Source organism: Chenopodium quinoa, unplaced genomic scaffold (genome assembly GCF_001683475.1).
Source record: "Chenopodium quinoa cultivar QQ74 unplaced genomic scaffold, ASM168347v1, whole genome shotgun sequence".
NCBI classification, from domain to species: Eukaryota; Viridiplantae; Streptophyta; class Magnoliopsida; order Caryophyllales; family Amaranthaceae; genus Chenopodium; species Chenopodium quinoa.
The window spans coordinates 5915580-6057887 of NW_018744304.1; the positions used below are offsets into that span (position 1 = coordinate 5915580).

The 142308-nt window shown below is 35.5% G+C and overlaps 8 protein-coding genes and 1 pseudogene across 8 annotated transcripts; 4 read left to right on the forward strand and 5 right to left on the reverse strand.

The window, feature by feature from the left end:
* The first annotated feature begins 26150 nt into the window (after positions 1-26150).
* Positions 26151-27840, forward strand: LOC110695851. Its single transcript, XM_021873076.1, has 2 exons — positions 26151-26234; positions 27010-27840. Exons 1-2 carry the CDS (start codon positions 26151-26153, stop codon positions 27730-27732), a joined length of 807 nt encoding a protein of 268 aa, XP_021728768.1. The 3' UTR covers positions 27733-27840.
* Positions 27841-55332: 27492 nt separating this feature from the next.
* On the forward strand, positions 55333-57414 carry LOC110695852 (pentatricopeptide repeat-containing protein At2g27610-like). The gene has a single exon (XM_021873077.1). The coding sequence runs from the start codon at positions 55333-55335 to the stop codon at positions 57412-57414; it is 2082 nt and encodes a 693-aa protein (XP_021728769.1).
* A 694-nt stretch (positions 57415-58108) lies between these two features.
* LOC110695738 (cell division protein FtsZ homolog 2-1, chloroplastic-like) lies at positions 58109-66448 on the reverse strand. Its single transcript, XM_021872965.1, has 8 exons — positions 66255-66448; positions 65113-65875; positions 64023-64322; positions 62558-62648; positions 61103-61227; positions 60562-60654; positions 58651-58716; positions 58109-58522 (listed from the first exon to the last, which is right to left on the reverse strand). The coding sequence occupies exons 2-8, from the start codon at positions 65773-65775 to the stop codon at positions 58394-58396; spliced, it is 1467 nt and encodes a 488-aa protein (XP_021728657.1). The 5' UTR covers positions 65776-65875; positions 66255-66448; the 3' UTR covers positions 58109-58393.
* A 1803-nt stretch (positions 66449-68251) lies between these two features.
* LOC110695739 (60S ribosomal protein L6, mitochondrial-like) lies at positions 68252-71633 on the reverse strand. The gene is made up of 2 exons (XM_021872966.1): positions 71356-71633; positions 68252-68919 (listed from the first exon to the last, which is right to left on the reverse strand). Exon 2 carries the CDS (start codon positions 68912-68914, stop codon positions 68600-68602), a length of 315 nt encoding a protein of 104 aa, XP_021728658.1. The 5' UTR covers positions 68915-68919; positions 71356-71633; the 3' UTR covers positions 68252-68599.
* Positions 71634-74410: 2777 nt separating this feature from the next.
* Positions 74411-76642, forward strand: LOC110695741 (F-box/LRR-repeat protein At1g67190-like). The gene is made up of 2 exons (XM_021872968.1): positions 74411-74683; positions 74995-76642. The coding sequence occupies exon 2, from the start codon at positions 75063-75065 to the stop codon at positions 76317-76319; it is 1257 nt and encodes a 418-aa protein (XP_021728660.1). The 5' UTR covers positions 74411-74683; positions 74995-75062; the 3' UTR covers positions 76320-76642.
* Positions 76643-77051: 409 nt separating this feature from the next.
* Positions 77052-83458, reverse strand: LOC110695740 (protein ABSCISIC ACID-INSENSITIVE 5). The gene is made up of 5 exons (XM_021872967.1): positions 83295-83458; positions 78333-79557; positions 78044-78115; positions 77896-77925; positions 77052-77440 (listed from the first exon to the last, which is right to left on the reverse strand). The coding sequence occupies exons 2-5, from the start codon at positions 79440-79442 to the stop codon at positions 77342-77344; spliced, it is 1311 nt and encodes a 436-aa protein (XP_021728659.1). The 5' UTR covers positions 79443-79557; positions 83295-83458; the 3' UTR covers positions 77052-77341.
* A 13547-nt stretch (positions 83459-97005) lies between these two features.
* On the forward strand, positions 97006-97798 carry LOC110695813 (annotated as a pseudogene).
* Positions 97799-103159: 5361 nt separating this feature from the next.
* On the reverse strand, positions 103160-106826 carry LOC110695742. The gene is made up of 5 exons (XM_021872969.1): positions 106502-106826; positions 105108-105370; positions 104804-105015; positions 104415-104676; positions 103160-103846 (listed from the first exon to the last, which is right to left on the reverse strand). Exons 1-5 carry the CDS (start codon positions 106587-106589, stop codon positions 103550-103552), a joined length of 1122 nt encoding a protein of 373 aa, XP_021728661.1. The 5' UTR covers positions 106590-106826; the 3' UTR covers positions 103160-103549.
* A 1371-nt stretch (positions 106827-108197) lies between these two features.
* Positions 108198-110975, reverse strand: LOC110695743. Its single transcript, XM_021872970.1, has 5 exons — positions 110824-110975; positions 109540-109793; positions 109228-109439; positions 108874-109135; positions 108198-108614 (listed from the first exon to the last, which is right to left on the reverse strand). Exons 1-5 carry the CDS (start codon positions 110867-110869, stop codon positions 108318-108320), a joined length of 1071 nt encoding a protein of 356 aa, XP_021728662.1. The 5' UTR covers positions 110870-110975; the 3' UTR covers positions 108198-108317.
* Between the last annotated feature and the right edge of the window lie 31333 nt (positions 110976-142308).

A 142308-nucleotide genomic window follows, 5' to 3' on the forward strand; every position in this document is an offset into this window, starting at 1 on the left:
TCTCTGTCTGTCTGGAAGCTTGCGTCGATATATCCCTCAACAACCAATTCATCTTTACCGCCATAGACCAGGAATTTATCCTTGTTCCTTTTCAGGTACATCAGAATATTCTTGGCCGCAGTCCAATGCGCCTCTCCTGGGTCTGATTGGTATTGGCTCGTAGCACTAAAGGAATACGATACATCCGGCCTAGTACATACCATGGCATACATGATCGATCCAATAAGCGAAGCATATGGAATACGACTCATCCTTTCTCGCTCATCAGGTGTCTTTGGACACTGCTTCTTGCTTAAGTTTATGCCATGTGACATGGGTAGGTGCCCTCTCTTGGCTCCTTCCATTTGGAATCGAGCTAGTACTTTATCTATGTAAGTACTTTGACTCATTCCTATCATCCTCTTTGATCTATCCCTATAGATCTTGATGCCTAGTATGTACTGAGCCTCTCCCAAGTCTTTCATTGAAAAACATTTCCCGAGCCAAGCGTTTACAGACTCTAACAACGGAATGCTATTTCCAATGAGCAAAATGTCATCGACATATAAGACTAGGAAGACGATGTCACCCCCACTGACCTTCTTGTAAACACAAGACTCATCTGGATTCTTGATAAAACCAAACTTACTAATGGCTTCATCAAATCGCAGATTCCAACTTCTTCTTGCTTGCTTTAATCCATAAATGGACTTCTTAAGCTTGCATACCTTCTTAGGATTGTTCTGGTCAACAAAACCTTTAGGTTGTGTCGTGTACACAGTTTCTTCCAAAATTCCATTGAGGAAGGCGATTTTGACGCCCATTTGCCATATTTCATAATTGTAATATGCAGCTATTGCTAGAAGAATTCGAACGGACTTGAGCATAGCTATTGGAGAAAAGGTTTCATCATAATCAACGCCGTGAATTTGCCTATAACCTTTTGCTACCAGCCTTACTTTGTAAATGAATACATTTCCATCTTTGTTGGTTTTCATCTTGAAAATCCATTTACATCCGATAGGTGTGTAACCTACGGGTAAATCAACTAAGTCCCATACTTGATTTTTAAACATGGAGTCCATTTCAGATTTCATGGCCTCTTGCTATTTTGCAGAGTCGGGGCTCGTCATAGCTTGCTTGTAGGTTGTCGGCTCATCTCCATCCACTACTAGGATGTCCTAATCTTCGGTTAATACAACACCGAGATATCTGTCAGGTTGAGATCTTGGCCGAGTTGACCTACGTAGGGTGATGGACTGAGCATTTGCATTGTCGGTTTGACTTTGCATATTTTGACTTTGACCAATGTCAACAGATGCTTCGTGAGCACTTTGATTGTCAACTTGTCGTTGTTGCTCGTCCTCTCGAACTTCGTCGAGTTCGATTTTCCTCCCACTTGTCATTTTGGAGAGATGCTCCTTCTCCAAAAAGACATCATCACGAGCAACAAACACTACTACAAAAAATACCTAATAAGTCGGACTTTTAGAGTCACCTGTACATAAGGTGCGACTTATAAACCTATCGAGTCGACTCATATTTATTAGGCGACTTGTTAAGTTGGGGTTATAATCAACAAAGCACCTATCGAGTCACCTAATATATATGAGGTGACTTGATAAGTTAACAAGTCGCCTCATATATGTGTTCGGCTCTAAAATCCGACTTATTTGGTGGTTTAAATTAGATTTTCAAAGTCACCTGTACATAAGGTGCGACTCGAAACCCTGTCGTGTCGCCTTATAAATATTAGGTGACTCAATAGGTGAGTTTTCTTATCTACGACTCTCAACTAATGAGTCGCCTGATATTTATAAGGCGACTCGATAGGTTAAAAAGTCGCACCTTATATACAGGTGACTTTAAAAATCTAATTTAAGCCACCTAATAAGTCGGGTTATAGAGTCACATGCATATATGGTGTGACTTGTAAACCTATCAAGTCACCTCATGTATATTAGGCGACTCATTAGGTGATTTGTTGATTTTAACCCCAACATAACAAGTCGCCAAATAAGTATGAGGCAACTCGATATGTTTACAAGTCGCACCTTATATATAGGAGACTCTAAAAGTCCGACTTGTTAGGTGCTTTATTATATGACCACTACCTAATACGTAAGACACGACTCGATAGGTTAATTCTAAAAATGTATATAAAATAGTTACAATATTATATATATATATGAAAAGTAACTTTGGCATAAAGGCAAGAACTTCAATCTTCCATGCAAAGAACCAGAGATCAAGCATGCTGAGTGTCATAAACACTGACATTATATGAGCTAATAAAAATAGTTGGAAAAAATGTTGATTTTTTACGTGTCGCCTCTTTCAACACAAGCGACACAATAGATTAAACTATGGAGTCGCCTCTTTCAACACAATCGACACAATAGCTTAACAAATAGAGTCGCCTAACAACTAATAGGCGACTTATATAAAAGCTATCAAGTCGCCTCAGAGGCGACTCCTAAAGTTGAAAGCTATTGTGTCGGTGGCTGTGGAGTCGCCTTTAAAGCGACTCATTAGGTCATTTACAGGCGACTCGATAGGGGTTTTTTGTAGTAGTGAAACACTTTCTTCTCGGATTTGTTGTAGAAGTAATACCCTTTGGTTTCTTGTGGATAACCCATAAAGTAAACCTTGTCAGATTTCGGATGAAGTTTGTAAGAAATGAGTTTCTTGACATATGCTTCGCATCCCCAAATCTTGAGAGAAGACAACCTTGGAGGTTTATTTGTCCATAATTCATATGGAGTATTTTCCACTGCCTTTGACATAGCACGATTTAGTGTAAGTGCCGTAGTTAAAAGTGCATGTCCCCAGAAAGAGATTGGAAGTTCACTAAGACCCATAGTCGATGACTAAGAGGGTTCGATTCCTCCTTTCAGATACTCCATTCCATTGAGGAGTTCCCGAAGGTGTCAAATCTGAAAGTATTCCATGTTCTTTCAGATGGTCATCGAATTCTTGGCTCAAATATTCTCCACCTCGATCTGATCGAAGCGCTTTGATTTTCTTGCCGAGTTAGTTTTCAACTTCGTTCTGAAATTCCTTGAATTTATCAAAAGATTCAGATTTGTGCGACATTAGATAGACATAACCATATCTACTATAGCCGTCCGTGAAGGTTATGAAATACTGATAACCACTCCTTGCGGGTGTACTCATTGGCCCACATACATCATTGTGTATTAGTCCCAACAAGTCACCAGCCCTTTCTCCCAACTTGGAGAATGGTTGCTTTATCATCTTGCCTAATAAACATCCTTCGCAATTCTAAAAGGATTCTAAATCAAATGAGTCAAGAATACCTTCTTGAAGAAGCTTCTTGATGCGTTTGATGTTAATGTGGCCAAGACGACAATGCCACAAGTGAGTTTGACTAGACGGTGTAGTCTTAGCTTTCTTTGTAGGATTATTAACGTTATAAATTTCTTTGTCTAGAGATAACACATAAAGACCATTTTCTGAATATGCCGTACCATATAAAACATTATCGAGATAAAATGAACATGATTGGTCCTTAACTCGAAATTCAAAACCTTTGGCGTCCAACGCTGAAATTGAAATGATGTTTTTGGTAATGTTGGGAACACAATAAACATTGTCAAGTTCCAAAACTAGCCCCGTGGGCTAAGACAAACTAAGAGATCCTACGGATATAGCACCAATCCTTGCTCCATTTCCTACCCGGAGCTCGATCTCTCCCTTCGCTAGCCTCCTAGTGTTCCTTAGTGCCTGTGAATTGCAACAAAGGTGTGAGCCACATCCGGTATTGTAGACACCCATTTGTGTCTCCCCAAAACCAAAGCTAGTGCTGGTGCCTGGTGCCAGCTAGCCAGGGTTAGCGCCAGCTCTGTTTCCTGAGCGTCAGACTCTATTTTGTTAATTTATCTTTTTTGGCTGATTTTCTCTATAAATATCGTATTAAAAACTCCGTTTTCATGGATCATCTACATCTTTCATTCACCAATTCTGACCATTGATTATCTACATCTTTCATTCACCAATTCTCCTCATTCGCAAATTAAATCATTTATTCATTAGCATTCTTTAAATCTCTTAATCATTCATCTCTTTCATTGATCTTTCCCAAAAACTTTGTGTTCTCATACAAAATTCCGCATTCACAAGATTTAGAAACACCTAGCCATATTCGAAGTTGCCTTCGCCCTAGACGTGAAAGGTTTAATTTCTGAGGGTTTGGTCCCAAATCTCTCTTTCAATTATTTAATTTAATTGTTTGATTATTATTTTCCTTGAAGTTACTAACGTGTGTATTTTGTTATTAGAAAGAGGAACAAGGCATCAAAGTAAGTACTTTAATTGGTTTTAATTGATATTATGATGTAGAAATCGTGTTTATATTGTTATTATGATGTTCCTAGTATCATGTCTAGGGTAATTTTAATATTAAATATGATTTCTGCTATGCTTCCTATGTTTTTCCTAATATTTATGATTGTTAGTATCATGTTAGGGTTAAAGATTTGATTTTTATTGCTTAGTGACATGCTAGGGTTTGTTATTAATCTTGTTAGTATCATGCCTAGGATCTTGCTATTATTATGCTTTAATATTAACATGATTATGATTATGATTATAATTGTTATAATTTATGATGATTATGAATATTATTATTATTATTTTAATGATGATTATTTTATTTATATTATTATTATTATTATTATTATTATTATTATTATTATTATTATTATTATTATTATTATTATTATGATTATTATTGTTGCTTTATTTTTATTGTTATTGCTTGATCACACCTTTTATGCATATTAAAGGGAATTAGTACTTGTAATCACGCTTAATAAGATAATTAATAATCTTGTTAGGGTTAATTGTGATTATAATTCAAGTGATCGCCAATAATAGTTTATTTGTGCATTAATATTCAACCAACATAGATAAACAGGTTTAGGGTTAATCCTATTGCTTACATGTTAGTCAGAAAGAGCACATGAATACGAGCAGAATAAAGTAGAGGTCTATTATTAGGGCAGATTCAATCTCTTTTAGGTTGGATTTGTACCTTCATCCCCGAACCCTTATTTGGTTCTAGACCTTATGGAGTTGACGATCTCTTGGATCATTAAGGGGTGTAACCTTCACCTCGTGAACGGTTTACAAGTTCCTTAAAAACTTGTTGGCGAATCTTTTGCTCTATCTTCTTCCCTTTTGGACGCCACCGTACTTTAGTGTATGATTACAGTGGGGTTCAAGCTAGTGGGATTAAGGATTGAAATTATTCCCTACAGTTTTTTGGCGACTCCACTGGGGAGGATTTCTATTTAAATTCCTGAATTTGTTTCGGCAATGATTTAGAATGAGTGGATGAGACTCGAAAAGTTCTAAGTATTTCATGTGCGTAATTTTGATTAACATTATTGTCATATGCATAAAAAAGATCTTATTGGAAAGACCATCCGTAATGAGTTAAAAACATAGGATTTTACACGTAGGAATTTGAAGAATGTCTTTCACAACTAAGACTGAAATAACACCGCGCGAAACTGGAAAATTTTATCGAGCACAGAAAGCTGCTGAGGCATGTGGGAAGTAGCGTCAGGGGCCAGAGCATTGGCGCCAGTATTTTAACCGTAGCGCCAGACGCCAGTATTGGCGCCAGGCTCTACAGTTAAAAGCTGGCGCCAGTCTCTGTTTTCTGGCGCCAATTTCCCCCAATACCGAGCTAGAAATATGCGTTCTAATTTCGACCGGTTTTTCATATTGTTTGCTTGATCCTACTTCCTGATTGAATTTTTTCTCATTTTTTTGAAACCCATATGTGCTCTACGTATGGACATAACCCTCTGGGAATTCATGCTCCATCTACCCGATTGAATGCTCCGTGCAACAAAGGATACATCCGAGATGTTGAATTCACCAAACCATGGAAGCGAGTTTTTTCTAAAGCTTGCGGTGTCCCATCCACTCGCGCCAACCCTTCACGATTAGGCTTCCGCGCGGTGCATCCGGACAATTAACCATGGACCATCTATTGACTAAACCATATCCCGAACTTTAGAGAACTAGAGCCATGGTTAGGCTGCAAACTCATTGCATCATATTGTGCCTACTTGACTAATTGTGCATTATTTGTTGTGCATATATATTCTATGTTTCTCTTAACCATTTGTTGACTTGTGTTGAGATTAATTAAATTAATTACTTAAAGAACTTTGCCTAATTAATTAATTAATTAATTAATTAATTTGAGTCAATAAATTCTAATATTTTAATCTGAATTGACCTAGTACGACTTTAGGCATACCCCAGTTGACTAATAACACCGAAAACAATCCCAGACCGAAGCTCCAATACTGGCGCCAAGATCTGAGCTGTAGCGCCACACTATGGAATGTAGCGCCTGACGACAGCTATGTTGTCTGGCGCCAAGCTCCACAGTGATACACCAGTCCTGTCGCTTGGCCGACAGTTCGGATTATTGGTCGAGTCATCACCTAGGGTCTAATTAACCAGTTTTCTAATTAATTCGGTTAATTTTCACTGTCAATAATACCTTGTCGAGTCATTAATCGAGTCTTAGTCACATAGTCTAGCCACATGGTCATGACACAAGTCTCAACATGTCACCTACACTCACTAGTCTTAGCACACACTTTGAGTATACATCACCATGGCAATGTCTTAGGTTCATGCATGAGTCGATCTTTTCCGTCATTTGAGTTGGAGGGTACATTCTATTCCTAATTCATCATATCCCTCCATCTAAATCTTTCTTCACATTCCTCCATCTTTCTTCACCTCCTCCATCCATTGCATGTTGAATAAAGTTTGAGTCAAATAATTAACAATAAGTATCCCCAAATTCCTTTCCCACAGTACTTGGTCGAGGAGATAAGGGCGCTTAATCAAGGACAACCTCTTTATTCAAGTCTCGCTTTTTGATAAACCGATTCGTCAAAAGAGGAAGGCTAAGAAGATAATGGAAACTCAAGAAGAAGTCAATGATCTTAAGAACCAATTGGCTACCACGACTGAGACACTGAAGCTTCTCGCACTCAAGGTCGATGACCCCGTGAAGCAACAACAGATGAACCTCATGCAAGAGAGTCTAAGCAAGCTATCTAGTGACTATAAATTTTAGGGCATGAGTTCACATGGGGTCTCGCTGGACAAGGAACTTCTTCCACATAAGTTCAACGCCACTGACATCCCTAAATTCAAGGCAACAGATAACCCTTACTTCCATCTAAGAGCTTTCGAAACTATAATGAATATTAAGGGTATCGATAAGAAGGTTTTTCCCTCTCTGTTCTCACTATCTCTTGAAACCGTTTGCCAACAATGGTACTTCTCCCTTGACAAAGAGAAAACCTCTACCTGGGAATCGGTAGTAAACACTTTCGTTGATAGGTACAAGTGCAATATCCAAGTTGAAACCGACCATAGACAACTTGAGATGCTAAGACAAAAAGAGAATGAAGGTTTTACTTCTTTCTTTAATAAATGGAGGGAAACTTCCGCCAAGATGATTGAGGTCCCCACCGAAAAAGAGTCCGTGAAAATGTTTGTCAAGAATCTCCAAGAAAAGTATTCAAAGCACTTAAAATATCAACTTAACTTGAATACCTTCAAAGCCGTCTATGACATAGGTATTGAAATCAAAGATGACCTCGCAAAGAAAAAAGCTACTAACAATAGTAACCACGGTAGCTGGAAAGGAAAGAAGAACGACAATCCTTCTTCTTCCGAAAACGCCCACTCTAGTAATAATGTTAGTACCTTTGACCATAATGATGTCTTAGCCATGGACAATCAAGGATCTAAAAGGAAACCCAAGTGAGATTTCACACCCATTGGAATGACCTACGATGCTGCTTTCGATCATCTCTATGATCGAAGATTAATCAAACCTATTGGCCCTACCGAGGATCCAACACCAGAAAATCGATCTTCGAGATGGAATCCAAACTCCTATTGCAAGTACCATCGAGGGCGCGGTCATACTACTGATGAATGCTACAGGTTTCAAAACCTCATTCAAGATCTCATAGAGGCAAATAAGATCCCATTGCCTCTAGCTAGTGAGAAGACTGGATGATGTCGGAGCAAAAAGCACAAGACAGAGGCGAGCTTCAACGACAAGTTTCATGACCTCTTTTTTCTATTTCTTTTTCATTTTTTCCTTTCCTTAATAATTCTAGCATAGACACCTTTTCTTTTCCTTTAGATTAATTTTGTAGTCTTTTTTCCTTTTCTTTTAATAAAAATGAGCATTTATTTCCTTATATATGATCATTTCATTTTATTGCATCAAATATACATATATATATATATATATATATATATATATAATAATAATAATAATAATAAAAAATCCATGTCGAATTAAGCACAAGGTATACCAATGATTTGAGGCACCCCTTGTAGCCACATCATATCTTCTTTCATCTTCCAAATTTACAATCCTTTCTTCATAAACCACTTTGAGCCTCGTCTAACGATAGACCCATCTTTTTTCAACCTACATCTACCTAACCTTGGGATGGGATGGTGTGCAACTTATGCAATTCTAAAGAAAGCTTGAGCAAATTCAAAAGAAAGCAATAGCAAAAAATAAGCAATAACAAAAAACGAAAACAAGTGTACAAAAGGGTAAGTGTTCCAATGTCTTTGATATGAAAGTATCTTCGATAAGAACACGTCTCAGATTGCGTCTCTTATCGAGTGCTCTTTACCGTGCCTTCGAAACATGAATGCCAAGTGAGTGATAGACCGCATGATCGGGATTGCCCACACTTGCAAAAGTAAAATAAATGCTAAAGAAAAAAGAGCTAAAAAAGAATAGAAATTCAAGCATGAAAATACAAAGATTCAAAAGCGAAATTGCACATCCTGGGGGCTTATCTTAGGTCTTGAGCCTTTATCCCCTTCTTCTTCTATAACCTTTATCCTAACCACGTTACAACCCTTAAAAGACCTTTTTGAGGTATACGCACACTTGTGCGAGGTTTGGCTAGAGCTACGTTCGGCCTGATTCCTAACGGATACGTAGGCAACCTCACATTGAGGTGCGGCCGTAATAAACATGCATTCATATTCACATTCACACACTTACACCACGATCATATAAAGGGATCCCCAACGCTCATCCCTATTCACTTAGAGCTAGACTTGGGGGCTTGATCCCTACATCATTAGCCTACCTAGCCTAAGAGTCACCACCATTTGACTCTTTTCAATATATTTTTCCACACACTTAGCCCTTGCGGCCTAAGTTTAGTGTCACTTTCACACACCGCACAGATACATGACCAATATACTTCCCTTAGGAACCCTTTGTCATGAAATCTTAACATAACGATGAAGCATGCCTTGTCACATCACTCATCACTCATAATTGTCATTGCATCACGAAGTATGAAGTGCTTAGCCTCCGTGCCTAAGTTACCCAAATACTTTCATCATGGAGTCAACCATTGAGATAGCCTAGGATGGATTGATCCTTGCACCTTGAGAGATTGTATCATATGACATTTGACTGAGCTCATTCAACATGCATCTTCAAAACTTTCGATTCTTTTTTCGCGTCTTTCTTTTTCGGGAGAAAGTCGTTACCCTCCACAAAAATGACGGAAAATTTTTGTTTTTTTTGCATTATTTCGAGTCGCACGATCAGATTAAAATGCACACACGAGTCATGTACACATTGAGTCATGTCGTGTCATATCACTTTGATTTGAGTCTAACACATGTGTCATTTCACTTTGAGTCGAGTCAACCTCGAGTCAGTCAATCAGCGAGTCAAGTTTATACCTTGAGTCGTGTCAAGTCGATGTGTCAAGCAACTTTAAACCTTAGGTCAACCCTAAGATGGCTAAAAAGATTGGCAAAGTTTTATAGGCAAAATAAATACAGGTGCAGCAGAACAGGGAAGACCCTACTCCAGCGCGTGGCGCTAGAGATATCTCAGCAGCGACAGAGCTCGAAGCCTCTCAGAAAGGTGATTTCGACCTCATGCAGCAATTTCAGGTTCCTTGGTACGCCAGTTAGCCCCTATAAGCAATTTGGCATGATTAAGTAGGCGGTTCGATTACAATCGTAGTAAGTGATTGACCTGACAAAAAATTATCTCACTTAGCTTAAGCGCCTAAAACACTGGCTCATTACAATCGATTCAAAAATCAAGTACTTAAACGACATTTTTTCCAAAAATTTGGATTGTCATACCCAACTGACAATATTTCCAAAAATGGATTGTCGTGCATCTTCTTCAACGACAATTTTTCCAAGATTGGATTGTCATCTCTAGCAAAGTTTCGAAGCGTGGATTGTCGTGTTCCTTCTCTGTTTGGCAAGTTTTTCCAAGTTCGGATTGTCATACATTCATAGATCGCTGGCAAGTTTTCCGAGATTGGATTGTCATACACCCAGTTCCCTATGGCAAAATTTCCCAAAGGATTGTCGTAGGTCTCTACTTATCATAAATTTCGACAAAAGTTCCTCAACGTGGATTGTCTTCAGCAAGTGGCAAATTTTCCCAAAGAGGATTGTCGATCGACTCTTTTTTTGCAAATGTTCCAAGACGCGGAATGTCAATAGTGGCAATATTTCCCCAAAAGGATTGTCGCATAGCGTTTGACAAATTTCCAAGGTGGATTGCTTTCAAGAGTTATATTCTAAGATGTGGATTGTCGATCGTAGCAAAATTCTTATGAAAGATTGTTACGAAGCATTGGCAACTTTTCCAAAGATTGGATTTTGACAAATTTTCCGAGATACAGATTGTCGCTTCATCGTGGCAACATTTCCAAGGATGGATTGTTACGAAGCATTGACAACTTTCCCCAAATCGGATTGTCATACATCATACAAGAGTCGTGTTGGCAACTATTCCCAAAGAAAAGAGGATTGTCATCACAGCAAAAGCACCGACATACTGGTTCACAAGCAGCAAAGCGCCGACGTACTGGCATAGAAAATACTAAAAAGCAGTGATCTTTTCGAAGACTATCACAGCGGGAAAAAGAAGCTCTTTGTTCAGAACGTCAAAGCAGCAAGGTGGCATTCCCTAGATTGTGGAGAGTTGTCACAAACAACTGAAGGTAATTTCGGGCGAAGTTGTCTTCGATCATATTCCCTTAGGCATGGAAGATGATCATAATGCGGATGAGGATTATTTCAAGAGAAATAATCTTTGATGGTGTTCCCTAGGATGCGGGATATTATCAATGCGGATGAAGATTGTTTCAAAAGAAATAATCTTTGATAGTGTTCCCTTGGACGTGGAATATTATTATTGCGGGGAGGATCGTTTCAGGCGAAGAAGTCTTCTAAATTGGAAGCAGTTACAGGCGTAGCGGTTTTTAAGCGGGGTGACATTCTCTAGCTTGTAGGAGGTCATCAAAACAACAGTACAGCATCAAATCGGTTACTTTCAGAGAAGTGTGCCCGACGGTGCAAAATACGCGTTTCTTAACTCTTTTATCTGTTTAACTAATGCTAGTTTTGCAGATATCGGCGTTACAAGAGTGATTTAGGATCGCAGAACGTTCTGAATCATTCTCCGTCCCTATCGATACTTTGACTTTTGTTTTCGAAACTTGCGTTTCTCCAAACTCAGTCAAAGTGGGGGCTTTTGTAGATACCCATTTGTGTCTCCCCAAAACCAAACCCGGTGATGAGTACCTTTCACGTCGAATCATAATCGAATGAAATGAAAGTGTGGAAAGGTCTAGTGTTGCGGAAAGTTTTTTATTTCTTTTCTCTTCTTTCTGTTTTTGAAAACTTTATTTTAAGAAAACAGCCAATCCAGTTTGGTTGGTCCATGATATGGGTCCAATAATAATGTAGTTGGATGGGGCTTGAAAAGACCTTTCCGATGATATATTTTAAGCCCAATTCCGATGAATATTGAGAAAGTTATGGCCAATTTACTAAACTGGGCCCAGTTTGAGCTTTATATGAGGCCCAATGATCTAGGGGAGGGCCTAATACGATTTATCATTCCTAATGAAATTAGGAATGGTTTTAGTCTTCTAGATTTTTCTAGAAGGTTCTTTTCGTTCCTAATTCAATTAGCATTGATAAGTTGACTTTGTTGACTTTTCAGAGTTTTAATTAAAATCAAATAGCATTTTCGAAGAAATTATAATTTTTTATCCTCCAGTACGGTAAATTTATCAGATTTTTGAAAACGCGTCGAAATCAAGCTTGGCGTCCAACCCCAAGCCTTGGCGCCTGGAACCAGGCTTGGCGCCTGGCGCTAGCCATTGGCACCTGGAGCTAGTGCTGGTGCCTGGCGCCACCTAGCCAGGGTTGGCGCCAACTCTGTTTCCTGAGCGTCAGACTCTGTTTTGTTAATTTATCTTTTTTGGCTGATTTTCTCTATAAATATCGTATTAAAAACTCCGTTTTCATGGATCATTTACATCTTTCATTCACCAATTCTGACCGTTGATCATCTACATCTTTCATTCACCAATTCTCCTCATTCGCAAGTTAAATCATTCATTCATTAGCATTCTTTAAATCTATTAATCATTCATCTCTTTCATTGATCTTTCCCAAAAACTTTGTGTTCTCATACAAAATTCTGCATTCACAAGATTTAGAAACACCTAGCCATATTCGAAGTTGCCTTCGCCCTAGACGTGAAAGGTTTAATTTCTGAAGGTTTGGTCTCAAATCTCTCTTTCAATTATTTAATTTAATTGTTTGATTATTATTTTCCTTGAAGTTACTAACGTGTGTATTTTGTTATTAGAAAGAGATACGAGGCATCAAAGTAAGTACTTTAATTGGTTTTAATTGATATTATGATGTAGAAATCGTGTTTATATTGTTATTATGATGTTCTTATTATCATGTCTAGGGTAATTTTAATATTAAATATGATTCCAGCTATGTTTCCTATGTTCTTCCTAATATTTATGATTGTTAGTATCATGTTAGGGTTAAAGATTTGATTTTTATTGCTTAGTGACATGCTAGGGTTTGTTATTAATCTTGTTAGTATCATGCCTAGGATCTTGCTATTATTATGCTTTAATATTAACATGATTATGATTATAATTGTTATAATTTATGATGATTATGAATATTATTATTATTATTTTAATGATGATTATTTTATTTATGATTATTATTATTATTATTATGATTATTATTGTTGCTTGATTTTTATTGTTATTGCTTGATCACACCTTTTATGCATGTTAAAGGGAATTTGGTACTTGTAATCACGCTTAATAAGATAATTAATAATCTTGTTAGGGTTAATTGTGATTATAATTCAAGTGATCGCCAATAATAGTTTATTTGTGCATTAATACTCAACCAACATAGATAAACAGGTTTAGGGTTAATCCTATTGCTTGCATGTTAGTCAGAAAGAGCACATGAATACGAGCAGAATAAAGTAGAGGCCTATTATTAGGGCAGGTTCAATCTCTTTTAGGTTGGATTTGTACCTTCATCCCCGAACCCTTATTTGGTTCTAGACCTTATGGAGTTGACGATCTATTGGATCGTTAAGGGGTGTAACCTTCACCTCGTGAACGGTTTACAAGTTCCTTAAAAACTTGTTGGCGACTCTTTTGCTCTATCTTCTTCCCTTTTGGACGCCACCGTACTTTAGTGTATGATCATAGTGGGGTTCAAGCTAGTGGGATTAAGGCTTGAAATTATTCCCTACAGGTATCTAATACCCATGAAGCCGAGCTAGTGAAGTTAAAGTCTATATCGTAAATACCTGATGTAGAAGCAACGATTCCGTTCTTCTTATCTTCCTTGAATTTGAGGCAGTCTCTTTTCCAATGTCCCTTCTTCTTACAATAGAAGCATTCGGAATCAGACTTAGAAGATGCTACCTTTTTCTCCTTGTTGTCTTTGGTAGCTTTCGGCTTAGGCGGAAAGTTCTTCTTACCTTTCCCCTTGAAGCCCTTCTTCTTTTTTCCCGCCCTTTTGAATGGCTTGCCCTTCTTAATTATTAGCATATCATGCCTTCCCTCATCCTTGAGCGTCTGCTCAGCTTGCTTCAACATCCCATGAAGCTCGGTGAGGGTTTTCTCCATGCTATGCATGTTGTAGTTCATCTTGAACTGGTCATAGCCTTTGTGAAGGGAATGGAGAATGATGTCAATAGCCATTTCAGTTGAATACCCCGCATCAAGCCTTCCCATGTTCTCAAATAATCCGATCATTTTGAGCACATGTGGGCTGACTGGCTCTCCTTTCTTGAGCTTAGTCTCAAGGATCTGCCTGTGAGTTTCAAACCTTTCAGTTCGAGCCTGTTCTTAAAACATATTATGTAACTCAGAAATAATCTCATAGGTCGATTCCTTCTCGAAGAAGGTTTTCTGAAGTTCAGAAGCCATAGTGGCTAGCATTACGCACTTGACATCCCGATCGGCTACTTGCCATCGGTTAAGGGCTGCTTGAGTTACCTCCTCATTGGGAGCCTCGGGCATTTCCTCATCAAGGACATACTCTTTCTGTTCTTACATAAGAACGATGCGCAAATTCCTTTGCCAATCAAGGAAATTTGTACCACTCAACTTCTCCTTGTCGAGAATTGAGCGTACTGAAAACTGATTGTTTGAGGTTGAAGACATGATTCTACAATTGAAAGAATTTTAATGAAAAACCATTCAAAATTACTTAAATAAGATTGAATTTTATTCATGCAAATTTTCAATACTTATTTAATGTCTTATTTACACGTAAAATTGTCCCTATTTTGTGAAAATAAGGCGATTCCAAGATCCGAAGAAACAAAGAGTGGTTAAGCATGCTTTGGCTTGTCTTAACACTCAATCTTCTAGGGCAAGCATTGCCTTGCTAATGGCTCTAAGCCACTCTTGGTTAGACAATCGTCGCATCTAATGCATCTTTGACGATGTATCTCTTTTGCCACGGTATGTGAGGACTCCTCACTCATACCGATGAGTTAAACCAAAACCAACGTGCACACCCGGTGTGCCTTATGAGCCTTGGAGAAGTGATGGCACCTCGCTTTGGCGTAGCCTACCATCACCCTCGTTCAGTTGGTAAGTGTTGTTTTGGAAAGGCAAGTTTGACTCAATATTATTAGGGACCTAGGATTTCTATGTTGGTTGATTTAAGTGAACTTAACTAATCATCGCAACATAAAGAAAACCTAAACATGCATCTAACGAATAATTCACATGTATATAAGCATAAAATATAAAGCGAAATTATAGATGCATATTGGCAACTAGCATGACCCCTTGAATTCTTCAAATCTTCAAAAGGTCTTCATTTGCAATTCAAGGCTTTGTCTTCCAAGATACGACGTCTTCAAGACTTAACCAAACTATGCAAATACTAGTGTCTACGACTAGGAATAATCTAAATATTAAGGTACAAAAATACTTAACGGTGCGTAGACCGTATTTAGATTTACAAAAATACATAACGGCACGTAGTCCGTATTTTCTATCCTAATCGGGTCCCACTAGTTGCCATTTCATAAAACCTGTGAGAGATAATATATTCCATTCATCCATTCACTATTTGTGAATGGCCCATGCAATTTACAACATCAAACAAGTAAAATGCATTTAAACAACGCGCGCACTAGTAACTAATCTAGGTGGTTAATCCGATTAACACGCCTAATTAAAATTAGTCAAAGTTGTTGAACCGATTATGTAATTTGACGTCATTAATTAATTGAAGCTCCCACTAAATTCAGCATTTCCCTTAATTAATCCAATTAATTAAGTCGGTAGCACCCAAACTTGTCAAAATAAAATTTTGCCAATGCCACTCAAAACCGAGGCCTAGCCTCCCAAAATTTTAATTAAAATAAACAAAATTAATTAAAATAAATAAAACGGAAAAATAAGCAATATTAAGCCAACCGCATTTCAAGTGGCTTTCGCTTTAAGCGTTTTGCCAAGGAAACTCGAATAATCGCGGCTCATGCAAACCAAGCATACTACGGCTATTCACCTCACCGCACCAAGCATATGCACACACAAAAAACTCCGCAAACACGGCCCGCGGCAAGCATCCATGGGCTGCTGCCACTGCCGCACGCACGCGCACGCACAGCCATGGCTGCTGCGGCCGTGTGCTGCTACCGCGCGTGTGGCCGCCTGCAAGGCGGGGCAGGCACCTTGGCAGCCACATGCGGGCTGCTATGCAGCCCGGCTAGCCAAGGGTGGTTCTTTGCCTCGTTTTGCGTGCCATTTCCTCGGGATATGATCCCATTTCGCGAGACATAATTAATTAATTCTAAATTAATTTTAGAACTAACTTAATGAGCAAAGAAATAAAAATTCTAAACAAGTCTAACTTAATAAAATTTCAAAGTGCAAATAACCAAAATAATTCCAAAAACCATTCTTAATTAAATTGGTTTAGCTTGGTGCAATAACAAAGTTGAGACAATTTCTCACTTTTAATTTAATCAAATTAAATTAAACTTGAGAATTTGACAAAGTAAGGGGAAGTTGGAAAAATATGAACTTTAATGTTCAAATGAAAATTCCAACATCTAAATTTTGTGATTCCTTGAAAATTATATCTTCCAACATGAAGATAACCAAATTTCTATCACAAAAATTGAAACTTTATGTTTCCAATCAACTCTAAATGATTAAAACAACAAAGTTTAACACAAAATAACATGGAATTTAGTGGTTTTTAAAGTTTCAATCACTTATCACAAATAAAGATTGAATCTTTAACACTTAGGAAGGCTCAAAACAAAAAATTTCACACTAAAAAGCAATTAGTTTGCAATTATGTGAAAATAAATCAACCTTTAAGCATCAAATACTACCAAGTAAGTGTGCTTTAAGGGGACTTTAAAAAGCAGAAAATAATGAAAATAATCAACCACATAATTAACAAGTTATGCCATTAATTTCAAGGTTAGAAAAGACTTAAAAATTTTCGTCAAAAACGAAAAATCCCTCGAAAAAGGCATTTTTGGTCAAAATTTGGCTAAAATCACAGACCCAAAGGGCTAAAAACCTTGCTAGAACACCTTTTCCACCCAATATTCACTATTTTTGGGCGAAATCTGGGTTCTGGGCCAAATTCGACATTAAAAACGGGATTGAAATAAATAAAACCGAGCTGCTAATCTAATTAGCAAATTAAACCCGAAAAATAAGCCAAAATAAACCTTGAAAAAACATGATTATAAAAATAAACGAGCGAGGCTCTGATACCGTTGTTGGGGTTTGGTGAGTCCGACTCACCGCGGAAACAACCCCGACCCAAGGAACCACTCGTAATTAATAAAACCATAAAGCATAAATAAATAAATAAGCACAAGAAAAGGTAGAACGAATCATACCCTTGAAGCGAGCTTCGCCCTCTCAAAACGGGCTCTTACTTGAAATCCTTGAGCACCGCAAATGCCGTGCCTCCAACAGTATCCACCCACAAAGGACGAACACGACTTTTTAGGTCCGCTACCTTGGAGTTAGCAAGGTCCGATCAAAACCCAAGTGTTAATGGAGTTTAAGAGTTTTTCCCAAAATATGGAATGCTCTTTCTAACTCCCACTCAAGCACTTTACTCCAAATCCCAAGGTTGGTATTTATAGAGGAAAGTATGAGTGAGAATTTCTATCCCATCAATGTGGGATCATGAAATTCCACAAATTAATTTAAAGCTAAATTAAATTAAAATTGCAAACTAATAATAAATCTACAAGTGGCATTACCATGTGAAATGGGTTGGTGAGGACCACATGGAGAGTAGGGGACCATACTTGCTCCCCACTCAATACTCTCCTTGTGCCACATGTCCTTACCCACTTGCTCCCATATTCCTCAAGCTTCCCCATAGTGACCGGCCCTATGGCCTAGCCACGAGCCCAGCCCCGCACCAAGATGACGGCTGCTGCTGTGCGCGCAAGCCACGCACTTGGTGCGGGCTTGCTGCTGTGCGTGGCTGCTAGTGCGTGCGCTGCTAGCACGCCTAGCTTGCGGCAGCTAGCTGCTGCACGCACCACGTGCACGCGACTGCTAGCTGCTGTTGTGCGTGGCTGGTAGCACGGTGCGCTAGCACGCACCTAGCCAGCCATGCTAGGCTCGGCTTGGTGCGCTTGCTAGCCACCTATGCTTGGACATTTTTGCCCCTAGAATTCGGATGCTCGGGGCATTCCGATGCTAGGGGTATTTTGGGAATATGGTCGATTTATTATTATTTTGCGCGTCTCGTCTTTTTATTATTTTTGACTCGACTTCCGACGATCGGTTTCGACGCTCTAAGCTCTAATTACCGACGTCTAAATATTTAACACTCGGGCGACGAATTAATTTCTTCCGAATTAATTCGTCAAGTCGGTTCGTATATTTTGCTTGGGTGTGACCCGAAGGGTTCAGTCAAGATTAAGCTGTAATATTAATTATATTAATATTACTAATCGGAAGCGGCCTCCACCCAGGCATTCCGATCACTTGACCTTACTGAATATATTAGCTTTCTAATAATTCTATACCCGCTATCAGAATAATACACTTGTTCTAAGGACACCATTCCTTTCAATAGGCAGCGTTACATGGCTAAGGAACCATTCGTGAAACTAGCGGCAAGTTTCTACGACCCCTTTTGGATCCTCCAGCGCGTGGGTAAGGTGGCTTACAAATTAAATCTACCCAGCTCGTGTAAACTCCACCCCACCTTCCACGTGTCTCAATTGAAGAGAGAAAAAGGAAGTAACGTCACCAGCCAAACCATTCCAGCTAATCTATCTGCAGAAATGGAACTCATGGTCGAACCCGAGAATTTATTGAATATTTATAAGCGCAGGGGAGGCAACAAGGTAGTCCTAGAAGTCCTCATCCAATGGTCCGGTTTGTCCCCGTTCGAAGCTACGTGGGAAGAGTATCAAGCCATGATAGATCGCTTTCCATCCTTCCACCTTCAGGACAAGGTGAAGCTTGGGGGGGGGGGAGTGTTGTGATGAACCCAAGTCAACTTATGGTGGTGTACACGAGGCGCGGGAAAGGGAAGCAACAACCTGTATAGGGAAGGTATTTCCTTGCAAAGTGCCAAAAACAATTAAGAAGAATGAAGGAAAGAAGGGCAACCATCTTTAGCTATGTTCATTTATGGTTTTTCCTAATTAGTAAGTAGTCACATTTACTCTCCCTAAGGTCAGCCTTGACCATCAACTTAAGTATGGTAGTTCAATCTTATAGTGGTTTTCATCTAGAAATTAGAAAGGCAAACACAAGAGACTTGTAGCCTCATGCTACTAGACTATCCTTTGTAATCCTCTGATTAATCATATGAAAAATTTGCCCTTCTTCCATTAATTGAATCAATTTAGTACAAATTATTACAATCAAATTCAGTCCATTACATTCAGGCCCTCAACACTAATGAAACATACCTGAATTGCCACTTATTTACTTTGAAGAACTTTTGTTTACCATCCATAATTGATGATCGTTTCCCAACATACTCTCTACTTCTGGTCCTTGCCGAGGAAGTAGTTCGCTGAAGTGATGGAAATCTGTATAATATGTTTCCCTGCAAAATGAACAGAAAAGTTGCAAGACAATTAATAAAATACCATAAGTCCAATGACACTTATGAAACCTACACCTAGCTTGGGTTATGCAAGACATCAAATGTATAATGCCTCTTTGCGCAAAAACAATGAGAATCTCCTACCCTTAACCTCACAAAAGTCAGAATAGCATAATGACCACCTTCATCGACTCCATTAGACCCTTAATCCAAAAGGTAATTTACTTGCACTACTTCTTCAAACCTAATAAATAGCAATTTAGCTAGACATTTAAATTTATTGATCATGACCAAAACGTGAATAATCACATGTTAGACACTAAATCAAATTAATTAAGAGCGGATGGATTCATGTGGGCTATGGTTTTTTGTTTTTGTGCTTATTTTCGGCCTATTTCATTTTCTGTTTTGGAAGTGTCATCCTCAGGATTTAACCTAGCCACTGTTATGTAATTTGTACTATCTTTAAGATCAATAAAACTTTCCTCTCGTGTATCTGTGGATGTAGTTAACTCATCGATAGTGAACCACGTATTCTTAAATCTTTCTTGCATTTGTCATAACAATTAGAGCATGAATGGTAAATGGGATGATTTTTGTGTTAAGAAGATTGATGACAACTGTTTAGTTTTGACCTTCCAATTCAAGTACATAGTCCCTGTATCACCCAATTTTTGCCTAGGCATTTATCACTTCTCTGCATAGGTAAAAGGTTTGTTCCTTCCTATTTTAACTCTTTTATTAAGGTTCTTTTAGCTCTGTTATTTAACGTCTTATAACTTTTTTTAGAATCAGGATTGCATTCAACAAGCAACTGCCTTCTTTCAATCTAATTTATCTATCCAAGTAATCCAACTTTGCAGTTGTGCTAATTACATCCTCGTCTAATATCACATCAGGAACAAAGCTCGGTGGGCCACTCCTCCTTTGCAAATGAATCGTCAAGTATTAGGGTAACAAAATTGTTTATTCTTGGATTGTTCAATAAAAACTGTTGGATTTATATTAGAAATATGATTAATCTGTGTCGTTTTTTTTACTAAGTCATATTTATCTTCTTTTTTTTACACACATATTTATCTAATTTTTGAACGGTAATTCAACAATACTTTGTTGAAGATATTTTAGCTGCTTTTGCTTTTCGTACTTACTAGTTAATATGACTTCCATCAAGTCAAATTGTTTTTTCCTATTTTCTAGCCTAGATTAAGTTTGTTTGTTACGCCTTCCGTACACCACTACTTGCTCATAAATATTGGTAATTCTAATTCTAAATAAAATCATTAAGAATTTTTTTTCTTCACAAATATGTAGTAGTTTATTCTTATATATTTAATATAAAGTTACTTCTACTGAATTAGTTTTACGAAGTTTTGTGAAAACGTAAATGTAATTTGGTTAATTTAGTCAGATCAATGTATCTATAGAAAGCCCAAAATATTCCTACACAATTATAAATTGCTAATTATTGACAAATTAACCCCTCCTACATAGGAGGATACCCGTATCTTACCGTAAAAAAATAAAAAAAATACAAAAAAAAAAATAAACAGAGGCTTCAATGGCTGCAAAGACTATTACATGGAATGGCCATGGACTACTTCAATGAATTTAAACACAACCACCCTACTGCAAAGAAAGATATAAGGAGGGAAAAAGAGACTGCAAAATAGTATAGGAAAACATAAAAAAGAATTTAGAGGGGAAGGGGAGTTCAAAGATAAATAGGCTTCAAGATAAAACTGTATAGTTTCTATCTCAACATATGAGTAAGGGAATAATTAAGTCAACCATTAAGTTAGCTTGCTTATAAGTTGTCAGGCCTCAAAACTTTTTAGTATAAGACCTTTGCTTAGCACAATTCATTCAAATAATATCAACAAGAACAAGATAGACAGTCTTAGAGTAGACTTAGTACTAAATTTTAAGTATACAGAGAGGCTGGAAGCCAAGAACCTATCTCTAGCAAGATAAGACAACAATGGAAGAATCATTCTCGAAATCGTCACTGAGATCAATAACAGCAAGTCAAACACTTGTATTCAGAGAGTAAAAACAGATATTGTACATTAAGCATCAAAATAGGAGGTTAAGACATAACTGGATCCCAAAATGAACTTCAAAAGATAGACTACACTTACTGAATCCTTAAGCTTTTAAGGGGAAAAAATAAACGATGCGCATCAAAGCTAAAACTTAATTCAAAGTGTCAGGAATAATAAGAAAAAACAGCAGAGTATCAGCCGCCAAACTCTCTAATAAGGCAACTGTTTATAACAACAAGGACTCCATTTTAATATATAGGTTTCCTTTTTGACAAACAAGATGAGCGCCTCTACATAATAACAAACAGTAAACAAGGATCAAAGATTACAATTAGAGTAAATATGACATGACTGACAATCAACCTATGGATCAAATTGCACCAAGACCTGTTTAAAACCATAGCAGAAAACTCTAAAAAATAAAATAAAGTATTCCCACACTGTTTGGGTTTGGGATCAACACAATTCTAAGCAACCCAACAAACTTTGTCTTACCATGGCAGCAACAGAGGGAAAAGCAAACCAACAAAGTTTGTCTTACAAAAGAACTAAGCGAAAGTATGACTAAAACCATCACTAAAGGGAGGGTTTCGATAAGGGTTTCAATGCTAAGCGCACACTGAAGAAAAGCATTAAATAACCAATATGAAATTAATTTTGGGTTATTATTTCCTTAAAAGTCACAAAGGTGCCCAAAAGCATTACAAACACAAGAAACATAGAAGATACCCTTGTCTTAGACTTCTTTGCTTTTCACCCTCCCTTGTAGCTTCCAATTCCTCTCATCCAAATAACTTGTTTTCCAATGAATAACTCTTTCTCTCTCTAAATACTCAACCAATCCCTATGTTCCATCAGCTACATCTATGGCTTGGCCTTCCATACACGTCAATCCAATTTGTTCACATGAACATGGAATTAAACATAACATAAAATTCACAATTTTAACCAATAAATTGAAGTACAAAAAGAAGTGTTGGGAAACCTTTTTCCTTTTTAACACCTGACATATATTCCCACCATCAAGAGCAAACATAGAAATTTAATTGTCACACTTCATTTCAATAACATAGAACAATAAAAATGTTATATAAATAAATGAATATCAAGCCATAGAAATTAGACTGTAAAAATATTAGAGTGAAAGCGTACAATTCATTTTATATATGGTCTCAAGTCACAAAAAAAATTCTCCCTTCAATTTTTCCCTATGTTTTGCTATCTTGTCTTCATTTCTTTCTAATAGCTCTTGAACATAAGTGTCTCAAAACAAATTATGCTCAAACTACCCAAACATTCATCATTCAACATTCAATTGGAGGGCACATTAAGGGGGTGTTTGGTATAGGTTTTTTAAAGGGGTGGAAACGGAATCATGTTAGTGTTTCCGTTACATTGTGTTTGGTTACGGACTAAAGTAACACAAATCGTTAGTAAGTGGTAACCATTTCCACCCAATTGTTTCCGCCGTAATGAGTGAGGAAACAGATTCTCTTTCCTTCCTTTAACACAAAAAATACAGAAAACTCTTCTCCCTCCTCTTCGCTCGCTCGATTTTCTACTGCAAATCTCTAGATCTTGCTAGACGATTCTACAAGGAAAGCTCCAATTCTCCAGATCTTGCTCCTAAATTTTCAATTTTCTACTGCAAATATCAGGTTTGCTATCTTCATTTCTCTCGTTCAATTTCTAGGGTTCATGCAATATCAATTTTGCCGTTTCTGGTTTGAATTATTTACTTGCTTGTTCGATTGAATTTTTTTTTTATCTTTTGTTGATTTTCTGCTGAATTTGATAGTATATAATTATATATTGCTATTATTGCTATAATTGTTGATTATTGCTATACTCGCTCGACAATATACATGACTCTGATTTAGATATAATTACAATGTTGTATTTGCTAATCTGCGTGATTGGTGGAGCATTCTTTGTTGATTAACTAGATATTGATATAATTACTATGTTTTATTTGCTAATCTGCGTGATTGGTGGAACATTCTTTGTTGATTGCTGTTGTTTTGCTGTTTATCGGGTTCAAGGGTTGGAGGTGAACTTATGAGAGGTGGATGGGGTTTCTGGTGGTGAGGATCGGTGGTTTTTTGATTGGGTAAGTGAATGTCATGGTGATGGTGGTTTTTGGGTGAGTTTTGAAGTTAAAGATGGTAGTATATTTTACCTGGAACGCCTGGAAACGTATCAGTATCAAGTGAGTAATTCGACAATGGGATGACGAATGATTTCATCCGATTTGTGCAGTATTTGGATATTCATAATAGCTGTCAATTTTTTTTTGTTTTTTTTTTTATTTTTGTTTTTCGGAAAGAGTCAAATGCAGTAGTTTTTCTACTATTAAATCTCCAATTTTATTGAACTTTCATTTAAACATCATACCATCAAGCCATCCACTTGATTAATAATGTATAATTCGTATGTATGAACTAAATGATATTGGTTATGACTTTTTTTTCCTTTATTATATGGGGGACAGGGGTTGGCTTGAGTAGATTAATTTATAAATTCTTAAACGAATGTCTAATTGGTATTGATTGCTGTTAACACACCAAATTATTTCTATCTAATTGATAGAGGATATTGCGTGCTTATTATATATATTCAACCTCTTATATGTTGTAATTGCGTGCTTATTATATAATAAATAAAATCATTTTCTAGTTTTCTATCGCAGACGATTACCTCATGTATGTTATTGCTCCATCCGGCCAAAAATCAGATTATGTTGATCGATGATGTATTTGTTTCTTGTATTTTAATGGTTTTTGATGGGTAATATATTGATACTATTGTATATTTTTTGGACTAGTTTTTCAAGATTTCTACAATGCCCCGACTTATGCGTTCCTCAAGGAAGAAAAAGCTAAAACAAATACAACTAGTTATTTCAATGGTTATTATTATTTTGATGATGTATTGGATGTGGCATATGATGTGTGTTGTTACAATAAAGGGTGTTCAATTGAAAGAAAGAAAAAGAAACAAAAAGTTGCTACGAATGTTAGTTTTGAGAGGGCTTTATAAAGAGAGTGATGTGAAATGCAAGAGTGAGCTTCGCGTTAATAGAAGAACTTTCAATATTATTTGTGAGATGCTTAGAGACATTGGTGGTTTGAGTGGAACAAAAAACATGTCACTTCAAGAGATCGTAGCCATGTTTTTATACACGTTGGCTCACCACAAGAAGAATAGGTCTATTGGACAATATTTCTTTAGAAGTGGAGAAACCGTGAGCCGACAATTTCACCTTTGTCTAAGGGCACTTCTCAAATTACACGAAGTATTACTTTACAATCCCACACCAATATTAGATGATTGTGAAGATGAAAGGTGGAAATTTTTCAAGGTATTGGTCTTTTTTAAGCCCCTAAGTTTTTCTAGGATTTTCTTATTTTTGATTGTATGTAAGTAATATTTTTTCTTATTTTTGTAGAATTGTTTAGGGGCATTAGATGGGACTTACATTAATGTAAATGTGCCTTCACAAGAACGACCAAAATATAGAACAAGAAAAGGAACAATTGCTATGAATGTATTGGGTGTTTGTGCACCCAATTTGCAATTTATTTATGTTCTTCCTGGTTGGGAAGGTTCGGCCCATGATATGCGTGTACTTCGCAATGCTCTCTCTAGACCAAACGGTTTTAGGGTACCTCGAGGTAAGTGAAGCTCATTCTTTTGTGAGTGTATAAGTTTTGTTAGTTTTGGTAGGTAGTAATCCTTTCCTTTAATAACTTTGAAGGTAATTATTATTTGGTTGATGCGGGATATACGAATTGTGAGGGTTTTCTTGCTCCATATAGAGGTCAAAGATACCATTTAAAAGAATGGACGGATCGACAACCCGAAAGTGCCGAGGAGTTCTATAACATGAAACATGCTAGGGCGCGAAATGTGATTGAGAGATGTTTTGGCCTACTTAAAGGAAGATGGAGTATTCTTAGAAGTCCTTCATTTTTCCCTATAAGAACTCATGGACGTATCGTGATGGCTTGTTGCTTATTGCATAATCTAATTAGAAAATTCATGCCTACGGATGATATAAACGAAGATGAATTGAATGAATCCGATGATGATTCCGAAAGTGATTCCGATGATGAAAGGGAATTTATTACAAGTGTTGCTACTTCGGATCATTGGACCAATTTTAGAAACAAATTAGCCGAAGATATGTTTAATGATTGGAGGGCAAGAGGTAGACATGGTCAATAGCAAAAAATGTATGATTTTTTTTACCTTCGATTATATTATAGACATGGTCATCTGCCTTCTGTTCTTTTTATTTCTAATTTGCCTACTGTTATTTCTAATCTGCCTTATGTTATTTCTAATTTGTTTAGGATGGAGGCTAGCAATCGAGGAAGAGGTAAAAATAAAAGGTATTGGACGTATGAAGAAGATGCGGTTCTAATAAGATATTTGCATGAGTTGAGTTGCGATCCGAAGTGGAAGTGTGATAATGGGTTTAAGAATGGTTACATGAATAAGTTGGAAGAGATGATCAATGGTGTACTTCCTAATTGTGGCTTGAGAGCAGTTCCCCACATTGAGTCGAGGATCAAGCATTGGTCGGAGAAATATCGTGCATTTGCAGAAATGTTATCCACCTCGGGATTTGGATGGGATGCTGAGAAGAAATTGTTGCAAGTAGACAAGGTCGTGTACGATGAATGGGTGAAGGTATGAACTGCTATTTCATTCTTCTTTGTTCATTTTTTTCAATTACACTTTAGAATTGCTGCTCTGCTGGACAGTTGTGTGTAAAGGTATGAATGGGTGAAGGTATGAATTGCTGCTGGACAGGGAGAGAAGCAGTGTGTGTAATGGAAGGGGGCAGGGAGGGGAATAGGTGATAGGGGAAAGGGGTAGGTGTTGGACAGTTTATATATGAATTATGTACTGCTACAAATGCTCATTTTGCTTTAAATCTATACCTGGTTTCTTTGTGTTGCCATGTATGAAGCATGGCTGGTCTTTTGTGCAGGTTTTTACGAGGTTAAAAATTAGATATATGTCTGTTTTAGGGGAAGTGTTGTCAAATTTTCTGCAGATTATTCATGGATTAAAAAAAAAACCTGGAAGAGATTCAAGTGTCCTAAGAATGCAAGCTGGAATTGGAAGCAAGTGTGGAGAATAAGAGATATTATGAAATCTGGTTCTTGTGGTGATATATGGATTGATGATGCTAAAAGGCTACACAATAGCTAGTGGTTATAAGTGCAAAAGAAGCTTGGGCAGAATGACTTTTTATGTAATTTTCTTTGCTGGGGCTGTTTCTTGGGGTAAGGGGTGCTGGTGCTTTGTGTGTTGTATTGCAGTCTGCTTTGGACTGTGGTGATTATTGTTGATGATTGTTTCTATTATATTTTTTGTGGTTTTATTTTCTGTGATTAACAGTTGCCTGGTTCAGTTCTGATTTTCATGTTTTGACTTGTTGCATTCTCTTATATGGCAGACTCATAAGAAAGCTAAAGGGTTGTTTGGAGTTCCATTCATTCACTATGAAACTCTTGCGGAGATATACGCAAAAGACAAAGCTACCGGAGATGCAAGTGAGTCGTTTGTTGATGCTATAGAAGAAATGGGTCAAGAGATTGATAAGCAACCATTCAATGTCGAGAGTGATGAAGAAGATGATGTGAATTCTACTCATTCGGACACTTATTCTTCTACAAGTCAATCCGGAAAACGCCCCATGAAGATAGAGGATGATCATATAACTCCTTCAAAAATGGCAAAAGTGAAGGCTTCTACAATTCATTCTTCTGCAAGTGATTCTACTACTCAATCCGGAAAACCCTCTATAAAGGCGAAGGAGACTAAGGTGAAAGGAAAGAACAAGGTAAATTTGAAGAGTTTGTGTAGGAATGATGATGATGATTTGGTGGCCTCCCTCCATGATTGTTCCAACAATTTTGGGAAGATATTTGAAAATATCAATGTTAATCTCGGGACTATGGCTAGTGCATGGTCTAAAGCGGAAGAAAGGGAGCAAAGAATGGATGAAAAGGTGAACAAGGTATTGGACGAGGTGATGAAGTTAGATGGCATTTCTCCATCCGAAGCTTTAGAGGTTGCTACTATTCTCATGGCGGAAGAACATAAGCTTCGCATCTTCTATCAAGCACCATTTAATATGAAAAAACAATATGCAATTGATCTTCTTAAGAAGAAGTAGCAACTTGAGCAATGTCTTTGTTTTTTTGTTGAACATATGCAACTTGAGCAATATAGGTTATTTTATTATTAGTCAATGTTTGGATAATTAATGAGTGTCAACTTTGCTATATATATATATATATATATATATAATATATATATATATATATATATGCAATACAGGTTATTTTATTTTTTTTTTATCTTTTTTTTACCATAAAAAAATGTAGCATAGACAATATTATATTATTCATTCTTATTTTTCATTTCCGTTTGTTATACCAAACAAGAGGAAATGTAATGGTGATAATTGTTTTCGTTTCCTTTGATGTACCAAACAACTAGTAAGGGTAACACTTTTTGTTACCTTTTCCCCTCCTAATTTATTTCCATTCCGTTTCCTATACTAACTCCATACCAAACACCCCCTAATTGGCCACAATCTATAAAATAAATTGATGGTTCACTTTATGCTCATCCTAAAGCCATTACTATTGGAGAGTCCAAGACCCCTAACCCACCCCTTACTCCTTTCATCCTCTATTATATTTGCTCACCCCAAGGTTCTATGTTAGGTTAAGCAAAAGAAAAAAAACCACCCTTACTTTTTTCGTAAAAACAAGATGGGCAAAACAATATATTTGAAATTACAAGACAAAATAGGGAAAAATAGATTTGAAATTATAAACAAAACAGGGTGTATTCAACAAAGGGAATGGGAATCAACTACCATGAATCCCTTTGTTGATGTTTGATAGACAAATTCAATTATTCCCTTTACCCTTCCCATCACCCAATTTTCTACCTTCATCTCCCCCCCCCCCAAGTGAATCTCCTAAACTCTTCTTTAGCCAACTACCTTGACCAACTTCAAACTACCTTGACCACCCTTGAAAGCACCAACTGACCACCGACCACCGGAAACATCGCCCTAACACTCACCACTGCACAACCAACATCCTTCCCCACCAAAACCACCAAGGAAAAAAAACCCACGCACACCCAAAACCACGCTTCCCTACCGAAACCACCCAAAACCCACCTTCCTCGAAACCGCCCAAACCCACCCGGAAATAACTTTACACCCACCACGTTCGCCGCCTATTACCCTCAAAACCCACCATGAAAACCACCGAAAAAAACCTAACCATCTCAATAAACAACCCAAACCACCCCATAAACAACCCAAATAAACAACCCTTAAAAAAAAACTACCAGATCTACGAAAAAAAAAATTAAATAGAGAGAGAAGAAGGATGGCACGGGTACGGCAGGCGGTGGGTTTCGGAGTCCGACGATGCAAAAATAGAGGATGGAGGGGTGGCAGTGTTGGAGGCTTATGGACTAACAATTGCAAGGGTGGTGGCGGAGAGCAGTGGTGGTGGTGGAGAATGCTGGTGCTTCATATTTGATTCCCATTCTTTTTTAATAAAATAAACTAACACATTATAAATAGGGAAGTTGCTTTCCTTTCTCTCTCATTCCCTTTGCCCTCTACCAACCAAACGTCCCCTAAAATAGAAAGAAAAAAAAGGGAAAAAAAATTAATTCGTAGAAAAGTAGAGCCAAAAACTAATGACTACAGTCAACTTAAGTTCTGATTATTGCGGAGCTGGCATTGTTCACGGTGTATAAACAAACTATCAAAGGCCTTTGTCATGTCTGAAGTACTATTTAGTTCAAGAGAAATTATAACCCTCCTATTAAATTTGAGCTCAAGAATGATTGATATTTAATTAAGGTTGGATAGAACATTCAATTTATCTTTCAAATTTTTATTTTCGTAATAAATAAAAAACAAATCGATTCGAGGAGGATTTGAGCATTTTTTTGACAAGACACAAGACTTAATGGTATTAGCTATACAGTCCAAGTGTCAAAGGGAAAACAGAACATACTTATAGTACACAATTCAGATGTGCAGAGGTTTAAGGGTGTAATCACAACCAAAAAGGGGGGGGGGGGGGGGGAGGGGACGCCAAAACACTGCAAACTTGCACCATGATTAACTCATGCTAGTTAAGAATTTGAGCAGCTGATAAATAAATAAATAAATAAATAAAAGACATTTAAATAAAGATTAAGGAGCTCTGTTCTGCTCTACCTCTAACAATTTTTGCATTTCTGTTGTGGTGGAGTTTTCCTCGTCGCTTCTTGCTGCTTTCTTGAACCATGTGTTTGCATAACATAAGATGGTGGGAACAAGTAGCCACCCTTGTCATACCTGGACAATAATAATATAGAAGATGCCAATTATAGTATTCAAATATAATCAATGGTATTATTGGGAAAACAGTACAACACATCCTAAGTTTTATACATTTAGCTAATTCAGGATTAATTGACAACAGATCATGTCAGAGTATATAAAATATACAATACTAAAATACTTTCTGTCCTTCTGATCATATTCTAAGTCTCATAGGGTTTTTTTTTTTACATTATACAATTTATAGTCCGTCCAACTTCCACATTTGCACTAAACTTGGAGTAATTTAGAGTAAGATCTACAAAATGGTAGAAAAGGGGCATAGTTTCCACAGTTCTATGTGAAAGAAAATTAATCAAGGATTACTGAAAACATTATTATTAAATAAATTATTAAAAAAAACAAGAAGATAAAAGACAATTCTACAAAAAAAGAAAAGAAGATAGAAGATAAGTATACCCTTTCCAATTCTTTGGAGGTTCCAACATTGGGATATAGGGAATAATCATGTATCGAGCCTGCTAAAAAAAGCAGTAAAAGTTTGTTAGGTTATGTAAACAACTCTAGAATCACTTAATGATTTAATACAACATAACGTAAATAGTTATTGTAAGTGCATTTAGCTTTAGTAATTTAGTGCAATATTTCTTGGGGAACAGTTCACATGCAAATAAGAATTGCGTATATTTTATAGATGTCAGATAACAATGAACGAGAAGCTTACAAACCTATCAATCCCTTTTAAAACAAGCGAGTCACATTCTATAACTCCATATCTTTTCACCACTTGCTGTCTTCACAAAGTAAAAATAAAAAGTCAAAGAGTGAGAAGTTACTGAGATAATTTAACTAAACCACTATCTATCTTCAAGAAAGCCTCACCACAATGACACGATGTCACTTATGATGTCTAATGTACATTTTTCCTTCAAATTGTTAAGTTATTCATTGGCCATTAAGAATTATGTATGTAAGGGTAAAGAAGTACTTAATTCAACATTCCTAAATTTCAACCTATGGAAGTAAATAATCTCCACTATCAAAATACAACCACAACAGTTCTGAATTTCTCCTTTTTTCGTAACTTTTAACACCTTCACATAGTTTTTCAAGAACATATTTTCACCAATTCAAATTCTTAATTTGCCTAACATCATCAAGTGCCTTAGCAATCCTAAGGTCAGCGGTTCTGTTAGAAGTAGGAGCTAAAAATGTGGATACTACATGCATAACAAAGAGTTGCAAACTCGATCATCTCCACCTTGACCTAAAGTAGGTATCCTTTCCAAAAATTAAGTGGAATTTGGTCATTTTCATATGTCAACCAAAAATTCAACCTCCAATTATGTATGAAAACAAAGTCGGGGTATCTCCTCAACATTTTTGGGGTTCAAAGGAAGGAAAAACACATCATACTCAGTCACCACAAACTCCTTACTATTATCAATTGAAAACATGCAGCTACCACAGTCAAAACAATCAATTAGCCACCTGTACATACTAGTAGGATTCCTTTTCAACTTAAATGATAACAACCCTCCAAAACCAATTTCATTGACAGAAATTTTTTGATCATCAGTAAACTTAGAAATCATGTCAACCAAATTCAAAGGCCTACATTTAGTTTTAAATGGCCGCAATATGCAAAATAGAAATAATAATGCATAGTGTAAGGAGGGTGATCCCATCGTAAGGGGGTCCTTCCTTAGATGCCCATGGCCATTTAAAAGCCTAGGACTTTACACTTGTTAGGGTGTATTAGGATTTGAATTCCTAACTGTTTGGGAGACCTTGAATTAGAAATGATACTCTCATCACGCTTTTTGTAAGAAACAAGTAGGAGTCGCCAATGAGTTTTACGAAAACTCATAAACCTCGTTCATGCCTTTCTCCCAAGTAGAGTTCAAGGGATAATTAGCACGAATCATAAGTTTACCCATGCCCAAATTGGTCTACATAAACCAGAAATGAGTTCGGGAGCGAGGATACTAAGATAACGTTCCCTTTAGAGGGCAATTGCTATCTTAGCCCTAGTACGGCCTCTACTAGCTCTTACTTTTTCTCAATTTCATTACCAAACAATATATGCAACGTGATACCTAAAGACTAAGTTAGTTGATTTTATTTACAAGCATTAATCACATAGGAATTACATTGCAAAAGTCGTTATTCTTAATTAATAATATTCGTGAAAGAACAATAAATAAACAAGATTCGCCCTGTCTTAAGTGATAAAACAACAATTAATTATTCCAATTCTAGTCTTGATTAACGAAAGAATACTATGTGAATTAATTAATTAAAAGTTTGTTTAACGTGATCAAACAACACTAGTTAATCAATTAAATTTATTTAAACAATAAAAGAAAAGTGATTTATCTAAGTGCTCAGGAAACTAACCGTTCTTCTTTTATGTTTGATCTCCGTTTAATGTGTTTATGGACTTTCTTTCTTCTTCTTACCTCCAAGGACTTCAATGGATTCAATTAGGGTTGAAAAGTATTTGGAAAGATAGAAGAAAAAGTAGTATGATAGTAAGAGAAGTTAAGAGATTAGGGTTTTGAGAATACTAAGGTTTTAATTCTGAATTTTCCAGTCCCTGTAATGCTGAACGAAGACCCCTATTTATAGGCGTATGGATCTAGGTTTAGGGTTTTAGAGCTGCACCGTCAGGTGGCGTCCGCAACTCTCTAAGTCGCGTTGGATGTCGTGCGCATCTCAATGACACGCAAGGCGCGCGCATCTGATTGAGTTGCGCTAGTTTGCGGTTTGCCTTATACAAAAACGCGTTTTTAAAACTTCCATAACTTTTGATTGCGAAGTTCGATTAAGGCGTGTGAGATGTCATTGGAAATCTCTGAATGTCTAATTTCTAATTCTGTTAGATTTATGTGAAAATATATTATGGATCAAAAGTTATGGCCGTTGGAGTGCAAGGGTGTCGATTTTAGGGCCCGGTTTAGTGCTTTGATCATAACTTCTTTGTTTTGGCTCGGAATTGGGCTTATAATATACCGTTGGAAAGCTATTTAAAATGGATATCCATTTTTATAGTCCTTTCATGGGAATTTGATAGTTGGTTCATCTTTTTGGCTCGGTTTATCAACAATGTAGGTTCCATTGGATCCAATCATTGCATTTGACGCATTTGGGTCCGTTATTAATCAAGTTTAAACATGTATGAACACATTTTAGGTCTAATTAGTAATCGGACAAGGCTCTAAGATAACTTGGTCTCAAATATGGGTTTTAACTTACTTCATAATGCTTTTCGTAGTCCATACACACTTCAACTTTGATCTAACATGAAGAACGGATTTTTGTATTATCATCGCACTTCCTTTCAGGACAAGAGGCCAAAAGTAGGTGTTTACACATAGTCACACAAACGTGCATGTTGAATCTAACTTTTTGAGAGCACTCCAACGTAAATAAAGTTACTTACGTAGGTACATCACCACCAGCTTCACCAGCTTCACCTATTTATTTCTTCGTTCTTATCCTGGGCTTCTTAACATGAACAAGAGCAGTAGCTTCAACGCTAGGTTCGGGTTCATCTTCACGAGTTCTCTTTTGCCGAGATGAAGGTGAACCAGTTGCAGGAACTGGATGCTCATGAACCTCTCTAGAAACATCTTCTTCAGCAACACTCTTTTTCTTTTTAGCTCTAGTATTCTTCTTCAAGCCTTTGGCACCATTTGTATACAAAACAAAACCAAAATGTAAATTATAGTGACCTTACTGAAACAACATTGACCAGAAAATTTAAGACCGTGACATGTCTGTAGACACCCATTTGTGTCTCCCCAAAACCAAACCCAGTGATGAATACCTTTCACGTCGAACCATAATCGAATGAGGTGAAAGTGTGAAAAGTCTAGTGTTGCGGTTAGTTTTTGTTAAAATTCTTTCTTTCTGTTTTCGAAAACCCACTCTATTTTATGAAAACGTCCATTCCAGTTTAGTTTGGTCCATGATAAGGATCCAATAATGGTGTAGTTGGATGGGGTTTGAAAGACCTTTCCAACGATATATTATAAGCCCAATTCCGATGATTATCGAGGAAGTTATGGCCAAAATACTAAATTGGGCCCAAACCGGATTTTACCTACGACCCAATGATCATGAGGAGGGTCCAAAGGTTTAATCCTATTCCTAAACTAATTAGGATTGATTAGAATCTTCTATAAGTTTCTAAAATATCTTAATTATCCTTTTTTTGAAAAGATAAGATTAAGGAATTTGATTTAAATATAAACTTTCCTTTTTTATAAAACTTTCCTTTTTTTAAAGTCCTAATTCTATTCGGATTTAAACATGTTCAAAGACAGTCAGATATTATTTTCGTGCCTCATATTTTTATCCAAATTTTATATGGTTGGATAGATCTTGAAATTATCTTTCCAATGATATATTATAATAATAATTCTGAGCTATAACGGAAAAGATATGAATAAGATATCAAACTCTATCCAAAACTGACACCGTCTCACTATTTCGTTCATATCTTTTATTCTACAACATATTTTAATCTGATTCTAATTGGGTTAGAAAGTAGACTTCAAGATCTTTCCAAATACATCTTATTCCGATTCTTGGATCAAAAGATATGATAAAAACAAATCCGCAAAAACTGTTGTCTACGAGTTTTATTTCGATTCGAATTTGGATTCTTTTCTTCATTCTTCGACCCTCTATTTTTCCTATAAATAGAGGTCATATCTCCCCTTTTTCAATAAAAAAACTCTCATCAAGATTTTCTTGATTATTCTCTCTCTCTCTCTCTTTTTCTAAACTAACCTTTTCTCAAATACAAAATTCCGCATTCATTAGATCTAGAAACACCTAGCCATATTCGAAGTTGCCTTCGCCCTAGACGTGAAAGGTTTTAATTTCTGAGGGTTTGGTCCCAAATCTCTATTTCAATTATTTAATATAATTGTTTTGTTTATTATTTTCCTTAAAGTTACTAACGTGTGTATTTTGTTATTAGAAAGAGGTACGAGGCATCCAAGTAAGTACTTTATTGATTTATTGATATTATGATGTAGACATCATGTTTATATTGTTATTATTATATTCCTAGTATCATGTCTAGGGTATTTTTAATATTAAATATGATTGTTATGATGCCTTTTATTCTCTTCCTAATATTTATTCATGTTAGTATCATGTTAGGGCTAAAGATTTGATTTTTATCGCTTAGTGACATGCTAGGGTTTGTTATTAATCTTGTTAGTATCATGCCTAGGAACTTGCTATTTTTATTATGCTTTAATATTATCATGAATATGATTATGATTATAATTGTTATAATGACTATGAATATTATTATTTTGATGATTATTTTATTTATGATAATTATTTCAATTATTATTAATATGATGATTATTTTTGTTTATGATTATTATTCATGATTATTGATTATTATTATGTTGCTTGATGTTTATTGTTATTGCTTGATCACACCTTTTATGCATGTTAAAGGGAATTTGGTACTTGTAATCACGCTTAATAAGATAATTAATAATCTTGTTAGGGTTAATGTGATTATAATTCAAGTGATCGCCAATAATAGTTTGTTTGTGCATTAAATTCAACCAACATAGATTAAACAGGTTTAGGGTTAAACCTATTGATTGCATGTTAGTCAGAAAGCGCACATGAATACGAGCAGAATAAAGTAGAGGCCTATTATTAGGGCAGATTCAATCTCTTTTAGGTTGGATTTGTACCATCATCCCCGAACCCTTATTTGGTTCATGACCTTATGGAGTTGACGATCTCTTGGATCGTTAAGGGGTGTAACCTTCACCTCGTGAACGGTTTACAAGTTCCTTAAAAACTTGTTGGCGACTCTTTTGCTCTATCTTCTTCCCTTTTGGACGCCACCGTAATTTAGTGTATGATCACAATGGGGTTCAAGCTAGTGGGATTTTAAAGGCTTGAAATTATTCCCTACAGTTTTTGGCGACTCTGATGGGGAGGATTTCTATTTTAATTCCTGAATTTGTTTCGGTAATGATTTAGAATGAGTGGATGAGACTCGAAAAGTTCTAAGTATTTCATGTGCGTAATTTTGATTAACATTATTGTCATATGCATAAAAAGGTTCTCATTGGAAAGACCATCCGTAATGAGTCAAAAACATAGGATTTTACACGTAGGAAATTTGAGAAATGTCTTTCACAACTGGGACTGAAATAACACCGCGTGAAACTGGATGATTTTATTGAGCACGGAAAGCTGTTGAGGCATGTGGGAAGTAGCGTCAGGGGCCAGAGCTTGGCGCCAAACTTTTAGCCGTAGCGCCAGACGCCAGTATTGGCGCCAAGCGCTACAGTTAAAAGTTGGCGCCAGTCTCTGTTTGCTGGCGCCAATTTCCCCCAATACCGACCGGTTTTTCGTATTGTTTGCTCGATCCTACTTCCTGATTGAATTTTTTTTCTCACTTTTCTGAAACCCATATGTGTTCTACATATGGACATAACCCTCTGGGAATTCAGGCTCCATCTACCCGATTGAACGCTCCTGGCAACAAAGGGTACATCCGACATGTTGAATTCACCAAACCATGGAAGTGAGTTTTTTCTAAAACTCGCGGTGTCCCATCCACACGCGCTAACCCTTCACGGTTAGGCTTCTGCGCGGTGCATCCGGACAATTAACCATGGACCCTCTATTGACTAAACCATATCCCGAACTTTAGAGAACTAGAGCCATGGTTAGGTTGTAAACTCATTGCATCATATTGTGCCTACTTGACTAATTGTGCATTATTTGTTGTGCATACTCTATGTGATTTTTCCTAACCGTTTGTTTGACTTGTGTTAAGACTAAATAAATTGATTAATGACTAAAGGACTTTGTTTAATTAATTAATTAATTAATTTGAGCTAATAAATGAACATAAAATCGAGTCATAGTTCCTCTAAGTCAACCCGGATTTTAATTCTCGTATACTGCAAAAACGTCAACTTTTTTTGGTCATATCTGAAGTTCTAGAAAGAACTACGAGTCGTTAAACCTATGGATCTGTAGCCCCGAGTTTTATCTTTAATTCGGCGTTGGGTTCATCCCAATTAGAGTCGCAGATCAAAAGTTATGACTAAAATACCACAGTCTGTCCAGTTTAATGCATATATGTGAAGTCTTTACTTAGTCTTTGCTTGAGTCTAGTCACATAGTCTAGCCACATGGTCATGACAAAAGTCTCAACATGTCATCTACACTCACTAGTCTTAGCACACACTTTGAGTATACATCACCATGGCCATGTCTTAGGTTCATGCATGAGTCGGTCTTTTCCGTCATTTAAGTTGGGGGTATATTCTACTTCTAATTCTTCATATCCCTCCACCTCCATCATCTTCTTTCACATCCTATTCCAATCTTTCTTCACTTCTTCCATCCATGTGTGTTGAATTGAGTTTGAGTCATATGATTGACAAACAAAAAATGAGGGTGATGATGAAACAACACAAGACAAGAGGCGAGCTTCAACGACAAGATTTTGTGACCTCTTTTTTCTATTTCTTTTTTTATCTACCCTTTCCTCAATAAGTCTAGCATAGGCACCTTTTCTTTCCCTTTAGATTGTTTTTGTAGTCTTTTTTCTTTTTCCTTTTTAATAAAATGAGCATTTATTTCTTTATATATGATCATTTCATTACATTGCATTCAAAAAAAAATAAAAAAAAAACCATGTCGAATTAAGCACAAGGCATACTAATAATTTGAGGCACCCCTTGTAGCCACATCATATCTCCTTTCACCCTTCAATTATACATCCTTTCTTCATAAACCACTTTGAGCCTCGTCTAACGATAGACCCTTCTTTTTTAACCTACATCTATCTAACCTTGGGATGGGATGGTGTGCAACTTTTGCAATTCTAAAAAAAAAGCTTGAGTGATTTCAAAAGATCAAAATAAAAATAAAAGAAAAATAAATAAATAAAAGTGTACAAAAGGGTAAGTGTTCCAATGTCTTTGATATGAAAATATCTTCGATAAGAACACGTCTCAGATTGCGTCTCTTATCGAGTGCTCGGTACCGTGCATGAGAAACATGAATGCCAAGTGAGTGATAGACCGCATGATCGGGATTTCCCACACTTATTAAAATAAAATAAATGCTAAAGCAAAAGATGAAAGAGAGCTAAAAAAAGAGTAGAAAACCTCAAGCATAAAAATACAAATATTCAAAAGCAAGGTTACACACCTTGGGGGGCTTATCTAGGGTCTTGAGCCTTTATCCCCTTTTTCTTCAAACCTTTAGCCTAACCACGTTACAACCCTTAAAAAGACCTTTTTTGAGGTATATACACTTGTGCGAGGTTCGGCTAGAGCTACGTTCGGCCTGATTCCTAACGGATACGTAGGCAACCTCACATCGAGGTGCGGCCGTAATAAACATGCATTCATATTCACATTCACACACTTCCACCATGATCATATCAAAGGGATTTACTATGCTCATCCCTTTTCACTTAGAGCTAGACTTGGGGGCTTGATCCCTACATCATTAGCTTACCTAGCCTAAGAGTCACCATTATTTGACTCTTCTAAAAATAATATTTTCCCACATACTTAGCTTTTGCGGCCTAGCTTTTGTTTTCGAAACTTGCGTTTCTCCAAACTCAGTCAAAGTGGGGGCTTCTGTAGACACCCATTTGTGTCTCCTCAAAACAAAACCCAGTGATGAATACCTTTCACGTCGAACCATAATCGAATGAGGTGAAAGTGTGAAAAGTCTAGTGTTGCGGTTAGTTTTTGTTAAAATTCTTTCTTTCTGTTTTCGAAAACCCACTCTATTTTATGAAAACGTCCATTCCAGTTTAGTTTGGTCCATGATAAGGGTCCAATAATTGTGTAGTTGGATGGGGTTTGAAAATACCTTTCCAACGATATATTATAAGCCCAATTCCGATGATTATCGAGGAAGTTATGACCAAAATACTAAATTGGGCCCAAACCGGATTTTACCTACGACCCAATGATCATGAGGAGGGTCCAAAGGTTTAATCCTATTCCTAAACTAATTAGGATTGATTAGAATCTTCTATAAGTTTCTAAAATATCTTAATTATCCTTTTTTGAAAAGATAAGATTAAGGAATTTGATTTAAATATAAACTTTCCTTTTTTATAAAACTTTCCTTTTTTTAAAGTCCTAATTCTATTCGGATTTAAACATGTTCAAAGACAGTCAGATATTATTTTCGTGCCTCATATTTTTATCCAAATTTTATATGGTTGGATAGATCTTGAAATTATATTTCCAATGATATATTATAATAATAATTCCGAGCTATAACGGAAAAGATATGAATAAGATATCAAACTCTATCCAAAACTGACACCGTCTCACTATTTCGTTCATATCTTTTATTCTACAACATATTTTAATCTGATTCTAATTGGGTTAGAAAGTAGACTTCAAGATCTTTCCAAAGACATCTTATTCTTCTTATTCCGATTTTTGGATCAAAAGATATGATAAAAAAAAATCCGCAAAAACTGTTGTCTACGAGTTTTATTTCGATTCGAATTTGGATTCTTTTCTTAATTCTTCGACCCTCTTTTTTTCCTATAAATAGAGGTCATATCTCCCCTTTTTCAATAAAAAAACTCTCATCAAGATTTTCTTGATTATTCTCTCTCTCTCTCTCTTTTTCTAAACTAGCCTTTTCTCAAATACAAAATTCCGCATTCATTAGATCTAGAAACACCTAGCCATATTCGAAGTTGCCTTCGCCCTAGACGTGAAAGGTTTTAATTTCTGAGGGTTTGGTCCCAAATCTCTATTTCAATTATTTAATATAATTGTTTTGTTTATTATTTTCCTTAAAGTTACTAACGTGTGTATTTTGTTATTAGAAAGAGGTACGAGGCATCCAAGTAAGTACTTTATTGATTTATTGATATTATGATGTAGACATCATGTTTATATTGTTATTATTATATTCCTAGTATCATGTCTAGGGTATTTTTAATATTAAATATGATTGTTATGATGCCTTTTATTCTCTTCCTAATATTTATTCATGTTAGTATCATGTTAGGGCTAAAGATTTGATTTTTATCGCTTAGTGACATGCTAGGGTTTGTTATTAATCTTGTTAGTATCATGCCTAGGAACTTGCTATTTTTATTATGCTTTAATATTATCATGAATATGATTATGATTATAATTGTTATAATGATTATGAATATTATTATTTTGATGATTATTTTATTTATGATAATTATTTCAATTATTATTAATATGATGATTATTTTTGTTTATGATTATTATTCATGATTATTGATTATTATTATGTTGCTTGATGTTTATTGTTATTGCTTGATCACACCTTTTATGCATGTTAAAGGGAATTTGGTACTTGTAATCACGCTTAATAAGATAATTAATAATCTTGTTAGGGTTAATGTGATTATAATTCAAGTGATCGCCAATAATAGTTTGTTTGTGCATTAAATTCAACCAACATAGATTAAACAGGTTTAGGGTTAAACCTATTGATTGCATGTTAGTCAGAAAGCGCACATGAATACGAGCAGAATAAAGTAGAGGCCTATTATTAGGGCAGATTCAATCTCTTTTAGGTTGGATTTGTACCATCATCCCCGAACCCTTATTTGGTTCATGACCTTATGGAGTTGACGATCTCTTGGATCGTTAAGGGGTGTAACCTTCACCTCGTGAACGGTTTACAAGTTCCTTAAAAACTTGTTGGCGACTCTTTTGATCTATCTTCTTCCCTTTTGGACGCCACCGTAATTTAGTGTATGATCACAATGGGGTTCAAGCTAGTGGGATTTTAAAGGCTTGAAATTATTCCCTACAATGTCATAGTAAAGTTCACGTTTACGCAGCATATATGATACATATGGAGCACTAAAAACAGAACCAAAAATAATCAGTAATGTTACTTTAAAAAAAAAAACTAAACAGTTAACATGCATGATAAAGAGAGATTAGCTTTAAGTCAACTAATACATGCTGAGAGTGCATATAACAAGAACATAACAATATGTGCTCCATGAGAAGTAAAAAAGAAAAACAAGAGCTAAGAATCTTTTATACACAATTGCAAGAGCACTTTGATCTTCGTATTCAGTCTACTCAGAAATATTGCACTGGAAGTTGGGGAAAGTAGAAAGCACGAACTCAACTGACTAAAAACTAAACACGTAATGAAGGACTCGAGCTATGGAAAACATTCGATAGTTATGTGAAGCAGTGAAACAATTACAAGACTAAAAGGGCAAATGTAAGATTACTCGCATAAATTAGGTTCCTAGACTTGTAAACGCCAAAGATTATTGATATTACCAGAAGATACCAATGATTCAGCACCAGGAACCTTAGTTTAAACTTTATGTGTTAGTGTTATGCATAATGATTGTGAAAAAATACTGAAGGTGTACAAAAAGATTCTGCTAAAATCCCTTAAAACAAGCACATTCTGCTAAAATCCCCCCAAAACTCAAACTCTCTAAAATTGTAATACCCCGTATTTTTATGTATTTTTATAAAGTATTTAAGTATTAATAAAATGTATTGTTAAGGGCTCAAGTATCTTAATTAAATATTTGAAAGGGTTAAAGTATTTTAAATATAAGGTTTTATAAAAGTAAAGCATATTTTGGGCCAAACGTTTATTAATTATTGGGCAATGTAAATTATTCCTACATACTCTTATTGGAATAACCCATTTCAAAACCCATAACTTAAGCCCTTTCCCATAACTTCAGCCCACATTTTTATAAGCCCAAATTTAACCCTACAATCTCTACTCTATAAATACCCCATGAATCCCCAAAAATTTCCCACACAAAAAGGTTAGTCTTATTTTCTTTCTCTTTTGTTTATTAATTTGTGTAATTATAATTATTAATTTAGTGATTTTGATTTTATGGTTTGAAATTAATTTAATTAGTATCAAATTGTATTTTTGATGATTAAAATTTATAATTTCAGATTTTATAAATGCCATAATTTTCATATTTTGTAAATTTTAAAACCTAGGGTTTTTAGTTATTGAAAATCATGATTTTAGGGTTTTTATGAACAATTGATTTAGGGCTTTTATAGTATTGATGTTTTGAAATTTTGGTGATTATAACTACTGATTAGTTTAACTTAATTTCATATTATTTTGAACACGTACTTCGTGTTTTAATTTTTTAGTTTTTCGTTCGTTAATATTAATCTCGTTTTAATCCCGATCAGGTTCTGAACTCATACGATTTTGATTAAAATAAAAAAAAAAAGTAGTGTTTTTCATGTGGAAACAACGTTTTAAGAAAGACACCACCCTCTCATGGCCAAATTCAGCCTCTAAATATGATTTTCGGGCAGTTTTTGATTTTTAACGAAGTTTTGTTTATGCTTTAAATTTTATCCTTGAATTTAAAAGGGGAAGAGATAATTTAATGTTTCTATGGATAATTTAAGTATAAAGATGTATTTTGATGAAGTTTTAAAGGGTTTTTGATTAGTTTAAAATGCTGGAATTTTATTTAAAGTTGTATAATTGTGATTTTAATAAAAGGGTGTGATTACCATTAAAAAGAAGTTTAATTAGGGGTTTTTAAATAATTTTCATATTATTTTAAGTAGTCTAAAGTGAATTTAAGTTGCTGGAAATTGTGTATACAAGGAGAATTAATATAGTATTATTGTCCCTTTATGTAGGAGACTTGATTCGGGAATGGTTGTAGTGTAATCGGCTACTTTAAGAGCTTAATTGAGGTACGATCGCGTACGTAGCATATTTTGGTGATGAAGTATCATGCTAGGCTTGATTTAAATTAATTCCAAGTAGTATCATGCTAAGATTATGATTGGAAATTGTGGATTATTGATATTGGTGATTAAATTGGAAAGAATGATTTATTTGTGATGGATTATGGAATGGAAAATTATATTTTGGCGTGTTTGTATGAACCACACTTTTATTTATGGCATGTTGGAATTCATATTTAATTAAACTACATGTTTAATTTGGCTTGGAATATTGAAAATGAATTTTATTATGGTTCATATAATTTATATTGATGCTATAAGCATGAGAAAGGAGCTATATAAGTGTCTATGTAGACGAGGAATAAATTGTGTGTTGGTGTCTTCGTGCACTTAAGGTGTTTTTAACACCGAGAGATAGGATTTGTGGCGCTCGATGCGTTTAAGGTGTCTTTGACACTGAGGTAGATTAAAATGGGTTCAACATTAAATATTATGTGGTCACTAATTACTCAAGAATTTAATTGGTATGTTTGATTAATTGAATAATTATTGTTGGTGGAATTATTGTGCTTTGAGAGTCACCACCAAGTTTAATAATATATAAATAACGTAAAGTGAAAGAGATTACGCATCAAAACTCTTGGAAGGTATATACCTTGAGTATGAACTTATGGGGGAGTTATGTGACTTTATATTTGATCATAACTTGTACTGGAGTACAGGACGCTGTACATTCCTTTTATTTATTATTATGCGCAGGAATTCCGCCACATTTGTGTGGTTTTGATGCTGGCACGGTTAGCTCCCGTGTCAGTAACCTCAATTATTTAGGGGAGGTAGAGTTGGAAACCTGTTCGATGCGTAATCAATGCTAAATAAATTATTTAGTGTCTAGTTGAAAGGTGTTGTTGAATGTTGTGTGTGCTTGTAAAACAGGTGCATTGTGGTAAATGTGTGTTGACAGGTGAAATCATGTTAGTGTGTGTCTACTCAAAATCAAACCCAGTGATGAGTACCTTTCACGTCAAATCATAATCGAATGAAGTGAATGTGTGGAAAGTCTAGTATTGCAGTTAGTTTTTATTTCTTTTCGTTCTCTTTGTTTTTGAAAATCTATTTTTAAGAAAACAGCCAATCAAGTTTAGTTTGGTCCATAGAAAGGGTCCAATAATAGTGTAGTTGGGTCGGGTTCGAAAAGATCTTTCCAACAATATTTTATAAGCCCAATTCCGATGAATAATGAGGAAGTTATGGCCAAATTACTAAACTGGGCCCGGTTTGATCTTTATATGCGGCCCAATGATCTAGAGGAGGGCCTATTATGATTTATCATTCCTAATGTGATTAGGATTGATTATAGTCTTCTAGAATCTTCTAAAAGGTTCTTTTGAATCCTAATTTAATTAGCATTGATAAATTGACTTTAGTTGACTTTTAAGAGTTTTAATCAGAATAAAAGAAGTGTTTTTAAAGAAAATACTATTTTACCCTCTCGTACGCTTAAATTTTATCAAAATAAGAAAACGCGTGGAAAATTAATTCTAGCGCCATACAACAGCTCTGTCGCCTAGCGTCTGGCGACACGCGCAGCGTCTAGTGACAGATCTGGCGACAGGCGTGTGTTTGGCGCTGCGGTCGTGTTTTATTCTTTTTCGAAACTCTGATTCGTTTTTTATCATATCCGGCTGATTTTCTCTATAAATAGCCTCCTAAAAACCTCCATTTTAATCACAAATTCTCATCAAGAATCTCTTGATTACTCTCCCTCTCTCTCTCTCTCTTTTCTAAACTAGCCTTTTGCACACAAAATTCCGCATTCACAAGATCTAGACACACCTAGCCAAATTCGAAGTTGCCTTCGCCCTAGACGTGAAAGGTTTTAATTTCTGAGGGTTTGGTCAAAAATCTCTATTTCAATTATTTGATTTAATTCTTTGATTATTATTTTCCTTGAAGTTACTAATGCGTGTATTTTGTTATTAGAAAGAGGTACGAGGCATCCAAGTAAGTGCTTTAATTGATTTATTGATATTATGATGTAGAAATCTTATCTAGGTTGTTATTATGATTCCTAGTGTCATGTTAGGGTGTTTTAATCTTCCTATTATCATGTTTAGGGATGGCAATGGATCTGGACCCGACCCGGATCTGTGGATCCAGATCCGTTTTTCACGGATCTGGGTCTTCAAATTTTGGACCCGACAGATCCGGGTCGGATCCGGGTCCTGTTGACAAAAACGGATATGGATCTGGGTCTGGGCCCTAGACCCGGATCCAGATCCGTGGACCCGTTTTTTTATTTTTCCTATTAAAAAAACTAAAATTGTTTGTTTCTAAATTAAAAATGTTGATAATGTTAGTAATAATAACGATTAACCCTTTCAAGAGATGAATTTTGGATGCTCATATTATATACATCATCGTTGTTTTTTCACTAGCTCATATGTAACATCGTATTTTTTTTTTGTTTATAATTTTAATTCAAAATATGAGTGTATAAGTTGGTTAATTTGGGGTTGAACTTAATAACCATTAACGTAAGTTTGAAATAAAATTTTTTGACCCGAACATTACATTTATTGCAAAAAATTAGGCAAAATATATTGGACCCGTTTTGGACCCGGATACGGACCCGGATCCATTGGACCCGACGGATCCAGATCTGACCCGTTGCCATCCCTAATCATGTTTAGGGTAAAGGTTATAATATCAAATATGACAATTGTGATTTCTGCGATGCTTCCTATTCTCTTCCTAATATTCATGTTAGTATCATGTTAGGGCTAAAGCTTTGATTTTTATTGCTTAATGACATGCTAGGGCTTGTTATTAATCTTGTTAGTATCATGCCTAGGATCTTGTTATTATTATGCTTTATATTTAACATGAACATGATTATTTTAGTTACGAATATTATTATTATTTTCATGATTTTTATTATTTTGATGATTATTATTATGTTGCTTGATACTTATTGTTATTGTTTGATCACGCCTTTTATGCATCTTTAAAGGGAATTGGTACTTGTAATCACGCCTAATAAGATAATTAATAATCTTGTTTAGGGTTAATATGATTATAATTCAACTGATCGCATATAATAGTTTTGTTTGTGCATTAATATTCAACCAACATAGATAAACAGGTTTAGGGTAAACCTAATGATTGCATGTTAGTTAGAAAGCGCACATGAATACGATCAGAATAAAGTAGAGGCCTATTATTAGAGCAGGTTCAATCTCTTTTAGGTTGGCTTTGTACCTTCATCCCTGAACTTCCAGTCATGGTTATTCCAGACCTATTGGAGTTGACGATCTCCTGGATCGTTAAGGGGTGTAACCTTCACCCTGTGAACGGTTTATAAGTTCCTAAAACTCGTTGGCGACTCTTTTGCTCTAGCTTCCTTCCCTTTGGACGCCACCATGTTTTAGTGTATGATCACAGTGGGGTTCAAGTTTGGGGTACTGCTTGAAATATTCCCTACAGTGTGTTTAAATACACTTATGTACCCAGCTTTGCTGATTGTGTGTGTTTGTGTTTTTGTTGGCCTTGTCTTTACTTTGGCCCTACGACGACCCATTTTTAATGGCGAGTAGTGGGGACAAGTAGAGAGGAGTTTTTCAGGTGATGAAGCATATTCATGATGGGCATGAGTGAAGAGCGAATCATGCATAGTTTCCATAAGACTGTGATGCGATTTGTTGCTTTATTGATTATATTATGGATACTCATGAGACTAACGCAAAGGTTTTACATATTTAATTGGTTTTAATAAGGGCCTAAAATGGTTCCAAACTGTAGGTTGATTTTATTTTACTTTATTGCCTTGGGTTTGACTTTACTTTAATTTCGTTTAGTTGACTTTTTAAGTTGACAAGTTTTGAATGTTTTTAAAGATAGTCTTCCGCTGTGTGTATTTGATAATTGCCTTAGCCGTTTTCACGGTGGCGGTAATATCTTAGATATTCCTATTTAAAATTTTAAACAGGGCAAAATAGGTATTTTTAAAGAAAGGAGTTTCTAGGGTGTTACAAAAATCCAATACCAAAAATCAACCGATCAGTACAATTTCATCCTCATATATAGTTAGTTCAACATATTACAATATACTAACAATTCCACATAATCATAGGAATCAACACACAAAACAAAAAACAAAACCATTACATATTACATATTAAAGGCTAGTAACATCATCGAGCACAAATCATCATCAATTTAATTTCAATCAAAATTCAACGAGAAAACAAACAGCTAAACAATCATTTGAACTATAAAAACAAAATTCAATCAAACATTTATTAGGTTTTATGTGTTCAATCGAACAATAAACATAGACAACAATCGAACATAAAAAAAAATCCTAGATCTTCAAATAATCTTCAATACGAAAAAAGATTCAAACAAAAAGTCATACAAATAGTTTCAATTAAAGAAAAACAACAATTAGTCAACTCAAAATTGCACAAATCATCATCGAAAACAACACATTATCAATAAAATTGCATGAGAAAACAAAAAACAATCAAAATTGAACGAAATAACAAGAGAACATCGCAAAACCCTAGATCTTCACTACAAAACAAAATTCAAACAAAAATTCATACAAATAGTTTCAATTAAAGAAAAACAACAATTATTCAGCTCAAAATTGCACAAAATCATCATCGAGAACAACACATTCTCAATAAAATTGAATAAGAAAACAAAAAACAATCAAAATTAAATGAAATAACAATCGAACATCGCAAAACCCTAGATCTTCACTACGAAACAAAATTCAAACAAAAATTCATAAAAAAATTCATGCAAATAGTTTCAAAAGAAGAACAACAACAATTCACCAACTGAAAATTGCAGAAATCTAAAGATAAACAAAGATTACCAGAAGGTGGTGGTTCGTTGACTTTTGTAGCCGAAGAACGAAGGCCACGTTATCGTTGAAATACAACATCTCCTCTAGTTCTCGCCATTGAAGAATTCGAGATGAAGAGAAAGAAAATGCAAGAAGGGAAGAGAGAGAAAGTGTCAGCTTGTTTGTGAAAATAAAGGAAAGAAATAATCTGGAGCAATTAATTTGTAAGAAGTTAGTTGGGTGAGTAAATAGTCACATGAGATATTTGGTCCACAATAATGTTATTGTGGACCAGGTTTATTTAAGAAAATTTAGAAAACTAGATTAAGGTGTTACTTCACACCAAAAAAAAATGATTTTAGGTATTGACTTTTCCCAGTGGTACCACCTTTTTTTTTTTTTTTACTTCCTGCTGATACACCCAAGGTTTTGACTTACTAACTCATGTACTTAAGTCTGTTAATCAGACGTTAATAACTTGGTAAATTAACATCCTAGGCTTAGTAAAACATGAAATAACTAATATAACCCTTTTTTTAATCCATTCCCTCCAAATTTTCCCCCTTAATTTGTCTGTTATTTCTCTCCAACTTCTCAAACCCTATTCCCTCCCTATAAAACGCCACTTTCCCTCTTCTATTCTCCATTAAAGTTCTCCTCCATTGCTGCAAACTTATCTTCTCCTTTTTTTTCCTATTGTTGTTCTCTTCTCTTCTGACATGGCTGGTTTTGCAGGTAGTGGTTCTTCTTCTGGCAGAAGATTTGGGAGGTCCATGCGGGTTAGGCGAATTCAATGCAATTGCAATCCACCAAGACATGCTGATATTAGGGTTTCTGTCTCAATTTCAAATCCAGGGAGGACATATTACAAGTGCAGGCATTGTGGTTTGTTCATGTGGGTTTCTGAAGATCAAATTATTAGAAACCTTGATGAATCATCCAATTTGAGACTTTTAAGAGAGGAATTTATTGATTTCACAGACATAGCATATGAGTTTGCAAGCTACGTTTATATGGTTTGTTAGGATTGGTCTTGTTATGTATCTGATTTTACTGTTTGTAGCTCTGAAATCCTAAATTTGTGTATTTAGTTGCCATGTACTTCAGAGAGTAAGAGTACTAGGAAGGTTGTAGTTTCTTGGTTTATGAATGGAAATTGATAAATAAAAGGCATTTTTAATGTGTTTAATGCTCTTTGATAAGTTACCATTGAATCATCCATTGAGATCAACTAAAATAGACAAATTGACCAAAATGTGGGACCGCTTGAAATAGAAAAAATGGCATCAGTTGCCAACATTCATTAATATATCCAAGTTATTTGGGAACATTGCAAAAATCCAACTTTCAATAGTAAAGTTGTCTACTAAATTACCAAATAACAACAGCAAAATCATCCAAAATGACCAAAAAAACAGAGTTAACTACAAACATTGACTTTCTATCAAATTAGCAAAATGCATATGCTACTATACTGCAGAACAGAACACTTAGGAGCTTGGAGAATTTGAGTTTCATTGAGACATAGGCACTGGTTGGCTAGGCAATTGTGAAGCTGTCAGTAATGTTGCTTACTCAGATTAGGGTCTTCCCTTCTTTCCCTTTGCTTGTTTAGATGAAGTTGTAGGTTGAGATGCTGCAGGTTGAGTTGCTGCAGACTGGGATCCAACTCCTTCAGATTTCTTTGCTTCCTTTGCTGCATTACTTTAGTCTCTGACCCTAGGATTCTCGATGACAACAGGCTCATTTGACTTCAGTTCTTTCCCAGTTAAGCCTCCCTTACAAGCTGTCTTGTTATGGCCAAAGCAACCACATTTGCTACATTTGACTGTTTTTTACCTTTTCAGGTTGTTGTTCACCTTTTTCCCTCTTTTAATTCCTACTTGGTCTTCCAATTCCCTTCTTCATCTTAGGAGGCATGATGATTGTACCTGACTCATCTGTAGGCCATTGTTGTGTGTCAGGAATTAGGTTAATGCAGACACTATAAGCTTGCTGTAAGTCTTCACATAATATACCAGGAACTGAAAAAGTCATGTGGGTCAAGCTTTGCATCAATGCAGGCCCTAATGGCATGCCTACATGGCCCACCTGCCAGTTGTCATGCCCCACAGGAACAAATCTTCTTGTTTAAGCTCAGAGGAAATTGTGATCTTCCCTCATGAATTTCATATTCTCCTGGGCTGGACTTGAAAGCTCTGCATTTTGAGCTAGCTTTACCTATCTCTTTCACTAGCTTCACAATTTTAGGAGTAATGTCTACATCTTTCCAAGACCTTGCGTTCTCCATCCTTGTTGCAATTCTCACCATACAATACAAAGCCTTCTTATTCCTGCATACATTATCTTAATTAGACATATAACCATATAAATTAGAAATGAAAATGATAACAAAGCAAGTGGATAGTGAATACCTTCTAGCAAAGTCAAAATAGGCCTAAACCTATTCACCCCAAGTGTAGAGTTGAAGCTCTCAACAAAATTAGATGTATTGCAGTCATTGCAAACATTAGGGTTAAATGCATGCTTACTCCATTTTGACTGCTCTCCCAAGTCTGCAAACCAGGTCATGGCATCATCACCTCCTACTTTCTGCAACTTCTCCATATCTTTCCTGAATGTGAAAGCTGAGCTTGCATTGCAAGCTCTCCAAAATAGAACATACGGAAAAACTTTCTTGAAATTTCTACTAAGGTGCCTATAGAAAAACCTCCTGTCAGCTTTTGGCCAGATTTGTTCTAATGCAACTTCAACTCCCTCATACAATGATTACACCATAAGCATGTGAATATTTACAAATCACAAAAAAAAAAACATCAAACAATTGAAATAATAAGAGGAAGTTACTTGCCTTTTGCCTATCAGAAATAATGGTCTAATGCTCCCTTGATGAATCTTTCACAATATTCAACAAATGTCAGAAAAAGTAGGTCCATGATTGCTTGTCTTCTTTCCCAACTACAACATATGCTATGGGGAAGATCTCATTATTGTCATCTATTCCCACAGCAGAGAAAATACCCCCCCCATGATTCCCTTTGAGATGGGTCCCATCTACACCAATTAAAGGTCTAACACCCCTTAAAAGACCTTTCCATTGTCCAGTGAATGAGATGAAAATGCTTGAAAATTGAAGTTGTTTAAGGATAGACTCAGTTTCATTCCATGCACAAAAAGCTTTGGATTCTGGGTTTGTTTCCATACACATCTCAGCATACATTGGCAGTAGTCTATATGACTCATCATGTCCTCCAAGCAACTGTTGAATTACATAACTTTTTAACCTGTACAAGGTTGACTACCTCATGTAGATGCCATATCTCTAAAAAAGAAGTTCATTGAGTGATTTCCCAAGAATTTTTGGGTTACTTCTAATGTCTTCCATGACTTTTTGTGCTGCCCATTTTACATTGCACATGGGGTTGTATGTCTCTAAGCCCCTGCAAGTGTGTACATTAGGCCAAATTTTCTTAATTGCCCAAGTTATGTGATGTGTCTATTTTATATAGTATTTTACCCCCGTCCCTTGGTCATAATTAGTAGTGTTTTTGGCTCTTTAGAGCCACTTTTATTACTAATTGGTGTTTTCTAGTGTTTTCGTAGATTTGGTTGACTTTTGCAGGGATTTATGCTTTTGGAGTATTTTCCCGAGATATTTTGGAGCAATCACGAACATTGGAGAAGCACGACCAGATTCAATAGCCCAGGGCCGGTTAGAGCCATCGAACCAGTGATTAAGGGCTCGGTATAGGTGATACCGGGGCGTTTGGACCGAATATTCAAGACCGGAAAAGGAAACCCATATTGGCCCGAAGAATTGGAGCCCAATCGAAGTCCAAATAGTGGCCCAAATGAGCCGCCCGGCCAAAGAGGCTGGCGCCCGGTGACGCGCCCGGCCAGGCGCGAGATTAGTAGTATAGAGCAAAAAGGCGCGCCCGATCGGACGGTGCCTCGCCCGATCGGGTGCGTGTACTTCTTAGGAGACGATTAACGTCGTTTTAATTTGTTTTAGTTTAGGATTTTTGTACGGAGTATAAATACTCCTCCGTAATACGATTTTAGGATCTCTTCTTCTTCTTCTTTTTTCACTTTTCTTTACTCTCTTAATTATTCTCTTAGATTTCTTTTCTCTAAAACCTTTGTTCTTAATTCTACTCTTAATTCCAGATTTATTTTGGTAACGATTTCTCTTCCCTTAATCTTAGTTGTTTATTTTATTCCTTTCATCATGATTTATTTTATTACTTTGATTAGTTTAGTTTTTAATATGTGTGAGTAGTTTAATTTCTAGGGTTTATGGGGATCTAATAAATAATATGAAGGGGTAAATTGTTGTTGTTAATTATCAATGCTAGATTAATTTCCTATTGATTGATTTAATGCTCTGTGACTAGATTAGGCCTATCTTTTATGCATGAGTTTGACAATATTGATTCAAGATTCGAGAGATGAGAATTAATGTTTAGGTCTAGTTTCAATAGGCATATTAATTTATAAATGGTTAAGTCAAGATTCGAGAGATGAGATTTAATACCGGTAAATTAATTGTGTGATTGTAATAAGTAGCAAAACCCCTTTACAATCTGGTTAATTGATGCATTGATGATTGACTATTATTGATTATTGGTATTGCATGATAATTTCTTATTGGATTGTTTTAATGTTTTACATTTGCGGCTTGTAAAAGTATAGCAATATTAAATTGATGAATCGAGCAGATGTTAATTTGATATTAAAGGCTATTTTCAACAAGAACTTAGATCTAGTAAATTGCGAGAGCCTGTTAGATCTATGTTGATTAATAAATTGCGAGAGCCTGTTAATCATGTTATTTATGTAATGTCAATGATTGATTACTATGTTGTACCCTTGAGTATTATTTATTGGTGAACCTATGCCCTAGATCCCTTTTATATATTGTTTTCTCCCTACTCATATTCCTTGTAGTTTAGTTTCATACTTAATTATAAATATTGGTTACTTAGATAATTTAGATTATAATAATAAATTAGGAGTAAAAAGACTTGTTTCCCTGTGGAGATCGACCCTACTTCCCTATCTACTTTAGTTAGAGGACTTAGGAATTATTTTTGATTAAGGGATACAACTCTACCCTACCATTATGTCATCTGATAGTCTACTAGCATGCAATCTCCAATCACAGCATTCAGATTGGCACACTGCACTATATCTTTTGTTGTCAACATACTCTACATTGATGGAAAACCTTTCTTGAACAGAAAAATCCTTCAAAGTATCCTTAAAGTAAGCCTTATCTGTAAAAATCATCCATGGTCTGAGAGATATCTTACCAAAATAAGCATCCTCATACATTTCACCATTCTTGTACAATCTCTAAAAATAATCCTCATCATCTTCATCATCAAATAAATTAAACCATTTTGATGGTTTCCAGTTGTCCTTCACTTTTGGAATCCTATTAATCTGCTCATCTGCTGGAATAGAACCTTCTGGTGCAACTTCTCCATCAGAGACCTCTTCTTCTTCACCATGATTGTAACCAGGAATGCTCTATGTCTCAGCAGACTTAGAGCTTTGGACAACAAAGTTCATTTTTCTTCTCACACTTGAACTAGATGTGCCCTGCACCTGACCCGCATTCTCCCCAAAATAATTGCCCTGCATCTGACCCAAATTCACCCCAGAACTACTGCCCTCAGTCAAAGTCACATTCACCCTAGAAGCTGATCCTTGCAGCTGACTCACTGTGTCACCAACACCTAGCATCCTTCTCTCACTCACATTTGAACCTTTCATTAACCCCTTTCTTATAGCTGTGGATCTAGGAAACTTTCTTCTAATCTGTGAAGCTTTTGTCAATGGTTCATCATCAGAAAAGTTAGGTGTATCAGTCACTGCCAAAGGTGAGAATCTAGGACTCGTTCTTAGTACTAAATCCTTGAAAACAGTATTTGGTGACCTAGGAGATGGTGGTTGCATTGGGGTTGTTTTGGTGGCAACACTCTTCTTAGTCTTTGCAGCCTTAACCTTCCTAGACTTTTCTACCTTCTTCATAGTTTTCTCAAACTCTATTTTACCCTTGGTATACTCAGCAGCAGATTGATTGTTATTTGTTTCAACTTGGGGTGAATCATAACCCTCAGTATACCTAGGTGGAGTGGACTCATTATTTAGGGTTATCTCATCAATAGAAGGCTGGAGTTCAATTTGGGAGGGTCAAATTGGAATGGTTCTTCTTGGGTTGTTTCATTTTGAGTGGTTCGATCTGTTTGGAGTGTTTCATTCTGAGGGGGTTGATCATTTGGTGGTGCAGTTTGGGAAGGTTCATCGGTATGGGGTGGTACAGTTTGGGAAGGTGCAGCAATTGGTTGTGCAGATTTAGATTTGTTCCTTAACCTATTGATCATTCTATTCAAGGCACTTGGTTTCTTGGCAAACCCAACCCAAATGTGATACATCTCACACTCACCTAGGGTATGAATCAACTTAAAAAAATCAGCATCATCTAGTAAAGGGTGATTCTTTTCATTGTAACCATATCCAAAGGAAGGGTTGATTAAAGGGAACTCAGTGTCTAATGCAGCAGTGTCTTCAAATTCCATAACCAAATCCATCAAATTACATCTATCTAAGTCAACACCAATATCAACATGTTTATCAAAGTAATGAAACCTTACCACCACATCACCCATTCTGCAAAATATTGAAAACAATGTACACACTTACAACATGCAAATAAATTCCAATTCAGATATCCAACGGTCAATGAAACATGATCATGGCATTTCATCCAATTTAATTCCAGACTCTAAACAAATAATTGAACAAACATAATCACGCACCTAATATACATGAAAGAACCCTAAAATCGCACAATATATAACATTTAAATAATGAATTAAACCTAAAATCTCATAGAAAAATAGAACATCAAACAAATGCACCAAATCAGGCATAAATGAACAGTAGTAGTGCTAAAGTACCTAAATTATGGAAGATTTCCCTCTAATGGCTTTGTAGACCAACGAAATTAGCGAATTTCCCTTGCAAACCCTAGGATTGCTTCGTGAATTCACCAGAGAGCAGAGGAGAGAGATGAAATTTGAAACTAAATTTTGGTTTAAGTCCAATCGACATAAATGAAAGGGGAAGGGGCTTAATTATGGATGATGGAGGGAAGGATTTAAAAGGGGGCAAATTAGTCTTTTCCTACTTTAGTAACCTAACTCAGCTATTAACCTAAATTTACTAGGTTATTAACGTCTGATTAACAGACTAATCATGTTAATTATAAAGTCAAAACCTTGGGTATATTAGCAAGAAGTCAAAAAAAAATGTGGTGCCACTAGGTAAAGTCAATACCTGGTGTGTACCAATGGGAATTTCCAAAAATTTTATTAGAGCAACTACAATGGTTGGCTAATTTATTTAATAGCTTAGCATGCCAAATCATCTTCTTAAGCTACAACAATTCAAGCTATGTGTTGCTCCAATGGTTAAGCTAATTGTAAATTAATTTATTTTTAAATTAATAATAATTTTAATCTAATAAATATTTGCCAAGCTAATTAGCTCTACAAAGCTAATTTGCTTGCCAAAGCTAATCAACAAGATGTGAAACAATGGTGTAGCTACTAGCTTAAGCTTTTTAATATTTGTAAGCTAGTCCCTTTTCCCAACCACTAGAGTTGCTCTTAGGTGTTTTTTTCACAAAAAGAGGTGTTATAAAAGGTGGTTTATTGCAATTTTTTCATTTTGTTACCCTGAAATCTGAATTATACAAACAGAATTAACCTCCCGTTTTTTACTTATTCTCTTATGAATAATCAAAAGCAGTGGAAACTGAGTTCTTCAATACTTCATGATCCCAAAACCTTAGCAACTGTTATACAAATTTACACAAAATCCAAGAATCTTAATGCAGGAAAACACCTTCATGCCCAAATCATCCGTTCTGTTTACAGAGTATGCAAGTATGTCAACAATTATCTCCTCATTCTGTACACGAAATGTGGGCACCTCGAATATGCACAGAAAGTGTTCGACAAAATGCCCAAGAGAAACTTGGTGTCATGGACTGCGTTGATCAGTGCTCTTTCACAGAACACTCTATGCACACAAGCATTACAAGCGTTTTCCCAGATGAGAATTGCCGGGGAAAGTCCGAATGAGTTCACGTTTTCGAGTGCTGTACAGGCTACAACGTTGCTTAAGGATGTCGGTTTTGGGAGGCAAATACATTGTCTCAGTGTAAAATGTGGGTTTAGCCATGAACTTTTTGTGGGTAGTAATCTTGCTGATATGTATTCCAAGTGTGGGGTGATTCGTGATGGGTGTAAGGTCTTTGAGGAGATGCCTTGTAAGGATGAAGTCTCGTGGACCTCGATGATACACGGGTATGCCAAGAATGGTGATTTTAAGGAGGCTTTGTTGGGTTTTAAGACAATGTTGTTTGAGGCAATGGTGATTGATAGTTATACAATTTCGTGTGCTTTAAGTGCTTGTGGGGCAATGAAGGCCTTTACATTTGGGAGATTGGTTCATTCGATGGTTGTGAAATCGGACTTTGAGAGGGATACTGCCATAGGCAATGCCCTAGTGGATATGTACTCGAAAGTGGGTGAAATGGAAAGTGCGCTGAAAGTGTTTAAGTACAACTCTTGGCGTGTAGATATTGTGTCATGTACCTCTTTGATTGATGGGTATGTGGAAGCTGGTCAAGTAGAGGAAGCGCTTGAGGTGTTTGTAGAGTTTAGGAGGCAAGGCTTGAAGCCTAATGAGTTTACGTTCTCCAGCTTGGTTAAAGCTTGTGCTAACCAAGCTGCGCTTGAGCAAGGATCAATGCTTCATGCTCTAGCAATTAAAATGAATTTTGCAGCAGACCCATATGTCTCATCTACGCTAGTTTTTATGTACGGGAAGTGTGGATTGGTTGAGCATTCAGAACGATTGTTCAACTGTATCAAAAACCCAACTGAATTTGCATGGAATTCATTGTTGGGTGGTTTTTCTCAACATGGCTTCGGGAGAAAAGTCAATAAAGCTTTTAAAAGAATGGTCCGTAGAGGTATGAAGCCAAATGCTATAACCTTTATGATCCTCTTGACAGGTTGCAGCCATTCTGGGTTGGTTGATAAAGGATTGGGCTACTTTAAAGCCATGGAGAGGGACTACGGGGTGACACCTACAGCAGAGCACTATTCATGTATTATTGATCTACTTAGCCGAGCAGGAAAGCTCAAAGAAGCCGATGACTTCATTAGTCAAATGCCTTTCGAGCCAAATGCTTTTGGTTGGTCTTCTTATCTTGGGGCTTGCAGGATTCAAGGTGATAAAGCACGGGCTAAAATCGCAGCAGAGAAGCTAATGAGGCTGGAGCCTGAGAATAGCAGCACACACATTCTTCTCTCTAGCGTTTATGCAAAAGAAAGACAATGGGAAGATGTAAGAAATTTGAGGAAAATGATAAAAGATGGAAACATAAGAAAAGTGCCTGGCTATAGCTGGATCGATGTTGGGAACAAAACCCATGTTTTTGGCGCACATGAATGGTCTCATCCTCAACAAAGAGAGATCTACAATAAGCTCGATAGTCTCATAGAAGAGATAAAGAAAGTTGGATATAAACCCCAAACAGAAGTCGTTGATATTGATATAGATGACGACACAAAGGAAAAGATACTTAAAAATCATAGCGAGAAGCTAGCTGTTGCATTTGCACTAATGACTATGCCGTCTTGGAAGCCTATCATCATAAAAAAGAATCTGAGGATATGCCTGGACTGTCATACTGCATTCAAGTTGATAGCAAGAGTAACTAGAAGACGTATAATAGTGAGGGATAGTAACAGGTTCCATCATTTTTCTAATGGATCTTGTTCCTGTGGAAATTTCTGGTAGTGCTCCAGGAGGTTTATTTCATGATTTCGTCGCTGTTGAGCCAGAAAATGGCCTTAGAGAAGGCAAACAGTGAATGATGTTACTGGACAAATAATCTGTTAGAATACTTGGTGTTTTGGGGTATATTACTCCATGTTGTGTTGCTTCCCAATCAAATAACTAAATCGCGTCTTGCATTTTACACGAGTCTGAAAATTTCCTTTTCGAGAGCATCTCTAGTTTTACTAGATTTCACAAACACTTGTGCCTGATACCCAATTCGCAGTCTGACTTATATCGTGTTGTCTTCAAGGTTACATGACATGAATCGAACTAATTTAAAATCCATATCACTATCATCGATTAGTCGATTATAATAAGTTAGATGACAAGTGACAATGTTCCTAGATTTTACCCAAACTGATCCAATTGACTAATCAGTCATCACTCAAGTACAAGCCAAACCAAACCAATTTGTATGATATTGCAAGTTGATGGGTTAATCAATTGACAAGTCTTGATGGACATAATAGACTAATGGAGGGAAATTGAGTTATTTTTTACTTATTTCTATGACTTGAAGGATTAGACATTCATCGCGACATGTTGAGCTGCAAAGCACAGCAAAAACTATAACAGGGTATATAATAAAGGCATAAACAGTAAAACCAGTTGTACAAAACTTCAATCAGACACTTAGTATCTACATCAAACAAAAGCACAGCAAAACAATTATGGATACAATATAATCTTAAGAATTCTTTGTATTCATCACATAAAACACAACGTAGTTAACTTTTTCAAGGTATACAGAATAACTTAAGAGCTACTTTTTATTTCAAAAACCTATATTTCAAACAAGGAAATGACTGTTATGTACGCGCTAGAGAGCAGCAAATTAAAAGGCATAAACTTCTACCTACAAAGAGAAACTATATATCCAGGTTAAATAGCAATGCTTCTCAGGGATCACAGATTAAACTTGCTGGAAACAACTGAATTATGCTCTAGGATAACGTGAACGCCCTTTTTTCCTCAGAAATTCAGGGATTTCCACTGAGCTAGCTTCACTGAAAGATGGCCGTCGGTTAATTCCAGGGCCACCATCTCCCTGTGTTTGCTGACTTACCTGCATCCTCAAAGTAAAGTAAAATAATCAGGAACAAGTTTGAGATTCAGTCTAAGTATCAACGTCAGTGTTCCTTTTTTTTTCCTTTTTACTTGAGGAAGGAGGGATTGAGGAATAAAAAAAAATACCTGGAGGGGCCTGCTTTCACCTTCTTCTTGACGTTTAAACCCTGTTGCTATTAAAGTAATGGCTACCTGAAATGGAAGGAAGGATTTCTTTTTCAAAAAAAGGTGATCAATAACCAGACAAGACAAAGGTAGAATTTGGTTGTATTTGAGGCAAATATCTGTATATCAGAGCCAAACGTTCTAGGAGGACTGGGTGACATTCTAAAATACGATCAAGCTCAAGGTTAATTTAAAGCTCATGTCTAAGGTCCATGTGAATGTTTTTCACATTTGGGTATAATGAATAACGAATACATAAATGTCTGGTGAATGGCTGACACTTTATCAACCTTAATGAGGAAGGCAATATATGCAATTTTTATTGAGACTTAGATAGATCAGCCTTCTTGATAATAGATAAGAGAAGTGGCAGATATAGGAGTTACCCATTCCCTAGCATAGCTAAAGCCTCTATCATTGCTAAGTTTATGCTAATGCACTTTAATTTAAAAAAAAAAAAAAGAAATTATGGTAGCCTTCTACTTTTGACTTTTATCGTTGGTAGCAAAAACTTTTTTTGATTATCAATGGTAGCCATAATTTTTTTTACAACTTATCAAACGTGGCATCAATGATTTTTGTTAGAAATTCTGTTATATCTAACTTTTATTGAAAACTAAGGTTTACATTTTCAGCTAACAGAAGGGATTTAAGAAAGAAAAAAAAAAAATCAAACCCACAAAATCAGCCAACAAATCCATTCTTCTTTCTTCCCTCCCCATCCCCATTCAAACCTCCACTACTAAGCCTTGACTGCCACTTCACCTCCTCGCAGCCACCACTTCCTCCGCAAAATTTTATCAGGTGTCGAATATCTTGAAGAGGTAAAGAGTATTCATTAATCCTAGTAGTATGATTAATGATGATGATAAGGTTGTGTAGCGGGAATTTTAGAAGAACATGATGTGCAGCGTAAAGGAAAGGAGTATATCCTCTATCAGACCAAAAAACAAAGAGAGGAAGAAAGAATGAAGAAAATGGTTTAATGGATACTCTGAAAAATCCAAAAATAAAAAAAAAAACCAAAGATTTCCTTAATCCCAAAATATTAAATAGTAAAAACCTCTTTGAAAAATAGATGGGTATGTGTAGATTCTAGAACAATTAATTGGGTTTGAGCTAGATTTTCGATTTGAGTTAAGACTTTCGAAAGAAGAGAGAGAGAGAGACAAGAGAGTTCGGTGAAGGAGAGAGAAGAAATGGTAGTGGAGGTGGGGATTGGATAGTGTGAAGATGGCGAAGGGTATTAGACAAATGAGATAACCATGGTTAAAATCTGTTAAATAAGGTTAGTTTTAACAAGTCATCATTAATGTCATGTTTGATGACGTGTAGTACCGTAGTAGTTTGGGATACCATTAATAACCCAAAAATAAAAATGGCTACCATTGATAAAAGTCAAAGTACAGGATTACCAATGAGAATTTCTTTTAACAAAATCATGCACAATTTCCAGTTACAGGGTAGAGCTAGAACATTATTAAAATCATATCATGCTGTAAGTATAATATGATTGTGAAGCAATATGAGTCACTAGAAAGGAATTAGGCAATTAATGACTCTCTTTGAGGATTTTAGTTTACCAAAGAAGATCAAGCTTTGTGAGAACAGCTTGCTAGCATACGACTGGTAATTCAAAGACGCAATTCTTAGTTCTAACTATATCTAGAACCCTAAAAATACTACACATCAAAGCTTAAGAAGTCAAGAGTATTGTCATTAGTAGCACCTCATTCTCTCTGATGCATGACATAGTAGCAACCAAATTGATATGTTCCAACAAAACTCACATAGAGAAGATACAAGTTAATGTAAGATTCTGAGGGAGACGATATATTTGTCCATATAATGCATTTTTCATTGCTTACTCACCTGACCACTAAGTGATGGATCTATCACTGCTCCAAATATCAGGTTGGCTGTTGGATCTACAAGATCATAAATAACTTCTGCTGCAGCATTCACCTGTCAAGTTACAATTTTAAGATCCATCACAACAAAAAGGCATTAAGTTGAGTTGTATAAAAAGAGCATCAGGGCTTAACTTTTTTTTTCTACAGAACAAAATGTCCATCTGCCATACATAATTAAATGCTTACTACACATGATTTTCTATGTTGTTAGAGAGACAGACATATAACATCTGTTCTGCAATTCTAAAATAAGAAGAAAAAAAAAAAATCAAGTTATAACACCATTTTTTTTATTTCAATAACTTCTGTTCTACAGGTCTAAAATAAGAATCCTAGTCATGTGACAAATGATTTACTGAACCCACTATTGTGGCTAAAAAAGGTGAACGATACTTAAACATGCAATTGAAAATCAATTAGGTAGACCTTTCATAAGGAAGTGAAGCATCAAACAACAAAATTACACAAATTGTAGAATCTAATTGACAGAATGCAGGTACCTCAAACAAAGTTAAATCACTTCCACCAGTAATATTCCACACAATGCCAGTGGCTCTTTCTATACCAATATCTAGTAAAGGTGACTGGATGGCATTAAGGGCAGCATCTCTTGCTCGGGTCTTACCTGCACAAAAATACACAACATATTGAAAAAAATGTAGCTGCTAAGTGCTGAGACAGGCTTCCATTGATATATTAGTACACTTAAGGTAGGCAGTTGAATTTAAGCAAAGGTAATTAAAAGCAAGCATGAAAACAACAAACCAAGCATGTACACTCTAAGTCCTAGGTATTCAAGATTAGACATAGAAAAACCATGACCCAAAGCTCAACATCAAAACAATTTTGCATACCACACAGAAAGGGGAGCTTCAAAACTCAAAACTATTTCATAGAATCAATCAATCAAAGGGTTGGCTACCCAAGTACTTCCTTCCATTAGATATTGGAAACTAGTAAAAACGTGTATTTACTTTGCAAGTTATAAGTGGAGAACCAAGGGGCCACTTCAGCCCGCATATGCTTGTCTAATCAGCATATTGTAAAATCTGTTTGCAGTATCATGGTTAAACCTAAAGAGAATCATTTCAAGAAATTAAAATTGGCATATCTTCCTTGCTAATTATCGGCTTCAACACTAAACCCCAGAAAATCAAGCAAACAAGAATAAAGATAAACTAATGGTTTCTTACCCCCTAGCCAAATGCCATAGTAATAATAATTAGAAAACATCATCAAAAGGCTTATTCTTATTCAGAAAAGACCTTTTTCATGAGTTCATGACAGGCAAACACCTTTCAAAACATCATCTATACATAAGTTATAAGGTCCCACTCCTTCAAATTTAGGTTGTGCTGCAAGGTTAGAATCTCAATTGGGAGAGAGGGGTAGAGATGATGCTCATTGGGTTGGTAGGTTTCACCGTTTCAGCCAAAAGCAGCTCATACGTGAAACCTTTCCCCTGCCCTCCGTCACATCTCCTTAGGCCAAAAAAAAAGAATTGAACCTAAACTTTCTTCATTCTTAGAAATCAATCATCTCAGAGAACTTCACATATATTCTAAAAGACAGTTTCAAGTGATATTTTATAAAATAATGGTCATCATGAGTGGAGAACACTGGACAAAAATTATCTCCAAAAAAAAAAAGGAAGGTCATCAGTTTTTGGATTTACTTGCTGCTCGGCAGTTAAGAAACTCAAAGAGATGGTACATAAGCAAAGGTGAGTCTAGCATGCTAGGTAGTCGTTAGATATGTTTTTGTTTGCCTTTTCTGTAAAAACTTTGGAGTAATGAAGGTTGTAATAACTAATAAGTACATAATAAAAAAAATTCATGAATTTCTGGATCATAGCCGCATTATAGACTTCATGAAATGGGCTCACGTCCACTTCAACACATTCTATTTTCATTTTGCTACATTAGAAAAATGGGGAAAAAAAAAACAAAATTTACCAGTAGCAGTTCCTATCCCCATCAAGGAAGAGCCAGCATCTGCCATAATAGCCCGCACATCTGCAAAGTCTACGTTCACAAGACCGGGTATCTGTGAACAATTTAATATTACACATCAGCAACTTAAACAAAAATATACTTCAGGTCAAAAAATTTAGGAGGGTCAATCTACAAGTAATAAAATAGCCAACAAGCACAACAAAAACACACAACACTCACCATAAATCATCATAGCTCACATTGTGCAAATGATCCCAGCTTCACTGGCTCACAGCACATACCATGATATGTTATAGCAAGGACACATGACCTTTAAGCAACCTTTTGAAAGAATAGCCATTCAACAAGATTTTGTCGAGTTATATAGTTCAAATGAGTGGCAAATGGCCCAAAACTAATACTATATATCCCAGATAAAATAATTCCTTGATGTAATTCTAATGTTCTATTGGTTAACTAATATTTTACCATGGCATCCTTGACATAGAAAAATACTTGTAATACATAATACAGCCCACTAGAATGTTTCTACGGAAAAAACATTTGTCATAACGCCCGAAATCAAGAAAGCAGCTTCTGAAGGGTGTAATCAATTAAGTTGTGAATTGACAAACATTAAATTTCAACTTTGAGACTGCAGTTCAATTGCTTCTCATTTTCTAAATATATTCAGCAACTATAGTCTTGATACTCTTGAAGCTAAACTTTGTAACATTTTCTTTTTGTTTAATAAAAATTGAGAGATTCTAAAAATTTAAGCCGATATTTTGAATTGAGGATTCCTATGTTTAAACTAAAAAAAAAAAAAAAAAAAAAAAAAAAAAAAAAAAAAAAAAAAAAAAAAAAAACCACCCATAAATGCAACTAAATTATGGGTTTGCAATAGCTAAAAATATAATCTAACAGCACATTAGACACAATGGCCCCAAGTTACAAGCCACACATGTAACAGCTAACCAGATAGAAAAAAGAAAATTTGACATTAAACTTAGGGTTCCATTATATAATCTCAAACTAATAAGTTCTCATAGGATGTAGTGTAACAAGCTTAGATTAATACTAAGGGCCTGTTCTCATTGACTGAACTCAGCTGAGCTGAACTGAGCTGAATTGAACTGAATACTGAAATGAAATGAAATGAATATTTTATAAGAGAAGGAAATTAGGAGCTGAGCTGAACTGAATTGAATTGAATTTCAACGTAAGAGAACAGGCCCTAAGCTAACTTACTTGTTTCTGTTAGTATATCTCGGTACTTTATTTCTTAACAGCCACAGTTATTGATTCCCTAACTAAAAGCTAAGGTCTTTTACGTCAGTTCTATACTTTAATTATGTTTAACTCAAATTTTATATAAACAAGGGCAGAGGACCTACATACAAAAAAGATTGCACAGTGCTTGAATGTTGAGGACTTCTTCATTCACCATACAGAAGGTAAAGATATAAGAAGCCTTAGCACATACCGTGATTATATCTGAGATACCACGAACACCCTGCCGTAGAATATCATCAGCTAGGTTAAATGCTTCGGTAACAGGTGTATTTGGGGAAACTGCAGCCAATAATTTGTCATTTGGAATGACAATGAGAGTGTCAACATTTTCTCTCAAAGCTGCAGTTCCCTCTTGGGCTTGAACTGCCCTCCTCCTACCCTCAAAAGCAAAGGGGGTTGTCACAATGCCAACAGTCAAGATACCCATAGACTTTGCAATCCCTGCAATTATAGGTGCTGCACCAGTCCCAGTGCCACCACCCATTCCAGCCTGCAAAAAAATATATTCCAGTGAAAATGCCAATCAAAGACAGATCCAAAATTCAACCAACTTTGTTTTAGTGAGCATTTACACTCATGTTTATCATCATCAACCAATTCTCAATAAAATGATGAAGCTCCTTTAGACACAGGAAAACAGACATCCAGAAGCATAAAGAGCTTTTTCAAAGAGAATTCAGGAGGAAGAGGAGACAACTTACAGCAAGAATATAAAAATGATGGTAAATTTCATTTTTCCTGTTTTGAGTAGGGTGTTTGTGTATAGGCAAATGATATGATTTATCTCATTATAAAAGAAGCAAATCAAGATACAAAGAGAGTAAAGGCCATATACATAGTCTTCCCAACACATGGCACATTTTGTGTGAACACAGTTTCTTTAAGAGACGAAATAAGTCATAAGATACAAAGTATTATAAGCACTCTAGAAACAACGGAATAGTTTCTGTGCAACATTTTAGAAAAAAAACAATTCTCATTAACATACAATCTTCAGGCTCAAACAATAGGGGACTGAAATGAAATTTCTAGAGTTTATATATTCTATTCATTCATATAGAATAAAACGCAAGTGTTAAGCACTGGACATATAATTATGTAAAATTATATTCTATGATAAAAACATAAATAAATAATAACCTATCATATGGACCATTTTAATTGCTGGTGAACGACTACACCTATTGTAGAAATTATAAACGGCCAAGGACTTAAAAATAACTATTTACTTTTCTTTGAAACAATGAAGTTCTGAAAGATTAATGGAGTGCAAAACACACCGTCACAAAGACCATGTCTGAGCCATGAAGGGCCTCTTCTATAGCTTCTCTGCTTTCTTTAGCTGCATTTGATCCTATTTCTGGGTTCCCACCAGCTCCTAAACCTCGTGTGAGTTCTTGACCAATTTGCAAGCGGTTCTCCGGGAAAACAGGAGACATTCTCATGGCTTGAATATCAGTGTTGACAATCCAAAACTCAACACCTTTCATGGCACTCTCTATCATCCGATTGACAGCATTCGAACCACCACCACCTACACCAATAACTTTGATAGTAGCTTCATTAAAATTATCAGCCCTGGAAGGCTCTCTTAAGCTATCTGTCACGCTTCCACTTGGACCTTCATTCTTTGAACTGTTCGTCATGCTGCTCACATCACCCCCTCGAAGCAACGAAACTTCAGGGTGAAGATTGAGAAATGGGTCATTGTTATTAGATCTACTAACACTATGTGAATTCGACGAGCACTTGAACTTAGACGAACATGACACCGCCATTTTGTGCCCGTTAACCCCTGAAACATTCCTTTCATCAAAAAACTTCACCGAAGTAATTCTACCCAATTGATTCTCTATAGGGAACCTTCTTCCAAGTACAGTCAATACCCCCCTCGAGCTTCCAGCATCGGAACACGTAAGGGATTTCAACCCACAACTCGCCATATGAAATTCCTAACAATGCCCACTTAGCCAAATACTGTTCTACTCCAATTCCTCACACAAATACTTTCAAACAGCAAAATTTAAGTCCCTATCTCAACACCTGCTCCAACAAATCAAATATGGGCATAAATCAAATTCATAATAAAATACCCAAATCGAAAAGTCCCTCATCTTAAACAATCATATAAGCCCCACAATTGTGTTGGAATCACAATCAGTCAAAGACTTGAGCTTGACTAAACACATTATCACTATCAAAGATTCATTAGCACAATAAATATAATGCAACTAAAAGCACATTTCTTAGACATTAATAAATATGAAAAATGCAACCCCATATAATTCAGCAAAATAGTAAATTGAGCACAAATTCAACATGAAAGAACCCTAAAACCCCATCAAATAATACTGCAAAATTTCAAAAGAAAATGGCGGAAACAAGCAAATGAAAACTGGAAAAAAGAGAGAGAAAAATGCACCTTAGATAATCATAGAGCAATTGAAAGAAGAAAGCATAGGAATCCAGAAGAATTGGAAGGTGGGGTTTAAAAATGAGGCTATTTTTGGGTGAAGGTTTTAGCCTTTCTTTTCTCACACTCTGTTAGTGCATAGTGCCCACCCCTTTGCTTTGTTCTTTTTTGTGTTTTGGGTTTTGGCATTAACAAAGAAATTACAACTAAGAAAATGAAAAGAGAGAAAAATGCAACTTAAAATAAAAAATAAAAAAATCATAATCAAGCATTTATCACAAATGCAAAAAATGGTTGAAAGCTATTGAATCTAATGCAACCTATGTGGGGTACAATTCAAGATTGCAAAGGAGAAAAGGACTTTAATTTTCTTGAGTGAGATTGAGTTTTTAATTCTTATTTTTTTTTTCTTTTTTTGATGTGTTTTATTGGCAAGATTTAATAATTAAGAAAGGCATTTGTCACCACGAGTGACTTTTAAATTATGAATGTGATTCTTTCTTTCAAAAAATAAATTATGAATGTGATATGCTAATTGGCTAATTATGTACTTGAACTTTTCATAGTTCTTAACATCTTCTTGATTATGTATGTTGTAGTGTAGTATATAATGTACTTTTGACCATTTTATTATAAAATATAGTGGTATAATTAATAAAATAAATTATAAATAGAAAAAAAAAATTAGTTTGGTTTAAAAAAAAATCAAAAACTGTGGAGTGTCTAACAAGATTTCACATAAAATATGTTTTTCAGATGTACGGAATATATTAATAATTTACTACGAATAGTGAAATTTTCTAATTTTCATCAGGCGAATCATTATAAAAAGGAAAATATGTAATAAATGAGAAGTGCATATTTGTGGCTCTCTAAACACCACCAAAAAAAAAAAAAAAAAAGAGTGAAAATTGTGGAGAAAATAGGAAGAGAAATTATTTTATGTCATTTCCTACTATTTTTTGCTTTACCCAAAATAACAATCACTTTTTAAGAATTACCAAAAATTCTATTGATAAAAATTGCATATTTGAAAACTAAAAGATCAAGACAAAATGACTATGTATTAAAAAATTACTCGTAGACTTCATTTCCAATAGAATCTCTAAAGATTTTAATTGAGACAATTCAGACAAACAAAAGAAAATAGAGAAACTAAAACTATTTCACTATTTATTTGCATAATAATATACTTCATATAACATATGCACAATTACAATTTCAAAAGCCTTTTGTTGCTTTGTTTGGCGACGTCCACATCAGCAAAATCAAATTTGAATCTAAAAAAAAATAGTTTTTGAAGAGCAAATTTAGTTGGAGGAAGTCTATGTCAATAATTACTCTCGTCATCAAGGACAATAATAAGTGTTGTTTGGTATTATTAGATCTCATGGTACGATTAATATACCAAAATTATAAGATTTACCTAAATTTTTTTTTTTTTTGGGTGCACAAGATTTACCTCAATTTAGTTGTCTAATTCAAATATTACTATCATGTACCAAGTGCTCTGTAGTTAATCTAGTTATGTTAGAATTTATTGAATTTCCAAAGCAGTGTTCTCTTCAATCAAAAATATTAATTATATTAAATATAATTTAATTTAAATAAGTAAAATCATGTTTATAACAATAACATGACCAAATGGGCATTACATTGTCCTTATTTCACATAGGAAAATATGATAACAATAACATACGAATTAGATAGTTCAACCACCCATGTTGACATGTTGTTTAGTGACTGTAATCCATATCCAAAGAATTACTTTACGGAAATGTTTGTATGTTAAATTATTTCTCAGTTCAATAATGATGTCAATCTGTTCTTTATAAATTGAATTTACTGATAAAAACTTCAGCTTATTTGTTAAATTACAAATCACCATCAGAAAACTTAGGTGATTACGGCTTCTCATATGGATTGTAACTACAATGCACAATTACTGTACATTCATCGTCATGTAAAACTATCTAATAAAACTATAAAAACTCGAGTATCTGATCTGCATCAGATCCGATATTGATTTATCCAATCCAATTAATTTAACAGTTCTGTCTGCAAAACATAGAGCACGACCTAAGAGCAAGTCCCTATCAACATCTTAGTATGGCCTCTTATCTTGTACAGGATTTTTTATATCAGCTGTAAAAATGCAACATGAAATTCAAGGGACATTATTCAAGTTCATCTCACAGAGATTCAACATAAATAATTTGCTATCCTGAAAAATGCTTGTAAATCATTAACAGTTTTATACTCTTAACAGAATACAAAATTCGAACTACAAACTTTAATACTTAGCAATGAGCCGATGCACATTCTGCCACTGCTAATACAAAAATCAAACCTCTTTACTTCAATCTATCCTTCTTTCCAGGCTTCAACTTTATGACTTCGTCCTTGTAACGCATACCTTTTTCTTTGTACGAGTCAGGGGGTTTGACACTACGAACAGCAGCAGCAAACTGATGCGTTCTTGCCTTGTCAATACCAGCACAACAGATTACATCAGGTTTAAAGCAGAAGACACGAACAGTGGGTGGAACTGGCAACTCAACTTCATGACTGTAACCCAGTTTAAGGCACAACAAGCGACCTTCTGCTTCAGCTCTGGCTTTGTATCCTGTTCCTAATAGCCTCAGAATTCGGAAATACTTTGCTTCCATCGGATCTGATTAAATTCAGGATTTATATATATGTTAGAGGTAAAACAGAACTCCTCCACCAAAAACTGAGCAAACACAAGCAGTGCATATTGGCTGAACACAGGTATGGGTCAGATAATCAGATTCCTCCCCCACCAAAGGAAAAAAAAAAAAAAAAAAACAAAAAGATTATGACATTTTCTGCACGGTAGCTGACCCAAACTAAACACAGACCTTTTCTATTTAACAAAAAAATAGAGAAAAGTTTACTATTTTTTCACTTTTAATTAAACTTTCGTTTCACATATTTGAAAACCTAAAGTATAAAATTAGAAAAACAACAATACCAGGCATTATCTTCAACAAGAGTTCGTTTCGGAGAAAGAACATCAAACTAGAACACTCGGAACAGATATATTTTTTCAAAGATTAGAAGCAAAAGGTAACAGATCATGAAAGAGGTAACATACAGATTTTACAATTTTACCACTCTTTATTTCAGCAGCAAACCTTGGCACAAGTTTGGGACCTGGGAGACCCCCTCGTAACTGACTTGAACCAAAAATCACCTAACCTGAACTTGGCATGCCCAACCTATTTCACATTTTGACTTGTCTATGCCGAGCAAACCATCCATCCAACTACTTATGATCACAATTGCACTTCTAGTACTTCATATAATCTTACAGTTTCTCTTTCATCATGACAAGTTCTACAAAATGTATGCCCATTGCCCAATCAGATGGTCATTGCTACAAATATCATCACAATTGCACTTCTAGTACTCCATATGATCTTACAATTTCTCTTTCATCATGACAAATTCTACAAAATGTATGCCCATTGCCCAATCAGATGGTCATTGCTACAAATATCATCACAATTGCACTTCTAGTACTCCATATGATCTTACAGTTTCTCTTTCATCATGACAAGTTGTACAATATGTATGCCCATTGCCCAATCAGATGGTCATTGCTACAACCCTGGAACCCCCCCCCCCCAACAAATCCCCGTCTCTCACACACCCACACACTATAAAAACAAAAGGGGGCTACTATACATAACCATTATAGCTACAAATGATTCTACTAACAATTAAGCCCCACATCTATACTATTATACACTTAATATATCCGTTTGAACACAGTCACCACTATTCTCAGACATATCCAGTTAACTAGAGAGAAGTTCATACTCCCATCAACCAGGTTGCTAGAATATTTTTTCCATTCTCTTAAAAGATCAAAGCTTTCAAACTATACAAGAGGGCATCTAGGGCATAGATTTTGTCTAGAAATCAATAGATATGACCCTTCTAAACTTTTCCACCACCTTTGGACTTTGTGGCTGTAACATAATATCCCGCAACAACTTTAGAACAAACCCCTTCTGGGAAGAATTATATCAAACAACTTATCATTGGAATTAGAACTATCAAAAAGTTTGATAGTAACAAAGTTTTCACCTTTTCAGGAAAATAGTCTAGTTATGTAATTTACTGTAATAGTAAAGGCATTGAGCAGATAATATTCTTCTCCTTAGACAATAATCTACTCTATAAGTTACTAACAAAGCCATATATTCCCAACTAACACTACCTTATATATTGGATCAATTACATTCTAACATGTACAACCAACACCACAACCCTAATCAATCAAATCTTTCTAAATAGCATTGTCAAATGGAAAAATGAGGCTGTTACCAAACTTAATTTTGAACTCACCGAAGTAAACATTTCATAAAAACATGGAAAATAGATTCGAAATAATCATTGTGGAGGTTCTTAGCTGATCTACCAAGTTTTAAAAAATCAGCAACAAATGGGAGGTCCATCTAGGAATAATAATGTATAGTTGTATACTTGTACATTATATTGCGATTTCCAAATAAAACGTCGCATACCCTAGATTTGAATTAGTTTTTTAGTAAGATTCCCAAACATAATCCCACTTAATTGGAGTAGCAAAGCGAGGATGAGGAGCTATTGGGACAATGTGACTATCAATTTCGAGGAACAAGCAATATAATTCAAAGAATCATGTTCTAAAACTAGTAGCTCTTCATAAACAAACCCATCAAATCTCCAAATTCCTACTAAGAAATTCATAGTTCTGGCCTACAATACAGATTATAAACAACAGCTTGCAACACATTAACAAAAGGTCCATTAACAACGAAATTTGACTTAATTATCAAATTAAGCTCCAAAAATCACATTAAATTCTTCTCGGTTAAGAATATCAGCGTAAATTGCACATAGCAATATTTTAAAAACAAAATCGATCGTTATAATCATACACAAGTTCAGTAACTATAACCAAATAAAAATAGCTAAATTTTCAATAATCTATCTTAGAAGGACCCTAAATTGAATTTACTGGCGATTAGATTTAACGATAAACCCTAGATTGTGAAATTGATTTACAATTATATAAAAAAGAAATTATTAATTTTACCTCAGAAGTTGCTTCGATGAGTGGGGAAAGCTCAGAAGCGGCTTCAATGGAGAAGAGTATGTGCTTCAATGGAGGAGAAAGATTAACGGACACGTCGGAGTAGTATCAAATTAGTAACGGTCACGGAGTGGAAATAAAGAGTATTATTAGGGTTAGAAATGGATTTCAGGCCTCTTCTTTTCAAGGAAATTTTCACATTTGCTACCACTAAAAACACCACGCTTCACATTTGTTATCTGTTTAAATTTTTTTTTTATTTTACTACCACCTAAAACAGAGTTTGTTAAAAATCACTACCATATGCCTTATTCTGTTACTATTTCCGTTAGTGGGTCCACTCCACCGTTTAGCCACCCCTCTAACCACCTTGCAGCCACCCCTCCTCCTCACTGCCACCCCTCACCCCCCTCCCCCTGCCGCCGTCGGCACCGCCGCACGAACCCACCCCTCCTATGCGCATCCAATCCCCCCTTTCCCTTTCCCGTTCTTGAGCTCCGACCCCCACCCCGAGGAAAACCACCCCCTTTCCCCTTCCCTCCACCGGAAATCGGCCCCCCTCCCCTGATTCCCCCACCGAAATCGACCCCCTCCCCTTCCCCTACCTTTTTCGGCCGTCCCTAACCCTAAACCACCACCCTAAACGAATTTTAGGGTTTCGGTTGTGGTGGTTTTGGGGTGGTGGTTTAGGGTTAGGGATGGCCGAAAAGGGTAGGAGAAGGGGAGGGGGGTCGATTTCGATGGGGGAATCAGGGGAGGGGGGGCCGATTTCCGGTGGAGGGAAGGGGAAAGGGGGTTACGGTGGTGTTGGTATGGGTTTTGGGGGTTACGGTGGCGGTGGCGGTGGTGGTCTGGGTTTGGGGGTGTCGGCTTAGGATTAGGATTGTCAATTTTGGGTGGGGAAAAGGGAGGGGGTGAGGTCGTCGGCGCCGGCCGAATCTTTAGGCGCCGGAAGGGGGAGGGTGGCAGATTAGGGGAGGAAGAGGGTGGCAGATTAGGGGAAGGGGTGGGTGGGGTTGCTGTTTTTTTTTTAAATTTTTTAAAAATCTTTTTAATTTTTCTTCTTTTTTTTTTAAATAAACTTAACGAAAATCCTAACGGATTTCGTTAAGTGGTAGTAAGTTTTAACAAAGTCTGATTTAGGTGGTAGCAAAGTAAAAAAAAAAAAATTAAATAGGTAGCAAATCTGAAGCGAGGCGTTTTAGGTGGTAGCAAATGTGAAAATTTCCTCTTTTCAACTTAATTTCAGTTTAGATCAGTTTCAATCAATTCAATATAATTTTTAATTTTCTTCTCTCATTAATTATTCATTTCAGCTCTATTCAGTTCAATTTAGGCTCCCAATTAAACAATTATCATTATCAAATGTTTGATTAGAATGATTGGGTGATAATTACTACTTCCCTCCGTTTTTTATTTGACACATACGGAGTAATTCCTTTTTTAGGAAGTTTATTTTTAATTCACGCGTTTCTTTTTTGGCTAAGTTTTATAGCTTGCTTTTTTTAGTGTACCCCACTTGCTTTATCATTCTCTTTCCTCTTCTTAATATGTGTGTTTAAATTGAACGTATCAATTAAATGAAAACTGAGGAAGTATTACATAAGGGTAATTGTTTCCAGTTTTCCACCCATTTATAACCTATCTACTTCGTATTAGTTAAGGCAACAACTTTCTTTATCATTCTCAAACAAAAATAAAGATAGTTAAGGTTCAAGTGATTCATTCCATGTTTAAACCAAACAAATAAAAAGGTAACGGTTAAATGATTCATTTCCTTCTCCTTATTGTTTTCTTTCTACTCCATTTCCAATATCCATACCAAATGCCCTCATAGTGTTACCCTTACTAGTTGTTTGGTATCACTAAGGAAATGTTAAACGATTATAACAATTTGTTTCAACTTGTTTAGCATAGATAACTAGGAAACAAATAGTTTTCCTTTTTTTTCTTCAAAAAAACAAAGTTTTTCTTTTACTTTTTGTTGTCTTTGCTATTTTTTGCTACACATTATGCAATGTAGAGGCGTAGAGTAACAATAATTACCATATGCAGTTGATTACAAAAGCATTTAAATTCTTGCATTCTAAAAAAGAAAATAATTCAAAAGATATTGAAACATTAACCCCAATAACTTAGGACAAAAATTTCTACTTCTTCTTAAGAGATTAATTGCATATTTTTTCTTCATATTAGTTGGTGCTTGATAGAAGATGCGGAGTTTATGTTCTTCCGTCGTGAGAATTGTAGCAACCTCTAAAGCTTCAAACGGAGAAATGTCATATAACTTTATCACCTCATCCAAAACCGTGTTCACTTTTTCATCCATCATTTGCTCTCTTTTTTCCGCTTTAGACCATGCACTAGCTATAGTCCCGAGATTAACATTGATATCTTCAAATATCTTCCCAAATTTGTTGAAAACATCATGAAAGGAGGCCACCAAATCATCATCATTCAAACAAGCTCTTCAAATCTACATGTTCTTTCCTTTTACCTTAGCCTCGTAGAGAGTTTTCCAGATTGAGTAGTAGAATCACTTGCGAAAGAATGAGTTGTAGAAGCTTTCACTTTTGCCATTTTGGAAGGAGTTGAATGATCATTCTCTTTCTTCCCGGGGCGTTTTCCGTATTGATTAGTAGAAGAATAAGTGTCCGAATGAGTAGAATTCACATCATCTTCTTCATCACTCTCGACATTCAATGATTGCTTATCAATCTCTTGATCCATATCTTCTATAACATCAACGAACAACTCACTTGCATTTCCGGTAGTTTTGTCTTTTGCGCATAAGTATGCAAGAATTTCATAATATCAATAAATGATTCCAAACTAGTATTGGCAGGGGACGAGATTATACCGTATCAATAAATGATTAATGCGAAAAATTACAGCGAAAGTAGCCGGATATCCGATATTGGTTGTATTTTAAAATGTTTGGTGACTTTTTTTTTTTAATTGTATTATGCAAAAATAAACTTTAATATTACCTCCGTTTCTTATTATTTGCAACAAAGGAATACTTTATATTTCACAAATAATACCCCTATGTTGCAAATAATAAAAAACGGAAGTAGTAGCTGTAATTTGAAACCCGTAAAAATGATTATTTTTATTTTTTACCGATTGTAATTGACAAATTTTCCTACGAGATGAACTTGTTTTTACTGGTAAGTATTTCACTTTTGACGACCATCTTCAAATTAAAGGTGGAAAAATAGGAAGAGCACGTCAATGCGGCAATGCCCCATTTTGTAGCCGCAGCACAAACTACTGAATAGTTGAATTGATTTTTGAAGGCAATTCAATTGATTGACATCTACATCTAACGGCAAGTTCTCTTTCAAATTTCATCTCAAAAGTTTCCTTTTATACTACGTAATTTTGAATTTTTTTTATATTTATTATGCTTCAGTTGGGGAACAATTTGATTCAATTGCTTCTAAAATTGCTAAATTGTACCATAATTCTCAGTAATTTCGTCTTTTAGTTACACCCTTTAAGGATTTTATCAATTTTTGTTTCTGGGTATCTTAAATTTTCAATTTTTTTGCTTTTTGATGGGGCAAATTTGAAACCCTGATTCTCACAAATCCTACACTAAATTTTAAAATTTTTGGGTTTTTTCGGGTTTTAATCTAGGTTGCACGGAGACGGATACGGAGACAGATTGTATTGAAGTGGGACTTTTGGGTTGTTTTTGTGTAAGTATGGATAATCTCCCAGTTGAAGTTATTGGTAACATATTGTCCCAACTTGGGGCTGCTAGAGATGTGGTGATTGCATCTACTTCATGCCGAAAATGGCATGAGGCTTGGAGGAATCACCTTCATTCTCTCTTGTTCGATTCGAGTGATTGGCCTTTGTACCATGATTTCCCACAATATAGATTGGAAATTTTGATCACTCAAACTATATTCCAAACAAGAGGACTTCAACGCCTCTCGATCCTTATGGATGATATCGACGAGTTCTCAGCTGCGCCTGTGGTTGCTTGGCTGTTGTATACACGAGACTCTTTGCGCGAGCTATACTATAATGTGAGGACAATTCCTAGTGTGAACATTTTAGAAAAATGTGGACGGCATAAGCTAGAGGTTTTGGCATTAGCTCATAACTCGATCATTGGTGTAGAGCCTAGTTATCAGAGGTTTCCTCAATTGAGGTCTTTGTTATTGACTAGTGTTAGCATCTCAGCACTGGACTTGAGTTTGCTGCTCAATATTTGTCCTAAGCTTGAGGTGTTAAAGCTTATTAATCCCGATATTGCCATATCTGATAATCATACCACGTTGGAGCTCTGTAGTACTTCGTTGAAAGATGTCTATATGGACGCAATTAGCATGGACAAGGTTATATTAGAGGGTGATCATATTGAGAAACTGCATTTGAAGGATTGTACCCTTGAAATGTTTTTGCTTGTTGGGAAAGGTGGGTTGAGGATTCTTAGGATTGACGATGTTAGTGTTTTGCATTTTGATATTGGTGAGAATACTGAAAATCTTGAAGTTGTTGATGCAAGCAACTTCACAATTATGTGGCCAAAGTTTTATCATATAATCTCAAAGTCACCGAGATTGAGGTATCTTAGACTCTGGGGCGGAGTGTTTGATGATGAAGATGAAGTTGTGGATTTGGAGGCTGCTTCTGTTTGCTTTCCTCGACTGAAGCATCTCTCTTTAAGCTATGAAAGAGACTCTGTGCTTCAATATGGTTTGCCAGGATCATCTTGTTTGGAGAATGTAGCTGTGTTGGAATTGGGGTGGACGGTCATCAATGATCTCTTCATAGAATGGTTGTCTGGACTTCTAGAAAGATGCCCTAACCTCAAGAAGTTGATTATCTATGGGGCTGTGTCAGGGGCCAAAACACATGACGAGTGCAATGCTCTCGCTCGCTTCACCTCATCCATTGTCCGGCTTATGAGGATTCATTCACAAGTAGAGGTATTATTTGAATTTGAATGACAACTATCCCTTTGTAATTTTGGGTCAAGTTTATTAGAAGTGTGGCTTGGTCAGGGACATATGCCACTCTCTTTCCGCCAATCCTCTCAGGATTAAGGCTTCCTAGAGATAGAAATTGCTGTAACCTTGCATGTTCATAAGCAATATTAGGAACCCAAATGCTATAAACAAAATTATGTTTTTATGGAAAGATTACACATTTTCCATTCACTGTTAAATGTTGATCATTGTTTGTGGTTGGGTATGAAGTCCTGGAAATATGGACCAAGATGTGATTTTTTTTTTTTTTTTTTTTTTTTTTTTTTTTTTTTTTTTTTGTTGTTGTCTTGTAAAATCATGTACAAGAGTACAATGTACAAGCTACCTTTAAAATTGTTCATGAGAAAAAAGTAGCTGCAATGGTCTGTTCTGATAAAAATATTAGCACTCCTGGATAACAATCATGGTTTATGATTAGTGTATTTGATACTAAGTTTACACAATGGAAGGCAATGCTCTTGATTAGGAGAAATTGAGGCAACATTTGCGGTTGCATCTCGGTTTCTTAAGCTCGTTCAAATCAATTCTTGTGGTTTTTTTCCCCCTGCTAAGTGATAACAGAGCTAGAATGGTCCTGGTGAATGCTAGTGAAACATACACCGGTTGTGATTCCAAGTTATTCAACTTGCATTTGGTGTCAACCAAAATTGAACTAGACTGATCAATATAAACCTATATTCAAAACGCATAATGTTGTTTCAAAATTTGACTTGAATTTCTATCTGACAGATTCTCCTGTTAAGTTTGCAATACATTAAGGAGAGGATGAAATCCATATACAAATTCTGCAACTAGTTGCTAAAAAGCAGAAAATATTTACATCATTTTAAAGATGACAACAGAAGAGAAAGGTAGGCTGTTTTGCTTTGTGTATAATATAACCTAAAAGAACAACTAACACTACATTATTGATCTCTGACGATCAGATTACATAATTACTACTAAATACTATATCTGGACTCAGTTTCCTCTTTGAATCTAATCTAAAGGGTGCAGCTCCGACTCCTCCTCATCGTTTTCAGCTTATCTTGAGCTCTCTGTGCCCTGCTCAGTACTGCCTGTAAATTCTGCTCCTCATGATACTGCAAACCACAAGCAAATAAAACACGATGAAATTGTTGTCTAAAGATCAACTTTTGATTGCTCCGAACAATGATCCCCTACAATTACATGATCTGAATTATTTGAACCAATCTCAAATAATATCCAAAATTTCATGGCTCGAACAAAAGACCCAACCCGACCCGAAAATTACTAGGTCTATCATTCATTGACGAATCATAATAAGCTACTTAATGAAAACCGAATATGACCCAGGCCAAAATTAAACCAGGTCAGTAAATCATCAAAATATGCCCCAAAACACTGTGCCTACACTGGACCAGACATGCTTGCCACCTCTATGGCTCTAAATATGGCTTACTAAAGTTGATTCTCATTTATAAAATCATTACTTTCTGTGAGCATTCCAGGTTTAACAATCATAACTCATGAGGCCGTCAAAAACTTTTCTTAAAGGCAAAGCGAAAAGGATTACCTGCTGTTTCCTTTCTCTCTCAATTTCATCCTGTAATTAAAAGCAACAATTGTGAGACAAATTATAGTTGGGAATTTTTTTGTTTGTAATAATGTGCACTTGAAGAGAAAAACACATTGAATTCTATAGGAAACACCAGTATTATTACCAGGGCCTGCTTTAATTGTGCATTCTCCTCCCTTAACTGATTTAATTCTGCTTCCAGTTCTACGGTATACGCCTGTAGAGAATGCAATTCAGTAAGCCATATAGTTGAAGGAACTAGTGCAAGACAAAACCGATTGATTCAAAATAAGTCACTGCATTCTAGAATTGCTCTTCTTTTACATCATAATTTACTCACTGTGATTATTAAGAGTTCTATACTACCTTTTAGCATAACTAAGTGGACAAAGTTATTTACTCAAAAAAAAAAAAAAAAAAAAAAAAAAGTATACCTGTTTCCTGGCTCTAGACCTGGCAGCAGACTCTCTATTCTTGATCATCCTCCTCTGTCTCCTCTCCACCACCTTCTCCACTGGGCCGTCGATTATCCTCTTCCTCCCTCGTAACGCAGCCATGTCCATTCCATACTGGCCACCAGGATTGTCTACCTGGCCTGGTCCACACATACCCTCTGGAGAAACCGGGCTAACTGGTGCACCAGGTGCGAAAGCTCCACCAGGGCCCCCTCCATTATTCATACGACCTCCATAACAGGCCACTGAGGGCCCCACTACTGGAGCTGGATATCCATTAGTCCTCTTTCCATTCCCTGTGTACGCGGAACTCTCTCCTGCACTTGGCGCCATAGGTTGGTAGGCCCCTCCTGGGGCCATACCCATCATGGGCCTTGTGACGAAGGTAGGACCCATCTGGGGAGCACTAAAGCCAAATTGGTGGTGAGGCGGGTGCTGAGTTGGAGGCGGAGCAGGTGCTACTGCCAATGGTGTTGGTGCCGTGGGCCCACATTGTTCGCGAACAACACCTGCTTTAATCAAGAAGTCCTCTAGAGTCATCTCTCCAAACGTCGCTTGGCGCTGAGGATCATTGGAATTTACCACCTGTTGTTGCTGCTGATCATTTTGCTGTTGCTCATCATCCTCAGGCTGTTGGATCCTCTGAATCTCAGTCCAAACTTCATCAACTGTCTTCCTGCACAGTGGTGCTGGGAGGGTGAGGGAGCCTTGCCTCGCCAAGCTCGGCTGCTTAGCTATTGCCCCCTTACTACTCGAAGAAGCTGCAACACTAACAGAAGGCAGCTGAACATTATTAGGATGCTCATGATGGTGGCCATGATGAGCTTGATTCTCCTCAGCAGTCCAAATACTGTTTAGGAACTCGTCCATATTCATCGACCCAAAATTCTTTCCGTTCTCACTAAGAGTATGCTGAAACTCATCCAAGGTAAGAGAGTAGATTGAAGACTGGCGCCCCAAGGCTGGGAACGCGTAGTTGTTGTTGTTATTATTGTTAGTCCCGCCGTTGCCATGGTTATGATTATGGTCTGTCATTGCTGGTGAATTAACCTCTGCTTGTGCCATTATTTCCAACTCAGCCGCTACCATTTGTAAATTCACCGCCACCGCTGTTCGTTCTTCCAAATATAGATAACCTTTCGGACCTCCGATTGAACTCTTCGATTTAAATCTGTTGTAGGAAGCTGTATTTTGGAGTATGAAGCTGCAGTAGAGCAAAGCAGAGTAGTGTTAAGCATAACCATCACACTAGAGGTAGATCATAGATAAAGAAAGTGGAAGAAATAAAAGAGATACCAAGAAATAAATTCTTCCCTTTTTTGTTCACACCTCAAATTCCAAATAAATAAGAAGAAAAAAAAGAACAAAAAGTACAAAAACTGTTTGATATTTTAGTCATTTTTTACTTTGAATTTTTCCTTTTTCTTTTCTTAAAGTTCTCCTAGCTTCCTAACTCACAAACGGTAGAACCTCATTTTCAGCAATGGTTTTGCATATTGAAATGGACCAATACACACAAAATTTGTACTTTGTATTGAGGAATAATTAACAGGAATAATACTTGCAAATTGACTATTTAATATAATAAATCGTAAATTGATTTTTTAACCTCTCGTCAATGTAACATTGTCAGAGTAATTCCAATGGTCGATTTTGAGTTGTCCTCTTTACTTAAAATGAACTGTCAAAAAATTTCTTTCACATTTTTGGAATAATTCTCCACTGAAACGAATTCATATTGATTATCTAGGCAACAATTAACAAAACAAGAAAACCTATGTAGCAAAGGGAGTATGATTCAATTCCATTCTTTTTGAGTACGCCTTACAACAAACAGTAGTAACAACTAACAAATAAGAATGAGTGAATATCAGCTCACTTATTATTCCTAGTGTACAAATTCAAGATAAAATGTTCCTAGATACACTCAAAATTGTGAAAAATATATCAAGAAATATTAATTGTTGAAGAAAAACGACCGTATAGTTTAATTTCAAAACTCATGAGATACAGTCATACGAATCCTAGGTTCAATTATTTGCACTCGAGAAGGGTTGAATCAGGGGAGGTAATGCCCTCTCAAAAGGCATAGGAATAGCGACGAGCCAAGGATTATAGGAATACCATTCGCATGCTCCTAGAGTCCTAGACAGCTAGCAGTATAAAAAAGAAGCAAAGAAAGCGAAATGGCGATACGTAACCATACCATGGTTGCAAATTTGATGCAAAAGCCCTTTTAAATTTTAGGCAACCTCTCAACAAAGCCAATGAAAGCAAAGGCAAAATGCTGTTTCTGTTGGTAAAAGACAACCTTCTTTGTTGTACAGCTTGTACTATGATTCTTGATTCCTTTACTCACCCTTTCTTATCTTATCTACTGTCCATTATGTTCATTTTTTTTTTAATTCTGTCAGTTATTATTTTGGAAGTTTTGAACAAAGGTTAGTCATACAAAAAATATGTTGATTGTTGTATAATCGATCGAAATTTATTTAGGAAAATAAATAAATAAAGCTAAACAAGTACTTTTCGTCACAATCTGCCTAGTGAATTTTGTGATGGTTACATGTTTGAAAAACAATTTGATAGCAACAAAGAAATTGAAGACTTACTAGCTTTGAATTATAAGATGCTTATACAAACACAAAAGTGTAGGGAAAGAATAGCATACAAGTATTTAATTAATTTTCCGAAATTATTATTCCGTAATAGTTTAAAATACATGACAAAATTATGTGCTGATTGATGTACTTACTGTTTAAGTTAGCTAAATTTTTTCACTTTTAGCCCTTATATTATATACAACACTAAGAACTGAAAACTTGATATATGTATAGCACAAAATCACAATAATGTACTTATTACTTAAATTTATGTTAGATTAATCAAGATTTTAAAGCTTCAAATAAAAATAAAAAAATAGCGTAGATTAGAGGTCCAAAGTTTTAGATAGATGAAGCAATAGCCCTTTATTTATTTATTTATTTATTTATTTATTATTAAGGGGTTTTAAAATTTAAAAAAAATCTAATTATATGCACATCATTAATTGAGATCTATTTTGAGTGGCACATGAATCCATAAGCGTAACTCCTTCATGCTTACAAGGTTACACCGATACAATCTTCCTCAAAGTAGTGGTATGATGTGGCCACCAAAATTCAAACTTGAGAATTAAGTGGGAATCGGTTGGTAAAAATGTAAATCTCACATCTTACCCACACGAGGTAGAATTGATATATATGTCCGCTTTCTAAATTTCGTATGTTAAATTATTGATATTTTCATATTGCTCTTAATAATAACATTAATTAAGTGTTCTTAGATCAATTACTTTATGTCATGATTGAGATGTATAACTTTTTTTATATTTTAACTCGTCCTTTTAAAAAGAGACATAGAGAGTATAACACTGGACCACAATTTTAATATACTACGTATATACACTCTTAAAAGGTAGAAATCTCTCCCCTCCCCTTCTGTTCCTTCACCCCCATTAAACTTATTACTTCCTCTATCCCTATTTACTCGACAACATTATCAATCGTATTTAATCAAACTATTTCAAATAAATAAGAACATCAACAGAGATATGAAATAGGATCTTGTTGACTCATGTGTGGTTCCGATCCAAAAATTGGTCTCCTTACCATGTTAGAAAATAAATATCTTCGACAGCCGTTCACAAGAGAAGAAAAAAATAGCTCACTTTTAGGAATTATAATTGGACCACCTAACGTCACTGATACCAAAAACGGGTATAATTAGTGCGTAAGCCCAAAGACTAGGACCAACCTCTTTTTAGGCATTTTTCTTAATTAAACTTTTTTTTTTCTTTTAATGAAACACTAAACATATTTTTAATCAATTTTGCCAATTAATAAACACTTAACTTTTTATCTAAACTTCACTTCAAGGACTTGGGAGTTAGGACTGGATAGTTCTCCTAGAAGATATACATAAATTATCATAAAGATTAATAAAGATAAATTAAATAATCAGATATTTCCACTAGCATTTGTTTTATGGACTTAAAAGCATAATTTTTTTTAGTTTACATAAAAAAATGAAATACGTATGCGGTGTGCTACAAGCCTAACAACATAGTGTCATGAAAGGGATAGAACTCATAGAAGGATACTTCCCAATTCGGAAATGGTGCACATATGTTCCCTCACAGCTAAGGTTACAACCGGATCGCCTATCTATTAGATTTTTAATAGTTTTGTTGCACAATACATCATTAGTTAATGTAACCGACTAACTATTCGATATTTAACAGTTTTTTCAGTTTTCTGATACCATGTTGGTGGTTTGATCATTTCAAACAAAAGCTTAACATGATGGTTGATGTCTAGGGATATGTTTAATACTATATAAGTAGGTAATCCATTAATCTACCCATTATGTTAAAAAATTAGTGTTCACGGTTAAATTGAAATGTGACAACTTTACGTAATAAATATAAATATCTACCACATCAGATGGATGAATAATCTACTTTCTTCGTCACTTTCATTGATTTTGATTATTATTATTAACACTTACATCCAATAATAAATTTTTTAATTGTTTTCTAAATTTAGAATACCACAATACTAAGAGTTTGTGATTCAGACTCTTACAAGTGGATCAATTTAAAACCAAGAAAAATGGCAATTAGTAGTTAAAACTTAAAACTATGTCCAAAACTCCCAAAAGTATATGTATGTTTTAATGGGGGTACTTAAAAATGCAGTAGTAAAATCCACAGCTCTCTCATAAGTCATATCCCTCTTCCCTTTCAAAAACGCTAAGATATCGGTCCGTCTTATTACGAGTACAAAATACACTATCAACGCGACTATTAATTAATCCCGAACCAATTCTTCAAGATCATAATCAATGACAAGGAAGCAATAAATTATATTGACAAAAGCAAAAACAAAAAGCTCAAATAACCTGATTTGATGAAATAGTAGAAATTCAATCCAATTTCTTCAAATCTGAGACATCCAAGTTTCTGCTGGAAAACCCATCAAAAAATGTGGAGAAAAAAAAAAGTCATGAGATTTTTTTTTTTTTTTTTTTTTTTTTTGGGTGTGTAAAATCAATAAGAGTACTGGAAAAATTGGGGTGTAAAGGAGGAGAAATAGACAAGGGTAGCCCTTAAAATGTGGGGTATCCTTTTCTTTTTAGGGGGCCCAATTAATTTTTGGGCCGTCACACAGGACGGTAGTATCGAGAGAAGGTTTATCTGGGGACCACAGAAATAATTTATTTTTTTAAAAAAGGTTTTTTTATTTCATTTTTAAAATTTTGGAGTACTATGAATATTTATTGAATTGGATTTTATAAATGTATGTTGTGAACTGTGAAGTCCGCCTTAGGAAAAAGAAGTAGGGGTGTTTTAGTAATTTCATAAGGAAAGTGAGATTGTTAGATTTGATGGAGGTGTTAGCACGTGTGCAACAGGTGGATTCATGCGTGTATCCCTCGTTTGACGCGTGTCTTACTAATTTTTATTGTTGCAAGAACTTGCAATGTGACCCGATGCGATAATTCGATTCTAAGTTAGTATAAAAATATCGGTCTTCGATTGAGATTTAATATAAATTAGTTAGAAATTGATGTGTTTTTATGATAATTTAAACTATATATTAGGCATGTAATGATTAATAATAATAACATTGGTGAAAAACATTTTTTGACCCGTAACCTGAAATAATGACCCTGTTCGAAATGACTCGTGACCCGACCCGATTGACAGGTCTACACACAGTAATAAAATTATATTAGATTGTAAAGTATATTGTTTTAATTGATTAGAATATATTATAAATAATGGATGTGGTGCATTTTGAGCTAATTCCTTTGCTCCAAAAAAATACTATGATACAAAAAATAAATTTATATGATAATTTATTTAATTTTTAATAAAATTATAATTTAATTTGTACATATGAAATATTGGTATTTTATTGAAAATAAATTCTAAATTAACAATTTTATCCTAAATTTCTATCCAAATTTGATTGAAAATAGAATTCTAAATTAACTTTTTTATCTTACAAATTGAATTCTATATAACTCTATCCTACGTGGCGCGACACTTGGCAAAAAGTTTGAACGCCAAGTGTCGCTATTTTGTCGCATGGCTAAAAGTTTAGCTTTATATATTAGTTATATATGATATGGGTTATAATTCAATCACAGAGTAACACGTTTTTATATTGATACTTCATGTGGGAGTGAGATATTACTCATATTAGCTCAAGTGGTTAGAGATTTTCTTCCAATTATAGGAATCCAGGAATGATACTGCATTCGGTTTTTTTAATATTTTTGATAGTTACTATTAGTAATAATGATCCTATATATAAAGTGAAAGGATTTTGGGTGATAAATTTCACTTTCTCAAATACCCCTCTTAATTTTGTCTTTTTTTTTAAATAAAAAAAAATCTATCATCTAAACAACAAAAAAGAAAAGGACCACCTAAAAAAGCTACCATCTGGAGAGAAAAAAAAAAAAAAAAACCTTCCATCTCAAAAGAAAAACGGAGAATCAAGCATGATATATTCACACACACGAATTTTTGTGTGTCGCTTAGCTTGTAGGTAGAAAAGGAAATTGTGTAATGGTAGGGCATGCTATAATCGGAGATCGATAAAGTGTATTAATTGTCCAACTAAGTTAAGTCATATATTCAAATCATACAAGCGGATAAGTTGCGGTGGGTTAAATGATCGTGAAATCATAAAAGTTTCTTGTTATGTAGTAAATTTATAAAGATGCCTCAAAAAAAAAAAAAAAAAAAAAAAGTAAATTTATAAAGAATATTACGAATTTGACCTGTGATAAGAACATTTAGAAATGAATAGAATGAAAAAGTAAAGGGTTATCCCGAAAAAAAAAAAAAAAAAAATCTAGCTCCAAATCAAATACCATTAATCCAATCATATTAAACTTTAAAACAAATAATGTATGATTGGTGCACCCGGGTGCACCATGCGTATGGTGTACCCAAAAAGAACATTAGGTATATTTAAAAGAACATGGGCGAAAAAAAGAACATTATAGATATTTATAAAGAACTTGAGCATAATATGTTCTTTAAATTTGATTAATATGTTCTTTGAGTTTGAACTATATGTTCTTTACATTATACAATATGCTTTTTAATGTATGTACATTAAAAAAAAAAAATCAATCACCCGAGTAACTAGAAAAAAGAACATGTTCTTTACTGTATTATCATGTTCTTTTTGTAAAGAATTTATGTTATTTGGTTAGAGGTGATCAAAGTTAGACCAACCCGGCTTGATTTTGGACGGGTTTTGGGCAAAAAAATTTCACCCCCTAATTCGGTCAGATTGCGTTATTATGCATTTTAGTTGATTTTTTATACTCAACACGAAAAGCCCGTACGGCCGGACCATTTTGGGCAGGTTTGGGTACAAAAACTTCAGCCCAAAACTTGGCCCGACTCGAGAAGTGAGCTGATTTTTTAACCTTGGCCCAGTCCACCCAATGATCACCTATATCTTTGTCAAACACGAACATGTTCTTTTTTGTCAAATATAATGTTCTTTTTCAAACACATTTAACCACCCAAATAACCATGAAAAATAACATGTTCTTTTTGTAAAGACTTTATGTTTTTTGTAATGTCATGTTCTTGTCAAACACAAACATGTTCTTTTGTCAAACACAGGTATGTTCTTTTTCAAAGACTAGCATTTTTTTTGCCCATATTCTTTAAAATATGTCTAATGTTCTTTCCAGGTGCACCATGCGGGTGCACTATACTATTTTCATAAAACAAAAGGATTAGGGTATGTTCTCATACGTTGAAATTCAATTCAGTTTAGTTCAGTCCAGCTCAATTCAATTTAGTTCAGTTTAGCTCCTATTTCCTTCTCTTATAAAATATTCAGTTCAGTTCAATTCAGCTCAGTCAGTTCAGTTTAGCTGAATTCAGTCAATGAAAAGAGGCCCTAAAATGACATTTTTAAAATTATTGCCTATTGATCACAAGTGAGTTATTGGGTACAAACAATGTCTTGGATTGTTGCACCAATGTCATTAATAATTCATTTTTGTATAAGATTATCACATACTTTAATTATTTACACATTAATCTTTAAGTTTAATGTTACTAATAATTTACATATTAAATAATTAAAAGGAAATACTCTATATCTATTACGAGTAAATATTTTTTTATATGTACCTAAAACTACTACCTACCCTCATGAGGCCTAACTGCCTAATCCTCGATTTATTTTGAAAGGTGTATGTCAAAGTCAAACCATTACTTACGGTGGATTTCATTCTTACCAAGCTTTATATGCATACATTAAGAGATTGATTATAGATTTGTAGATGATACAATTAATTTTAATGGATAACAATCAACCTACCAATTCGAATTAAAACTTTGACGGATTAAATAAATTCTTTGCTCAAAGTAAAAGAAAATTAAGTGATTTTGTTTCTTGCACACGTTTAGAAGTCCACCAAACATAAAAGCTGCCTCTATTTTTCTATCTTATAGGTCAAGGTTTGAATCTCTGGTCCATAATTCATCAATTTTCTCTTCATATGTAAGCAACTTTAGCTTCGCCTCCTTTTCCTCCGACCTCCTAACTAGAATATACTACTTCGTGTAAAAATTAACATGAACAATCTAAATTCATGTTACATTAATTTATTTTCGTAACAAGTTAGGCATGCATGTTATGGTGTTTCTTATGGTTAGGCAGATTCACTTATAGTTTGACTTGTAAAAGTAACAATTTCAATTAAACTACACTATTTTTTAACAACAATATATTCTCTAATTATGAGATCGATCAAAACATTTAATACAAGCATACAATATTTAAAGTAGTGCCTTTGAATGGTTAAATTATACAACTGAAGTGTTAGTGTGGTACTACATTATATGTCTATATTTGTAGTTAAGGGTGCTTAGGATGCGAGTCGAGCTCGAGTTTGAGGTAGCTCGACTCGACTCGTTAACATATTGAGTTGACTTTTGACCGAATTTGACCGAGTTGAGCGCGAGTAGCTTGATATTTGATTCATCTTAGTAGAAACCCCTATTTAATGTAACATCTCTTCGTTCTCTTTATATTTGTACTTTTGAGAAATATACAAATGATGATATGAGTACATATATGTTGTATTTTTGTTAGTTAGTAAAAAAAAAAAAAATCAATTCTTTTATTAAATATAATATTGCATAAAGGAATTTGAGTTTCTCACGATCTTTTGAGTCCAGTAATGAGCTATTCGACTCGACTCAACATTTCGAGTTAAACTCGAGCCCTAGTAGCCCACATGTTGTCTTGTCTCATAAACACCCTTATTTGTGGTGGTACATTGGTACCAAAGACTTGGGCAATGTTTGGTTGCAACAGGAAGTTATTTCTCATAGAAATTTGTAATATATAGGAAATTAATTGCCTCATGTCATTCCTAGAAATTAGTCAATCAGCCAAAGTTGTTTGATCACCTTGACGAAGACCGCACTAAAGTTGAATAGAAGGAAAAGGACTTCCATTAACCAACACCTCATAAGATATTGTAGAAACACATTACTGAATAATATGAATCCAATATTCTAGGAAATCGAAAAACTGCAACACATGAAGTAAGAAATTCCATCGAACCCGGTCATAATAAGCCTTATTCATGTCAAGCTTCAAAGAAGCATTAAAAACGGTTCTGATCTTTAAAACCATTCATGAAAGAAAGAATCTCGTGAGCTACCAGTCCATTATCGGACAACAGACAACCAGGGACAAAAGCATTATGAAAATTGGAAACCAAAGATGGAAAAACTAGCCTAAGGCGACCCCACTTAGCTATGCGCTTATAAAGAACATTGCAAAGGCCTATGGTTTGAATCTAAGAAACAAACTCTGGACTATCCACTTTAGGAAGAAGGACCAGGAAAGTACGATTCCAATCCTTCAATAAATAACCATGAGCGAAGAAATGCTGAACCGCATGAATCACCAAAGCGCCCACCACTTGCCAATGGGTCTTGAAAAATGTCGAAGTGAACCCATCCAGACTAGGGAACTTATTATCATATATATTAAACATAGCAACCTTAATATTCCCTATTAGAAAAAGGATCCATTAGTTGTTGTTGCAGCTCTAGGTAAGACACGGAAGATGCAGTTGATTAAAACAAGCGGACTCAGAATCCGGAAGAGAAGCTCGTGCTAAGTATATATAAATCCTTGTAAAAATAGAGAATGATGAAAAGGATTACGCATGTGCTAGCAAGTTCCTGATTAACGACAATAACAATAATCGAATACCGAAACAATAAAGTAAAAAAAAAAGAACAAGATCGAACGAATTTACCGTGGGAACCCGAGTGCCGCGAGGAAACCCACCAATCCACTATGGAGTAACTTGATGATGATGATTACAAGCGCTTAATACACCATGAAAGCTCACACCTCACTTAATTCACTCTCTTAAACCCTAAGAAGATGAACTAATTTCAAGAGGCTTTTTCTCTCTCTTAATTCTAACATCATAACCTAATAAATGACATACATGAGTATATAATCTAAGAGTAGTATAAAATACAATCCAAGGGCTAAGCTTAAAACGCAACAAACATCGAGAAAGTTAGCGGCTGGAACAAAGCGCAGGGAGTTTGACATAACGTACCCTGCACTAGTAGAAAAATCTAATTGGGAAGCCGTAAATTGGAAGCGGGTATTCAATTTCTCTTCCAAAAACCCTCCCCAAAAAAAAAACAACTTAAGATTTGAAAAGGGAAGCGGTTTTGGGTGAATCGCTTCCAAATATTGTAATTGGAAGCGGTTTGAACAGTAAACCGCTTCCTATTAGCTAAAAAACCCTAAAAACTAAAACCCCCTATTTCTCACGCTCTCTCTCCTCTCATTTCTCAGTTTTCCCCTCATGCCTCACTTCTCTATCCTCTCTCCCCTCTCCCCTCTCCCCTCACGTCCTCTTTCCTTTCTCATCTCCTTTCCTCTCTCCTCTTATCACCGACAACATCCATGACGCCGAGCACCACCGAGCAGCCCACACCTAGCACCCCAAGCAGCCCACACCGAGTGCCGCCGATCGAGTAGCCCTCACGATTTTCAAATCTAAGTTTATGGTAAGAATGTTAATCTAGTTTTTTTTCCCTTCAAATTTCATCTTCTATATGAAAATCTGGGTTGTTGGATTATGTTTTGCTTTGAATCGATTAGATTTATGATTTTTTTTTAATGTTTTTGAGTTCTAAATTGGTTAGGGTTCGTTTATAGTTCTACATTTCCGGGTTCGTTTTTGAGTTTTTTTGAAGTTTTTGAGTTCTAAAAGTTTTTGAATATTTTTTTTTATCTAAATTAGATCTGGTGCATATTAGATTGTTCGATTTTTTTTATCTAATTTTTTAGGTGTTTCGTGTTTTTAGATCTTTACATTTTTGATTTTTTTCTAATTTTGTTTGTCCATTTAGCTTCAGATTGCGGTGGTGATAGCAGGGTGGTGGCGGCAGAACAACACGGCGATGGTGGTGGAACTGCATGGCGGTGGTGGCAGAATACCATGGCGGTGGTGGGCTGGTGGCTTCATTAGAATTATTTTTTTAAATGATCTGTAGAATATTTTTTTTAATTAAAATGTAATTTTTTTGGAAACAATATTAAAATGTAATATTACATCAAATTATCAATGGAAATTTATATTTTTATACATATATTAGTTGTTGTGTATTAATTTCTGAGAAAAAAGCAAAAAAAAAAAAATATTTATTGTTTAAAGGCATAATGGGAAGTGGTTTGGCACCAAAACCGCTTCCCTTTCACTACAAATGGGAAGCGGTTCATTTAAAAGGCTAATGAGAAGCCCCCCAAACGCAAGCGGTTCAAAACCGCTTTCCTTTAGGGGGTTTGAACCGCTTCCCATTTGCCTTATTCTACTAGTGCCGAGTCCGATCGAACTTGGGGTGGTGTGGTCGAACCTCTTGGAGGTGTGACCACACCTGCTCTAGAAATGAAATTGCCGCAAGTTCTGCCATTTCTACCTGGTTTGACTGAGCATTTCACAAGTTTGGTTGAACCTCGACGGCAAAACAACTTCTTTCACTACAAGAATCAGGTCGAATACCGACAGAATGGTTCCGACGGACCTAAAAATCCGTCGGAAAAATCAATATTTCCGACGGATTTTCTTTCCATTGTATATTTCCGACGGAAAATTATTCCGTCGGAAAATATGTTCTTTCTGACAAATTTTTCCGTCGAAAAATTAAATTTCCAACATAATTTATATCCGTCGGAATTTTCCGACGAAAATTTCCGTCGGAAACTAATTTAAAAAAAAAAAGATAAAAAAACGGAACCCTAAACAACTAACCCCCCCTTCATTTCAACATGCCGCCACTTGTTTCCCCTTCACTTTCTCTCTTCGATCCTCTCCCCTCCTCTCCTCTTCTCTTCTTTTTTGTCTTCTCTTTCCTCCTTTCCTCTTCTCTTCTTTCTCGATCTTCTTCTCCTTCTGCATCTTATTTCTTTTGTTTTATTTCTCCTCTCTCTCTCTTTCTTCGTTCTCACCTTTCTCCATTAACATCAAGCACCAACGGAATAATAAATACAACGCTACAACAACAAAGCCTACGACGACCACCGATGTCAATCACCACCAACAACGGTGCAACAACAACAAAGCCTACGACGACCACCGTCCCGAGCCACCCACTCCCAAGGTTTTTGTTTTGTAGATATAGTTTTAATTTAGGTTAGATTGTAGATCTAGTTAACTGTTTTGTAATTGTTATGTTAATATATGAATTTTATTAGATAATTGTATATTTGTATATATCTTGTAATAAAATCATCGTTTTTTTAAACGAAATTCTGTTTAAATATGTAGATTTACAGGTTTTGTATTGTACGGTATTTTTTCGATTTTGTTGTTAATTTTAAGATTTTTGGGCTAATTTTCGATTTTTAGTGTTAATTTTCGATTTTTTTGGGGGATTTCCCTTTTGTTGGGGTTGATTTTCGTGTTTTTGGGTTTAAGTTTTGTTTTTTAGTGCTTAATTTACTGGGTTTAATTTTCGTTTTTTTTAGTGTTTTTGTGTTTTTGGGATTGATTTTTTTTGTTTTGGGGTTCAATTTTGGTATGGTAGTGTCAGTGGTGGTGGGATAAGAATGGGTTTGTGGTTGGGGTCGGTGTACAATGGTTCTGGGGTGGGGGCTGGTGGTTCTAGGTTGGGGTACAATTTTTTTTTTTTTTAATTGAATTTTCCGACATAATTTCCGTCGGAAATCTCCGACGGAATTTCACGGGCCAGAATTTGTCGTCCGACAGAAAATTTTGGTCGGAAATTTCGTCGAAAAACCGATTCCGACAGAAAACATCAATTTTACTACAACACCTTTTCCGACAACTTCTTCCGACGGAATTTCCATCGGAAACGGGTTTTATGACAGAAAATGGGGTGTTTCCGACTGAATTTTTACGTCGGAATTAAGCTATTTTCTAGTAGTGTTTACAATTCACCTTATGCCTCCATACTCTTGAACCACTCTCCACACATTACAAAACCTAACAATTCATCACTCCCTTGGCTCTTGCCCTTCTCCTTCTTTTTAATCTTGGGGCAACTTTTCTTCACATGCCCCTCACCGCCACATCCCCAACACAAGACATTGGCATTCGACCTTCCCGGCCCTCTACTCTTTGACCTTCCATGATGACTAGCACTCCCACCTTGTTATCTTCCCCTTCCTCTACTCTCAAACGCATATGCCTCACTGAATGACTCCCCGGATTCTCTTCTTTGAGTGCTCTTACTCAAAATCAAATCCCTTACATCATCACTCTTTAGCTTCGTCTTCCCCGAAGAGTTGCTAATAGTGGCCACCACCGTTTCCCAGGACGTAGGTAAGGAGGACAACAAAATCAATGCCTTCACCTCATCATCAAACTTAATCACCACCGAAGACAATTGACTCAATATCGAATTGAACTCATTTCATGTGTTCCGCGGCTGAGCTACCATCGCTCATCTTCAAATCAAATAATCAGCGCATCAAGTAAACCTTATTCACTGCTGAGGGCTTTCCATACATACTTGATAGAGTTTTGATCAAACCCGCTATTGTCTTCTCATCCTTGACATTGTAGGCAACATTATTTCTAGACAATGACAATCACTACTCCAAGTGCATTGTGATCCAAGACCTTCCAATACTCCTACTTTATACCGAAGGTTTTCATTCCTCAAGAGGTTGATAAAGATCCCTTTGGTGCAAATAATCCTCTATTTGCATTTTCCAAAACTCTAAATCTTTTCCATCAAACTTCTCAATCCTTTATTTTTCGTCTTCCCATTGTTAATCAATCCCAAAATTCAAGATTTCAAATTTCAATAACAAACAATTGAAATTCCAACAAGCCACTCAAATTTTGAACACCCACAACACCAAAAAAATTAAATCTTTAACACCGCCAAAAGATTCAAATTTTGGATTTTCAATCACAAACAACAAGCAATTCCACACAAACTAATCCAAAATAGCACCAAATTAACCTTGTCTCTGATACTAATTGAAAAGGATTATGTATAACAAAGAACATGAATGAATTTACCGTAGGAACCCAAGTGCCGTAAGGAAACCCACCAATCCACTATGGAGTAACTTGATGATGATGATTACAAGCTCTCAATACACCATGAAAGCTCACACCTCACTTAATTCACTCTCTTAAACCCTAAAAAGATGAACTAATTTCAAGAGGCTTTTTCTCTCTCTTAAATTTAACATCATAACCTAATAAACGATATACATAAGTATATAAAGTCTAAGAGTATAAAATACAATCCAAGAGTTAAGATTAAAATATAGAAAACATCGAACAAATCAGCGGGTGGAACAAAGCGCAAGGAGTTCAACCGAACGTACCTTGAGTTTGGTTGAACTTGGGGTAGTGTGGTCGAACTTCTTGGAGGTGTGACCACACCTGCTCTAGAAATGAAATTGCTCTTTTACCTAGTTTGACCGAACATTTCACAAGTTCGATCGAACCTCAACGGCAAAACAACTTTTTGCAATTTATCTTATGCCTCCGTACTCTTGAACCACTCTCGACACATTAAAAAACCAAACAAATGATAGTTCGTATGTCTACTGAATCATGAACCCAACAATCAATTCTGTCTTTCAAACTATGAATTGCATTACACCTGTTTGATTTTAGTTTAAAATATGAAATTTATAAGGTTCTAAAATTATTGATTTTCACCTTCAACATGTTGACTTTTTTTATATATTATAAACTACTCCCTCCGTCCTAGAATAAGTAAGACGCTGGACTTTTTTTTCACTATTCATATATTAACTTTGACTATAATTTTTTTTTTTACTAACATAATAAAAATATATTTTATTATAAAATATGTTAGATAGATATATTAATAAAAAGTTTCATAATATAATTTTATTTTTATAATTTTCATTAAAATTTAATTATATAAAAATAAGGTCAATCATATCAAGTGCATCGGCATATGACTGACAGATTGAGTATATTATAACAATCTTTTAAAAAATAAAACATAATTTTTTTAAAAAATATCTTTTCTTTTTATTTTATTTTATTTTTTTGTATCCCTACCTTATAAAAAGTAGAAAGTTGTTCTTATGAATAGTGCACAGACTTTTATACCCTTCAAAATGTTATTTTACCTTTGTACCCCTATTTACCCTTCAAAATGTGTTTTACCTTTGTACCCCTATTTGTAATTTTGTACTCCAACAACCCAACTTCAAATTGTTCTTTCCCGTCTACATTTCCTTACACATTTGAGCTTTCCCTCCTCCTCTCCACGACTCCATCTCTTAAAAGCTTTTAAATTTTCTCTCTACACACTATCTTTGCCATTTCCAAGTACTAAATTCCACATCTTTGTTCACCACCTTCCCAAAATTTCCAAATCAAATTGTGGCAAAAAAAAAGTTGACAATACCAATATATAGCAGAAAAGGAATATTTAACGAGGACCTTTTTCGCAGTCGATGGTCTGGAAACGAGAACTCTGAGGAAAGGGGCCTCGAGAAGGGAGAGGGGAGAGGGGGAGGCAGTGGAAGAGGGCGGTCGGATTTTTTGGGAGCAAAGTCTATAGATTTAAAATAGGATTATCATTAAGTTAAGAACATTCTACTATGGATTTTGAACTTCGTAATCTGTAATGATAGGATCACATGGGATTCTATTAAAGATCATAATTTTAGCATATGAGTAATTCATCAGTGTAAAATAAGATTAATTTCATAATTTAGTCTGGACTTGAATTTAGTCACTATACACTATACATGACTTCTTATGTCTAAGAACTCATTGGTTAGACTGGACTTGATAGGTGGATATAGGCTGCTTTAGTATAATATATATACATTCATGTACGGTTGGGCAATAAGTGTGTGAAGGAATTGGTTGTTTCGGTTTCATCTAGAAGGATTGTACTTTTAAATTAGAAATGAATGAACTCATTGATTAATATTGATAGCCTTTGTGATGGATGAAATGAACTCATTGATTATATGTTAGCCTCTCTAGTGGATTAGGAATTGGTCGTTTCGGTTTCATCATTGATGATTCTTTCTCTATTTCGTATTGTACCACCACAATTAAGTAATGCTAATATCAACACTGCGAAAATAAACAAACAACAATTTTAACATTTGTTCATTTTCTGCATTATCATTGAAAAACCTAAGAATTATAATCCACTGTAGCTCTACATAGTATTCCAATTAAAAGAATCACCATATACAAATAATAAAAATAAAGATTTTTTTTCAATATACGAGATATTTCACACGTAACATTCAACTTAGGACGACTATAAACAAACAATGCCTAAGCAATAGAAGTATATTCCTTTACCGACCTTTTATTCCTCCATGTGAAGTGCAAACAAAAGACAAGTAAAATGAAGTTGCAAATTCCGCGCTATATAAATATAAAATTTGATGTTCTTTACAAAACAACTATATGTTCTTTGTATCCCCCCCCTTTGTTTAGTATGTACCAAGAATGGTACAATCGTGTATACCATAAAATTTCACTTTATTAGTTTTGTAGGGATTATTTAGTCATTGTTATAGGAGTTACTCGGTCACTGTTATAGGGATTATTTTGTTAATTTAGAAGTGGCCACACTATGTGGCCAACCGCACATAAGACACAATACTTTATATTTTTATATTTTTTTGTGTGCATATTTAGACATTATATATGAAATAATTTTTTTAATTACCATGGTCTCTCTATTCCTAAGTAAAAGTCTTGTGTCTTCTGTGCACAGTACATAGTTGTAGGAATTGAGTTACACTCCGTAGTAGGGTATTGTTAATTAATGTTGCATATAAAAGGATGGCGGTGAGAATGAATAATCTACCGAGTATTCTTTATAGGAGTTCTAGAAGAAATTATGGTGGGGTTTATGAGTGTTATTGATTTAAAACTTGAGTGAATAAAATAGAATTAGTCAATATGTGGATCCATCTAAGGGCTTGTTTCTACTTAATTTCAATTCAGTTCAACTTCAATCAATTCAGTTTCTAATTTTCTTTTTTCATAAACAATTCATTTCACTTAAGTTTCAATCTGTAAAGCAAAACAAATCCCAAATGTGATTTGAATTTTTTTAAAACAGTCATATACTTTGGAAGAACTGAAGAAGTAAAAGCTATTATTTAGAAATAGAGCGAGTCTTATAATTTATTTATTATCTCTTTTTACACGGTAAGATACGGAATTGCCCCTCTTATCACAGAAAGGGTGAGGTGAGGTGAGGTGAGGATCGAACCCAAGTCACTCCTAAGGGAGATGGAGGGATAAACCGTCCCTCAAACTCCATGATCCTCAAGTGAGTCTTATATTAGGATTATTGACACTTGCTACTTTTATCACAGAACAAACTTCTTTTCCAAACTGCCTTTTTTTTTTTTTTTTTGGTATGGTCTTCATGCACTAGTTAGAAAATGAATATCTTTAACCGTGCATTTTTAAAAAATTAAAATATAAAATATATATTGCACTGAGACACTTATAACACAATAACAGTTGACTCTATTTTTTTTTTTTTTTTACAAAATATAATTATGATATAACACAATTTCACTTGAAAGTAAAAAAAATTGAGCATGTTTAAGATATTACCTAATCTTGTAAGTATATGGATTAACTATGAACATTGGTTTAAAACAACATGCAATGAGTAAGTTAATTTAACAAACGTGCATTTTTACGACAAGATCAAACTCATTGGATTTGTAATGTGTTTTTGTTGATGAGAAAATGAGAATCACTAAAACTTGGCTAACTATCATTATCTTTATCATAATTATTTGCGACATTATTACATTGTCTTTAAATTTCAAAGGAGCAAGACAAAGCATGTAAAAAGTATACATAAATAAAACAAAAAGATATATCATATTATTATTGTAGTTTATTGAATCTCAATGATGTTGTTTTGGCGTGGTATTTAGTTATAGCAAAAGAAATTAAAGTATATGGCCTACAATTAAATCCCCAAAATACCCATTGTAGAAATCACACCTATAAATTCATTCCTAGTAACCCTTAAGAAGTTGTACAAGGAGAAAATTCCATAAAAACATGGCTCAAATAAAGGTAGTTTTATTAGTTATATTTTCTTTGTATATTTTCCTAGCAAATGCTTCTGATCCAGACCCTATCCAAGATTTTTGTATACCCTAGCAACAATTCCATACCCTTAAGAGCTACAACTTCCCCTCACTTTCATATCCTCCCATGCAAACCCTTGGCTGAGGTAACCCCTGAAGATTTTATATTTTCCGGGATTAAACATCCTGGAAACTTTTCTGAAATAGGTTTCGCAGGAATATCTGTAACACCCTTTAATTTTCCAAGCCTAAACACCCTTGGAATGTCATTTGCTAGGGCCGATCTTAAGGTTGGGGGTGTTAATGTGCCCCATTTGCACCCTAGAGCCACGGAGATTGCGTACGTGGTAAGTGGGAGTGTTTACTCCGGATTTGTTGACTCGACGAATAGGATTTTTGCTAAGGTGATCAATGCAGGGGAGGTTATGGTTTACCCTAGAGGATTAGTGCACTTTCAAATGAATGTTGGGAAATCTCCGGCAAAGATAATAGGAAGTTTTAATAGCCAAAATCCTGGGATCATTAGAATCCCAAATGTATTGTTTGGTGCTGGAGTTAATGATGAATTGCTTGAAAAAGCTTTTGGTATGACACTTGATCAGATAAGCACCATTAGGAAGAAATTTTTTCCCAAAAAAGTCACTTAATTAGTAAGTTATTTTTTGTCCTTTTTTGTATTTTTCTTTTCTCTTAGCCTTCTATTGAACGATTGTCAAAGTGTTTATGGTGAACAATTAGGTGATTTATTAATTATCAAGAGCTTTTTATGTGAGTTTTTGACTAAGTGATGGAATTTGAGTATCCTTGAAAGTTAGATGTTGTTTTGGATATCAAACATTCCTAAATTTGGATAAAATACAAATCTCAAAACGACTAAATAAGTAATTCTTGCATTTGTTTGATAAAAACAAAAAACAATGAGTAATTATTGCATGAAACAGATGTATGTTAACATAAGTGTATTACCATATAAATTGGATTGTAAATTATAAATGAATAATGATGGGGTGATTGTTCTGTCCCATCACATGAGACTGTCTCATACTAATCTTGTCGGTAAGATTTTAATACGCTCTTTGGGTAGGGTCCCGAAAAATAAGATTTATACAAAGTATGTGGGTAATTATAGTATATAGTAAATACAAATGAAAATAATTTGTACCAGGGTAATGATAACCAAGTGTTCTACAAGCTAGGCCCTTAGAGGCTTAGATAGTTGATTTTAACAAAGGGGCTATGCATTGGGCTGGGGCCGATGTTCTTGATTGCAAAACATCCCTCCAAACAATGACTTTTGAGAGAAGAAGGTGATCTATGTGGTGTTAAAATGTTAAAATTAACAAACTAATGTAATTACAGTAATTAATTAAGTTAAATTGTTAAAGGCTATGTTTGGTGAATGACTTATCTTAGATTATTTATTGACTTTTAGCTTGTTATTAGTACGATCAAATAATTAAATTGTGAGTTTAATATCTCGTAATTGACTATTTTCTTGGCTAACAAGTCAGTTTTTCCACCAAAATTCAAAATCTAATAAAACTATTTTTTCATATTGGTTTTGCCTTTTCATCATCCTAATTATCTTTCTATTTCTTATTACAAAGATATAAAATATAGGAAATTTTGCAAAAAACCACCTTTTATAAGCAATTTTTTGCAAGAAACCACCTTATAAATTTTTTTTTGCAATGACACACCTTAATCAATTTTTTTTTTGCAAATCAATACCTTTATGTCGGAAAATGAGGTTTGCCCCATTTTCCGGCATTGACTACCCCAATCTACCCACGAAACCACCTCTCTCCCCAGCCCCACCCACGAAACTACCTCCCTCCTAAGCCCCACCAACAAAACCACCCTTTCATGGCGTTGACCACCGTAAACACACCCCCTTTTACGGCGTTGACCACCCTAAACACACCCCTTTAACGACGTTGACCACCCTAAACCTTCCTCTATAGCCCTAGCCACCCTTCTCCCCTCCACTGTCAGTTTCGTGGGTGCAAATGGCGTAGTCTACGCCGGAAAATAGGGTTTGACTCTATTTTCCGGCATAAAGGTATGGTTTTGCAAAAAAAATTTGATTAAGGTGTGTCTTTGCAAAAATAAATTTATAAGGTGGTTTCTTGCAAAAAAAAATGCTTATAAAAGGTGATTTTTTGCAAAATTTCCTAAAATATATCAATGTCCTTAAAGGTTATTATGTATGAAACAATTGGCAATCAACCACCAACATTGCAAGGAGCCGCAATCAACTGGTTAAACTAGCCAAAAGATGTAGCAAACAACGTAACCAATTGTCAAACAAATCCAAAATGTAGTATTATAGTTGATAGTTCAATTGACCAAAGCATTATGTAGCGAAGGGAAATTCTTCTGTAAGAAATGCAAACAGTATAAAAAAAGTAACCATCACGTATTCAAGATTTTAAACCTGCTATACTAAAATTGAAGGATTATAATTTCAAACTTATTCTAAGATTAATTTTATTTTTAACCTATCTGCAATGTGTGGGTGTATGATTGTTTTTTGGCTATCAAAGTCAATAATAATTAATTTCAAATGAGTTGATTGGTTAAATCTTTAAAGGTAAACCTCTAATCTTGGATCAAATTTCATGGAAACCACCGGCTATATATAATTACTACCTCCATTACAGGTTATGTGCAACGATTTATGAACCAGAGAAGAAAAATGTCTAATTGTTGCACATAACCTGTAACGGAGGTAGTATAACTTTTGGACTTCTCAATCATCAAAGTCAGATATATTAGATTTTAGATGATTTAATAGATTTAGGGTCTGTTCCGATACGATTATTTTTAGTTCAGTTCGGCTCTAATAAGTTCGGTTGAGCTCTAATAAGTTCAGTTCAGTGCAGTTCATCTCAGCTCCTAATTTCCTTCTATTATAAAATATTCAGTTCAGTTCAGTTCAGCTCTAATAAATTCAGTTAAGCTCTAATAAGTTCAGTTCAGTGCAACTCATTTCAGTCAATGAGAACATGCCCTTAGTATTTGCAGATGAACCTATGGTTTAGGATCAAATCTCGTCAAAATCATGGTCTGGCTATGGAAGGCATCAAACATCGTCCCGGGCCTATGGCAATGTAATTGGATAAACTTTAAAGGAAAATTTGCCAATTACTATCGCAAGTTAATACTACTTTGTAAATTACTACCGCAAATTAAAAAAGTTGTGAGTTACTACCCCAAAAAATTTTAAAATGTTGCGATTACTACCAAACCCCCATTAAACCCAACTATGACGTTATTATACCACTTTAACCCATGATTAAAGCCCTTAACCATGACGTCATTGTATCCCTAAACCATTTTCTTTTTTTGGGGGTCGGGGCTGGTTAAAGCCCTTAACCATGGTCAAACACAGTTAAAGGGATATAATGACGTCATAGTTGGGTTTAATGGAGGTTTGGTAGTAATCGCAACATCTTAAATTTTTTTGCGGTAGTAATTTACAACCCTTTTAATTTGCGGTAGTAATTTATAAAGTGGTATTAACTTGCGGTAATAATTGGCAAATTATCCAACTTTAAACTGCCAATTAAGTAAAGCAGTGAAAAAGGCTCCAAAACCACGCTTGTACTGGGTCATGCCATCATCCTCTCCCAATTTCACTTAACACAAACTCTTAAAAAAACCGGGTAAACAATAATTATTGTACATCCATTATAAAGATCGCCTAAAGTGATCAAAAGTTATCCCTGAAATGAATAAAAGTTACCCCAATATGCATAAAGGTAACCCAATACAAATACAAATTATATACGCTTATTAGTAAAGGATCACATTTTAAATGACTAAAAATCAATTATTAGTGATTGAATGTAATTAAATTACTTTTCTTGTTGTCTATATATATAAAAACTGTATTATGTTTAAAGTTACCTAAAAAAAGGCAAAAAGTTACCTTAAAATTAGCTAAAAGTTACCCTTATACTGCTCGATGTACATTAATACTAGTGTAAACTGGGTGTATACAAGAGTTTTTCTTCACTTAATTACTTGTTGTCTGACTATTTACGTACAAAGCCCTCTGTTTAGTGGAGCCTAATTATATGATGAATGACATGATCTTTAATTAGGCCAGGTTAGAGCTCATTATGTAATGAAAAGGATGATGTTATAAAATCTTAAACATTCTAGGATTCTTTTAATTATATTTACAAACTTACCTTGCATGAATGATGGTATTTGTTAGGGTTGGTGAGTGCACAGCGGAAGCGAAGATGTGTTTGATTGAGAAATATAAACTAAATTGATAATTGGCAAGATAATTAATATAAATGAACACACGATTTTATACAACAACGAGCACTTTTATTCCACTATTTGAAAGTATGAGAGTACAAGAACCCTTGAGAGGGTGATTATTACAAGAGAACTCTCACTATAAGAAACTCACAAAGGAGTATTATGATAGTAGTGGAATATTACAAGGAGGGAGAATATTTTGTAGAAAGGCTTGTATTTGGTATGGCTTCTTGTGTTTTTGTGTTGTGTTGTTGTTGTTATGCCCTTGACCCATATTTATAGGTGAGGATGGAGGCTTCTAGATTTTTATGGGAATTTCTCCATAATTATGGCTCTTAATCTAGAGGCTTCTACTTTTAATATTCTCTAGAATGTTCTAGGAGATATTAAAGTTGTAGATAACTCTAGAAAAATCAAGTGTAATCTTCTCTTGATTTTTCAGGAAGCTTCTAGATTATACTCCATCAATATAATGGGCTTATAAAATTTGGGCCATATCCAACAGTATTTAACTTCTCAATTTATCATTTGGAGGTTTAAGATTTGAAGGAACAATAACAATATAGATAAAACCGAAGGTTGTATTTTCTTTCAAAAAAAAAAAAAAAAAACCCGAAGGTTGTATTTAATCAATGGAACACAGCAAAAATATTTCACTAAGGTTTTATATTGATTAAGGATTTAATTACTAACCTTTGTTTCCACATTATGTGCGAGAGCAATAATTAAATTTTTTTTATCTCACAAAAATACTTGATTATTGCACATAATGTGAAATAGAGCCATAGAGCCGATAGAGATGCAAAGTCCATTGTAGAGTGACATATTTCAAACAATTAAAGCTCAAGAATGCAAAATATCAAATAGGCTCATATCTTCGCCTATTTTCCAATAGCCCAATATGCAAGTGATGAGTGTGATGAACTGATGATTTATAAATTTATGTGCATATATTGCTCAAAATTCTTCCTATGACCCGAAGAAATATTCTAATAAACATAAAAACGATGTTTACCAATGAAATACTTCTATACCCACGAGATTAACTCATTAACATCCAATCTCTAAGATAAACTTGGATTTTCTCATAGTTTGAGTTCTAATCATAAAAAATGTTTCCAGATTGGTAAACCAAGACTCTTGCTAAAGCATGAATGGTCTTAAGGTCCTGAAAAGTTGGCTAAAGCGAAATTTGGGTTCAACATATGTTTAATCCACATAAGAGTTAAGACCACACATATCAGTATATCACAATATAAGGAAACAAATGTACTTTTGTATTCAATTTTCATTTTTTAATACTCATTTACTACTCCGTATATGAAATATCCGTGGATGATTATTTAGCTTAGTTGGTTGAAGACTTAAATATGGTAGTATTTAAGATCTATGATCAAATTCCGAACTATTGGATAATCTAATCTTGATTTATGCAAATGTACAAATGCAGGTTGAATATACTTGTTCCACATCTATTCAGTTACAATGTAATTAGAATAGATGATTTCAGTCAAATAATTTTTGATGGTACAATGAAAAATATATTCAAATAATATAAAATAAGTTCATATTGTAATATTAAATACTACCTCCGTTACAGGTTATGTGCAACGATTAGACATTTTCCTTCTCTGCTTTATGTCAAATCGTTGCACATAACCTGTAACTGAGGTAGTAAAATAAATCGAACCAAATATCTGTATACGTGTTTAAAATTTTAGCCATGTAACTCCTCAAATAAATGGTCTCAATAATGACAATGTGCAATACTTATATGACATAATCCAAAAACAGAGGTTGCAAAAGTGGATCAATAATTGTACAAGCCTAACAAAATAAAGAGGTAAGCAATCAAATCTCAATAAAGTGAAGGATCACTCCAAAATCAAGACATTATTTTCAACATGGGTGACACCATGTATTATAAAGAGCACTAAAAGACATCTATACCTAACAACTAACAACCAAAACTTACAAAAAAACAATGAAAAAGAAGCAAAATGATAAATCCAAGCCTGTTTAGATGTTTGGATTAACAAAACAATAATGAGTTCTATGGTTTATGTTTAGGTCTCTAGTATGGACTACAACCCTTGCACTGCCATTAACGATTACAATGGTTAAATTAAAACAAAGCCGGTACATAAATAGCTTTGGAAAACTATATAATGGTGTATCAGGTTTAATAGCTCACCTGCAGTATATGGTGTATCTATGTCGACTGTGCTAGTTCTCAACAGAAAGTTGTGCCTTAATAATGGCATCACTCATGCCTTTTGCGTAAGGGAACATGTGTCCAGCACCCGGAATTTCATGGTAGTGAATCCAAGGGAGCTTTTCAACTATGTAACGCTGCAATGTGACAGGCACGAGTATATCTTCATCTCCTTGCCAGAGGTGGACACTCCCCTCGTTGTTAGGGAATGGATTTGTTAGTTCAGTTGGGTCAAATTCCCATTTGCCGAACCCCACAGCCAAGTCTCGGTGGATGGATTGATGTTCTCCTTGCTGTCTTACGGGAGACTGATAAACGACCATTAAAACAATGATGACAACAGTTAGGAACCAGATTTGTAACAATAGAATGATTGATTGAATGGAATAATTGAAGGGTATCAAATGCTACTTGCTGACATATGAACCCTATTAACAGACTGCATGCTTTTTAATCCCAATTTCTTTCAAAAATATGTTCACAATAAACTATCAGGAGCATATTATACATTCATATCTTTCTTCAGATTATAATTCACAGAGTTCCAAACTTTTCCTTGTCAGAAATCAAGATGACACTTAATGCACGAGAATAAACCTATTGAAGCAGTCGTGGATTGGCTTTTCTACTCTGAACAGGAACATTATTAATCTAGCATTAGTTCATAAAATCATAATGATCTCAAAACATTAACAGAACATGAGAATTTCCAATTTCTACATGCTACTATGCTAGTTAATTTTTATTAAGCCTGAGATTACTAAAATCCAAAGCTTGTTCCTGTTAGTTAATTTTGTTTCCCTTGAACTAATGATAATATAAACAAACACGCAAAATATTAAAATCAAAGATTTTCCCTGAATTGAAGAGCCATACCGAATCTTCCTTTCCTGTAAATTGTGCAACAAGCTCTTTGTCTTGACGTGAGAGGATTTCTGGAAGGTGATCAATCACACTCAAAATAGGAAATAATTTTTGTGTATTCCACCAATAAGATAGCCATGGTGCATAGTGTGCAACACGCAATGCCCATCTATCTCGTTGAAGCTGTTTGTTGTAGGCCTCGGTTGAAAGGTTAGCAGGCAAACCAGACCACCAGTAGTTGACAACGGGAGCTATTAATGTTGCTCCTGCTAGCCTATCATCATACAAATACACCGATCAAAAATATTTTATGTAACAATTGAAGTACTCGTATTTCAAATCAAATAGCCGATGTTAACAAACTTTACTCATAATAAAAAACAAATAGGCAATAATAGTACCTATTCGGAATATACTTGAGGCAGCTCCACACTGCTTGCCCACCCATAGAAAATCCAATCACATAAAACTTGTCTCCAAGTTCCAACTTATCAGCAAGCTCTTCTACATCCAATGCAATACTCTTTACTGTCCAGTTTGGATTTGGATCGCTTTCACCATATCCTGGCCTGTCAATTGCCACGATATATGTTCCTAAACTTTCAACTGTTTCCTAGAAAAATCAACAAAGACGAGTCGGATTAATACAAATGTGCATCAATATCCTGCAAAATATAAATGGTAAGCAAAGTGAAGTATATATACCGGAGAAAGAAGGTCGGCAACTACAGCATGATTCCGACAGGAGTCAAAGCCATGGATATAGACGAATTTGTGCTGTGCTTTATCTTTTGGCACACCGTGTTCTTTGTAGGCCAAATGCCGTCCATCATTTAACTTAATTCTCGGTGCTGTAACAGGAGGACCATTTGGCGTTCCACAAATTTTGGGAGGAGGAGGACGAGTAGCTTGATAACCCCATGCCAACAGCCCAACAAGGCTAACCAGAAGAATTTTCTTAAACAACCCTGAAAATTTTGATACTTTGTCAAATCGCCCAAAATAGAGTCTGTTGATTTGTCATTACAGTGATTTTGGATTTTATAGACTTCTATTATTTCAGTAGTAGTTAAATTCAACAATTAAAGAAGTCATACTTGTATATATATTTTTAAGCAATATCACATTATATTTTTATAAATATAGCTTCAGATGAAAAGATCCATTTCAACAAATATGAACATTTTCTTCAGCTTTGGAAACAAATATGAACATTTTATCAAATTTTACTCCTACATTTCAAAACACAATACACACAACTTCAAAATCAAAAGTTGGGGCTCTACCTATAGTTATTAAACTAAAAAGGTAAGTGATTACACATCATAAAACAAGATATCTAGTTACCAATTCAGCAATCTTGTACAACAATTTCAAATGAAGTTCCAACAATTCATCATATAGTATGTGAAAACTAACCATTATAAAGTGTATCCAAATCCAAATCCAAATCCAAATTTCTCAATTATCACAATGAACATAGTCCGTAATACGGAATCGAGCAACAAATGAACAAACAATACAAATCTCACTACCAAAGACAGAGTCAATTTGTCCACTATGGTACTCAGTCACTAGTCTCACTACTCTACTCACAAGAGTCAATTTTCCTTTTCTTATGAACATAAATTTATCATCAAATATCTTCCATATTTCTATGCTAGTACTCCATTTAAAGATTTAACATGATAAGCCCATTAGGCCATTACCTCACTAACTAAAAAAAAACAAATCATAAATATATGAATTAAAAAATAAAATAAAATACCCAGATCCCAAAACTTTGTTTTTTTTTTTTTTAAAAAAAAAAAAAAAAAAAAAAAAAAAACAGTCTAACGTAATACCTATGTTGGTTCAGTCCCAAAAATAATTGTTGGTATTTCGACTACATAAAAATCAACATCAGAATGAATGTTTCCTTGTTTCAATACCCAAAACAATCCAACAAAAACAACAACAATATCGAAACTTTAATCTCAATAATGGGGTCGGTTACATGAACCAAGATTTTATAACAACCATGATTCTCTCCCTTATTTTCAACCACAAAAATGATGAAATTAATACAATGAAAAACAGAGAAAGAAAGAAAGAAATACCAGAAGAAGAAGAATTAGGAATGGATTTGCGAGTGTGGGCCCTAGCAGAAGAGGCAGAAACCCTTCTGTTAACAGGTGCTCCAGCCATAATCGACCAATACAAGATCCACTTTTTTTTTTTACCTTTGATTTGATAATCTAAACTCCAAAAATGGTGGAATGTTGAGGTTTTTTTTGAGTGGCTCACACTTGAGTATTTATATTCAGCTGCTGAATTTGGAAAAATAAAACCAAGTCTAAAGTCATATCTATGTTTTCAATATGTGTGTGCGTGTGTTGTGAGGTGTGTCAGGGTTAGGTGACTCTTTTGTGCGAATGTTTGGTTAGTCTGTCTTTTTGACTACTGTTAGTTACAAAACTTAACATTTTTTTAAGGGTGATGCTAGAAAATATTAATAGACTTGTAGTTAGCGTATGATTATTATATTTATATGATCGATTAGTATTTGGCAATTACATTATTAGTCTCAAATCTTTGTTAAAAAACAAATTTAAAATAAATAAAAACATTAGTCTCAATTCAACTACAATGCACCAACACACCTATTCAATTGTTCTAACTGAACTGAATATGATGTTTGATAATGACATGTGTGAACGAACCTTAATACTTCCATCGTTTTTTTTTTCTTTTTTAAAATAATTTTGGTAGTAGAAAAAAGGAAGATGAAGAAAGGTAAAATACCTAATTGGTCATGTGATGTAAATTAAAGTAAGGGTATGTTTGCAAGATGAACCCCAGATATGTTTTGTCCTTAAATAAAAATGGTGTAATATTTCTTTAAAAGACGTATAGTGCAATATTAAAAGAATGGGGAAAGTTCATTGAACATATAAAAACATGTTTTTTTTTTCTTTTTTTTTTTTTTTAATTATATTTGGACACTTGGACACAAATTGTGTTTTATCTTACAAATTGACATGGATTGCTTAACTATTTGACATGTCATGACAATAATATTTGGAATTATTTTAGTTGTTTGATTATTTTGTGTTCACTCTTTACCAATGACCCAAATCTCTCTATTCACTTGTGCTACAACCCGACCCGAAGTTAATGATTGAAACCCAATCCCAAACAACCCGAATTCAACCCGATTTAACCCAAGTTTCATATTTCGTAGTAATATTAAGTTTTACACTATTTTTTTTTTATAGTTTTTAAGCATAATAAAAAATAGACCCAAAGTATGACCCGAACTCGACGTGCTGACCCAATTGCACTCCTAGCTACTTCCCCCTCTCATTCCTAAACTTCCTCCCCTCTCATTCCCAAATATCCCTCTTCAAATCCCTCTTCAATATTCTATCTTCTTCCTAATTGAATCAATAAATCTTCGACTCTCTCTCCCTCAAAGTCAAAACAACAATGTTCTTTATTTTAATACCCCATCTATCCCATGATTCAATGTCTATTTTATTTTATGAGGTTTTCAACCCTTATCACTACAATTCCTTTCCAAAAACATACACAAAAAAAAATTAAATTAATTTAGAGACAGAGTAAACATTATAAAAAAAAAACTATAGAGTATAGGCTACCTTTTAAATTAACAAAAATAAATCCTCTTGAGGGGTACCCTACTAGCATCAAAGATTTTCAGTGAAATCTTACAAACTTTTTTGATTTGGTAAATGTAACTATGGTAGTAGCTAGTAGTAGGTTTTGTTAACTGGAAGATGAAAATTAGGAGCATTACTCAAATCATATCCCCTGTATTATCTATTACAATTTAAAATCAGCTTATTGACTGTTGATTCAGCTAATACAAATTTGGTACAAGTGTTGAACATACAAGTTTACTAGACAAAGTTGTTAGCTTTCAACAGATAATTGGGCTTTAATAATAGCACCACTCATTCCAGGTGCAAATGGGAACAAATGTCCAGCACCTGGTATCTCATGATAGTTAATCCAAGGCAGTCTTTGAGCTGTGTAACGCTGTATCACGACAGGCACGAGTCTGTCATCATCCCCTTGCCATAGATGAACCTTACCCTCGCCGTTAGGAAATGGATTTGCAAGCTCCATTGGATCAAATTCCCATTTTCCAAACGCCACGTTCATGTCTTGGTGGATAGATTCGTATTCCCCTTGCTGTCTTACTTGATCCTGTTAGGCATAAGATAACAGATTAGATATGAAGTGGGGAAAAATCAATGAAATGCTAAGAAATATTTTAGACTTTTCACAATTTAGTGCAATACTAACTAAATTTGGTAGAATATATATCCAATACAGGTATATTTTTCCCACGATGATCGATCTTATATAGTTTAATACAAAGAGATTTACATAATTACATATGACATCCACCAATATGCTCATAATCAAGTCATACAGAGTTGTAGGAGTAAGAATTGTACTGTACCTTGTAGTCCTTCCTCTCAAATTTAGAAATGAGTTCTCGGTCTTGTACAGAAAAGAGATGATCACTGTGAGCGATAACACTTGAAATTGGGATAATCTTTTGAGTCTGCCACCAGTACGTTAGCCAAGGAAAATAGTATGGCACGGTTCCTGACAGTACATCCCATATACTTGCTCTGCTTGAGATCTCTTTAGTGATGTTAGCAGGTAAGTTAGTCCACCAAAATTGGAATACAGGTGATAAGAATGTTGCTCCTGCTAGCCTGTTAGTACAAGCATCAGAGATCAGACTAACAGCACAAGGATATAAGAACCTCGGCCTAGGTCCTGAGCAACAAACTCGACAAAATTATACCTGTGTGGAATATATTTAAGGCAACCCCAGATTAACTGTCCACCCATGGAGTAGCCAATGACATAAAACTTTGGTCCAAGGTTCAGTTGATCTGCAAGCTCTTCAATATCCAAAATAGTGCTCTTAACTGTTCTTTTCGGATGTGGATCACTTTCTCCATACCCCGGTCTGTCAAATGACACTATGTATATGCTTAAGCTCTCAAATAGATCCTGAAGAAGCAACAACATTCATATAAATAATGTGTAATTTACAAAAAATTAACAACATTGCGACAAAAATTAAGGAAAAAGACTGTGATAAAGTATATACAGGAGAGAGTTCTGTGGCAACTGCAGCATGATGTCTGCAGGAATCAAATCCATGGACAAATATGAACTTGTGCTTTGCTTCATCTCTAGGGACACCGTATTCTTTGTAGGCCAAATGCCTTCCATCTCTTAGCTTGATTCTTGGAGCTGTTATCGGAGGGCCTCCGGGAGATCCACATATTTTCGGTGGAGGAGGGCGAATGGCCTGATACGCCCATGCCAAGAAACCCACCAGCACCAACACAAAAATCAAACCTGAAAAACATACAAAGATGGTATGTCATAGAATTAATTGGTAATACCTTTGTCCTTTTTCCTGAGTGTCAAGTGAGCTATGCAATTCACCGTCCTATCTAAAGTATTACTCCGTAATTCTTAGATGTTCCAGGGTACACTCAAAGTTGTGCAACCTAAAATACTTCAGTTTTTTTACTCATTTGCTCATTTGAATATTCGAAATAAAAAAAAAAAAATATATAGCCACGAATGAACAAAATGTTAGGAAAAATAATAGCTTTGGTATCTAATTTCTTGGGAAAATATTATACTTAGGGCCTGTTTACTTCGGCTTAATTTTACTTCATTTGAGTTCAATTCATCTCCTAATTTTCTTCTCTCATAAAATATTCATTTCAGCTCTATTCAATTCAGTTCAGCTCTATTCAGTTCAGCTTCAATTAGTTCAATTAAATTCAGTATAGTAAATATGAACAAACCCTTATAGACATGCTCCATCTAGTATAAATTGCACTTATTCACACGCCATATATACACGTTTAATATATGAATTAATGAATTTCCTTTTAAGCTTAAGTAAGTTAAACCAAAATAAGTCCAGATAAGTTTAGAAAGATTTGACACATGCACATTAATTTTTCCGTATTAAGTTCAAATTCTATGAAACTTCAAACAAACTTAGCAGAGCCTAAGAGATTTATATCTCCTCCAATCTAAATATCTAAAATTGTGAAACTGCCAAAAGAAAAAAAAAAAAAAAAAGCAATTTGCTTAGTAAACAATAAAGACAAATAAGGAGAGAATAAAAGAAGAATCCTCCTCAACTCAAGTACTCAACCCATTTAAATTCATGTATCCATATTTTTAGAACAACAAAATGAAACCAGCCAGTATAAAGTACTTATTTTTTTAAAAACCCTTATAATTACTCCCTATTTTACCAATCATATGCACATTTAACCGTTATTTTTGGGACTCGAACATATCAAAGCACATATTAAAAAAAAGGTAAAGAATTCAACAATTGATAAAAAGATTGAAAGATTACCAGAAGAAAATCGGGCAGATTTGTTGGTGCTAACCCCTTGAACCATTTTGAAAGAGTGAATTGTATGAGGGAAAGACAGAGTGATGGAGTAGGCAATCTACTCCAAACAACTAAAAGTGGTAATGTCAGTAAAGTCACTATATTTAGCAATTTAGCATGTGCTTTTTAGAAATGGGTGATATTTGGAAGATGCGTTGGCATTTGGCAGCTTTGCCTTTGAGTGTCTTTGTCTTTGAATCTTTTGTCCTCTTTACAAAGTCTATGATTTTGTCAATCAATTACAAAGAAATATTGGCCTAAGATAAAACATGACACTTGTGTCATTATTTTAATAATTTTGAGCTTAAATTTGATTATTATCAACTAAAATATTTTAAAAATATCGAATGATTTGGAGATAGACCATTAATATTAGAAGTTAGGTCTATTCTGTTCAGCTTAATTTCAGTTCAATTCAACTCCAATTAGTTCATTTCAGTTCATCTCTTAATTTCCTTCTCTCATAAACAATTTATTTCAGGGCCTGTCCACTTCAGCATAATTTCAGTTCAGTTCAGTTCAGCTCCAATCAGTTCATTTCAATTTAGCTCCTATTTTCCTTCTCTCATAAAATATTCAGTTCAATCCAGTTCAACTCAGTTTAGTAAATGTGAACAAGCCCTCAGCTCAGTTCAGTTCAGCTCCAATCAATTCAGTTTAGTTTAGTTTAACTCGGTTCAGTAAATAAGAACATGCCCTTAATCTAGAAAATTCTAGATATAGAATGAAAAATCTAGTGTTTAGTTTAGAAAATTCTTTAATGGAGTAAAAAACTAAGTTAGTTTGTATCTATAAATATCATAGATATGTGTGGTAGAAATTTCATATATATATATATATATATATATATATATATATATATATATATATATATGAGACAAGTGTAGAAAAATTAGAAAATAGGGAACAACAACTATAAATATATTGCATGGGTAAGATATACTTCCTCTGTTCTTTTTTACTTGACCCGCTTTGAGTTTTGCACTATTCACCACCTCTTCTTTGACCGTCTTTTGTAAATGATATGTAAGATAAAATATATTCATATGACATCTTTTTTAATTTGTCTCAATAAGTACTATCGTAATATACAACTTTTATAATTGTTACTTATGAAGAATTAAAGTTATTGATCGCTAAAGTTTTGCATTGACAAGCGTGATAAAAGAAACAAATCAAGTAAAAAAGAACAGATGACGTAGAAATTAAGGATTAGAGTGAGAGACATAAGCTCTCGTAAACATGTCTATTTAACTTCTGTGTCTGTCCAAATTCTATCAATTAATACTAAAAGTTTGTTTTAAACTTTTGTGTCTGCCCAAATTCTATATTAATACTAAAAGTTAGTTTTAATTACGATACTATGTAATATATGACAAAGTTAGTTACGATACTAACTATAAATATATGTTACTGTTGTAATATTTCTCTAGATAGTCTTCTAACAATTTATGTAGAAGCAATTCCACATAGAAATTTTAGAGAATTGAAGTTTGTGTTACTTTATGATGTTGTGTATTTTGATGATGTCAACATTATAATTATTTTTTTGTTTCCCACATAGACAAAATAAAATGTACTTGTAATGTTTATGTTACTTGAATAATTTTATTTTGGAGATTAGGGAGTCCCACATAAATAGTTTAGTTTGATTTTTAGATGTATATAATGCTTGCATTATTCTATGTGTTTGAAAATAGAGAAAAGATTGCGCATGAGCTTAGTGTTGATATATGTATTATTTATATCAAGAGCACTTAGCACGACTACACGCGCGCCACGATCTATAATTAACAAATTTATTAATTACTTATTTATGTAATAATATTTTTTTAAAAATAAATTCGTAATTAATAAGTTAATTATGTATAATGATGTCAGTTGGAGTTTAAAGAAGATAAAATTAAAAAACTGTATCTTCTTGTCAGTTATATTTTTCTCTATAAATAAACATGGTTGATTCTTACTAAACTACGTTATTTTTCTTTCTCTTCTCTTTAATTTTTCTTAAAACGTTCATGGAGTGTATGTTGATTTTGCAGTCATAAAACACTAGTATCTTAGGGAAATCATGGTGTTATATGTGTGCCTCGAATGCTCCATGTTGATATATGCTTTAGTATTATGGTGTTTGGGGCTTTAAGCAAAGAAGCATGGAAAGGGATGACTTAAAATGAGCATATCTCAAGATCTAGAAGTGATATTGAGATGATTCAAGTTGCAGGTGATAGCTCTTCTCAAAATCTTTCCAACGACTGGTCATAAGCTTGATTTGGTTAAGAATCGAGGGAGTTATGACTGTTTAAAGAAGTGATGTCCGCGCAGGGGGAGTTCGACCGAACCATTTAATAGGTTCGGTCGAACCTTTAGGCAGAACTGATGCTCTTTTCATTTCTAGAGTAGGTTCGGTCGAACCTATGGTGGTGTGACCGAACCACACTAAGTTCGACCGAACTCTGGGTAGGTTCGGTCGTACCTTCGAGCCCCTGTTCCAGCGCTGCGATTTCTTCTTATTTTGCTCGGGATGTAATCTTAACCGTTGATTCATCTTGCACTATATATACTCTTGTTTTTCATTGTAGAGAGTATGAGAGAGAAACACAAGTGAGACTTAGATCTTAAATTAGCTCACCAAGAACACCATCTTTCTCCATTGTAATTCTTCCTCCATTGAAGAGTAATACAAGCTCCAATCTCCCCAAAAGTGGATGTAGCTCATTTTGAGTGAACCACTATAAATCTTGTGTGTTTTATTTTGTTCATTTTTAACTGCTTTCTCATTTAGCTTTGCATTGTTCCTCAATCAAATTCAAAGTCCTAAAAAGGGTCCTATTTCATAACACATGGAAGTTTCTTTGCCATCTCCCAAGTGCAAATTTAGTGGGGGCAAATAATACTTTAAGGACAATGATTCTTCACGTCCCTTTGATTATTTTCCTAACAGATACTGCTCAAATAAATTGTGTTGAACTGCATTCAATAAAATATCCTAAATTAATATTACAAACTTTCTCGATGATAAGAATTTTAGTGGAGTTTTCTTCTACAAAACAAGGTATTTGGAGGTTTTTGCTTATCTTGTTGCTTTGAGCATTAGAGTCTTGGTTACATCGATTTTATATCCTATGACAAGAAGTTTTGTTTTTTGTATTGGTTTTTAATTAATTTGGGTGGTTTGTTGGAGAACAAGAATAAGGGTGATGATGATGATGCAAATAAAGATGAGTGAAGTGATTAATAATTCGAGGATTAGGTATCCAACAAATTAAATAAGGTGTATGTAGTGCAAAAATTTACGTATTATGTTTCTTTGTTGTTGGTTCTTGGAATCATAAACATTATGTAACAAATTAGCAAATTAGGTGTATGAGGTTTTAGTAAAGATTAGGTACAAATTTACGTAGTATTTTTCCTTACATTCTTAGTTATTAGTAACTATTGATTCCTTGTTATTGTATTAGATGTTTTGTGAGCTTAATTAGTTTTAAAGAAAAGGATCAATTTCCTTCTAATTCCTTTTCATCTTAATTTCAATGAACAATCAATATTGTTCTTACCGGAGTTCAATTCAAAAAAGCTATGTATTGTCAGATCCATAGATTGCAATCAATAAATTAGTGGAAGCTTATTTGTCTAAATGAAATTCATCAACGTTTAGAAATTGAGTGTGATCAAGAATGTGTTAATTAGATGTGAAAGATCAAATTAGGTGTGGTAAAAATTCAAATTATTATGAAGTATATAACTATATATGTATAGAGGATCAAGGTAATTAATCTTGGTCCTTTTATATGAGCACATGAAAACTACAACATTTGATTTAATATTATAAAAATTATTAAGTTCGAACAATGTGAACAAAAGTTTAATTGAAAAAGAATGGGATCGGCTACATGCATGACATAACAAAATTTAATAAATTATTATCGTGTTTTCAAGTTTCTCAAATTCGGGCATTATCTTTGTCATGGCGTGAGAATATATTACGAATGTGAGCAATAAAGCTTGATGGTGCGAACCAATTTTGTGTTTGCCACCAGTAAGCTAGCTATGGTGCATAATGTGCTATTCTTAGTGACCATTGATCTAGTGGAAGTTGCATGTACAGTGGCGGACCCACAAAGACACAAGGAAAAATGATCAAAAAGACCAATTCTTAAATAAGCGGTCTCTTTGAGGCTGCTATAACAAATGTAAACCTATTTCGCTGCTTTCCATGATAAAAGAAAAGAGACATGTTATATGACAACTGGTCTCTTTGAGGATGTTATAACAAATGTAAACCAAACTTTTCATGTTAAAATAAAAGAAATCTGTTATATACTTCCTCCATTTTTTTATAGTTGCAACAGTTTGACTTTTACACTGTTTATCTGTTTCACTTTGACTAGTTTTGACGATCTATACATAAATAAAAATATAATCATGTGGGATCTTGTTAGATTCGTCTCAATTTGTATGATTTTAATATCTAAAATTTATAACTTTTACATATTGGTAACCAAAGATATTAACGATTCAAAACATGAATCGGCAAGCGTGAAAAGAGCAGTGTTGCAACTATAAAAAAACAGATGAAGTATTAAACAGGTCTCTTAGGTTTTTTATAAAAATATATTTGTAGAATCTAAAATTTTTAGATTATAAAATGTTTATAATTGTACTTTAATTATTTTAATCACCATACGTAATACCAAACATAACAATAAAAAAACATGAAATAACTTACTATTCTTAAAAACTCCTTCATAGATTATATTTTTTTTTTCTTTTTTTTAGCACTTTTCAATGCACATGTTTATTTGATAAGTAAAATATATACTCTTTAGTTATAAGTAAATCAATAATTTATATTAAATAAGGACTGTAGACATCTACTTTTGGCCTCCTGTCCTGACAGGAAGTGCAATGACGATAAATAAAGCCATCTTCATGTTGGATCGAAGTGAAAAATACTTATGGATAACTGGTTAAGCCACAAAACACAAAAGACTAGCCTAAATTAAAGGAAAAAAGCCAAAACAAAGGTCCAATTAACTAAACCTGACCATAATTAGGCTTAAGCCCGTGCTTAAACCCTAATAGTGACGGATTTAGGAGCGCCTAGGTTAAATCTTAGTGCTGCCGCTGGAAAAGCCGCGCGCATCTCAAAGAGTCGCGCTGGGCTGCCGCGCGCAACTAATTCAGTCGAAATAAACAAAGGTCCAACTTCCAGAGTTGCGCTGCGGAAGATTCAGAAGTATTCAGAATTATACGAAAAATAAAAAATCGAATCTTACCATAAAGCCGCGCGCGGGCAGCGCAACTCAATAACTTGTGCTGGGTTGCCGAGCGCAACTCATTCTGTTGCGCGCGACACCTGCTGCGGTAGAATGCTCGAAACCCTAAACCTAATCATTCCCTATAAATACGAGCTCAAACCGAGGCTTAAACAGACAGAAATTAACCTAAAACTCTGGCGAAATAACTTGTGAACTTGTGCAACCTAGCCCTCTTGTCCTAAACACTCACCCTTTCGATACTTTGTTACTAAGGTGGAGGTTCTCCAACAAGAAGGAGTCCATAAGTGTTCTAAACGGAGATTTAGCAAAGAGAAGTGGTAAATTCCCGAGCACTTAGTTAAATCACCTTTATTTTCTTGTTTAAAATAACTTTAATTAATTAATTAGTGTTGTTTAATCACCTTTAAAATAATTAATTAATCAATTCCACATAGTATCTTGCGTTAAATAAATATTATAATTGAATTAAATAATTGTTGGTTGATCACTTAAGCCAAGGCGAATCTTGTTTATTTTCTTGTCCTCTTCACGAATTTAATTAAATAAGAATAATGACATTACGATGTAATTCCTACGTAAATTAATGTTTGTAAATAAAATCAACTAATATAGTTTTAGGTATCGCGTTGCATATATTGTTTGGTGATGAAATTGTAAAAAAGGAAGAGCTAATAGAGGTTATACTAGGGCTAGGATGATGATTCCCCTCTAAAAGGAACGTTATCTTAGTACCCTCGCTCCCGAACTCATTTCTGGTTTATAGACCAATTTGGGCATGGGTAAACTTATGATTTATGCTAATTATTCCATGAATTCCACATGGAAGAAAGGCATGAACGAGGTTTATAATTTTTTCCTAAAACTCATTGGCGACTCCTTCTTGTTTCTTACAAAAAAGCGTAATGATAGAATCAATTCTAATTCAAGGTCCTCCAAACAGTCAGGAATTCAAATCCTACTACACCCTAACAAGTGTAAAGTCCTAGGCTTTTAAGTGTCCAAGGGCATTTAAGGAGAGTACCCCTTACGATGGGATCACCCTCCTTACAGTGGCGAATCCACTGGGGACTTAGAGGTTACATGATTAATTCATAGTTATGGTCCAAGGTATCCACACTAGGTTGCCTATGGGTTGTAATGAGAATTAACTTGGATAATCTCTAGTTAGAGAGCGAGACTTGAACGCGTAATATCTTCCTTTTGCACAAAAGTAAAAACCAAACAAGCAACATTGCATCATGCATAAGCATAGCACACTAAAACCATTGGGGATTGGCTCATTGACTAATGGTCGCCAACACTAGGCGTCTATCCCGAAATCAATAACAATCATCCCACCCATATCACCAAAAAAATGTTGGGAGGGCGATGTCATGAGTCAACACGCTGAGTGATTGATTTATGTGTCGTTTCTTAAGGTATGGTACCTTTGGACACCCAAGCCTTTTTTGACCTTAGAACGGCATTGCGTGAATCTTAACTTATGGCATGCTTATGTGATTATGTGACTATGTGCAACGTGTTAGGATAGTCTTCTTTTTCTTTTTTAGTTTGGTCTAGGTTTCCAATTACGAAGTTGTCTCTTCGTGATTTAGCATCATATTCAAAGGATAACATAAAAAAAAAGGTCAAGTAAAAAAAATCGAATAAAAAAAACACGATGAAAAAAAAAACACTCGAATTAAAAAAAATATTTTACGAGCAGGTGGTGCGCGCAACTCAAGAAGTTGCGTGACCCTTCCCAGCCAAGTGATTTCATTGCGCGCGACAGCCGCGGGCAACTGAGTTACTTGCGCGCGCCCACTGGACGAGTCAGTTTTGATTTCTCAAAAAACAAATTGACTCGTCTGAACAATATCTTCATTGAAGAATTGTTAAGGGCGATGTTATCCGTTTGAATATATTTTGCGTCTTTTTTTTTAACTTTTTAAACAAGCGTATCGATTTACTTATCCTTTCGTACTCCTTTAGGGCCGGTTTTCAAGCTTGGGAAAGAGGACCCCCGGGCACTCGCATTCTACGTTTACCACCTAAAGATCAACCCCTTTCAAACCACTTTCTTTTGATAACTAATCCTAGTCCAACAACAATGCCCACCGTCGAAGAACTTCATCAAGAGATTCTTCGTTTGAGAGAGGAAAAGGCTCAAGAGGCCGAGGAGAGAAGAAGTAAGAAGATGGAAAATGATGAAAAGAAAAAAGCTGAAACTTTAGCCTTACAAGAAAAGATGGAGCAGTTATCCATCAAAGAAAAGTCGTTCGAGAAGCTAGTTCTTCGTTCTACAATGGGAACAAGTATTTTGACGCAGATTAGTTTGCTCCTCCCCCAGGACTTACTTTACCAGAAAAGTTCGTAGCTATGGACTTGCCAATATTTAAGGTGACCAATAATTCACAAAATCATTTAATGTGTTTTACTGGCACTATGGCACTAAAGGGAGTTGATCCTAAGCTTTATGCTTTGACTTTCCCTTTATCACTAGACCCAACCGCGAGAGAGTGGTACTATGGGCTAGATCCAAAATTTAAAGCGACATGGAAAGATGTAGTTTCGGCTTTCATCACCTAATATGAGAGTAACGTAGAGTTCAAGTCAACTTTACGTGAACTCGAGATGCTTAAGCAAGGCGATGATGAAGGATTCCTTGCTTTCTATGGTAGATGGCGAGAAAAGGCGGCCCACCTTGCCCAAAGGCCTCCTGAACTCGAGTTAGTACAAAAAATCATTGACAACTATCATGAAAAGTACAACAAACATCTACGTTACCTTGGTCTAGACACTTTTCAAAAGGTCTATTATGTGGCTACTAGGATTGAAGATGATCTTGCTAAAGAAAAAGCAAACAAACGTCATTATCATCATCAACCTAATAATAATTACAAGAAGGGGAATGATAATGCATCATCCTTTATTGACGTATTTGCGACTTCCACGCATGCAATACAATAACACAAATCGATATGATGATCCTAGAAAAAGATGGACAAAAGAGAGAAAATTTACTCCATTTCCTGTAAGCTATAAAGAATTGTTAGAAAAATTAAATTAAAAGTCTTACTTGCGCCAACAGGGTCAACAACACCCAGTTCACCAGAAAGGAGGTTTCCTCAATGGAACGGTAGTGCTTATTGTGCTTATCATAGAGGCGTTGGACACGATACTGAACGTTGCTATGTTTTAAAGCACAAAATATAAGATTTAGTAGACGATGAGAGAAATCCCACGCCTAAACCTAACAATAATGCATCGCCCTTAGGGGTGTTTCACATCGATGAAGACCATATGGGAAGTGATACGTTCAATCCTGTGGACTATATCACACCTATAGGAGAACCTCTATCCACAATACTCATAGGGGCAACTAATGAAGTATGTGGACTATGGGACGACGACTTTCAAGACTTATATGTCTCTAAGTATGCCTCCGTCCCACCTCCATATTGTTTACAAAATGAAACAAATGGAGCGCTTGATTGGGATCATTTCTTGGGGAAATCGCAAGATTTATCGAATCTCTCCTTGGATGAACAATGACATCAAGCACAACTCATAGAACATCTTGAAATGGAGGCACATCCAAAGCCTCTAGAAGAAAGTTGGTTTATAAGTCCTACGACTAACCCAAATGAGATAGATCATTTAACTCGTTCTGGGCGAGTCTACCAAGCACCACCACCAAATGGATCTTCGATCACACAAAATCAAATTCAAGGTCAAACACAAAATACAATACCACCTCCACTTGAGGTGGAATATCCATTGGTCAAACAACTTCGTCAATCTAAGGCGAATGTTAGCATTTGGGAACTCCTAAGTACTTCTAAAGAACATAGGAATTCCCTCATGAACACTCTAACAGCTTTGTCTGTAAGCACAGACACAACCCCTCAAGACCTCATTAGCTTGCTTACTAGCGAGAAATCCGACAAGTCTATCATTTTCACTAATGATGATTTGCCTTCAAAAGACACTACCCACAACAATGCGTTATACTTAACTATGGGATGCAAGGGATACAATATCCCTCTAACTTTGGTAGACAATGGGTCGGCTGTAAACGTCGTATGCCCATTACAAACGGCAAAATACTTAGGCCTAAATCCAGAAAAAGATTTCCAATCAACAAAACAAAGCACTAGGGCCTATGACAATTCGAGAAGATCGATGTGTGGAACTGTTAAGCTACCAATTACCCTAGGCCTAATTCAAAAGATGGTTGAATTCCATGTTATGGACATAAAACCTACGTTCAACCTTTTACTTAGACGTCCTTGGATACATGAGCTTTGTGCAATACCATCCTCACTTCATCAAATGATTAGGTTGAACTATCAAGGGCTTCCTATGACTATATATGCTTCTCCACTCAAAATAGTAATAAATGATCAATCACTCTTAGAAATAAACCATGATAATGATGAAGAGGACATGTGGAGATTTGCCGTGGAGCCAATCTTCACAATTGAAATGGAAGAAGACTTTGAAGAACCATTCAAGCTTGATCCATATTCCACTCGGATAGTAAACAACATCTTGCTCAAGATTAGTTATTTTCCTGGGATGCCTTTGGGATTAGGAATGAAGAAACCTCTCTTACTTCCTATCCCAAAGAAAAGCTTCTCCTTTGGATTAGGATATAAACTAACCAAAGAAGAATTGGAGTCTCACGATGCAAAAAACAAAGCACGTAGAGACAATAATAAGAAAGGGATAATCACTTTACTCCCATCCTATCAACAAACCCTTAATGGACAATTCATTAGGGAGGGAGAAGATTACCCATGCTACGATTTTCCGGAACCCTTAGTTTTGGAAGGAATAAAGAAGCCTGGATTTGAAATATTTCAAGATTGCTACTTCTTGGATGACGATATTAGTATCGTTAAATAAAAACACCCAATTCTAGGGTGCTATGATGGGCAAGCATTTAACTTGCTATTTGGACTAGAGCAAAATCGTGTCGCAACAATGACCAATCAAAACGCCGTTCAAGATGAAGCTTTTGACCCAACCTCGTTGATCACCCCTTCAAACGAAATTCTTGAGCATGGATAGAGGAAATCTTTCAAATGGACCAATCACAAAGGCGATAAACTGGAAATCGTCACAGACGAAGGGAAGATGTTTGAATAATCGGACGATGAATCTATTATGGACTCTAGGGAAGTTGAAAATTTAGGCCTTGTGGCCATTACTGAGTCTTTATTTTCTAGTTCTAAGGACGAAGATCCTTAAAAGGATTCTTCTCTTGATGTACTCTCTTTTGATTTTAATAATATAAGCTCTATTTCTGAGTATATGCCTTCTCTTGAATCTTTCGAATATTATAACAATCAATCTAATGAAGATGATAACATTAATAAATTGGTTGAACTAATGAATGAACGAGAACAAAAGAACCCTATATTTGAAGAAACTGAAATAGTTAATATAGGAACTAACGAAAATAAGAGAGAAGTCAAAATTGGCTTAACTCTAAATCTGGAAGAGCGATCGACCCTCATATCGACGCTCAAAGAATTCGAAGACGTGTTTGCTTGGTCATACAAGGACATGCCTGGAATGGATAGGGAAATCGCGGAACATACCATTCCCTTGAACCCTACTTCTAAACCAGTAAAACAAAAACTTCGATGAATGAAACCTGATGTCGCATTAATAGAAGAAGGAGTACAAAAACAGTTGGACGCCGGTTTAATTCGCGTATGTAATTACCCAGATTGGGTAGTGAACATCGTTCCAGTCCCTTAAAAGGATGGACGAGTTCGCATGTGTGTCGACTTTAGGGATCTTAATAAAGCTAGCTGATGGGCGTTATAACGGTCGCACATTCCACACTCAATCAAACACATTTATTAACAAACACCTTACAAACCAAGCATAATGACAAGTAAAAGTTTGGTCCACAAGGAACGAGATATGGTTGCTAAAGATCTTAACACTTAAGCTAATTCGAAGTTAATGATGAATTGGGGTTCGTCAAGAAGACAAACAAACTATGGTTCTAAATCAATGGATTAAGGACACTAGGGAATGGGATCTACTCAACCAAGGCAATTAGGAAAACGGGGAGAAAAATAGACAAGGTATAGCAAGGACAATATGTAAAATCAACCTCATGCAATTAGAAAACAACTCACACTACTAAACTTAGATTCCTCATTAGTCTAGCAATAGATGATACATAATCAAATTGCAATAAGTAAAGATATACTCAATTTACATTCCCATGTCAAACTAAGCATATCATCCTATCAAGCTCCTAAGTTAAGGGTAGCTAATCCTATCATTGAAGAACTAGCAAGCAATCTCATATAATCAATTTAATTGCAATACAAACATCAATGCTTCTCCCACATTTGCATAATTAACCCAAAAGGTTGAGCTTCACCCAACCCCTAGCAAGTAGACTACTCACAACTCATATTTATCAACATGCAAACAAGTATTAGGGTTCTAACTTCTTCAATAATTGGGGAAAAGTGATTAACAATTGAAATAACTATCATCCAATAACAAATTATCAAGAACTAAGAAGATTTAAATATCATGCAACAACAAATAAAATCAGAAATTGAATGGAGAAAAGTAGAAGGAAGTTACTAATTGAGGCTTGAAATTTGTTGAATACAAAGTGCCAATCTTGAGAAACAAACTTGAAACCAACTGTTACAATGATTGAATTGATGAAAATTAAGCTAAATTAACTAAAAGGAATATTTCAAACTAAGAGGAGTCTCTAAAAACTAGGCTATTTCTCTCTCTCCCACAAATGAACTAAAGGGGAAGTATTTATACTCCCCGAAACACATAGGGAAATCCGTCAAAAGAAAACGGATTCCCAGCGAAGAAGCGCCCGCTCCACGACCAGGAGCGCCCGTTCCAGAATGTTGCACGCCCGCTCCAGCTGGAGCGCCCTCTCCATTCTCAATTTTCCTTGCCTTGAACACAAACCATGCACCGAATGCTTGCCAAATTGAGTCCATAGACCTGCAAAACATGGAAAACACAAACCAAGAGGGGGAAAGCCGAGACAAAACATTTTCATTCAAAAACGGGTTAGAAAGAGGGAAAATGAATGCAAAATCGGGTCTAAATTGACACATTAAGTGGTCAAATAAACCACTTATCACTAGCCCTAAAGATGATTTTCCTGTACCACATATTAATATATTGGTAGATAACATGGCTGAACATGCGATGTTATCCTTTATGGATGGATACGCAGGTTACAACCAAATTTTAATGGAAAAAGAAGACGAAGAAAAGACATGCTTTATTACCCCTTGGGGTACGTATTACTACACATTCATGCCATTTGGTTTAAAATATGCAGGAGCTACGTACCAAAGAACGGCTACGACCCTCTTGCATGATATGATGCATAAAGAAATAGAAGTGTATGTGGATGATATGATCGTAAATTTCAAAGATAGAATGGGACATATAAAAGCTTTACGCAAATTTTTAACTCGCATAAAAGAATATAAAATGCGATTGAATCCACAAAAATGCGCTTTCGGAGTAACTTCTGGTAAGTTACTCGGATATGTAGTAAGCACACGTGGCATCGAGATCGATCCCTCTAAAATAAAGGCAATTGTTAACATGCCTCCCTCTCAAATAGAAAAAGAAATTAGGGGATTCCTTGGCAAATTACAATACACTAGTCGATTTATCAACAAATTGACTATGACTTGTGAGCCAATATTTAAAAAGTTGAAAAAAGAGGAGAAACATGAATGGGACGATCAATGCCAAAAGGCCTTTGAGAAAAACAAAGATTATCTTAAAAGTCTACCAATTTTAGCACCACCAGTACCCAAACTACCTCTTAGGCTATACATTACAGTTACAGACACAGCCACAGGCGCCATGTTAGCACAAGAGGTAGAAAAAGTTGAACGTGCAATATATTACATAAGTGAAAAATTCATCCAATACGAAACAAAATATATCACCTTGGAAAAGACAAGCCTAGCATTAGTGTGGGCAACCAAAAAGTTACGACATTATATGTTACCACACACTACTCATGTGATTTCTCAACAAAATCCGATAAAGTATTTGTTTGAACAACCACCCATACAAGGAAGGATATCTAAGTGGTTGGTGATGTTGGCCGAATTTGAGCAAAAATATATTCCTGAAAAATCAATAAAAGGAAAAGTATTTTCCGACTTTCTAGCACAACATCCAATTCAAACAAGTCGTGCAGAAACTACTCATCTTCCGGATGAAGAGATTCTCATGACACAAGATGACAAATGGGAAATGTACTTCGACGGTGCGTCCAATCAAAAAGGGTGTGGTGTAGGAGTGTTACTCATAAGTCCAGAGGGAGCACATACTTCAATCTCTGTTAAATTAGACTTTGAGGTTACTAATAATGCCGCAGAATGTGAAGCGTGCATTATTGGATTAGAAGCAGCGGCTAGCATAGGTGTGCAAAAATTAGAGGTACATGGAGACTCCAGTTTTATTATAAATCATATATCAAAAAAATGGAAAATAAAGAACTCCACAATGATATTATACCAAAGCACACCTAGAGCAACTCATCGAGCATTTTAAACATATTGATTTGAAATATCTCCCAAGGGATGACAATCAATTTGCCGATGCGCTAGCAAAATTAGCCTCAATGATCAACATTCCAGATCACTTAAATATGATGCCATTATGCGTTGATAGAAGAGAAGAACCAGCGTAGTGCAACGCAATAAAGGAAATAAATGACATTGAAGGAGATAATCCTTGGTATGATCATATCTTCCAATATATTACTTATGGCACATTTCCCAAAAATACTTCATCGAAAGACCAACGAGCCTTACGAACACTTGCGGCCCAATATGGTCTAATAAATGGTCAATTATGCAAAAAAGGACCTAATGGTCAAAGATTATTATGTATAGGCCAACCGGAAGCCACACGCCTTATGGAAAATACTCACAAAGGTGTTTGTGGACCTCACATGAATGGTAAAATGCTTTCAAAAATAATTTCATGACAAGGGTACTATTGGTCCACTATGGAACATGATGGCATACAATATGTTAAAAATTGTCCACAGTGCCAAATGTTCGCTAGTTTACAACACCTCCACCATCCGAACTATACAATCTCACTTCCCCTTGGCCTTTTTCGACTTGGGGAATTGACATAATTCAAAAAGTCTCTCCAACAGGATCAGGAGGGCAGGAGTACGTATTAGTTGCCATTGATTATATTACTAAGTGGATTAAGGCTGCTTCTTACGTTAATATCACTTCTAAACATGTCGCAAGAACGAAACATATTTTGTAGATATGGAGTTCCACATGAAATAATTAGTGATCAGGGATCTCAATTCAAAGCTGAAGTCGAGACCCTCTTAAGTCGTTATAAAATAAAACATCATCGCTCATCCCCATACAGACCTCAAATGAACGGAGCTGTAGAGTCGACAAATAAAAATATAACAGTCATCACTAAAAAAATGGCAGAAAATTATAAAGACTGGCCAAATAAACTACACTTCGCATTTTGGGGTTATAAAACGTCTATACGGACATCAATAGGAGTAACTCTATACTCCTTAGTTTTTGGAATGGACGCAGTTCAACCAGTCGAAGTGGAAATATAATCCCTACGCATCGTACTTGAAAGTAACCTACCGGAAGCTGAATGGGTAAGAGCGAGGTATGAAGAGCTTTTATTCCTCGATGAACGATTAAGAGCTTTGCATCATGTACAAGTCTACCAAAGGCGCATTGCGCGTCATTTTAATAAAAGAGTAAAACCTAGAAATGTAAAAGAAGGTGACTTTGTACTAAAGGAGGTTAGGGGTCCACCAACCGATCCAAGAGGGAAATTCAAACCTAATTGGATAGGTCCCTACCGCGTAATTAAAATCCTATCAAGAGGAGTCGTCAAATTAATGGATATTGGAGGAGATGAAATTCGCCAATTAATAAACATTGATCACCTTAAGAAATATTACATATGAAATCCGGATAAAACTTGTTCACTCATACAACCATTTTTAATTAACATTTAATTGAAAGATTCTAAGTGTTATGCATTTAACCGAATAACACGGTAAAATACATAACACTTGGGGGGTAATTTAGAAATAATAAACCGTTCTAATTGTTCAAATTTTTTCGAACATCACGAAAAAATCTTCACACTTGGGGGGGGGGTAACAATCGAAGTTGTTTTAATTTTTTTTTTTGAGACATTCGTAGCACAGGTGTTGCGCGCAACTGGGATAGTTGCGCGCGGATGTCACGCGCAATTGATTGCGCGCGCCACCTGATGACGAACTGCGAACCCGAATTTTTGCGTTTGAATGAAGTTGCGATTTCTACTTGCGGCAAAAAGAGGGTGTTTCTTAAATATAACATATACTCGGAAAATAAAATTAAACTTTGATTTAATTCTTTTGAACAAGGTTTGATTAATTTTTTCATTTAATTTCTATCTAAGAGATTAAAGAAAAAAAATACATAAAAAAAAACATTAGAACTACGCAAAGACCTGATTTTGTAATGGGAATACGTAGGCAATCTTTATGATTCAGTCATATAAAAATATAAAGCTCATATTATTTCATTCAAAATTCAAAAGAGAGACATTATTGAACTAGATAGTAAACGAAAAAAAAAAACATAGTAGTTATTACACTTTATTCGAAAAAAAAACTAATGATAAAATTGTGTAACACCCTAAGGTTTTACTATGCCCTCGATTGTCACAGATGATGGAGCAGTAGTTTCCATCGCAGCATTTTCAGAAACCTTGGAGCTTTCCCCTACACTCTTCTTCTACACCCAAACATTGTTTTTCAATTTAGGGATTGGGGCCTTTGCAACCTGTTTTCCTTTCCCTTTGACTATTGGAGCTTTCTTGCGAGTATTTGGTGAAGGTTCTTTGATCTTCACACCTTGTTGCGTAGGTTTGGAGGAAGCTTTCCTTTTTGCTTCCTTCGAACGAGCCTTAGGGGATGAGAAGTCTAAATTTCTTCTTACTCCTTTGTTTTGGCCACTAGGAGGTGTAGTAGTGGTTGAATGCATCAAAGGCTTAGGTTGATTGCGAGCGGTGGCGGCTTGAAGTTGAGATCGAGCCTTGTTTAATTCACCCTTATCCGCCGCATTAATCCAAGCCTTGTAAAAGGAAGATAATGTAATACTCGCGGGAGGATTTTGTATTACCCACTTAGGAAGACTTGACCAATATTCCATCCAACGAGCAATCCTTTCGGGTTTAAAGGTCACATCTTTAGGGGCATCACAATCTTGCGGGGGAATAAATTGCCTCATCCCGTATTGTCTCATCACCCTACAAGGAAAAATATAAGTAGTACTAGATAGGCCTAAAAGCCTAATGTAAGGGAAATTGAGACTATTCCCAATCATACTATTTACGTTCCACCAAGGAATCACAAAGCGTATGTTTGGAACCCCATGATAGAAAAACGACGTCCATTCCTCCTCATTCTTGTGCTTATAAAGGATTCGACGTCCAGGGAATGTCTTTACTCCATTAGCCTCAAGGTTTTGTGGCTGATAAAAAATTCGCAAACGCTCCATGAGCTAAATCTGAAAAAAAAAAGAAAAGAAAAAAAATTAGTTTGCGATTTTTTACACAAGTAGGTGGCGCGCGCAACTAAATCAGTTGCGCACACCCTCTTCGCGCATCGAAGAAGATTGCCAGCGCAATTTCGTGACTTGCGCTGATAAACGCCAAAAAAATGTACGTGTAATAGGAGTGGACTTCCCGTGAAACTGTTTTTGTTAGGATCCCCTCTAAGGCGATTCAAGCACAGAACGGTTTCTGCCAAAACCAAAGGAGCGGGTGAATGGCATCCCTTTATTTGCTCTACTATGGACACCATCGAATAATCTTCGTATTCTTTACTTGTCCTAAGTAAACAATTAACAACAAGACAATAACATAAAGCACAAATTTTAAAACGTTGTTTAGTCATGTTGTCACGAGGGGCGACGAAGTGTTCAATAAATTGAATTAAGTTCACGCCTTCTTCAGTTCCTATGTTGGTCATATCATTGTCGGACAAGCCAAAAAATCTTTGGAACATAGGTTTGGGATCCGACAGGTAGGCGAATAAGTTACAGGCAGAGTGTTTGTAGGGAAACCTAGCAAGGCCTCGAACTCACCGGGAAGGGGGAAAATTTTGTCCCCTCTAAACAAGAAAAGATGGTGGTTAGAATCCCAATGGTTGAATGCGGCATGAAGAAAATCAAAGTTAACCACTAGTTGCATATAATTCAATAAAGGGTCTAAGTGGTAAATTTTGAAAGCTAGTTTGTCCTCGGTTGAAAGGGAAGTGACCCATTTCTTCAAACGTTGTTAAAAGGTCTTCACCATGGTTCAAAAAAAAAAAAACGAGAGAATAAGAATTTAGAGATATTAATTCATTTTAGTTTCTTTTATTACTATGCGAATGAATGCGAGATGATCAAAAGCCTACACGAAACCACGTTTAAATAGACCCAAGAGGGGAAAATTTTCGGCAAATTCGGCTTAAAGGAAAGTTCACTAACATGTGGCGCAAAACTCTTGAGTTGCGCGCGACATCCGCGCGCAACCGATTTACACGCACGCAACTCGCGCAGTTGCGCGCATCTCCCTGACGCGACATGTAAGTTGGGTTTATTTCCGTATTTTGGCTCATATAATGAAGGAATCTTCACGAGATATTAAGATGAATCATACGCTTGCCTTCTAACATTTTGTGTCCCATTTCTTGCCTACTTTCTTATTTTCTTTTATTATTTTCTTATTATTTTCTTATTATTTTCCTACTTTATTTTTCTTTTAATTTTCTTTATTATTATTTTCCTACTTCCTTATTTTCTTTTTTTTTTTATTTTCTTTTTTTATTTTCTTTTCTCTTTTTCCTTCTTTTTGTCTTCTTTTTCGAGTTTTTTTTTTCGAGGGGGGTAAGTCGGGAACCCGTTCCCTCCCTCGAAAATTTTTCACATTAATAATAACGTACACATGGAAACAAAAAATAATAATGACATATATACAAATGTGTCATATATACAAAAAAAATACAATAAATAAATAAATAAATATACATCGGTTTCATAAAAAAATATAGTAAAATGTGTACAGGAGGAATCAGGGTGCTCGACAACTATTAGACGGTTGCTGCACATCCTGCAAAATCCAAAACGAAGATTAATACATGAAATTTAATAACCTCGTTGCAAAGAAAAAAGAAATAAAACTTACCGCGATCATCCGATGATCATGGCATGATAAAGTCACGATGGCTCTCCGATAAGTAGCTTGGAAAGCGCATAAAGTCCTCATCATGCCGTTCACGGGTCTCCCGCGGAACCTGTTCCAAGAATACAAGGACAGTTGGTAAACAAATTTATATGAAACAAAAAATAAATAGAAATATTCAATTACATATACATAAAAGACATACCGACTCAACCGTCTCAGGTACGAACGATATTTCCTCGTCATCCTCGGCTGCTAGAAGGGTCTCACGAATTACTGATCTGACAACATCGGTATACGTGATCTCCGTTGTAGGAGGCACCCAACCACCTAGTTCGACCCGCTAAAAATACATGTGACAAAAAACGATAAAAGGGTCAAAGTTTCAAAAAATACATAGAAACACGAAAAAAAGAGTTAGAGTACTAACCGGAACAAAAGCCGAAAAAGGAGTCATCCTGGATGCTATAAAAGCCGGATAAGAAGCCTCCGGCAGCACCAGCTGCTCCGCTAGATAACCAAGGATCGCCTGAGCTCGATCCTCGGTAGACAGCAGGTCCGGACGCAGCATCCGGATTGGGGGATCCGCAAAAACCAAAGGCTCCTCGGACGAAAGCTGCCAGAGAACACGCTAGCCTAAAAACCAAGCGTCGTTCCTTTGGAACATCGAGAGTCCCGTATAGATGGCCTAGAAATGGCAACGAACCGTGCCAGACCGGATAGTCTCAAGGACTCCGACGATCAAACTCCAAGGACGGAGATCGATCTATAAAACACAACCACATGAAAAATCGTTAGAAGATGAATAAAATAAAAAAACAAAAATAGCACATGTAATTGGAATACTCACCGACGCACGAGACGCCTAAAGGATCCTCTGGAGAAATTTGCCGGCAGAAGTAGCTCGTCTCCTCTTAATAGCGACCAATCGATGGCCAATAGGAAAACGAGCAGCCCCAAGCACCCTGGGGGCTAAGAAAGGCAGGTACGAGTATTCCCAAGCCTGAAACTGAGAAAAGATAAGCCTAAAGGAAAAAGCAAAAGTAATAACCGAAAAAAGCTTAAAACACGTACCTCAAGGATACGACCATGCCACGTAAGCGAGATCCGAGGCACCTCAGTAGCTTCCGCGAAATCCATGACCCGGGTCGCCTTGCCCATAGCCGTAAGCATACGAGAATACGACACCTCCGCCCAACTCAGGTCACCTACTTGCCCCAAATCGCTGAGGCAAATAAGTAACCCAATGGCGAAATGGCGAAACGCTCTCCTCGATCACTCAAGATGGTGACGGAAAGAACGTTGGCAATGTATATCCGAGCCACCTGCTCAGGTGTACACTGCCGGTCAAGCTCGTTAGCCGACAACTCGTCGGCAAGAACCGAGTACGGACAAGATTGCGCGTACACGTGAAGGACCAACGCAAGACGGTCCCCCACAAGGTCGCGCAATCTCTGGTCTGACCCCTTAATGAGCTCTATAACTACAGGCTCGCCGCCGAAAGGAAAACCCATAATCATAGAGAAATTGAAAGGGGTAACTATCATCTCTCCCCATGGAATGTGGAAAGTGTTGGTGGAATCCCACCAAAACTCCAGTAATCCACGGAGGAAAGCTGACGATGTAGACTGGCTCGATAAATCCTGATGAGTCGCCAGCTGGGAGTCAATCCCAGAAAGTGCTACAATCTCCTTTGCCACCTATGGAAAGCTCTCAAAACGGGCTCGCAGGTCACCAGAGCCGTACAAACGCATGCTAGGCTCACCCTAAATAAAAATAAAAAAACGGTTATGGTTTAAAAAGGAGAAGAAACAAAGAAAAAGAGAAAGAAAAAAAGCGCGGAAAACTCACAATGCCGTGCCACCCTCTGATCGAAACGTGGTGGTCTGGGTCCCACTTAAGGACCCTAGGGTCCCAGTTGGGAGGAGCCTCCCAAACCACCTCCTTCTGGCGATGTCGATCGGCCGCGACGCGTCGCTCTCGAACCTCCTCTCGAGGTTGGGTCACCCTCTTCCGAGGGCGAACCGCCTTATCTGAACCAACGAGAACCTCCTCAGCATCGACAAACGGAGGTGAGTCCATGCTATGACGGATAAAATTTCTGTAATTAGTTTAATTTATTTTCTAAACTAAACTAATATACGTATTCTTGACCCATTTCGGCAGCATAACGACTACCGATAGAACAAAACACGAAAATTGAATGCCACCCATACTTGGGGGCTACGATACCTGCAGTTAAACTTAGTAAATGGGGGCTTTTAACACCCACTAAAGCCATCCTATACCAGTTTCAACTAAGTATTCAAAGGATTGTATTCCAAAATCTCAAAGAATCAACTAATTCTAGACAAATAACAGTAATATAAACATAATTATCATCTACCAAACAATTTTAGGTTCGAATATGGCAAAAATAGGCAAAGTATACACTTCGCGCCAATTTTTTTCGGATTTAAAATTTTCAAAATATTAATTATGGAAGTAAATTAAAGCTAGTTCCAATACTACAATTGTTTCATAATTAACAAGTGTTACCAAAATGGGCAAACAAAATAACAGAAAATCAAGCCAAATTCGAGTACAATTGCAAAGAACGAACTTGAACAAAGAAATGCTCATACAAGGTTCAATACTTAACCATTTTTCATGAAATTTGTTGCAAAACACTCCTTAAACATAGCATAACAACATAGAGCAAACAATTTCAAGAAAAATAAGCCGAATAAAAAACCCCCCAAATTTTAACGATTTGAAAATCGTTCGAATTCAGCGAAAAAGATCAAATTTTAGCAAAAAACTTACATTGGATTACGGAAAATATGACTTGAGGACGAAATTTGCTTCCTTTAGCTTTGAAAAACACGAAAAACTGAGCTTTCTAGAGAGAGAAAGAGTCGAAAATGGCGAAGGAAGGAGAAAGGGTGAAGTGAAAAATCGCGTATACGATTTTCACTTACTGACATAAATGTCGCACGCAACTGAAGATGTTGCGCGTGATATACCAGCGCAACTCAGAAAGATGCGCGCGCCTGGCCTGCGCGAACTTTTGAGCTGCTCGCGGATACTAGTCACTAAAATACCGGGATTTTGATTTTGATCCGTTTGATCATTTTTTTGAACGATTTTTGCTCGTTATTGACGTAATGGCGCGCAAATTATCAAAATATTTTAAAATTGCTTTGCATATTGTAGTTTGTTTTCTTTTTTTGTTAATTTTTTGCATCATATTGCATGCACACCGTGCTTTGTGCCTTCCCCAAGCATACGTTTTGAAAGTTTTTCGTAAGAGTGCCTTAAGACGTTCCGTGGTGGTGCTTTACGTAAAAGTACCCATAGACAGGTTTATCATTTTACTGTACTGACGTTACAAATGTCCGGGTTTTCTTCTTTTTTCACGTCCGAAGCAAAAAGGAAGGCGTTTTCATGCAGCGTAAAAATGCAAATGACGTATCGTACAGCGCAAAATTGTATGGCATAGGCGTTGCGTAAAATTTCACTCAGCCCAAGCTTTGCGAGATCTACCTAGGCTCCAAACATTTTCACAAAATAAATCCTTTAGCCTTCAAAAAACATTTTCAAGGGATTATCCAATCCTACCTACAATCTAGGACCTAATCAACCTATCTTAACCACCATGTTAACACATTATAAAGCACTTCATCATTGTTCTTCCACACCTTCTTCCAATGGCTACAAATCTGAGAAATAACAACATAACTTTTGCTGTCCAATTTGGGGAATACATGCACACACACAATAATGTCATCCATAGACAGCAACGAATGAGCACTTTGAAGACCAAAACAGGGGACTACATGTTCTTCAACATACACAGTTTCATTTTCAGCACCTTGTAGACACCCAAATGTGTCTCCCCAAAACCAAACCCAGTGATGAGTACCTTTCGCGTCGAAACATAATCGAATGAAGTGAAAGTGTAGAAAGTCTAGTGTTGCGGATAGTTTTAATTTCTTTTCTCTTCTCTCTGTTTTTGAAAACTTATTTTTAAGAAAATAGCCAATCCATTTTGGTTGGTACATGATATGGGTCCAATATTAATGTAGTTGGATGGGGTTTGACAAGAGCTTTCCAACGATATATTATAAGCCCAATTCCGATGAATATTGAGGAAGTTATGGCCAATTTATTAAACTGGGCCCGGTTTGAGCCTTATATGCGGCCCAATGATTTAGGGGAGGGCCTAATATATATTTATCTTTCCTAATGTAATTAGGAATGGTTTTAGTCTTCTAGATTCTTCTAGAAGGTTCTTTTCATTCCTAATTCAATTAGCATTGATAAATTGACTTTTGTTGACTTTTCAGAGTTTTAATTAAAATCAAAGAGCATTTTTGAGGGAAATACGATTTTGTCCTCCTGTACGGAAATTTTTATCTGATTTAAAGAAAACGCGTGATTTTTTGAGTCAGCGCCAAATGCCAGCTGTAGCGCCTGGCGCTAGCATTGGCGCCTGGCGCTAATGTTGGCGTCTGGCGCTAATATTGGCGTCTGGCGCTAATGTTGGCACTTGGCGCTAATAGCCAGCGTTGGCGCTGATCAGGTTTTGTCTGCGCCAGAACTCTGTTTTGATATTTTATCTTTTTGGTTGATTTTCTTTATAAATAACGTCGTAAAAACTCCGTTTTCGATAACCAGTTTTTATCTACACCAACTCTCATCAAGATTTTCTTGATTACTCTCTCTCTCTTTTCTAAACTAGCTTCTCTCAAATATAAAAATTCTGCATTCATTAGATCTAGATACACCTAGCCATATTCGAAGTTGTCTTCGCCCTAGACGTGAAAGGTTTAATTTCTGAGGGTTTGGTCCCAAATCTCTATTTCAATTATTTAATTTAATTGTTTTGTTTATTGTTTTCCTTGAAGTTACTAACATGTGTATTTTGTTATTAGAAAGAGGTACGAGGCATCAAAGTAAGTAATTTAATGGTTTTAATTGATGTTATGATGTAGAAATCATGTTTAGGTTGTTGTTATGATATTCCTAGTATTATGTCTAGGGTAAATTTAATAATAAATATGATTGTTACTGTTGACACCGAAATTTTGTTAATTATTAGGTGTCAGATATATGTAAATAAGGAGATAAATATAAAAAATTATAAGATATTTATCTTCTTAATCTCATAGATTATTATCTTTTACTTTACGACTCTCTATATAATGATGGTCGAATCTAGGGTTTAATGAGGCTTAGATGGAATAAGTCACAAAGACCCCATCTCCTCCCTATTACCAAACATTGTAGGTATATAGTATGGATTAAGCCGACAAGGCCCCGTACTATAAACAAATATCAAACCCTAACCCTTTGGAGAGAGGAATCAAGAGATCTACGAGAGTTGTAATCCACAAACTATCAATGAAAATCATTGTTCCCGTATATTTTCTACCTCGCAGGTTTGAATTTTTATGGTTTACAGTTACGATGCCTTTTATGTTCTTCCTAATATTTATGATTGTTATTATCATGTTAGGGCTAAAGATTTGATTTTTAATGCTTAGTGACATGCTAGGGTTTGTTATTAATCTTGTTAGTATCATGCCTAGGATTTTGCTATTATTATGATTTAACATGATTATTATGATTATGATTATTATAATTATTATTATGATTATTTTAATTATTATATGATTTATGATTATAATTTTATGATTATTATTATTATTATTATGATGATTATTATTTTTATTATTATGTTGCTTGATGACGTTTATTGTTATTGCTTGATCACACCTTTTATGCATGTTTAAAGGGAATTTGTACTTGTAATCACGTTTAATAGGATAATTAATAATCTTGTTAGGGTTAATATGATTATAATTCAAGTGATCGCCAATAATAGATTTATTTGTGCATTAAATTCAACCAACATAGATAAACAGGTTTAGGGTAATCCTATTGATTGTATGTTAGTCAGAAAGCGCACATGAATTCGATCAGAATAAAGTAGAGGCCAATTATTAGGGCAGGTTCAATCTCTTTTAGATTGGATTTGTACCTTCATCCCCGAACCCTATTTGGTTCAAGATCTTATGGGGTTGACGATCTCTTGGATCGTTAAGGGGTGTAACCTTCACCTCGTGAACGGTTTACAAGTTCCTTAAAAACTTGTTGGCGACTCTTTTGCTCTATCTTCTTCCCTTTTGGACGCCACCGTACTTTAGTGTATGATCACAGTGGGGTTCAAGCTAGGGGATTAATGCTTGAAATATTCCCTACACACCTCCATCAACCATTTTTGCCTAAAGATAATACACTGACCATAATTTGAAGTTAGGCACTTCAAATTGATGATAAAAACAAAAATAGTTGCAACATTCACATAAAAAAATTTCGAGAAAAACCTCGCCTGTTATGCGACGCAAATAACTAACATTGATCAAACCCTAGCGCAATTTTTACATTTAACCAGAATTCAACAACATCACTCACATATAGCAGCAATATATAACATCATAAACACAAATTTTTGGACAAAACAACAACAAATCACCATTTCAATTTCGTTATTAACCCTCAAAACAAGAAACCCTAAATCGCAACAAAACGCTATTCAATCGCCTAAAAAATTGAAATTTTTTAACAAAACAACAGCTACAATACTACGTAATCAAACAAACCTCAAAAAGTGGTTGCAATTTGTGGGGAATAGTTTCAAGCCTTTAAAATCCCACTAGCTTGAACCCAACTGTGATCATACACTAAAGTACGGTGGCGTCCAAAAGGGAAGAAGATAGAGCAAAAGAGTCGCCAACAAGTTTTTAAGGAACTTGTAAACCGTTCACGAGGTGAAGGTTACACCCCTTAACGATCCAAGAGATCGTCAACTCCATAAGGTCATGAACCAAATAAGGGTTCGGGGATGAAGGTACAAATCCAACCTAAAAGAGATTGAACCTGCCCTAATAATAGGCCTCTACTTTATTCTGATCGTATTCATGTGCGCTTTCTGACTAACATACAATCAATAGAATTAACCCTAAACCTGTTTAATATATGTTGGTTGAATATAATGCACAAACAAATCTATTATTGGCGATCACTTGAATTATAATCATATTAGCCCTAACAAGATTATTAATTATCTTATTAAGCGTGATTGCAAGTACAAATTCCCTTTAACATGCAATAAAAGGTGATTAAGCAATAAATAATATAAAATAATACATATCAAGCAACATAATAAATAATCAACATCATTAATATAATAATAATCATAATCATGTTAAAGCATAGCAAGATCCTAGGCATGATACTAACAAGATTAATAACAAACCCTAGCATGTCACTAAACAATAAAAATCAAATCTTTAGCCCTAACATGATACTAACAATCATAAATATTAGGAAGAGAATAAAAGGCATCATACTTTTAATCATACTTAATATTAAAGTTACCCTAGACATGATACTAGGAATCAAAATAACAATATAAGCATGATTTCTATATCATAATATCAATTAATCAATAAAATCCCTTAAAGTACTTACTTGGATGCCTCGTACCTCTTTCTAATAACAAAATACACACGTTAGTAACTTCAAGGAAAATAATAATCAAAACAATTAAATTAAATAATTGAAAGAGAGATTTGGGACCAAACCCTCAGAAATTGAAACCTTTCATGTCTAGGGCGAAGGCAACTTCGAATATGGCTAGGTGTTTCTAGATCTTGTGAATGCAGAATTATTTATTTGAGAAAAGGCTAGTTTAGAAAAGAGAGAGAGAATAATCAAGAAAATCTTGATGAGAGTTGATGATTATTGTTGATTGTAGATTGTAGATAGATGGTGAATTCGTGAATGAAAACAGAGTTTTGATACGATATTTATAGAGAAAAACATCCAAAAAAAGATAATTTATCAAAACAGAGTCTGAAGATCGCAAAACCACCATGGCGCCAGCCCTGACTCATTGGCGCCAGAACCAGTGGCTAGCGTCTGGCGCCAATCCTGGTTCCAGGCGCCAAGGCCTGGGGTTGGACGCCAAACCGGCTTTTAACGCGTTTTCGAAATTCTGATAAAATTCCCGTACTGGAAGATAAAATAATATAATTTCAGTCGAAAATGCTATTTGATCTAATTAAAACTCTAAAGAATCCTAATTGAATTAAGAATGATGAGAACCTTCTAGAATTTTCTAGAAGACCAAAACCATTCCTAATTACACTAGGAATGATAAATCATATTAGGCCCTCCCCTAGATCATTGGGCCGTACTTAAAACTCAAACCGGGCCCAGTTTAGTAAATTGGCCATAACTTCCTCAATATTCATCGGAATTGGGCTTATAATATATCGTTGGAAAGGTCTTTGCAAGCCCCATCCAACTACACCATTATTGGACCCATATCATGGACCAACCAAACTGGATCGGCTGTTTTCTTAAAATAAAGTTTTCAAAAACAGAGAGAAGAGAAAAGAAAAGAAATAAAACTTTCCGCAACACCAGACCTTTCCACACTTTCGTTTCATTCGATTATGATTCGACGTGAAAGGTACTCATCACTGGGTTTGGTTTTGGGGAGACACAAATGGGTGTCTACACAATTCTTGTCTTTTTCCCCAAATTTGGCCACAATCCAGCTCGTGCTCTTCACCAACCACCTCGACAATTTTTCCAGAAAAGGAAAGAATAAAGGAATATGAACGGGGGAGAAAGAGGAAGCAATCCGCGCTTTTTTTTTGGGGTGGGCCCCACATCTTAACCCAAGGTACTCAATTTTTAACCAAGAGTACTCAATTGTTTGGGTTGATTTCATTTTTTTGGCCAGAAAATGGGACAGAGTACCCAAACGGTGAAAAAAAATTGAGTACTCAAAAGGTGAAAAAATCAATAATTGAGGGCCTAATTGTTGTCTTAACTCCATTAATTTGCGTTGTGCATTATTAAAAAATGTAAATATTAGGCAACTTGAGATATAAATCTAACGATTAAATAAGATCCTAGCTTGCTATTTAATAAAGTCATGTTAGAATAGTACAAAAGTAAAGTGAATTTCACTAATCTTAGGCCTATTCAATTCACCTTATTTCACATATTTTATATTTAATAAGTTTGGTTAAGCTCACTTTAGAAAAAATAAATTTGGTCAAACGATAGAGAGAGTATAACATACCGATGAAACTTCAGTGGCAATGAAAGCATGAAGCCTACATGAATCAAAGCCATAATAAATAAAGATGAAATTGTGCTTAGCCTCATTTTTTGGGACACCATACTCTTTGTAGGTCAATTGCCTTCCATCCCTTAGCCTTATTCTCGGAGCCGTTATCGATGGACCGCTAGGCAAACTACATAATTTCGGTGGTGGTGTTCAGTAGTGATGGACAAAGTGCTCTATATATCAACCCAAGCCAAACTAGCAACAAGCTCAAATAACACAAGACGCCAAGTGTCGCTATCTCATGACATACCTAAAAGTTTTGCTTTATATATTAATTATATGATGTTATTTGATTAGTGTTACAGGGGTTACTATGTTATTTTATAAGCGGTCACATGCATGATGTGGCCAGCCGCACACAAAACATGAGGATTTATTTACCATACCCTATCTTGGTCAACAAAAGCTTTCCACATTTATATTTGGATGAAATTACATTATTTTATAAAATAGTTAAAGTTGTAATAATACATGGGAACGACATAAAAAATTGACCAACTAAAGATAGAAACTTGTTTTGTTGTAATTATACAGAAGCAAACAAAAAAACAAAAACCACCCATGCATGCCTAGCCCGCCGCCACCACGGCTAGCACAACCCCCTTCCCCCTAGAGCGCCGACAACCGTCAAACTCCTTCCTCTCCCTCAGTGTCGACACTTCCTCGACAACCTACTCTTTCCACTTTGATCACCACGAAATCCAGCAAAAATCCCCTAAATCCCAAACTCTAACATACATAGCCTTAGATCTACGGCAGTGAAAAGCTAAGGCGGAGACATAGAGAAAAGGAAAAGGAGCACGCAAAAGGCTAGATCGAGCGACGCCACGATGGTGAAGGGGATGCTGCTCGATGTTTTCGGTGGTCGGAGAGGATATTTAATGGTTTTAAAGGGTAGGGGGAGGGGTTATGAGAGATTCTAATGGGGAAAGGGGAGGGTGGTCGGGCAGCGCCGACATCGGGGGAGGGGAAGGAGGGCTAGGCGACGGCCAGCGTTAGAGGGGAAGGGTGTTGGGCTGGTCGTGGGTGGCTGCGGTGTGGCCGTTGGTGGCAGCATGCTGCTGTGGGTGGTTGGGTTACTGGTTTTAGGTTTTTTTTTAATTATTTTTTTTATATATTTTTTTACCCATCACATGCTGACATGTGTATATTAAATTTCAAAAAAAAAAAAAATTATCGACTCAATAGGTCACCGGTCACTTGGAGTGTTATTGGCGGAAAGGTTACAAAGTCCGGATTAATAAAAATTAAACTAAAGTTGAGATTAATATTGGCAGATGAGGCAAAGTTGAGATTAATCATGGAAACTTTCTTTAAGTTTTTTATTCACCATATTCAAAAGTTAATTGTGCGTAATTGATGAGTGACATTTCTGTCACTCTTAGTGATAGTGTTTAGGTTCTTTTTCGTGTTTATTTTATCTTATTTTCCCTTTTATTCTCTTGTTTTCTTTTTAATAAAGTTTCTAGTTTATTTTTTAGTTTTAATATGTGTTAGTTTAATTTCTTTTCTAATTGGTTTCTAGTTTATTTTTGTATTTATTTCGTTCTTTTCCTTGTCACTTTCATAGTTTTATTTAGTTTGTAGTTTATTTTACATTATTTGCTTGTATAGTTTTTGTTTAATTTTTATTAGTTTAGTGTTATTTCTTTTATTTTCTATTTTATTTTATTTATTTCCATTTTATATATTTTATTTGTCTTAATTCCTTTCCTCGGTTTTGTGTGTAGGTGTTCAGGTTTCAAGTCAAGTAAGTTCGGTTTCCGGGTTCGTGTCAATTGTCAATCACCAAACACCTACAGCCAACTCCCCTGCTGCCCCACTCACACCAAACTCCCCTGCTCCCTACCACCGCAACCAAATCAGCCCACCAATCACCACCGCAACATTCAACCTCCAACCGCATCTCCACCTCCCATCAATCACCATACTAACCGCAACAACTACACCAGCAGAGCAGCCGCAACAGCCACCACCGTCCAGCCCGCAACATCCCACAACTCACCCTCAATCTCCAGCCACCATTACCGCCCACGCCAGCAGCGAATTCCAGCCACCATTCTTCACCATTTTGCAAGAAATCGAACCTCAATAAAGCCCCAATTTGATTGGATCTTTTTGCGGGCGTGCAGCCCTGTCCGAAGGCGCACAAATGGAGTCCAAAATTAGAGTCGAGACAAATTTTAGAGCATCCAAATTTTGAAAGGAGAAAGTTGGGTCTGATTTGTTTTGGGTGGGATTTTTGGGTTTTATTATTTTAATTTCTTTTTCTTTTTATTTTTCTTTATTTAGTTTTATTTTATTCTCCTTTTTTCAGTTTACTTACGTAGTATTTTATTTCCCTTTCTTTTATTAGTCTATTTTCCTAGCCTTGTATAAATACCCATCTTTTGGGGTAATGAGAACAATCAACTATTATTCTATTTTCTTAATCAGTTTTAGGAGAGCTTCTCTCTCTAGGGATAGCTTAGGATTAGAGTAGTTTTGAGAGAGAAAGTGAGGGTTTCACCATTGTTGAGCTTGGATTTTGAAGAAGAAGATTGATCATCTTGTTTGTAGACTTTCATCTTCAATCAATGAGAATCTCTAACTCTCACTCCTCTATTTTATTTGCTTTATTTTGATTATTGTTTTAGTTGTTAGTGTTGCTTGTTAATCATGTTGATTCTTGGTTATTTGTTAATTAATCTTGTTATTAACATGATTAGTGAGTAATTTCTCCATTAAAGGGATGGTTGTGGTGTAGTTGGACCTTGAGCATGTTCTAGGGTTTGGAAATGTTTTATTTGTGATTAAAGTCTTTATATGCTTGATATTCTTCAATCTACTTGCAAAATGCATGTTGTTAGTTGATTGGGAGTGAATTATTGTTAAAAGATGCGATAGCGGACCTAGCAAGATTCATTATATCGATTGTTATTTGATAACACCTCCTAGTATATGGTTCTAATGTGGAAGCATAGAGGCTATGTTAGGAGAAGCCAATGAACCCCGGAAGGTGGCTAGATTGGACTTTACTTCGATATTCGAGCATATTTAGTTCATAATTAATTCAAATTCTATGCCTTTGTTTATGATTGAGTGAATGATATACCTAAACCATTTCCCTTAGTGTTTTATTTCTTGTCTTAGCGTGTTTAGATTTTAGTTTACTTATCTCTTATTCCGGACTAGATTAATTGTTGATAGCAATTGGTAGTGTTTACTCGTTCCTTGTGGTTCGACCCCTATGCTTGCCTTATACTCGTATTAGGGTTGTTTAGGTTGTATAAATTGTATTTGATCTAGGGATAGACATTTGACGACGTGTTTTTTCCCTTGTCAGTAATGGAGTGACTTCGAACTTACAGGTGAAACTTACACTACTGGAAAACAACCAATTTTCGACGAAACAGGTTGTCGGAAAGAGGTTGGTAGGAAAAACGGACCTTCCGACGGAATTTCCGATGGAATTCATTTGACGAAAAGTATTTTTCAGGCACCGGTAAAATCCGTGGGAAACCTCCGACGGACATAAATCCGTCGGAAATTTGCGAGGGAATTTCCGTCGGAAACTGCTTCCACCGAAATAAAAAAAATGCGGCGCCACCACCGGTACAGCGTATCACCACCTCGAACTAACTTTAACCCCCATCGGACCACCAGTAGCCCCTACTCTAACCATCAGCTCTCATTGCCAAACCCTAACTAACCTCCCTCCCTTCACCCACCAAGATCCACCACTGA

Bases quoted from the DNA above. Each gene is read 5' to 3' on its own strand.
- LOC110695851 (XM_021873076.1), top strand. From the start codon at position 26,151: ATGTTATCCACCTCGGGATTTGGATGGGATGCTGAGAAGAAATTGTTG. The intron at 26,235-27,009 runs GTATGAACTGCT...CTTATATGGCAG, and splicing joins TGTACGATGAATGGGTGAAG to ACTCATAAGAAAGCTAAAGG.
- LOC110695852 (XM_021873077.1), top strand. From the start codon at position 55,333: ATGAATAATCAAAAGCAGTGGAAACTGAGTTCTTCAATACTTCATGAT.
- LOC110695738 (XM_021872965.1), bottom strand. From the start codon at position 65,775: ATGGCGAGTTGTGGGTTGAAATCCCTTACGTGTTCCGATGCTGGAAGC. The intron at 64,323-65,112 runs GTGTGTTTTGCA...ATTTTTTTGCAG, and splicing joins CAGACATGGTCTTTGTGACG to GCTGGAATGGGTGGTGGCAC. The intron at 61,228-62,557 runs GTAAATTTTGTT...ATTTTTGTGCAG, and splicing joins GGGGATAGGAACTGCTACTG to GTAAGACCCGAGCAAGAGAT.
- LOC110695739 (XM_021872966.1), bottom strand. From the start codon at position 68,914: ATGGAAGCAAAGTATTTCCGAATTCTGAGGCTATTAGGAACAGGATAC.
- LOC110695741 (XM_021872968.1), top strand. From the start codon at position 75,063: ATGGATAATCTCCCAGTTGAAGTTATTGGTAACATATTGTCCCAACTT.
- LOC110695740 (XM_021872967.1), bottom strand. From the start codon at position 79,442: ATGGTAGCGGCTGAGTTGGAAATAATGGCACAAGCAGAGGTTAATTCA. The intron at 78,116-78,332 runs GTATACTTTTTT...CATTCTCTACAG, and splicing joins GGTCTAGAGCCAGGAAACAG to GCGTATACCGTAGAACTGGA. The intron at 77,926-78,043 runs GTAATAATACTG...TTTTAATTACAG, and splicing joins CACAATTAAAGCAGGCCCTG to GATGAAATTGAGAGAGAAAG.
- LOC110695742 (XM_021872969.1), bottom strand. From the start codon at position 106,589: ATGGCTGGAGCACCTGTTAACAGAAGGGTTTCTGCCTCTTCTGCTAGG. The intron at 105,371-106,501 runs GTATTTCTTTCT...CAAAATTTTCAG, and splicing joins TCCTAATTCTTCTTCTTCTG to GGTTGTTTAAGAAAATTCTT. The intron at 103,847-104,414 runs GTATGGCTCTTC...GTCGTTTATCAG, and splicing joins TTACAGGAAAGGAAGATTCG to TCTCCCGTAAGACAGCAAGG.
- LOC110695743 (XM_021872970.1), bottom strand. From the start codon at position 110,869: ATGGTTCAAGGGGTTAGCACCAACAAATCTGCCCGATTTTCTTCTG. The intron at 109,794-110,823 runs GTAATCTTTCAA...TATGTTTTTCAG, and splicing joins ATCTGCCCGATTTTCTTCTG to GTTTGATTTTTGTGTTGGTG. The intron at 108,615-108,873 runs GTACAGTACAAT...TATGCCTAACAG, and splicing joins TTGAGAGGAAGGACTACAAG to GATCAAGTAAGACAGCAAGG.